This window comes from Tachypleus tridentatus, chromosome 13 (genome assembly GCF_004210375.1).
Source record: "Tachypleus tridentatus isolate NWPU-2018 chromosome 13, ASM421037v1, whole genome shotgun sequence".
In the NCBI taxonomy this organism is placed as follows: domain Eukaryota; kingdom Metazoa; phylum Arthropoda; class Merostomata; order Xiphosura; family Limulidae; genus Tachypleus; species Tachypleus tridentatus.
This window is the reverse complement of record NC_134837.1, coordinates 88965435-89083096: the sequence shown is the minus strand read 5'-3', so window position 1 is coordinate 89083096 and position 117662 is coordinate 88965435. Positions and strand designations below refer to the sequence as shown.

Below are 117662 nucleotides of genomic sequence, written 5' to 3'. Positions count from 1 at the left end.
TTTGTTTTTATAATACAAAATGTCATTTGCTGTAAAACTAAAGTAAAGTAATTATAAAGATAGTGTTCGTGTCACTGAACTTTACACGACAGTTTCACCACTGATAACACCGGCTACGTCTTTATCCTCACAACACCTTTCGCACTGTGTCTCTATTCCTTTTCCAACATATCTGAATTTAGATTGTTCGAAGAAACACATTTTGTAATGTTTTAAAATACAAAACAAACGACAAATTATTTCGATGTTTATTGTATATTAAATTAAACCACTATTTAATACAACAAAAAAAATAAGTGGTGAACATTAAAATAAAACTCATACGTTTATATTTAATCGATAAAGAACAAGTTTCTGTTATGTGTTAGTACGAGGGGAGAGTAGTTTAAGTTCGTGGTGCTCAAACTATGGAGCAGATACCTTAAGGGGGCGTGGAGAGCTAGTAGAAGGGGTGTAACTGTAACTATAGTAGCATGTAAATTTTATGTTTGAAAGTGCAAGTTTAAAACAAAGAAGTTTTAAAAGTACTGTGTAAAATATTACTGCTATTTAACAGTAGTAATTATTAACATGAAAACTGGCATACAGTATACAAATAAATAGGTTGTGCAGGGGAGGCGAAACAAAAAGCACATTTAGAGCAGGGGGCATCATATGTAGGGTTATGAACTTGCGATTTATGCATGTGGCATTAATTATTGCAGAATGGATTTAAATATGAACCACTCTAAGATTTAGATCCATTCTAGAATAAATGAATAAAAGACTTACAGCAACAATGTATCGGTAGCGGCCGAGTTTTCCAAAATGATAAAGCATGTTAATTCATTCAAAGTAATTAATTATTTAAAATATGCAACGTTTACGAGACAGTTTGAAAATGCATTCGCCAGTCTGAATTATTATGATATAAATGATTAATTTCGATAATACTGGAAAGAAGTATTAAATGTTAATGACAAATAATATTTTGGTTGTTTTAATTATAAAAAGAATAAAGAGACGTGACCTGACTTGTTATTTTGAATTTCGCGCAAAGCTATTCAAGGGCTATCTGCGCTAGCCGTCCCTAATTTAGTAGTGTAAGACTAGGGGGAAGGCAGCTAGTCATCACCACCCACCACCAACTCTTGGGCTACTATTTTACCAACGAATAGTAGGATTGACCGTCACATTATAATGGATGAAATGGCGAGTAAGTTTGGTGCGACCGCGATTCGATTCCAAACTGCGACCTTCGGATTACGAGTCGTACGCCTTAACCCACCTGACCATGCCAGGCAGACTTGACGTCATTTCCTGTTTAAGAAACATAACGTAACATAAATACGGTTATGAGAGTATAATACGCCTTAAATGCTAGATTATGAAGTTTAGTAGCAATATATTTAGCTAAATTTCACAAAAAGGGACTAAAGATTATTAGAAATGGTATGGTTCTTTACTGGCTCCATTGGAGTTTCCAACAAGAAAAACACGTATCAACGTTTCAATTGTACCTTTTTGTTGTATGCAGCTGGCGACAAGTCCTTTCGCTATACACTGGATAGAACTCGTCAGTCTGGATACATCACGACATACAAAACCTCAGTTAAAACTATTTATATCAGTCATTATTATATATTCCAAGACTTAACGTCTGATAAAAGGTAAATACAAGCAACGTTTCTCCTAAGACATGATAACCCATATTACCCGATGAACGCTGGTATTCGGAAGATGACCTCATTGGTAGTTGTATAGGAAAAAAAAATGGTCCAATTGAAATTTTATTATACACGCTTCTTACTAAAAAGCAGCATTGGTCCTGTAAACAATGGTACATTTAAAGTTATCGGACTTCTTGTGATGTATTTTCACTAATAAATATTTAACATCTATTTATTTCGTTCAGAAAGATAGCGAATTTCATCTTCTGTAAGAATTTATTTATGCATTTAGAATGAATAACCCCGGAATACAAGATAAACATTTTAAAACAGGTTTTCAAAATAATGGGATCACGAGTAAAATAGTTTTCTCCAAACCCATCTTTAAGGGTAACTTTCCGTACACATAAAGATAAAACATGTTTGTCAGAAAGTAAAAACAATCAATCATACTAAATGCATTATAAAATTTACATTTAAATCCAACTATTTGATGAGAAAGAAATGCCAATGGGCACTATTGACAAGCTGCTTTGCCTTCAGCCAATCAGTTAAAAATCACGGAAAGCTGCGATACCTAATGTGTGTAGTTTTGTGCAACAATTCTGTAAAAAAAATCAAACAATACCCCAGGGGAAGAAGAGTTGTGACTTTATGTTTTCAGTTTAAAATTGGTAAAGTTGATTATGGAGATGTAACAGATGAAGAAGTATAATTTCGGTTGGAGTATTAAAAAAAGGAACATTCAGTTACAGAGATTAAGAAACAAAATATTATATGTGAATTTTTTTCTCAGTTACTGCAAGTTGACGACATAGAATGTTATGGTTGTCAAATTCTAATTACAGATATAAAATTCTATACTTATGTATGGCATGTTAATGTTTTAGATGCATATCGTATAGTTGAATTGTATTAAATACAGAACCTTAAAACGACATGGTCCAAAACTGTTGTCAGCAATCGCTTAAAACAGAACTTTATTAGTGTCGTTCTAACTATATAAATACTTTTATAATATGCAGGTAATTTATTTGTCAATGGACCCATATGTTTGAATACTAGATAAGAATTTGCCTAGCCAGAGCTAAGCTGCTTCTGTATAATTGGAATATACCAAAACCATACCTGGACTTTACAATGAAGCATTCATTCTTTGTCTCAATATCTCTTCTGGCATGTATCAACCTTTCCTAATTGATGGCGTGCGAAACTCGAGTCAATGCAGACCTTAACCACATTAAATACTTTACATACACTGTTACAGATCAGGTCTAGAGAAAGGTCCATATCTCAAGTACACATGGATCAACATTTCCGACCATACGCGAGCATGTTTGACAAACAACCAAACAAGCTCTGTTCTGTTGCATGGTATGCCATTATGACATACATTCAGCGTTCGTTACAGTCAATTCAGCCAGGATTTGAAACACTGCTAGGATCTCTCCTTAATAGTTTATAATATCCATCACGTCGTGCTATCAGATTGGGAATGATGGAACATAATGTTTGTCTTCTCCACACCCAACACTTTATACAACTCAGACACTACATGGTTATTTAAATTATTTTTATACTATGTGTGTTTTGCTTCAGGTACATTTAACTGGGCTATCCATGCTTCACCATCATATCAGCTATGGACTGTGTTGAAGTATCGACCAATGGATAAACCTTGGCCTACTTAGTGAAGTGTTTCAGTTACCTCACTGTCTCAATTAGAGAAGCAACAATATTTGAGGTTATTCTCCGTGAAAGTGAACCAACAATTCTCTTCCGGAGTTTATCTTGCCCAGGCTAGCTTTTCCTCTGTCCAGCACACATCACACAGTGCTGACATCACCACTTAACATTATAACCTATAAGTGTTTGTAACACTTGTACTCTCCTACAGTTCTTTGAGCTACTATCTGCACCACAGGTTGAGAACCACGTCTCATTGCTTGATAAAAACGGTAGAAAACAAATACTTTTCTGCATCTGTTACTGCTCAAGCAAGTATCACAATATTCCTCAATATACTGTCCATGTTTCACCCTGCTGCTGAACATCCACGCTAGCTCCTTGTCTTTCAGTTACTTTTCCAGGTTCTCCTGAAACATCAATGACGTTATTGAACCACTAGTGAAATCTACTAACATGCGTATTAATGTTTATGTTGCAGAAGAGAAATTAACTCCTACAGAGTGTCCAGGGCCAGAACATTCAAAGTTGGTCTACACAAGGCAGAGTAACAAAGTCATGCTGCTACAATATTGTTACATAACATACAATCATCATTTCAAGATTTTTAACGAGTTTAATCCATTTTGCTGATAACTGGCACACCCAAATGATAAATCTTTTACTATACAGGTAATGTTTGCAGTTTTGGATTAAAACCACAACTGCAAGTAGTTATTCATTATTCAGTATGAACATTCAGGAGCCACGAGAGTATGATTAGCATATATATATGAGAAGACTGATATGATATAGAAAAATTTTGTTTGAAAAGCACAAAACAAATAACGATGTTTCGACCGCTTTAGGTCATCATCATATTGAGAATGAGATTTCAATACGTTGTTATTTGTTTTATGCTTTTCAAATAAAAGTTTTCCATACCTATATCAGCAGTCTACGCTATATATGTATTCACTTCAAGTGGGTTCCTCGTCATCATGAATCACTAGCATATGCTATCATATATTCCTCTCCATACAACAACTGTGATGACACTTCCCATATTCCACTATTTCTGACAACAGTATCCAACAAGAATGCATAGTCCTGTCATAAATACACCACCGTTCGTGCTTTCACAGAAGTGCAACTTATGAAAATGGAAATCTTTTGTCACACTCTTTGGTCTATTTAAAATGTGAATAGACTTTGGTAAGAGAAGATAATGGTCTGATAATTTTGGAGAAGTTAGTCACAAAATATTAGTACCATAATGCAAAACCAAGGCAACTGTGGAATTTCAGTTTTATCACTGATTGGAGCCATCCAAAGGTGGTTATTTAATCTCACATGCAACACTTGTGTATATATGATGGCTAGTTACTTTTGATTGACCCAGTCAGCCATATGTATGGTCTCAGCATATTCAAACAACAGGTCATTGATCTTCTTTTGCTGTGTTAAATAAAGACTCCTTATACAAACTTCAAAAAGTGACCTCAGATGTTTCGGCAACCAAGTACTTGCTTTTGATGCAGTATGACAAAAAATGATAGAGATGTCACTATTTTTTACAGGGGTCGACTATAAAAGTTGTTCAGTCATCAATGACAACATAATATCCTATCAGATAAATTCATTTAATAGCCTGCGTTATCTATCGTTCAGAGATGAAGTTTGTTTTTGAATTTCACGTAAAACTACACAAGGGATACCTGCGCTAGCCGTCCCTAATTTAACAGTGTGAGGCAGCTAGTCATCACCACCCACCGCCAACTCTTGGACTACTCTTTTACCAATGAGCAGTAGGATTAACCGTTACCTTATAACGTCCCCACGGCTGAAAGGGCGAGCATGTTTGCTGGGCGGGGATTCGAACCCGCGACCCTCAGATGACGAGCCGAACACCTTAACCCACTTGTCCAAGCCGGGCCTATGTAGTAGTAATAAATGGAGTAAAATGGTTCTGTAGTGAGAAAATAAGTAATGGGGCAAGAATGAGATTGTATTGTATTTTCCAAATTAGTTTTCAGCGTTACTTTAAAGATTCACAATTTTCGTCCTGAGATCAAGAATAGTTTCGTAATTCATCTTATCTTGAGTCTTTTTTTTTACAAATATATTCGTTTAAATACATTTCCAGAATATTTCCTTTATTAATCATTTTAAATTATTTACCCACAGAAAACAATTGAAAGCTTTAATAGTTATTTAATAGATATGATCTTGTTTCACTTGGTCTTGTTCCTTAGGATATATGTATATGTTATAATTGTGATATTTATAAAACAAAGGTTCAATCTGAAAATGTTGTAATCACGTTTTTTCTGTTCATACAATGCGTATTTACGAAGCTAACAGATAATATAGGATTTTTGGTTACTTTATTTAACGCTATCGATCTCTTCTCTCGTGCCTGGACTATGATGTATCACCCTTGTCTTTATCAATTCTTCGAAGTAAGAAGTTAAAATGGAAACCCGCTAATTGTTTGTTTGTTTTGAATCTTGCGCAAAGCTACACGAGAGCTATCTGCGTTAGCTGTCTCTAACTTGGCATTGTAAGACTAGAAGAAAGACAGCTAGTCATCGCCACCAATTTCAGCTCTTTGACTAATCTTTTATCAACGAATAGTGGGTGTTACCGCAACATTATAATGCCCTCACAGCTGAAAGGGCTAGATTGTTTGATGAGACAGGGATTCGAACCCGCAACCATCAGATTACGAATCCAGCGCCCTAACTACTTGGACGTGCCGGGTCTAAACCCACTAATAAAAAAGATGTGTGCCGTTGCATTAAGTTTTAAAGAAACGTCACCATGATATCAACATTATTACAATAGAAACCATATTATTCTTACCTCAAGAAACTGTTAGGTAAATATTTTTTTATTGTGCTGCTTTAACAACAACTTAATTGAGTGGTATAGAATTATTGTTCCATCAATTCATAAAATTAACAAACACTCTCATAGTGCACTCGATTAGGAAGCACTGTATTTTGAATAAACTGTCTAAACAGAACAACGTAAAAAGGAAACTTATAAGTTGAATAAATTGAATTCCAATGAATGCAAACACCGTGCTTACTAGCCCATTAATTGTCGAGAGATAATAATGTCTGACTGTCGATTAAAGTGCTTTCAAGCATTGATGACTGTATTAAATTGATCTGAAAGTGTTTTCACATTAATGAAGAAGGTTAAAAAGATTAGAGCATTCCTAAAACAATGGTGTAACTTCACCCTACCCTGTTAAAGACATTTCAACTATCGATACTCTGCTTAATCTGCTCTTCTTAAAAATTACTATCAGTTACTCCTAAAAGTGAGATTGAGAAAAAATATAAAAATGAAAACAATGTGAGGCTAGAACAATATAAAGTTTGTTTCCCCTTTTCTGGGAAATATATTCAAGAGTGAAACTCCGTTGAACAAAGAGGATTTGTGTGCATTATTTTATATCTGCTTATGATGGTTTAGGGGTAGATAGTGTACACCCTCTGTTGTTAATGGTATAAATGCACGTATGGTTCACAGGTGAGTGGCCTCTACATGTCATTGTCCACCATAAATCAACCATGGAACATATTTTTGGTGGGAAAGGATTGAGTAGCAAACGACGTACCATCTGAAATGTGCCTACCACGTGATCTCTTCTGTAACTTAGGAGATGACGAATCGTAAGGACTGTCCTAGTTGTTTTATGATGCACAGTGAACAAGGCGTCGCTGTCTCCGAGTCAGTGAACTATTTGAACTCTTAGTTCTAGTGAAATCCTTCATGAATCAAGAGAAGAGAAACAATAAGTTATTCAAGAATTATAGGGAATCAAGTTAAATTATTTGCACAGAAGGCAAATGTTATATTGATGAACAAACATGCATGGTTAAGATTTGTGTCAGATGCATTTAAGGTTACGGTTTTTATATCACTTTATACATGTTTTGTTCGTGACGATGAATCTACAGAACTATTGCCGTTTTTTCTAAGTGTTTCATTTTGTATTTTAATACATATTATTTACTGTGATTGAAGCAAGTTAAATAACACAAAACATAACATTTCGTCTATTTTTTGTTTCCTGGAACATATGATTCTCTGTTCTTAGTGCCTACAGTATTATGTGCAATATTTTCATAGGGATGCATTGTTGTCGAGCAATATCTCATGTGATTCATGTAATTAGTAAGAACTTACTATGGTAGTGCAATATTTTATTTGGATCAAATGTTCAATGTAGATATTATTTTCCACTGTATTATTTAAGTGTTCAATATATACGCACATATGCAGTGCAGTATTTTATGTTCACCATGCGTTAATTTCGAATGTGTTGTTGCAGCGAGATTTTATGCGCACTAGTTGTACAATATAAGAGTACTGTTCAAATACACTACCTAATTGACACACGTTGTTTGCAAAAATGCTCTCCTCACGTTGAAGCAATGTGTGAGCTATAAAAGTGACTATGAAATCCTACTCTTCGGTCAGAAAAAAAGGTATACCAAGAGATAGCGGTGTGTGTACTATTGACTGTCTGCTATCAATCAAAATAAGAGAAAATATGTGAAGATAACGTTAGTGTACCTAGGCAAGGAAATTCTGAAGACACCCTATGAATCTATTTATTTTATATCAATCTTTTCATGTTTATATGGATTCTCTCTCCTTTGCTACTAAATATTATACAATTGGTTGGATTGGCTTAGAGGTTCGTTGTTAAATTCAGTAACTATTGTATCATTTGATATCAAATTCGATTCAACACGAGCAATTTAAACTACTTTAATTACTTACACGTAGTTATGTTAAATTGTAAGTAATGTTTTTAACAATTCCTCTCCAACTTACAAGTTAATTATCAAGTCTATCACTTCTATTGACAACATTTTAACATTACACATAAAATACGTTCACTAACATTTTTTTCTGAACTTAAACTGAGAACAATTTCAAATATATATTTAATGCAAACTCTTCATTTAAATTACTTTCTACTGCAGGATATGTGTAAATGGTCACAGGTCATTTATTTATCTGCATTTCTTACATCCATTCTCACGCTATATAAAAATTCCTTACAGTGTGCGGTTAAATTCGAGACACTTTTTTTTTCGTGGTTCTAAATAAGTTACACATAGATTGTTTAGAAACGGAATGATGGAAAGCATGCTTAAGAACGAATAATCAAAACATTTTCTCTACCCAGACAACATGAGATTTGAATACGACAAAAATGTATTTTCGCTATACACTGCGTACATAACTTTTATTCAAATGGATAAAGACCTTAAATGTTCTTTTGGCAACTAAAATATGTCAGGTATTGTACTTAAAAAACACAGGAAAAGATCAGAACTATAAAGGTCATTAACACTACAATGTAAACATACTGGTAAAAAGCGCTTCCCATAGCAAAACATCGAAACACAAATAAGAATAGTATTACAACTGTATTAATAGTAGAATGTATTTGTGTTAAGGAAGAAAATTGTGTGTATCAATCTTCTTGGTAGATATGATAAATTTAATATATATATACTTTTAATTAACTTTCAAATTAAAATTAAAATTTCCGGACATTTGAAATCGTAGCACGTAATGTACGCAACATAATAAATCAGAGGCTTGTCTGAGATAAATTATAATATGTAACAAATGCAAATAATATTGTTCAAAACACCATAAAACTTAAAAATAAATACATAAAGAACTGATATTACTTGAAACTTACAAACTTGGTATGCATAATTACACACACGCACATAAATATATGCACTCACACAAGGTGTTACAATCTAAAGCAGTTGATTACTGCATCATTCTGATGTACAAATAAATACGTTTATTTCACGAAATGTTCTCAAAGTAAAAACACTAAGATATCTCAAACAACAAGAACCAAAAATGTAGGTCTCAAGACGACAATGAAAAACAACCAGTTTATGAACAGCGTATCAGATTGTAAAGAGCTTGATATCCAACCTGCGCTACCTATAGTAACAATATCATTTGATAAATGATTTGCGTAATATTGTCAAATAAAACTCACAAATTTGGGTATTAAATTTTTACAATAGAGTGTATTGTTTTTGCTTTTTTTAAATTTCGCGAAAAGCTCCTCGATGGGTATCTGCGCTAGCCGTCCCTAATTTAGCAGTGTAAGACAAGAGGGAAGGCAGCTAGTCATCACCACCCACCACCAACTCTTGGGTTACGATTTTACCAACGAATAGTGGGATTCACCGTTACATTATAACGCCCTCACGGCTGAAAGGGCGAGCATGTTTGGTGCGACGGGGATTCGAACCTGCATCCCTTAGATTAAGAGTCGAACGCTTTAACCCATCTGGCCTAGAGTGGAGTTAAAGTCATTTGGATTGAAAAACATAATTTGTTATTCACTTAAATTAACGCATTTGTGGTAGTGGTGCAACTAGAAATTGATTAATTTGTAAAATGTAGGTAAGATTCTAGTAAGCTTGTCCCTAAAATTGACGTTTTTTCACGATTTTTCTTTCGTTCGTGTTTCGATCACAGTTTCCCCCAGTGACTCAGAGGATGTCTGCGGATTTAGAACGCTAATAACCGGGTTTCGATACCCGTGGTGGGCAGAGCACAGATAGCCCATTGTGTAGCTTTGTGCTTAATTCAAAACAACAACAACCAATCACAGTTATTTCTGCATGCACTTATTTGCGCGGCATCTATCGAGTTATCTGGAAAACATTTTTCACATAAATCGCATTATATCTATATATATTTGTTGGGTTTTTTAATGCACATAGTAAACCTTAAACTCAGTTAAAACAGTTTCATCTAAAAACTAGTCAGCAAAATAAACTACATCGTCACGATCAATTAATATACAACATACTGATCACTAGCACCTCAAAGATTCAAATGATTTAACTGATCTTATAGTTTGTTTGTTTTGGAATTTCACACAAAGCTACAAAGATAGTGCTAGCCGTCCCTAATTTAGCATAAGACTAGAGGGAAGGCAGCTAGTCATCACCACCCACCGCCAACTCTTGGGCTACTCTTTACCAACGAATAGTGGGATTGACCGTCACATTATACACCCCCACGGCTGGGAGGGCGAGCATGTTTAGCGCGACGCGGGCGCGAACCCGCGACCCTCGGATTACGAGTCGCACGCCTTACGCGCTAGGCCATGCCGGGCCTACATCTTATAGTATACAATATGTACGTATATATACTGGAAATTGGAGTTTTTGAGAAAGATCAAAGAAAAACTCTCAATATAAGTAAAGAGAGTTTCGTTCGTCTTATTTAATAGGAAATCAATACTGAACAAAAGCATTCTGCTATTATATTAAATTCAGAAATTATAAAAAATAATCTTTCAAAGGTGCATTTGAATACTTTTCATATTGCAAAGAAGCCTTTTCAAAAACACCCAACTGTTTACCTAATTCATAATTTAAATGTTTAAATTTTCTACGTAAACATATTTGTCTTCATGGAAATGTTGCATTTCTAGACAACTCAGACTATGACAGAAAATCAACTCAGATTTGGCTGTGACACAGCGTGTTCATTAAGTGAAAAGAATTACCGAAATTCACTTTTTTTTACATCTGAAAATCAAAACACTAGTTTAGTCTTGTTGATAACGCTTATACTCTCTTTTACTTTGCCGCTCAACACACTTAAAAATATGCTTTATTAAAACAAGACGACAGAAGTATATCTAATTGACTAACCAGTTTTGTTTTTCTTTCTAATTGGTGTTACAAAACATTGAAGTGAACTGGCTGAACAAATTCGAATTAAACTTGGTAGAGAAACGCAGGGACCACTCCCTCACGTGAAATAGCGAATTTAAATAGATAAGCAATAGAAGAAACAGTTCAATATTGTCATCCATTTTGATTTTACTGCTTTAATGGCACGAATCAGCGTTCAACTGGGCGTGAGGTCAGTTGCAAAAATACTCAAACCCAACGGTAAAAGTGACATTTAATAGCACCGATACTGAGGATGATCTTGTGTTAAGGCTAAAATGGTGGAATGGGATGGCCAAATGCTTCCTTTTATGGCATTATTTCTTATCCTTAAGCTTTGCATTGCTGGATACCTTTGATATATATATGTATGTGTGTGTAATTTGTAATATTGAGATAAAATAATTTCTTTCTCATTCAAATAGTTGGTTTCTACGAGCATGCAGGTAAACATAACCGTACATTTTATTAATATTCTTTTAATAAATGTAATATAAATATAACTTTAAAACAAAACGAAACCAAAGATGATGGAAGATCATATTAAAGAGTTTGAAAATTTCTACTGCATCAGTATACAGCATCAAGGTTTTATAATCTTCTTTAAGTAGACCTGTTCAGAGACGGAATAACCTTTGCATAAATCAAGTAATTTTTACTTGCTAGTGAAAATTTAAATCTTTTCATTTTGTAATAGTAGACTGGAAATATCTTGTTTTATTTTAAGCTCCATCTATCGGATAATGTTCAACAAACTTGTAAGGACAAGATTTAATATAACTTCTTTATGTTCTAAGTACTAGTTTAAGGCAATTCATTACCTGGTTTTAATGTTTTTTCAATTGAAATAAATCTTGCAAAGTTTTTAACTTTGAAACCCTACTCGCTATATCAAACAACCAAATGACGTCTCAAGACTTTTCCATCTTGAAGCAGGACAAGGAAATCCTGATGTGTTCACATATCCACTTCATTTTGATTCAAATATATTCAGAGCTAAGGTTCATGTTGAGCTACTTTTCACACCTATTTCCTTGGTTTACTTTAGAGTACTGATATATGCAAAATCAAACTGCTTCACTGTGTTTAAGAAATGTTGTTTGCCAACTTTAAGCCCATCTAGTTTGCATCTAGAGATCTTCAGAAATGGCAATTCTTTTTTCAAGATCAACTGTGTTGAAAGAAAAAAACTCTACGTGTAAATGAGAACATAGCTAGAGCCACCACTATAAAACATTAAAAAAACAAAACGTGATACAGAAGCATCGACTACACGCACACATGCAGTAATATACAATAAATACACAGCATGAATTTTGCTTATTTAACTTTTTGTGTATCACCTACCAAAATTGCATATAAAATATTTATAATTTTGTTAGACGATATACAAACACACACAAGTAAAATTTTACGTCCACATTCTCATACAATAGGCTTGTTTCAAGATATTTTCCAAACAATTTATGCACCACATTTAATGTGGGTCTATCTATGGTTCATGTTTTCTTGTTGGTTAGGGTCCCCTAACACATATTAAAAAAAAATAAAATGTTGCAATTAATTCTATTTAAAACTACTGAGATTTCTTTTATACTTTAAATAGAATATAAGCTAGTTCACAAAGTTTCTGCATCAGTTCTTTAAGTACTGTAACAGGTAAAAACATGAGTTTGTTTTTGAATTTTGCAAAAAAGCTACACAAGGGCTATCTGTGCTAGCCATCCCTAATTTAGCAGTGTAAGACTGCTACAGACATCACCACCCACTATGAACTCTTGGGATACTCTTTTACCAACAAATAGCAGGATTGACCATTACATTATAACACCCCTACGGCTGAAAGGGCGAGCATGTTTGGTGCCACGGGGATTTGAACCTGTGACCCTCAGGTTACGAATTGAGCTCCTTAACCACCTGGTCATGCCGGACCAACATAAAAGTATTCAAATCATGGAATACGTGGACCCACAATAAATGGTACATAAGCCAGTAATTTGTAGATAAAATTCAGTTGTCACTAAAAACGTGTGTTAGAGCTCATATGACTGAACATATTTTGAACAGTATTAAAAAAGGTATATTAAATAACATACAGGAAAATTCATTTTGGAACAGTACATGATGAGACAATAAATGACAAAACGCTCATGAGCATTTTATTTACATCACTAAAATCAGTAGAAATGAAACACTGCCCTTCAGAAGTATAAGAATAGATTACAACTTATCCATACACCTATATGTGGTTGTCTCTCTTTCAAAATGGATGCAATCAAATTTCCTTAGGATATTTACTGGACCTAAATACGACTTCACCTTCAGTAATTGTTAACACAGAGATTCAAAATCATCAAGAATTATTACTTACTTACAAATCATATATTTATTTGGAAATTCTTACATGCATTCTTACAAGAATTCTTGGGACATTTAACAAAATTAAGAGAAAGCTTTTTATGAAAAAAATTACTTTGGGGGATTAAATTTTTTCCCCTTTGGACATCAGTCCAAATATTTAAAAAGTCATATGATTAATGATAATTTAAAACAATTATTTTTAAATTCTTGGATAAAGAATCTGCTATGAAATAATTAATGCTTGATATTTTTTGTATTTAGAATACATAACTCATCTAAAAGTTAAATTCATCTCTAATATGATAACAATACTGCAGACACTAAACATTATCGTATCTTTATTCTAAGTTCATTAAGGCTTTTACATGCAATGAACCACATTACTTACACAAAAACAACCACACTATTGTATTATGGAATGCACAAGTATAAATAAAAGAAACTTCTAACATGTTTGATCCTGTAATTTTTGTGAAAATTTAGATACATTCACATTTTTTTATCTTCCCTTTCCAAGTATTCATAAAAGTAAAGATAAATGTAGGTTCCATCTCTCTTAAAACAAACTTAAAAGTTTGTTTAAAAAAATCATTATTCAATTTTCACTGTCCAGTATGCATGCTTTTATAATATTTTATTTGAGTGCAGCTTATTGGATGAAATTTTAGGGCAAAGTTAATAACTAAGAGAATTATTATGCACGTAGTGAACTAAGTGAGTATTAAATAACACTTTTAATTTGGCATTTGGGAACAATGATTGTTTTCCATGTTTTATTGCAAAGTTTTACAAAATTTCAAAAAAAAAAACATGCATAAAAAAATGCCATTTGTGTTAAAACAGCCAGTCTTTAATTAAGGAAGAACGTTAATATTAAAAGGTTTGTTACAACATACAATTTGACTTTGTCATGATATATAAACCTCAACTTGTTAAAATAAAAATTTGCTTTTTGAAGTAAGAACATGAAAAAAAATCATTTTACACTAATACTTTAAAACAGATATAAACAGAACCTAACATTGATTATCAACTTTATAATCAAGTGTCATGTTATCAAGATTTCATTCAGCTTTCATAACTTTAACACTACAATCACTTTCTGGAACATTTTTGACACTTGTAATTTGTAAAATAAAAGTACCTTTAACACTAGTTTTTTGATTCTGCTGACACCTTTATTACAATAATTACTGATGCAGAGATTAAGGTTGAAGTAGTTTGTCTAACGATAATATAAAATTATAATATACATGCAAGATTTACAAAATCTTTAAGATTTTGGTTTCTAATATTTCTTTATACTGCAGCTAATGTTAACAAAATATATTGTAATATAGGGAATACCATAATTTATAAAATTTTTTATACATAAAATGATAATATGATGGTTAATTTACAGTTTTTTTTATATACTTTAATAAAGTAGTAAGGCATAGCATTAAATTTTTTAACATTCTACTCAGAGTATTTCTTTGGTTCTTAAAAAAAATTCATTCTAGAATTCAAGCCTTTTGAATATTATATACATCATAAAATTTTCATGTTGATAAAAATGTATGCATCACAAATAAACATAAGCTATGTTTTAATTGCTACATAGTTTACATTACTAGTTCAGAGAACACATATCTAATCAAAAGATGACAGTTATGTTAACTGATATGCATTTTCACCTGTAACTGTAAAGTAATTTGATCATCAACTTATCTAATGTATCTATATCTTTATTTCTGTATCACATTCAGTATATATGTATGCATTATTTTATTACTATTTAAAAATGCATTTGTATGAAATCTCTAAATTCTTCATTAATATTTACAAACTTCCACTAGACAAAGTATAACACAATTTAGTCTACTGAAAATCAAAGTTGTTCAACAGGGTATACAATATTTTCTAAACTAAAACTGCTGAAAACAAACAATTTTTGGATCCATTTTAAAATGTAAAATGTCAGGTTTCACATTTATAGTATTTTCTTAAAACATTTTTTAAAGAATAAAATCATGTATTTCAAATAATCATATAAAACATTTATAAAACTGGTTATTTATTATATATAATGGCATGCTAGATTTAACAAGAAAACTCTTTTGTCAAGGTGTTGAGCCAAAAACTAGTGACTCTTTTTAGTCTAATAAAATAAATGTCTATTTACTTTTTTTTTTTCAAATGCAAGTTACCACTGAAAAAAACAAACATGCAAATGATGTTAAAACTTAAAATTCATTCCAACACAAAACATGATTAAGAACAAATCATACACATATAGATGCAGTGTGCAATCTTTTCTTCTACATATTAAGTTAATGGAATGAAAATATCTGTCATACACTTGATTTTTTCTTTAATTTCATTGTCAGAATTAATAAAAACACAAGTACAAAAATAAAATGAAAATAAAGCAAAATTATGCAAAATGAATAAAAAAATCCTCATTTTCAACATCTTCATGAAAGCAGTCATCTTAACAAATATAACAAAATGTTTTTAATAGCAAAAAAACAAAACAAAAAACAACTAAAATAAACCCATCTGCTGCAAGTTTTAAATTTTTCTCAAATTCATTTCATTCATTAAAACATGGATATACACAGTAGCTCTAAAATGCTTTTACCTAAAGAATTACTAGTTCTAAACCTGGTTGATAAAAATACATTCAAACATACATCAGGGGTACATCTACTGGGAAAACTACTTACATATTTTTTTAAAAAAGTGAGTTTAAAGAAAAAACAGCAGTATTATAATAAACAAAAACACTTTATAATCAAAACTTTTACATTATGCTATCTCAGTGTTAATTTTGAACAAAATGAAAATATATGTATCTCTTGCCTTTTAAATTTAGATATAATATTCTATCCATGCAGTATATTTTGTTTGTTGCATTTGCTGTTTTCATTAAATATTTAAAATTTTTGCAAATAGGAGTCAGCTGGTGATTAATCCATTCGAGTTTTATCAAACAATTTCATCTTCTCAGAAATGTAAATTTGACTCTTCAAAAAAAAAAAAAAAAGATGCATGAAACTAATGAAAAAGAAACAAGTACTATTGTCATATTTTATCAATTTTTATTTTGTGTTATATTTAAAAAATGCTTTTAAAAGTATCTTATTTGAAGAAATATTATGTATTGAAAATAAAATTAAATAAAACAAATTTGAATACCATTAAGCCTAATAGTTTTCCCAGATACATATTCCAAAATTAATGTAACATCTTAAATCTAAGTAAGATCAAAGTGGGCAACAAAGTAACAAGACATTATTCAGAATACAGTAATGTTTTTGTCTCTAAAAAGAAAGGCTAAACACAGAAATATAAAATTTACATTCCTACAAAATTAATTTCTGCAAATAATTTGCTTCATTCAATAACCACAAAGCATCTTTCTGAGCCATCTAACAGTCACTAACTTGATACTGGAAGGAGCTACAAAAACAGTGTCATTTTTATGTAAAATTTGGTAACAAACAGACACTAATTGACAACAAGGACATTAAAACAAATCCTTAATTCATCTAATTTTGTAATTTAGACATTTTTATATTTGCTATTATTAGGTGCAAAAGTTGTTCACAAAGAAGTTTCTAGTTGATTTGTACTTTAGAAGGGCAGTGAGAGAGTTATGGTAAAAAGTTACATGGCTAGATTAAAAAAATGTATTATGACATAAGCATACAAACAACAAATAAAATACTTATAAAACTCTTCCCATCAGCATGACAGATGGATAGAAGTTTCACACAAATCTTGAACTGAAGTACAGTGATGCTTCTTTACAAGATGATGGTCGAAATACTTGGTGAACATCACAATGGCCTGTGATTTTTTACAGGTATCAGGATGTGGGAGTAGAGTTGGAAGGAGTATCTTCTTGGTAAGCATTTCCATTTACCACATAAGATGTTCCTAGCCCATATAAATGGCCACAATACTTGGCATCATCAATATTATCTTCGAAAAACATCTGTAAGCCGAGGTTAGAAGCGTACTAAATGTTAATTGTTGCCATATCCATCTCAACAGAAAAACTAAAGTTAATGATGTTTTCTATTAAGTTTTAATCTATTAAAAAACAAAAATTAATTTAAAAACAGCTTCATTATATATATAATAATTCAAATATTAGTAGCTAAACCATTATCTGCAATTCAAAATTCATGTATAATAAACAGGCATTTTATATATACTTCAGTATGTGCATAGACAAAAAAAAATCAAAGTTGTTGTCATTTCTACAAACAATACCAGTAACTGAAGCTCAAATTAACATTCAAATCTTAAATGCAGATTTTATACAACTGTTCATTTCTTTCATTTTTCTTAACCACTCTGAAAACCTTATTCTGCAACTTAGCTGGGTGAACACTCAGATTATATTGAAATTTCTTTTTTCTGAACGAGCTGAAAGTGAAGAGGTGTTGTGAAAGTTATTTTATCATTACAAGTTGATTGATTTGATAAATTCTACAACCCAGTATTAAACTGAGAAAAGTTCTATAACTGAGAAGTGGAATCCATATATTTTACTGGGGTTTCAATTTCCTTGAAATTAGATGCATTTTGTTTTCATCATGTTTGTTAAACTAGAAGTCTTTCAACTTCACTGAAGTGACACTGTAGTTAAAGGTTCAGAAACCTACAATAATACTGTTACTGAATCAATAAATTATAACATACAAATGGAAATTTATTTAATTATGATAAAACATCTACATATTGTAAATTATGATGCTCTACATTGTGATACCAAAGCAATGAAAAGGAAACTGTTGTTAAACTTGATCAACTAAAATTATGATATACTAATCTGTCCTTTAAAAAGCTACAGGTGTAAATCAAAAAATATTTTATTTTACAATAACAAAGTTTTACTACACATTTGTTTTTGTCAGCACACTGATAAAACTAGATTTAGATGGAAAAAACAAAATGTTACTAATGATGTTCATTACATGTGATATAGTCAAATGACATCAAAATTCTTGGTATTTTTTAAAAGCAAACTATTCACTGGATAAAAAAAATTACCTTCTAACTATTCATTGATACCAAACAGCATTTTTAACAATGACTTACTGATCATACAGCAAATATAATTACTACATTTTACATCAAAAGCACTAATATTATCTATGTGGAGTTTACCATAAACATAAAATCAGATTGTACCTTCAAGATATCTCCTTCATTAATATATAAGCATAAAATTATAACTACAAACCATTTATTTCCACACAGCTTTAGGAAATTGAACAAAATGAAACAACTGGTTATAAAACCTGTGCTATACCAGCAAAATTTGACATTCCATAGATATGAATTGAAATATTGCACAGCTAATTTCACTTTCATTCAACTACATATATTTGATACTTTTGTAAATACTACTCTTAGAAACAAATTAGATAATTTTCAGTTTCTTCAGCTTTATGGTGTGAATTTTAAATTAAAACAAACATTTTTCAGTCTTGAACTACCATCCATTTGTATTATAGTTGATAACTCTTATTAATGAAACTAGGTAGGTGGTATTGTTGGTATCTGATATCTAATGAAAATTGTGGTTAGATTAAGGGAAATTCAGCATTGCTAATCTTATTTCACATCAAACATATAAATTTTGATAAATGGTCAATCAAAGATTTAAACTGTGTTAATGATGTAGCACGAATGTTTGCTCCAGTGACATTAGTACAGATAGGATTTTGAATACAGTACCTTAAAGCTATTTATTCCATTTGTAATACAATGAGTCAGAAGTAAATTTACACTATTGTTGTTGACTGAAAAAACAACAACAACAACACACAAAAAAAACAAAAACAGCATTCAAAACCATGTTTCTGTTTTGCACGTGTGTACTTTGCAATAGTTCTGTAATATTAAAAACAATCTACTGTAAAGTATTTTTGATATATTTCTGGTACAATTGCTCATCACAAAATAAATACTTTGTTTACACATATTTAACCTTTAATAAACAAAATTGAGTGTACTAAAAATAAACAATTTTCTGTTGTTGAAACAAAATTTGTCTAAAAAATAAAAATGATAAATTAAGAAAACACTGGAGCATTTGTACAATCACAATTTATAAATAAGTTTGTTCATTGATTACTCCTGTAACATATCCACTTACAAATGCCTTAAGATATTGTTATAGAAAACCTCAGTTGTATGATGGCTTTCTGTGACTAATGCTTACATATTGCAAATCAACTGACCTTGAAGAGATACTATGATGAAATCTCTCCATTAATTAAGCAACAATAATGTATGTAATGTTAATTGGGGAAATATACAAAAACATCTACACATTTTAGAATTCATTTTCATTTAGAGATAATAACATAGTTATTGTTATCTGTTACACTATTTTTTCAATCACCTCAGGATAACCTTAGTGTTGTATTGTTGCACCATATTTTTTCTAAATCAAGGAAACATATGAGCTGTAGGTATTGATACAATAAGATAAATATAGCTGGTTAGTTTTGAACATACCAGATGCATCATGTGGGGAAAACAAATACTGAGCCTGTGTTTCAATCATTTGTCTGTAATATAAAATTGTTTTTGATACTTACAAAAGATCATGCTTTAGGTAGTGTACAAGCTGTTTGTTTTAACAGGTTTTTCTTCATTTTACTTCACAATGTTGCTGGTAATGTAGGTTTTACTTTTAAGATGACTATCTAGTAAAACCACAAGACAGAAGCAGTACCATGCTACTGTTTCATAAAACAAGACCTCAGCTCTTTTAGTAAGACAACCGATCACAACCAATTCATTCTACCTTTCATTTAAAGTTTTCTTCTATCTACTGGTTATAAAATGTATAGAATTATTTATATGTAATAAGTCTGCTATGTTCCTTTCTTTTAAATGTGTTCACACTTTGAAACACCTCTCACAACACACGTATAACACTGCAACTCCTTTATGTGAATATAGACACAATGTCACACTTTTCCTATGCTCAAAATGTATTTCCAGTAGGTACTTACCACCACTCACAAAGGTAGCTATTCATGTTCAGTGCTGTCCTCTATATGCAAACTTTTTTTTATGCACATCAGAAGCCTTACACTCCCCCCTTGTTGGAATTAGTATGTTCCAACATGTCTCTCACGCAAATCATCATACATCATCTATTAACTAATAGCAGTATAGCATGGTCAAATAATATACACAACTCCCTTTACAACCTCTATTGAACCTTTACTTTGAAATTTAGCAGAAGGTGGGAGTTCTAAAGAAGTGGGAAGAAGAGGCTAGTACCAACTTTAAATAAATTTTCAGTATAGAAAAATTATAACTGAATTATATCCATTACAATGAGATAAACAGATCTGAAGATCAGAAGAGAAGAACTCCACCACTTCTGAGCCAGGATTACTTTTTATACATGTATATAATTTGTAAAACACAAGGGTGAAGACTGTAAGCTGCAGAGTGGCTAGTTTAGAGCCAACTTTTTTTTGGAACCCATTTGAGAGGGTACCTCCATGTTTAATCACCCCAGCAGCTTGGAATGGGAAAGAGCAAGGACTCCCATATTCCACTTGAGAAAAGAGGGTAAGAATGCAGTGAAGAGTCTGGAGGAATGTCATCATTGGAAACATTGCAATGGGTGACCATGAAACCCTATTTTGAAAAGCAAACCACCATGAATTATTCACTCAAGATTTGGCAGGGATGGGCAGCTATTCCCTTCTGCTTTATCCATGCAGTCCATGGGTGGTATGGTCCAGAATAAACATTGTTATGAAGCAATTAATGTGAAGTAAATAACCTTCCAGTGATCTTCTTGAACACCCCATTTTGATAATGAACGTGCAGAGTAGGATCTGTGTGATAAAAGGGAAAGAAATAAAAGTCCCTAAAACAGAAGAAAATGTACAAAACATACCACATAAAGTTGCACCAAAGTCTGGATCATGACCACAGGTAGAAGACAAAACTCTGACACAGACAAAAGCATGATGTGATGAAAACAGTGTGAAATGAGCATAAATAAGTGTGGTCCATGTGTCAACCAGCTCATAGAATCTCCTTCAACAGAGAGCAAAGATGAGAAGCAAGGGAAAATTGAAAATGTGAGCTAACAGATTTGATGAAAGGAAATACAAAACCAGAAATGGAAGAAGGAAGGTAGAGAGGAGTAGGCCAAATGGACTAAAAGGTATACCCAATTTATAAGGGTAGATGGAGAAAGATCATAAAGTGAAGAGAACTGCCAAGGAATAACAAGATGATTGTATGTAATCCGGAGGATAGCTGTACCTGCAATATAACAATGTATGGTCCTAACTGGACAAAGGAGGAGAAGACAGGTAGGGTGATAAAGGGTATGTGAAACGTTAATGGAAAACAAATCAGACTGACAATGTCTGTAGGTCAAGAGATCAAGGAAATAGATCTTAAGGGACAGATGAAACAAGGAGTACAAGGAAAGTGGTTCAAACAGAGGTAAAGTTAGGTCATGGAGGATCACATTAATGTCCCAATCTAAAAAGGTAGGGCACACAGAAAACTGAAGCTGAAAGGAATGCATGAAAACATTGAGAACAGGGGAAATAAAAACCCTATGGTGTCTGGAAAAACAAAGTATGGGAGAGAGCTACACAACATCTGGAATGCAAGGAGACTGAAGTCCCACAGACTGAAGACCCAGATAAGAAATTCTGTTACCCAAGTCATAGAAGGCATGTTGGTAGAAGAATATCCCCTGCCAGTAGACCAACAGTGGAAGATTTTCCATTTCCATGATACACTTCTATGGAAGATGAATGTGTGGAAGTGGCTAACAAGAAAGTAACTATGTGTTAAACTGGATTTTCTTACCAAGAACTGGACAAAATCTAGGGATGAAGATACAAGACAGGGAGAATGAGGAATCAAGGTTGACAAACAAGGGAGAAAAATGGTGGAAGAGGGAGTGGTGGTGAAAGTAGCAGACATTGTAACCTTGGAAACCAAGGTTGTGCAGACCAACAGGGTGCAACCAAGAGAACCTGACAAGGAGTTGAGTGCACCAAATAAATAATCTGATAAAGCAATCAGATGTGAGGGAACACACAAACATATTTGTGAAACCAATCCTAGCTGAAGACATCAACAGCCAGAACCTGTAAATGTGGCACAGGTGATGAAAAGAGGGATAAGTTGGTAGTGAGGCCTGTGATTAATGCATCAAATTGAAGAGAACCCCACAAAAGGCAAAGGTCCCTGAAAATGAATGTATCTTATAATCACTCCCATGGTACAGATTTAGTGTGGGCATGAAAGGTGATCCACAACTAGATTGAAAGCACCCAGCACCTGACATGCAATAAGATGAATGTGATATGCATGGGCCCAGTATTGAATATCTAAAGTCAGAAAACAAAAATCACTGAAATGGGTGCCCCCTTGACAGTTCATATGAGTTATTATTGTATAGTAATCTGAATGAACCATCACCAGACAGTGATGTGCAAGAGAAAGGAAGTGATGTACTGCTTGATGAACTGTTAGAAGTTTGAGAACATCAACAAGAAAGATTGTTTCATCTGCATATCAGTGGCCCAAAGCTTTATGATGATTGATCCAAGCCCCATCCCTGAAGAAAAGTTTGTATGCAGATGCATATCTGAATGTAGGGAAAAAATGACATGCCCACTGGTGTATGGGCATTTTTAAGCCACAACTACAAATTCTCTCTCAAGAAAGGAGGAAGGGAAATGATGGCAGAAAGAGGATCCTGTGCAAAGTTCTATCATTTGTGAAGTGTCCACTGCAAAGATCTTATACAGGCATAACAAAGAGGGACCAATGCAATCATGGAGGACAACATCTTTAAAGGTGACAGAACCTTAAGAGCAGTAAGTGACCAAACTGTGAGGGTACAGTGAACTAAACATTCCATGGAAAATAGATGCAAAGGAGAAGGTAGAACACAACTGAGGATGGTGTCAAAGAAGACTCCCAAACATGCACTAGATACTGGATGATTTGAAGGACTAACTTCTCCAATTTGATGAACTAGCCCATATGAGCTACCATAGGAAGGAGTTAGTGAGTGTGAGTGGTTTATTCTTGCTCAGAATGAGATAGAAGGAGACAATCATCTATGTAATAATTAAATCAAATTCCCAAAGTATAAATACGATGAACAAAAGTCCTGAACGATGAGTCAAAGAACTTAGGGAGCCAAGACAAGTCAGAAGGAGAGTGTCCAAGCATGGTAAATCACAGCAAGATGAACAAACCAAAGAGAAGATTGAGATTGAAGTGCAAGTGGGATGTAAATGTAGCCATTAGAGACATCCATTTTTGTCATCCACAACCCTGGTGAAAATGCCATCTCAGGGCTAGAAAGGACTGCACAGTGAACTTTGGGAGTGTAATGAAGCATGATAACTTGATGACTGAACTCCAATCCCAGGTTTTCTTAAGGACCATGAAAAGATGTGAATAAAATACCCCTGAGAGATGGGTATCTGATTCAATAGCCTGCTGCAAAATTAAATCTTGAACCATCTTTGACAAACACTAGCATGTCATGGAATCTCGAGAAGGAGGAAATGGGAAAGAAACTTAATAGCAAAACCATCTGGAAGACTGTTAGTCACCCACTGATCATTGACGGAGAGAAGCTAACAAGGAAGAAAATCTAACAGGTGAGTTCCAATTGGACCCAAATTCATTGGGTAAGCACCAATACTGTTGGCAACTGGTGATACATTACTGATGACCTTGACAAAATAAATTACCTGAATTTGAAGGAACAGGTGATGGGTGTGAGAATGAAGGATAAGAAAGAGAAATAGGTAATATGGGAGACTAAGATCAAGACAGACAGGCCACAAAAGTTGAAAGGGAGGGACTGCTTGCTGGCTGATATTACCTGTTAGATATTGTCTGAGACAACACTGAAGGTATAAGGAACAAGACATACATCTCTGAGATAGGTGGAGGATAAATTAACATGAACCAAAACTGAGTCCTTACCCTGCTGCCTTTGCCTCCACCCAAGACAACATTTAGAGAGACATCCTCCAAAAAGTCAAGAATAATAACAATAATTATTATATATAAAAAAAAAAAAACACCACTTAATCTTAATAACAATCCACGAAAGGGGACGAAGAGGAACCACAACGTTCCTGAACACCCCGGTTGGGAAGAGAACTCTTCTGATTTCTCTCTCTCTAAACTGAACCCCTGCCACATTAGTTTAGTTTAGTTTGAGTCCTTACCTATTAAGTACCACCAATAAAGAACCCAAGTATGTAATACCAGAGCTGAGGACAATATACAGTGTAACCTGGAGAAGAGAAGGTATTGGTAGAAAATCCCTTGGTATTTCTGTATAAAGCCTTCAAGAGCAGATGTATGGTATAAAGATACTTGAGAAGGGTAGTAAGTATAAGATGAAGGTGAGAATGTTGAGCATATGCAAGACTAACATCACATTCAGAAGCTGCACTTCAAAGAGGTAGTAAAGAACCCAACAACTGTTGATCCAAAAATGAATAGTCTCCCTGATGGTTAGAAAGGGCATGCTGATCAGTTGCTCTCAAAAGGGTGCAGCACACTGATCCCTTTATTTAAATGGGAGATAAAGTGATCAGCACAGACCTGAATATAAAAAAAATGAGGAAATACCAAAAATGGTTGAAAAGAATGTTCATGTCACAGGGAAGGACAAGAAGAGTAAGAGATGGAGGAAAGAGACAAAACATCAAAAACATGAAATAAAAATTTGTGAAGGCCAAGGTAAATCTTCACACTGGAATTGGGAAGGAAAAGCAAACTCAGAAAGAGAGAAAAGACAATCAAAATCCTTGTCATAAGGAATAATTTCAGCATAATCATAAGGAGCCTGGGCAATATCAGGGGACAAAGACTGACCCATATAATGTTCAATCTTCCAACATTCAAAATCAGAAAGACTGAGACTTCTAATGTTGTACATCTATGCTGTTTGAATTGTGTTAGTTTGCTGCAAAATAATATTACATATATACTTATATTTAGTGGAAAAATACTGGGATACACATATCTGCTCATCAATTCTAATAAAAAATACAGCATTTAAAATTCTCTGTAAAAGTCCAACTACTTTCAGCATATGATATCATAATTTACTAACATACATGGGGATGTGTATTTCAAAATATTCATGTAAAAACGAGAAAATAAAGACTACTTCTGGAAATGACAGTTGATTTTCAATATTATACAAAGAAAGTACATTGAAGAATCTCCATCACTTCAGTATGTTATTTAACTAAAGCTAAGATTTTGTAATGACTGCTATCTACATATTTACTTAATGTCAGTTACACTGAGAAACTTTATATACAAATGGTTATCAGTCTGTATCACAGGGACGGATAACATTAAAAACACATGTATTATATATTTATTGATAATGAACTTGCTAAATACTTAAATCCACCAATGTTATACTTCTTCATATGTTATGTTTAGATATTAGACTTCCTTCACAATTGTGACACTGCAATGATTAGCTCTACATCACTATATACTTTTTGTTTTGTAAATGAACAATCCAGTGAGAGTATTTTACTGCTCTAAAATGATTGCAGCATCATTTTTTGATAATATTATAAAAGTACATGTAAGCTATATGATGTGTTATATGCTGAGTTAAAAGGCTTTTCACATACAAACATGAGGTTAGTGCAGCTGGTATGTCTGTGGTCCCTGGAACATAGCTTATGTAATTTATGTCTTGTAGAAGAGTAATTTTTAAACAATTTAGTATGAAAAATTTAATGTCACAGCAGGTTCAGTCATCATTTTATCTACACATTAATACACACAGGTTTCTGTCTTACGTCATTCATGTTTAGATACACACTGATATTGTCCTGAAACATACTGCTGTCTGTCTTTACTATCATAGTATTTACAAAACTTTTGTGCATTTAAATAAGTTAAAGTTTCAGGCCTACTACATTTCTAAGATGTAGTTATTATGCTTAGATGACTTGAAAAAATTGAGTTTGCTAAGTTGATAACAACATTTCTCAGAACTCGTCTAATTAAAACATTATGGTTATCTTGTATCAATATTAGTTTTTCCTAATTGATAGTAATTTCCTGGTAAATATTGTAAACTGTCAAGGTACATGTTGTATAAGCATTTGTATATATTATTGTATCACTCCATGCAAATACTTGTTTGTGGTTAATATTTAAATCTCACACAAATACTTATGAAATACAAATAAAGTATAAAACATCTTTTATTTAGTGATGAACTTAAGCTTCCTCTGAAGACAGCCAGTGTGTGGTAGGTTGAAACAATGTCACAGTGTTTCAATGCTGTTATTGCTCTTCTAACAAGTGTTGTGGTTTTCTCTGAAGTCTGTCAACGTTTTGACAGTTTCAGAACAAATGTTTCAATTGCTGATTATACATATGTATTTTCAAGTCTGAGACTTCCATATTAACTGAATGCACTTTCAAGATCAGATATGAAGAATAGTATACACTGCTTTTGAAGTTTCAGTTTCATAATCTTTTGTATACTTTGTAATACCCTACATGCAAAATAAACAATGTATATACATGTATGGTTTGTTCCAAATACACTCACTATTTCATAAAGTTACAGTAGAGAAATATACAAGACAGATTTAGCATAAGAAAACAAAATGAATTTTTCTAAAGTTAATACCAAATGCCATTTTTTAAAGCTAAAGTTTTGGTCTCAAATGCAATATTTTAATAATTTCTTTCAAAAATATGAAATAACAAAACCAATCCTTTATAATTGTGATTCAATTTAATCAACTGCCATAAAATCATAATGACACAAAGTTATTTGTGGAGTTATCATTCACTTTGTCCCAGATTCACCCAAGGTTCATTTACATACAATATTATTTGGTATTTAAGAAAGAAAGCACTTTTTGACATGAAAAATTAATTGAATACACAATGGATACTGATATGTCATTGATACCTTATACCTATATCTATATATATAGACATACACACATATACATATATATAATATTAGTAAAAAAATCTGCAGTCAAGAATAAAGCATAATGTCATAACCAATATTTGTAATAAGAAAAAGTGAAGGACTTAATTGGTGTTAAGTTTGAAAAAAGGTAGTTCTGAAAATTGTTTTGATGACCAATAATAGTAACTACTAACAGATATGATATAATGAACCTTAATAACAGCTTCACATACAACAAAACAGAACAACAACAACAAAAATTCATTACTCACTTCTCTCATTTTAAAGAAGGCTGCACCAGTCAAAAGGCTGTCACTACCAGCTTGATGTTGTGGTCCAATTCTTTGCAACTGTAAGCAAGAAAAAAATTTAGCTTACTGTAAAAGAGTGTGCCTTTATATAATTCTTGTAGCAATGCAAGTTAGAATATAGAATTTCAAGCATATGAATTCTAACCAGTTGATAAAGACATCACAGTGGCCTACCTCTAACTGTTCAGCAACTTCTTGGAGTCCACCTTTAAGATTCTTACAGCTCTTCATTAGGTATTTGACATCATAAATTACTGGACAGTAAATTTTTAACAATTCAAAGAACTCAGACTCTTCCTCTGGTAAGTTCTGACCTGTCATTATTTTTAGTAGGTAGCCAAAGTCATATCCACTAGCAAACACATAAAAAAGAAAAAAAGAGTCACATTAAAAAAAAAGTTTAATACATAGAGATGTCGTTATTATTTCATTATTAGTTGTATAAATCATGCTGCACTTTTTTAAAAAATCAACTGCTATTTGAAAATAACAAGGTATGAAATAAACCTTTTCATAAGATTTATTGAAGTTTCAATAAATAGAAAAACAATACTGATCATAAAGTAAAAAACAACAGAGATGTGCAAGTTGCAGAAGTCCTGAATAAAGTGAAAATAACAGAGGAATGGTTGTGGTCAACTACTGATCTAGCACACAAACTCCTGATTTTAAAAATTACATGTTCAAGGATTTAGTATGTGGAATAATTATGGCTATGTTTTATTGAAGATTCCATACAACTCACTATACAAGAAGGAAAGGTCAGTGTTACGGGCAAGATGAAATAAAGAAACTGTATTTGAGCAAGAAAAGAAAACAAATTTAACTAGAACACAATTTCAAAGAAAATGAATTTGCATTTTGTGTTTGTGGTAAACTAGTAAGACTACCTATTGCTATCTTTAATATGAAACTCCTAATTAGAAGGAAGACAATCAGTCATCAGCACTTTATGACCCACAACACATGCTAAAGGATTGAATGGTCATGTCTATAACATATCCACAATTAAAAGTAAAGGGAATATTTTTAGTATCACAAGGATATGAACCTGACACACCAGCTACAAACCCATGCTACAAAAGTAAAAGAAAGTGGATATGACCAGCACATAAAGTGGGTATTAACTGTATAGCTTTGTGACAGACATACAAAACAAATAGCTGTCCTTAATTTAGCAGTGTAAGACTAGAGGGAAGGCAACTAGTCATCACCACCTACCACTAATCTCTTGGTCTACTCTTTACCAACAAATAGTGGGATTTACAGCAACTTTATAATGCCCCCACAGCTGAAAGGGCAAGCAAGTTGGTGTGACAGAGATTCAAACTCATGACCCTCCTATTGAGTCAAATGCCCTATCCACCAGGCCATGCTAGGCCAAGAAATAATTGAGACGGTTGAAAAATTGAAGGGAAAGAACTTCCACCAACACATGAAGTACCTAATAATCCAAAATGAAATTGTTCCTCAGATACACAAATTGGACTAACAGTGCTCTAATCTTCCCAGAACCTAAGAGACAGTCACCAGTACTGTTGGTAGCAGGAGACCTAGAGATGAGTAATTTGGCATCTAACAAAACTTGAGAGAGGAACATAAAATGGCACAGAAAAAAAAAAGGCAGGAAATGGGAACAGGAGCAGACAAAGGCTGCAGTAGGTGAGAAACCAAGGACATAAAGAAAGGGTGTTGATGAACAATTTCCACATGGGAGTCAAGAGAGTCAGGAAGATTTTCAAAAGCTCTTCCACACAAAAATTGGGCCATACAAAATTCCCATACATAAATTGTATGTGTGTAAGCATTAGTGAAAAGGAGATCCAAACAACATAGGAGCCATAACTGAAGGAAAAAAGGACAAATGAATCAATGTGCAATATATAATGAAGTGAGTATCCTTTAACAACCCCTCAGGGGAGTGATGGATAGCCTAAGACAGAAGATGAATGGAGGAGAGGTATCTCAGAATAGTGAATAGGGACTAATGAAGACAGGAAAATTGAGCTTGGGTGAATCTCACAAAGGTGTAAGGGCTAAAACCCCATACTTGGATCAAAGACTCCAGTGTTTGAGAGTGAAGAAACAAAAAATCCAAACAATGGAACATCAAAGTTTAATTATCTGAGGTACAAGGAGGATGAGGCATACTGACCCCATAGTGTCATTATGCTACAAACTGGTGAGCACAAATTCCAGTATCTAGAAAGGGAGTGAAAATTAGGTAGTCAGAGGAAAGGGTAAAATATAAGAAAGAGAAAAGTGTTCTATTCCAATTGGTGAAGGGTTGTCCAATGCTTATATTTGCATGCCACAGTACAGCTGTATTATATTAAACAGATCAGGCAGGTGGAAGTAGTAGCAAGCAAATAATTTTGCATATAGATTGTAGCATTGTATGAGAAAAGCTATTATGTAAATAGAGGTAAGGTATTGTATCAGAAATATGTTATCTGTGAAACAATTCACTGTACACATGCATTGACTAACAGTTATCATAACCATTCTGAATATTCTTGCAGATATTCCAGCAAATCTGCAAGTGGTGGGGGTTGTATATGGAATTTATTAGGAGTATAATTTTATGACCAAAAATTAAGATACTGGGAAGTAACTCAGAGACAAGTGGTTTCCAAATGTTTTTCACTCCAACACTCTAACAAACTTACACTGATTTGCAAAACAACACTCCTGCCACATGCAATATTTTCTGTCATTTTTTAAGTTCTCATTCATTCTTCATTTGGTGAAACTCTTGCAACTCACAAGAAATGTATGATGAAATACAAAGGCTAAGATAGCGTTACGTAGTAAGTGTTGCAGTTCATTGGCATACACAACCAAGATTCCATGTCCATGGTTTAAAATTCTACTCAACCCTATTACCCAAGTGCAAACTTTAAATTGCTTTCTCTATGTATCACAAAGTGTTACTGCTTTACATTCAAAATTTAATTAAATCACTTTACCATCAATATATTTCAATGAAACTATTATTACCATGTACATTACAGTTAAAGATTGTTTTCTATCATCTTAGTTGTTAATTCTTTTATTTGAAAAGAAACATCAAAAGCAATAATGAAAACTTCTCATTTTGTTGTTAGATGATGCCTGAGCTACAAACAATTACAAATTTTAGTAAAGTAGTATCACACAACTATAGTCCTTCACCCTTATGTCTTGGCAGTAATACAAGTTTATCTTATTGACACATTTTGCTGTTATTTGGTTGAATGCAGTAAAAACAAGTAATAAATTCTGTAAACTTCTCATGAATGCCACAGCAACCTTCTATACTTAATCTAGAGATTTGTATTGTGAGTACATGTAGCTAATACATATTCACGGTCATTAAAAATAGCTCATTTTACACTATAATCCAACAACTTTGGATAGATGCAACTGCTTGTACTTATGTTGGCTACTTTGTTCATGACAAAACTTCTGTTGTTTCATATTTAAATATGTTACAGTTAGTGAGAGAGTTAAATTGTGTTTAGGTTTTACTTTTATATTTTAATTAATTATATATTAATTGTGTTTTAAAATTCATATTTGAAAGGTTTAATAACATTCTAATGTAATCATTGCTTTGAAAGTTTTAGAACATCAATATTTGCAAATTGCATTTGCTGAAATTTTTCTGCTGTTCCATTGTCAATGAATACCCGCTGATTTGTGAATACATAAATGATAAACAGCAAGTAACAGAAATATAAAATATTAAATCTATTGAAGAACTGATAAAGATATGAAATTATATACATGGCCCAAAAAAGATATTTTAATACTCTTCTTCAAAGATAGAGTAAATATTTCATTGCATTATGCATTGATGATAATAGCTAGAGTAGAAGTATGCTACAAAGACCTGTTAATGGTCATTATATAAACACCAAACCTCTTATCAACTTTACCTTACATTACATTAAAGATACACTAATAATGCATATTAATACCAATTATGAACTCCACTGTATAAACAGATCTGAAGTTATGAGTTAAACACAACTATAAGAATATCATCTGTCAGAACTTGAGAAAAACTTGTTTGAAAATTAGGCACATGACTGTCTCTTTAAAGATCTTTGTCTTGTTGAAAAAGCATACCACATCCTGTAAACCGTGAAACTTGCATTTTTAAACTTTCATTACAGGCTGGTTGGAATTCACCAAGTTCATATACATGAAAGTATCCATGAAAATACTTATACTGTGATTTAGATAATGCATGCATATGTTTACAAAATTTCACAGGTTACTGGTTAATGTTACAAAGCTTTCGTACCCAAAATATTAGGTTTTGAATAAAATCGTGTTTTTTATTGAAGATTTTCTCATAAATTTTTTAACTTCAGAATGTTGAGCACCTAACATGCAAAGTAATTTTGATTTTAAGATTAAAAATACTTTTACATATAAGAAAATTTTCAAATTTCACACATGCAATTTTGTACAGCCTGCAGGTAATTATCAAATATTTTAGGAAAAGACTACTTTTTTGTTATTTTCACTATTGAAATGGAATCACTGTATGTGTTCAGTATATTTGAATAATTTTGTAATTGCTATAAATATTAGGTAAAAAGTATAAAGTATTACTTTTATGTTTCTAGAATTACTACAAATTATAACTTGAAAATACAAATGTTAAGTCTAAATGGCTTAAATGTTATAACACTATACATTTATACATATTTATTATTTTTATTATATTGAGTTTTCAACTATTACAGCATGTGCACTCATATCACTGTATCCAAGAAGTGAAATGATTTTTAGGTCTATATACATTTAAAAAAAACAACAACAACAACAATACCACAGAATTCCATTATAATTTACCAAGGTTACTAATTAAGTTTTATTTGAGTATAAAAATGACATTTCAAACAGGCTAAAGACTCAACTTATCAACAAAAAGGTTTGTCTTGAAAGAAAAAAATGACACCATTATATTTGAAAATAGCTGAGAAAACCACTTTGAGAACATTTTGAGCTTTTGATTGGTTATTCATATGCCATATACATAGAAGTCCATATAAAGGAGTGTTTCCTAAAATGGAATAAGATGAGTGGAGCTAGTGCATTTTATTCAGTATGAGCATTACCTCAGTAAACAGAAAGGGTAGAAGATTATTATTTTGATATTTTATCTCTTTAGTATCGATATTTTGAGTTCCTAATTCATACAAAACGAGACTTTGTATTCTGACATTACAAACATCTAATTTGAACAAGTGCTTCATTCAACAAGTGACACATAAAAAATTTGATGTTAAGATGTGTTTTTTATATTTACTTTTAAATTAAAAAAATTAAATAGTGTATAGTAAGAAACTTTGAATTATAAAGTCTGATACCAAAATTAATGGCACAAGTTCATAGAATAGTAGTTTAATAAAATTTTGAATGTAAGTAAACAGCTGCAATAACATGGTCTTTGATCCATGACCTATATGGAAAGGATTAATATGTTTCTGCATATAAAATGGTGTATGCTACCTTAAAGACACTTTGATATTATAATACATAAAATTTTCACAAAAACTGATTAGAAACTTGAAAATTCTTATACCTAATGTAAAATATTCTCCATAGGTAATTTAAAATTTTAGTTTTAGTATATTTAAAAATAAAAATTACAAAATATGCACAAAAGATTCAAGGTAAAAACAAAACTACACAATTTAGCTTTCAAATATTTAAGTCAAATATTGACTTTCTTGTGGAATGCTGAAAATCGTTATTGATATGATAATATCATATTTAAAGATATCCAAAAAGATTTACAATCTATAGTCAGTAATGAATAGAGTTTTCATCTACACTTATTTCCATATTTAGTTCTGACAATTTTATTGTCAAAAACCACTAGACTAAAGCTTTTAAATAGTTGATATATGTACGTACAAGCATTGTCATTTTTTAATTACGAAGGTGATATCTTACTTTAAAAATTACATATCATGTACAATTGCAACTGTCACCATAAATTTCAAGGCAAGGATATTTCAGTACCTACAAGATATTAAATAGTGAATTTAGAACTATGCATGTATATGAATTTTTCCACACACAAGATACCACTCATAAGTTGCAAGTTTTCATTATCATTCAAAATTAACAAACATTAACAAATATTTAAGAAAATATATGAGAAATGTAGTGTAACAAGAAAAACAAAAATTAAAAACCTATTGAAGTTCAATTTATCTAAAAATTAATTGCTGTAACATGCTAAGAGAAACAAAGGAAATGATCTGGTTTTTACAGTATATTTTATAAACTTTTTTGAAGACAGAAATAAAGAGAAATAATGAATTTTTGGACAAGTCCTACCACTTTCACTATTATTATTATTATAACTTATTTAAATAAATAAAACCAAACATGCAAAAATGCAGTGAAAAACACTTTTCTAAGAGGCATGACCACAATCTAAGTTCATACATACCTGTGAAAAGACAACCATTTGATATTTTCTGAGAGAACCACACCAGATGTCATTAGCAGCTGGGCAAATTCATAGGGATCAACTCCTTCTTCTTCATGTTTTTTAAACTGAATGCCTGAATTTGTAAGGAGGTCAATAGAATCTTGGGCATACATATCCTCTCTGAAAATAAATAATGATCAACAGTTTGCAGATAGTCTAGATTAAAAAAACGGACACTCAGTTCAAAGTTGAATATCAGATTCAAAGTACAATGGGCAGACAATGAGAATTTCTTGCAGAAAAAATAATATTAAATGAAGTCCCCCAGCCCCCAACCTACTCATGACAATTAAATATTTTCCTTCATATGTTTTTTTTTTTAAATTTGATTTTCCAACACGTTTTGAATCACATTAAAAAATTCAACAATTTCTTTTTGGAAATACTCAGCTTAAAAACTATTCATACTAGCATTTTTGGTTAGTCCTGTGTATAATTTGTATTGTATTTTATTTATGGAAAAAAATAAAACAAATTGGATGCTGCTAAAAACAGACATTTCTTGTTTTAAAAATTTGTCTCTCATTTCTGTGTCACTGCAACTCATACTTCAAATTACTTTCTTTTGAACTGCTGCTGTTTTAAAGTAATACAAGTACATTATAGTAGAACCTCAGTTTATGGGCACTGCACCATTAAAGGCAGACCTTTTCAGTCTCTTTTTTCAATTATTTGTAACCAAAATAAATCTTAGGCTCCTTGATATTCTGGATTTATAGCAGTGTCTTTAGTCTTGTTCTATATATAGGCACTCAATAAAGCCTATATGCCTGTATGGTATGTTGCTAAATTACAAACATTGCAGAAGGATGACCAATATTCAAACATTTGCAGTGTTTATTGGAATGGTTCTGAATCACATAATATAATAAATGCTTTCATAGATTCAAAATGCAAACTTACTACTCTTGTTGTAAACACTATAGGATACACAAGCTGATAAATTACCAGAGAATGGATTAAGTATTCTTATTTCTGTGTGCATGCTTTTTTTCTCTTGAAAGCATCATATGATGTCACATAAACAGATTTGTTGCTCTTTTTTCAGCAATACATGCCACCTGTAACAGATTTACAGATATGTTTATTTTGATACCTATGTTTGTTCCAGTTTAACGCTTGTAGCGTGTATTGTTAGATGTTTATTGCACAAGTCCCACCTATTCTGTAAATTTGTAGAAGATTCTTAAAAGTAAAAATCAACAATATTTATTTCATGAAAATGCTAGCATGTTTGAACTTAGATGACTTTCTAGAAATTTACCTAAAACTTCATAAACCAAACTACCAAAAATATTAGTAATGGTCAGCTACGGAAAGTGTGCTATAGGCCCCAGAAGCTATAATTGTGGCTAATGCTTATAAATTCTTAACATTACAAACTGTTCAACTTCAATGAAGTACTTCATATATTATGATTTCTACCAGGACATTAAATATTTTCTGTAAAAACAAGCTTGTAAGAGGTGAGAGGCCAACCAAAGAACAACAGCTAGCTAGCTTAACTCCTTAACTGTGTTTGTTAGTTGAAAGTAACAGTCTGGTAATCAATTGGGTGCATTCCACAATTGCTTGTCAGTGTACAATCACACCATATGGCAATTTGTAGCATTATTAAGTTTTGCAAAACTATTGAATTTAAATCATTATTTGTAATAATTGCTATTATAAGTTGCATTGTTGTTTGTGTAGTACATTATATTTGTGTTTAAAAAAATTCTGTGTATTAACCTTGTTGGTAAATATAAATTTAATACATATCAGTATTTAGTTAACTTTGAATTCAAATTCAAATTTCTGACCACTTGAAATCTTAATACGTAATGCATGTAGCATAATAAATCAGAATCTCGTTTGAGATAAATTATAAAACATAATACATCTAATACCAAGAAGCAAACCTGACAAAGAAGCCAAACAGAATGAGTACAGATAGAAGATAAAATGTAAGGAATTGTATGTAAAAGCTGAATCATTTTTGTGTGTAACACAGAACTTAGGAAAGAAGGACTATTTAGGATATAGAATGACATTAAAGGAATGGTAGAGGATGCAGAGAACATGAATGGTAGAAATATTTGACTGATGATATTAAGAAACAAGAATGAGAAGGAAATAAGTATTGATGGAGAGTTAGCATATGGAACAGACAGACAGAGGTTCAATGGGAATATGGGAAAAAGACATAAAAGGACCCATTAAGCCCCCCATCAGGTAAATCAAAGGAATATGGAGAACTTATGACTCAAAATGATCAGAAAAGGAGAGTAATGAAATGGTAAGACAAAACATCTTATAAAGCTTGAAGAACTCAAAGGTGTCAAACAAGCCTGCCCGATAGCCATACATAGTTGAAGTGGACAAGTCTTTGTCAAAAAATCAAGTAAATAATTGAGAAAGATAAGGACCAAAAGGGTAAGATAGATGGAAACCACATGAAAGAGACCAAAGGTCTTCTATCTTTGGTAGAAGGTAGACCATTTCTCTTAGTAAATGGACATGGAAAAGTTTGATGGATTGGAAAAGGAAAGTTGAAGCCTATAGGAATGAGAGCTTCCAAAGAAACATACAATTCCAAAAGAGATAGAACTTTTCAAGCTGGGAAAGAATGTGAAGTGAGGGCCTTATGTACTGTTTGCTCCATATCCCAAAGATGAAGACAAGAATACCAGGCTTAACTGAGGTACAAATGAAGAAAAACTCCAAAAGAATGACTGGGGAGGGGGGGGGGTAATGACAGATTACCCCATTTCACCAGGAATATCATCTGTACTGCTTATTGTAGGAGCAGAAAAGTGTGGTCACTGGACTGTGAATGGAAAGAAATGAGCAGGTGTCAGTTATCCATGTAATGATAATTGCAAAGATCCACTGAGTGTAGATGTTGGATGACAGTTTGCATCACCTGACAAAACACTTAAAAGAACAAAGGTTAATTCAAATGGTACAGCCATGAACTGGAATACTACTCTTTGAGCAATACACTATTGATGATGTGAGCACTGTACGGATAAACCACGAACTGTAGATTAGGCACACAATTTGGTTTCAAGTGTCAAGAATGTGTAAAAAAGGGGCTGATGCAAAGGTCAGCCCTATGAATGAGAAAGAAATTAATGTATAAGTAATGTAGCAGAGCAAATAAAAGTTAGGATTATAAGGAACATAACTAACAATGGCTAAAAAAAATCTTAAAGAACAACAAATTAAATGTTACTACTAGTAATTATATGCAATGTATAAACAATCTAAACATACCTAGTGAGAAAAGGACTTATGAAGTTCTACTAAGAAAACAAAGTGGTAATCAATATCTAACCTATAATTTATCTAAATTAACTTGGGTGACAAAGCAAACATAAGCAAGCCCAACACTGATGATAATTAGAATTATAAGGCATACATTAAACAATGCCAAGAAAACAATAGTGAGATAGAAGAATGAATAAAGCAAAACATTTAAAATGTTTTCATTATTTCAAGTGTGGACAACTGTGTTAAGCAGTCATATATCACTTTAATGCCAATAATTCTAACAGAGTAACTTGCTGTTGTTAGAATTCTGTATTACTACACACATTTATCAAGAGTACCAAATTTACAAGTAGATATAATTCTATATTCTGATTTAACATTATGAATTATCCTTAATATTTTTAAAATAATAACGATCCCATTAGACACGCACTTACCATATGTGTTTGAATATCACATACTTAAAGCACAAATTATGCATGTCAACAGTATATATAGATTAGGCCTCTTCTATTGTTTAACTGCATTCAAAAACTTATTAATTCATCCATTTATGGATTTTTCAGTATTCATGTAATTATCTGGGATTACAACTTATACCAGAAAATAGATAATTCATCTTCTTTGGTAGTACATCTTCAACTATGTTGCAAGACTTACAACCAAGTATTTCAAACAAATACTTAGAAGGATGTACAGTACTTTGCACTTATAATACAAATGTGTTGTTGAAACATTACAACAAACTCAATTTACACTATATTGTGAAAATTTAAAATTTAAATTTTCAGTAGACTATTTTGTAGTTTATTTGAGTGATTAACCAATTTTGAATAACTATGTCTGTAACACTGTTATAAAAACAACTTAACTAGAAACATGTTTTTTCTCCACATTATTCTTAATTTATCCCTGGGAAATCAGAGGTATGTAAATAGTGCATTTCAGATCTATCTATGTCTAAATACATTTTACTAGTTTTTGTTAAAAGATGTTACTTATGACTTCTAAAACTATGATAAAAATAAAATTTAGATAGAAAAAAAAAACTTCATACGTCAGATTGAACTTAAAGTTGATTTGCCAAGTAGAATAACCAGGTGGTGTTTCTCCCCGTTCATTTAAAAAAGTGAGTCCGAGCTGAATAATTTTGAGCAAGTCCACATTACACTTTAACAACTGGTACTGATATTCCGAAGTACTCCGAAACTCTCCTATTGGTCGTGCTACCACACCTGGAAACTCTGTATCCTAAAATATACAGGAATATTAAAAAACTTTATGGTTTAATTAAAATGCTTTAAAATAACTATCTTAAAAATTTGTTTATGAAAATGAATGACTACAAATATAAAAACCTAAATATTTTCCAAAAATATTCCTTTTATGTTTTTTCATACTGCTTTGAATTAGTTTAAAATAACTTTTCATGAATCCTAATATTATGGTTTGTTTCTTGACATTTACCACAAAATATATTGCATTATATTTTAAGTTACAAAGCACTAATTTTTCTGACAATTAGTATAAAAAAAAGTACAATTTGAAGTGAGCACTAAAAAAACAAATCCTAGAAGTACATTAAAAACATGTACCAATAAAGCTTTCATTACACATTATACTTAACCTAATCTTACAGATGTGTATAGTGTAATTACCCAACATTACAGCTACATACCCTATACTATTGAATAATCAACCTCACACAAGTATATTACATCTGAATATTTCTCTCGATATGCTCCTTGTATTAACAAGTTTTTTTGTATATTCTACTTATATCTTTGCATTTCATGCACAATAGTTTATTATTAAAATGAATGTAATCTTTGTAAAATTACATTTTCTGATCTTTAATCATTTTCTACAGCACATTAGATAGCTTTATAACATAGTTATGTGACTAGAAGGTAATATTTCTGTGCATGAATCAAACAATTACTCCATATAAATACTATTCAGTGGAAACTGTGGGGTTTTACCTATATGTAGTACTTTAAAGGTTTATTTACATCTTATGGTTACAATCTGCATACTCATTGACCTTAATCTTTGACAGCTATTTGACCTATGACTATGTATGATGCCTGCATCTTTTTGTTGCAATTTTGTGATTCGAATGTACAAATGAGGGCTAAAATTGATCTTTTATGAAGTTACAAAATTTTTATATGAAATTCTTCTGTTCCACAATTGTAAAAGATATGAGGGAAAACTTAACATTTCAAAGAAAAGGATATCTGTAATCATTTGCCAAAGGTATTGAAAAAAGTTAAACAAATTGGTACCAAAATTAATAACAATTCACTGAAATCCTCCTTAGAGCAATAAAAAATAATTCACACACACTTAGGTTTATAAAATCACAATAGCCATGTTTTAGACAAATGTAAGAACAATTATTTAAACCTATAACAGCAATACCTAGCATGTTACAAATGAGGTATATCAGCACAATGGATAAAACCAATTTCATTTTGTATTTAAGTGCATGTAGTTTATCATCTTACTAGCAGATGATATAAAAATAATATTTACAAATTATACAGAGAAACCTGCAAAAGTATTTGCAAGGAAATGATGGTAGTTTATATTAAAGTTATGATTGGAAATTACAAATTGCAATAGCCAAGAAAAATGCTAAAATTAACTATACACATTATTAGACTAATGTGATGACATAATTACACCCACATAAGCATCTTTGCACAGACTGGTTCCTTAGGACACAGCATCCAGTCTCACATTCAAGCCAACATGCCAGTTTTGTAAGATATAAACAGAAATCGGAATACACGTTACACTAGTTGCAGATACCACTTGCAGGCTTCTGTGCCCATTGATTTCTTGTATATGAGCCCTTGAAAATCACTGTCCAGGTACATTAGAAAGACTTTGAACATGCAAGGAGAATAGTGGTCTAATTTACCTGTTTTTTTGTAAAAATATTTTGCAGGAAAAACTGTACTGTACAGTAATAGTTTTGTTATTGTCTTTAGGTTAAGACATCTTAACTCATATAAAGAATCATCACAATAAACCAGACCAAGAAATTAAATGCTGTTTGTAACCAACCCTTTTAAGGGTAGGCCTCTTTTTTTTTCTTAATCATCATTACTGTAGATGCTTCTATGGTGTACATATATATGAATGCATGTTTAAACACAGATGTGTATACGCAGTTGTGATAATTGTCACATTTATCCCACAGATACAAGTTATGTATATTTTCCCTTTCAGTGTCTTTTAATTTCTACCTAATACTACTCTTTCAACCTTTCTCAAGCTTTTGGACTCTTTGGTCCTAAACTTTCCCATTGTTTTGTGTTTAATAAATGGCTTTGTTACAAAATCAACAGTTTTGTTTTTCACCATGATTCTGTAAGTGCGACATTTTTCTTATACCGGTATAATTCTCAAAGCATCTGATAATTCAAATGGGTTTTTGTACTTGTTTATCAAGTTAATAAACACCTGCACAATCAGAGTTCAATTAAAAAACAAAATTTTCAATACATCTTAAATAGTTTAGTATCAAAATGCAGTTTTCACATTACGCAGTCTTATATAAGCTAATTTCTTGCTTTTTTTTCAAATAATTAAACATATATTTTTTTTTTTATCATGCAACTCATTTGACTTTACAACATTACATTACATTAGTCAAATCAGCTTCTAGCTAATTAAAAGTACATATGATACTTAATGTCAGTAAAACTACCAGGTATGAAGTTTCTATCTTCTTGTGGAGATGATAAATCAAAAAAATTTTAAGTAAGTAGAAATACCATGCTCACATCTCTCTGAAATTGTGGATTTATCTGGCAATAACATTGCCTATTTACTACATTCCATTGCATTGTAAAAAGTGTTCCGTTTCAAGAGTACACAAAACTCAAATGTATTTATTTCTTGCTTCCGAAGTTCATATGTCATGCACACATTTTACTAGCATCATAACAGTACAAATCACAGCTTTAAGCATTGCTTACATAACATCACTTTACTGTTTTGTGACTGAAAAACAACACACTACTGTATAGTGATGCAAATGATGAAATTATTGCTCAATACTAATGCATGGTTGATATTCTGTGCAGTAAACTTCAGCTTGCATCAAACACCTGTTTTTCTTGGGTTTTTTAAAGGCAGGGATCCAAGTATGGTTGAAAAAGGTACTGTTTACTTGTAGCTGTTGTTAAGTTTTAAATAAATCTATTAGAGACAGATATCAGTGCAAGTTATTCCAAACATTACAGTGACAGGTAAGGGAGAAGAAAGTTAATCAGTACCATCTACCACCAACTGATGGGCTACTCAAATCAACTAGTGGGATTTTACTCTTATAATGCAATCATGGCCACAGAGACTGGAGTACAAAAAAGTTTGAATATAAACTACAATTAATTATGAATATCAAGTAAACCAGGAAAAAATCCTCTGACTACAGAATATCAGCTGAGTATCCTTGCTGTTCATGGTATTTTCAGCCCTCATCTCAAGAGTATATGACAAGATTAAGTCTGCTTTGTGAATCATTAATTACCAAAACAAAACTGTCATACCTAAAGCTCTATGTACCATGTTTATTGCATCTGAGCAAAGCAGTCACTATTTTCATGATTCCAATCAACCCAAACTCTCAGGTCCCGTATGCAATAGAATTTGCTGAGACCCATAAGATTTAACTACTAGGTACCAAATATGCACTGCTGAATACCCCAAACACAAGGCAAGCACAAGTACTTTGGTTAAAACTTTGTACCATAACAAACTAAATAGAATAACATTTGCACATAGCTGTCCACAATTAACTTCAAACAGATTTCACCAATAATAATATATTGCAAGAACATAAAGCCATGTGAAAGTACCGCATGACAAAAGCTTTCACCTTGGGTAGACCAAAGTGCACATCACAACCTTTCAGAGTTGCATTCAAAATTTAAACTACTTGATTTCAACGTACGTGAATAAACTCCATATCAGGCCGTAGATAATAAATCAAAGTTTAGTATTATATAGACTTTAATTTCTTAATTTATAAGGAAATATCTAAAAAAATTCTAAACCTCTCCTAAATGAGAATTGTGATATTTGTCATTTATGCCTTCCCTTTTCTCTAATTTTTAACCAGCCCTCTAAGAAATTTGAAATTTATTTTATTCTAGTCAATTACCTGTGACCTCAGTGCATTAGATTCACATGTGAAGTATTTATTACATCATAACTGCATCCTGAAAATGGAGAAAAATAAAGTTCTCCATGATGAGAAACAGGACAACCATGAACCCTACTGCAAATCTATATGCACACAGTATAAAAATTTCATGAAGTTGGAGGTTCCACATCATGTAAAAAGAAAGTTTTTTCCAGTATCATACATATAAGCAAGAGTATTATATGTCTACTTGTTATGATATTTTCATCACCCATGAAAAGCATAATTTACATAGTCTTCAATCTTTAGTTACAGAGCAACAATATAGAAAATCACACTCCTCTTGCCATGTCCATCTGTCACATTCTCTCTTTCAGAATTTGCTGAAAGCTCTCTCTGACATTTAAGACTATATTATTTAGAATAAGTTTGGCTTGCTATTGATTTCATGTAAAATGATGTATTTTATTACATTATTGCTTGTACACAGAGTTATTTATTTCCTTCAAGTTCAAATTTTACTATCATGGAAAATACATCAGTGAGCTTAGCTGTATTTATAACAGTTAGAAAGTCACATACTGTCATAGTATTGGAATACTGTTTCCTATTTGTATGTTATTATTCTATTTTTATGTTTCTGTACAATTTGCAGTCATTCCAAAAAGAAAACAGGGGAAATTTATAATTATTTCCTAATTTTTTTTCATAATGATTACGAGGTTGGTGAAATCAACTGACTTCATATAAGGTTAGGGTAAACAAATAACAAAGGTTCTTTGAAAATATAACAAAAAACATTTTATATTTATTTAGGAAGTTTTAGAGGTTATGCAAATGATAAATAACTGGAAATTTTCAGATGAAGAAAAATATTTTTAATCTTATTAAAAATTGCTTTGCACTCATACACAGAAACAATATATACTGCCAACTGAAAGTAAGATTTTTCATTGAACAATTAACGTGCTATTTTCCACTTGCAGAAAGTAAATATTTAGTGTACATTGTAAATAAAGTTCTTCACTGAAAATGAAGTGCTTTTTTTTCTTCTTTTTTCTAGTTTATTAAATTTTGCCTATTGAACCCTTGAAGAATTAAGAATCTGAGATCCTTGACTGTAGAACCCTAACAAGAAGCCTGTATTTTAAGAATTAATACTATACATTAAAACTAATACCATAGATAATTGTCATACAATGCAAATTGATTAAAGTTAAATAAATACATAGAACCTATTCAACTTAGTATGATGCAAGTTTTTTACATGGGTAAGCATCAGGTACAGCAGTATGGCAGAAGTGGGCAACTAAATAACTTCTTGATTGTTTATTCCTTTCAATATGTTTGTGCCTATGGCTTTACAAAAATCAAATTTGTAACCAATGGCACTAGAAACCCTGAGGTGTAAGCCAAAATACTGGGTTAAGTAAAACAATATTTTTCTTAAGCCATTTATCTTTCTTCAAAATGGCTTCAATCCTTTAGTTAGCATCAAAACTTAAAAAAAAAAAAAGATGTGTGTCTTTTGAAAGTTGCTTCTCAGAGTCAAGTTCAAGGCACTGTTGCCAGTAGGAAGCAAATATTTTTTGAATTAATATTGTGAAAAATTGCTTGAATTTTTGTAAACAGCATATTCTAGAAACTTGTATGTTTTTCATGTTTAAAATTACTTTTTAAAATCATAGTATACAAGATATTTTTTTATCAGACATTTGCCAGTAGCACTCAGCTTTAGGCCTAGACATCATGCATAAGTGAAAAAGGGGGAACATGGAGTACAAATAAAACTTGCATGTTGAAAAATGAAAACATCTGGTCTGTGCAAGTAATTATTTCTCACATTACAAATCCACTATTTATTCTTCACACTTGTTTTTAATAAATCTAGAACCTTATTTAGTAGAACAAAATATCTAAATGCACAGGTAAATATGATTGTAAATGTTTTAATGATGAAGAAATGGCCCTTTTTTACCATCAATGTAATAAAACTTATTATATCCAGTAACATACAAAAACATCTAAACTACCTGTGTAATTTGTTATTACTAAAGATATGTTTGATAAATTTCTTCCACAAAAATAATTATTCACTTACGTGCATGGGTACACGCAAAACTTTTAAGCATGATAAAATAGAGACATTTCTATGTTAAGTGCAGGTAGTTCTATATGTATTCATATGAAACAAATTTTCAACCAAGGCAAAAAGCTAAAATTCACATCCACATGGTGGAGGGCCCAGTATACATAAAAAGTTAAAAGATTAACTTCTTTTATAAGGTATAAATGATAGAAAGGGAAAATTCATGGAATGATATCTATGGGGGGGAATAGTAGGTCATCATTTAATGGGAAACCATATCAATCTCAAACACAGAATACTCTATTTTTTTCAATTGAGCTGGAAGAGTGAAAGGCAAAACCAAAGGAATCTCCTACATGGTGCTAAATTGTTGCAGAGGGAGAATGTGATTAAAGATGCATTACAGAGTCACTTAAAGCAGTTTCATATAGTGTTAAAGAGTTAGTATGGTTTCACTAAGGGAAGCCTTGTTTAATAAATCTTCTGACATTATTTGGGAATATTACTATAAGAATTTATATAGGAAATACTGTGGATTTGGTGTACCTGGAATTTCAGGAAGCATTTGTTATGTTGCCTCACAAAATAATTGTTACAAAAATTAGATCTGTAAATGGGGGGTAAAATGTTATTAAATTGGACAGAAAATTGGCTGGAAAGTAGAGAGTAGTAATAAATAGAATTTGATCTGACTGGATCATAGTCACAAGCAGTGCTGAGTTCTCTACTGTTTGTAAATTATATTAATGATATTGACTCCAAAATGACTAACAAAATTTTGAAGTTTGCAAATAATATTAAGATTTTTGGGATGGCTAACTATACCAAAGATGTAGCAGACTTACTAGAATATTTATTTTATTTGATGCATTAGGCCAATATATGACAGATGATATTCAATTATCCGAAATGTAAGGTGATGCATGTAGGTTTTCACAATTCAAATTATTGTTACAATTTAAATGAGAATACATTAAATACTGTGGATGAAGAAAACAATTTTGGTATTATGTTGAAAAATCACTTAAGTTATATAAAAAGTGTATTGTAGCTAGCTATAGGGCTAATAGGTTTTTGGGTATCATCCATAGAATACAAGACAACAGATATTGTTTCACTGTACAGATCACTTGTAAGACCTCAGTTAGGGTAATGTGTACAGATTTGGGATCCCTTCCTCAAGAAAGACATTGATTTGTGGGAAAAGGTTTAGAGAAGAGCCACTGGGATGGTGAGATTGTCCTATGAGGAGACTAATACTCCCAAACTTGATTTTTCTGGAGAGAAGGGTCAGAGAGGATTTGATTAAGGTGGTTAAGATTAATAAGGGAATAGATGACGTAGATCCAAACATTTTTGTGTTCAGCAGTGAAAACAATAGGACAAGGGATCAAATTCAAAGTTTGGCAGCATAGGAGTCATCTGCAGTTTAGATAGTATTACTTTTCAAAACGGGTGGTTGGCTTTGCAAACAAGCTGCCTTAAAGGTGGTGGAGGTGGAAAACTCAATTCATGTAAAGCTGAGTAATAAGATGTGATTACAGTTGAGAGATGATTGGCGATGGGCTTGTAAGTTCCTCTTTGTCCCTTGGGCTGGCAAAGCGTATGTATGTAGTAAATCTGAGGCAATAAACCAAGCACTACAGTTTGTGAAAAATACATAAAATGCTTATCATAATAAAAAGATGTAGTGATGAATCATGCCTGACATGCAACCAGAGGAGAATATAAGATCCAACAAGTTTGGCATAATCACTGTTAACAGTCTTGATCTTAGTGTAGGGGTAGGCCTACACTCCACCCTACTTTCAATCAATAGGTGCATCCATTTAGTCTCGCACCAGTGTGATTATACTAAGGGGGGGAACTCTCCATATTAATTTCTCTAATAGCTTCTGACTAAGGAAACAAAGATTCTTCAATTATTTTACTAGAAGAAAACAGGATGGAGGAACCTGTATATCAGAGAACACCTAAGAGGTTTGTGGACCAAAAAGAAATTTTCCATTATTTGCATAACATCCAACATTGATAGACTTTGCAAAGGGTTACTATACATAGGAACAGTAGGTACTAGCCAGGTGTAAAAGCAGCATCATACAGTACTTTCACTAGATAAAACAGTGGGCATTAAGCATAAACAGATGGGCTTAATACTTTTTTTTTTTTATCCTCCATTCTTTGTGGTTCTCATGGGAGATCTGTGAGGCAGCAATGGTCACATGGTTAGTTCCACTATCTCCAATACATACACATACATATATAGTCTGAGATGATTCTTTTTTTGTTGAATTTGGAAAGAATGGAGAATGCAGCATAATGTAACTAATGTAGCAGAAAGGTGTCAGGGGAAAGATGTGTTGTTTATATCACCACCTACAATACTACATACATCCAGGAGATGCTAACAGCTAGGTTCAAGAGGAACCATAGGATGATAAACTATATGGTGAATGACATGTGGAAGATGAAAAAACCACCTCCACCACAGGAACATATAAACCACATGGTTTGTTTAACCCAACTGGTAAAGGTAGAAGATACATTATGAGAACAAAAGTAATCTTATGAAAAAACAAAACATTTTGTCAATTGCTTTGAAACGGAGTAATGTGAGAGAACAACAAACTGCTCAAACAGATAAAAGGAAATTATCAGAGTCTGAATCAATGCAGAGAGAAAAAATGGAAAGAAGGATGCTTGAAGAAAACACCAAAGTGTCCCAATGGGTAAGGCAAGTTTTGAGGAGAAAGGAGCAGTCTGGTAGAGGTATCCAAGGCAAAAATATCAGTCATGTCTCCAACAGGTGAGAAGAAAATGCATGTTGTAAGAGAAAGATGGTAGAGGGAACAGATGGCTTAAGTTTGAATGGAAGACATAAGAGTTTTGATAGTTTTGTTAACTAAAAAGAAGTTCCAATCCAAAACAGTAACTGGATGAGAATGCTGACTGGTTAGGGAAGCCTTCAATAAGCCTATAAGAACCACAGAGAGAAACAAAAAAAAAGACAATGTGTAAGAAAAAACAACAAAAGTTTACCAACAAAGCAGCACTGTAACCAGCAGTTGTACATAAGAATAGACTGCCCTAGAAAGCCATGTAAAAAAGGAATGACATAAGAATGATCTAGAGGAAGGAAGTAACAAATGGACCAGCAGTGAAACTACAAAGTTGATAGTCAATAAGAACAAATGAGAAAACAGACTACACTTAGTAAAACTTGCCCATCTTGCCAGGGACTGAATAAAAACCAAATGATAAGATAATAGTGTGGTACACTATGAGGGAAAGATATCCAGGGCTGACATAAAAAAGAACCTATGAGATGGAAGAGATAAATATTCCAGGCTTGTTATGAAGATAAGAAGCTATAATCACTCTTAAGCTGGCCAAAGAGGGACAATGAGAAGAACCCAGTAAGGGGTTCAATGAACTAAAAACTACACCTAGGAAGAAATAAAAAAAAAGAAGATAGGTATACAAAAAGTAGATGAAATAATCCAGATTTAGAGAAAATACTGCCACAATCACAGAGTTTGGGAATGGTGACTAAAAGGATGGATGGTTGTTGTGGACAAGAGTTTCAAGCACACTGATAAGAGGACTTCAAAATTGGGGAAAAAAAAAAAACTAGAGAAAAAACATGGAGATGCAAAGACAACTGTGTTTGAATAATTTGATTTAGATGAGACAACTTATCCACCACAATATTTAAAGCTCCCAAAATATGGAAGATAATTAATACAAAACATATTCGCAGGCCAATTGAAATGTTCACATATCAAAAACACTGAAATCAAACATTGTTCCAAAACACTGAAAAGGGTGAAAGTAGAGAGAACTGCACCTCACCTGGTCAGAGGCATCCATGAACAGGTGTAAGACTGTGCAGAGTGGAGGAAGATTGATTTACATACTGAAAGGGACTCAATACTTAGGAGCCTGGTCAGATAACCCAAATGAGTAGACTTCCAAAACAGAGGTTATAACAAATAATGCCTTGCAGGACAGGTCTAGAAGTTATCAAATGTCCATATAGTGTTGGAAATGCAGACCTAACAATGACATCAGAATGTAGTCCCAAAACAGGCAGTTATGAGCCCTGAATGAAAAAGAGAGCTCTTGAGAGAAAAATCTGTATGTTCCAAGGGTCTCCTAAAAACTGAGTCCACAAGTGGACATAGTGAAGAAGCCAAGCTCTCACAAGAAAAAAATCTGAGATGATTCTAGAACAAATGATCACTAAGCATTATGATGCCTAGCCTCTAAGGAGGGAATTCAGTGAGGATCCACAGGATGAGGAACTCCCCCAAAGGTCTGCATACAGGAATGGCATCAATTGAAAGCTTTCAGAGTAGTAACACAGAGCATTCAATGAAATGGTAACAAGAACAGCAAACTAAGAAAGTGATTTTTTTTTTTTTTGAATTTTCACAAAGCTACACACTGGTTATTTGTGTTAGCCATCCATAATTTAGCAGTGTAAGATAAGAGGGAAGGCAGCAAGTTACCACCATCCACTGCCAACTCTTGGGCTACTCATCTACTAACAAATAGTGGGATTGACCATCACATTATAACACCCCACAGATGAAAGGGCAAGCATGTTTGGGGTAATGGAGATTCATATCCATGACTCTCGGATTATGAGCCGAGCACCTTAACCACCAGGCCATGCTGGGCCTAAGAAAGTGTGCAAGCAGAAGACAAGAGAAAAAACAACAGTTAAAATACAAAATGGATAAATCTATTGTTGCAAAAAAAAAAAAAAAAGATTCAACAGATAAGAGCACTAAAAAGGATGAGAAATTCCAGAAATAGGATACAGAGAAAGAATCTCAAATTTTGAGAGAACATGACAAATAAGAGTCAACATGAAACAGACTGAAAAAATATGAAATAATCAGGTGATGGTAAAGAATGGAAGAAATCTTCCAAGTTAAGGTGCATTCAAGAAACTCTTCCACAAACCAGCAAAAATGACTGGAGTAAAGAAATAAGTGTCACATACATCTATTATTAAAGGATAAATGTTAATGTTACCTGACCATTATCAGGATAGAAGGCAGTTTGTAAGACACTTTTCACAGATGCTCAAACACAAAGCAGGCTCAGGAGAAGATATGGAGGCAGGAGACCACAAGTTTTGGGTATAAAATAAACTAATGAACTATCCACATGATATACGTTGATGGGGTAGCACTAATCAATGTTTCAGGAGCTCAAATTGTTATTGAAAGAAATGACACTTCCTACAAAGGATAATCTACAGCTTGGAGCATTTCAGAGACATGAGAATGAAAATCTATTCAGTGTGATCCCTCAAACCAAATTGAAGGTAAGTAGTATGTCTGATGTATCTAGAGTGCTTAAGCTATTATTACTGTATTGATGAAAACTGCTATTAAGTATAAAAACCTGAACACTTGGTTACTAATAATGAGGAATAATCCTGTCAAAGAAATTATACCACACTCACAAACATGTCCTAAAATCTCATAATATGATTAAGAGAAAAAATCTAATTAATCCAAAAGAAAAAAAGTATTGAAAGCTCTAACAAAAATTAAAAAAACTGGTACTGTTTTTTCTGGAATTAAAAAAAAAGACAGACATACAAAATTTTCAATTTACCTGAAAGTTTAAAATAATGTGCAAAAATTCCACAACTTATAATGAAAAATAAAAACCTTTCTAAATAATTGTGGTGCCAGGAAAATGATGGGTCTTTGGTATATATTAGGTTGTCCAGAAATAAATGTTGTTTCTGAACTGCACAGTTTGGAAAAGTATAAACCATTGTTGTTAAACATGCTTTAATCAAAGTAAGCACCATTTGCTTCAACACACTTTTATCAATGTTTAATGATGTTGTTTATGCCTCTGCTGTAGAAATCATGGAGTTCATTGACCATAGAAACTGATTTCCTCAGCAGGGGGCATAAACAGCATCATTACACATCATTCTCAATTTGTTCAATCTTTGGAGCACCATGAATGATAGGTCTCATAATGCCTATTTTATTGATCTTCAGTCAGCTCTTGCAGAACCCACTTATCCAACTTTTTTGTCTTTCCAATCACACTCAAGTTGGTTGGATATGCTTGATTTGCTTTTGCCTAACTTTTCTGTAAGCTCATATACTGTTGTACGAGGGTCTGTTTCAACTACTTCCCTTAATGTGTTTTCATCTAAGGATGGCTTCCTTCCATTACCTTTGTGGTCTTCAAGACTTTCATCTCCATGTTAAAACCTTTGGAACCAACACTAAACTGTACATTACGTAACAGATCCATGACTGAATGCCTGGTTGATGTTCGTGTAGTTTCAATAGCTTTTTGTCCAAGTTTAAGGTTGTAGAGGAAAATCAGACAAAAGTCCTTCTTGTCCATGTTGCCTTCAGTGTTGCAAAACTTACTCTGAATAGAGTTGAAACAGCAGACAATTAAAACACTTTGTAAATGACAATCATTGGATTTAACCAACCAACGATAAGTTACTCAATATTCAGCTTCTAAATGTCATTGTGACAATTCCGACATTTATCTGTGGGAAACCTGATACAATATACTCAAGATGATTAATGCACACAGAAAATGTATTATTCTTCTCTTAATGGAAGGCTATAGTCACTAACAATGACTAAATGAAAGACTGGTGTAATACACTTTATGATATGTGGAAGTTCCAGTTATAGTTTTGGTGCATGCTTTAAAAACATTTCCAGCAGTGTCACAAATTAATAGCTTTCAGTTCTATGGAGAGGAAAGTATCATTCCTATGGACGTGATCTTCCGAACTTATATCCAACTGAAGTTAAATGGTGCAAAATTACAAACTGTCACTTAATACAATAATAATCATCAACTGCTTGTAACACTAAATGTTTTCATAATGATGGTTTTAGAAAACTCTTGATGATTTTAATAGTTGACATAGGTGTAGGAACTTTAATGTAAAAAACCTGTATTGAAATGGAAGGCAATTAAAACCTACAGAATCCAAGGGAACTAAGATGTGATTATTCAATTTTGGAGCAATCAAAAGTATTGCATATGAAAAGCCTGCAGAAATAATTAAAGCATGATGGTAATGTTTAACAACTAAATGAAGAGGAACATCATATATAAAATTTATTTTGCAAGTTGATGGTGAGAAATCACTGTTGTGTTTTCCTAGTGGAAAATTATGTTACATTGATAAAGAAAAGGAAAGCATGTAAGCTGGACTACCTTCAGTTTCCTATAACTATCAAAGAACCAAAGCTAGTCCTACAAACTATGTACTGTTCAGATCTATATCTATATTGCACATTTAAAATACAAAAGATCCCATTATAAAGGGTGTTCATAAACTATCTATTTGAAAATTAATGATTTTTATTTATAATGATGAATGTGCAAGGACGTGATAATTTTAACACTATGTATTAAAGGAAAGAAATACACAGAAATCAGACAGGAGGTTGAAAGAAAGTTGCACAAGCCTGGTTCTGCAAACAATACATAAATTGCCTAATAAATTCAAAACAATAGGATCTGTCTATGATAAGTCAACATCTGGATCCTCAAGTGTCTCTGAGCATGTTGTGAATGCAGTAAGAAATATTATGGATGAAAAGCCAGGTATGATGTCAACTTGCACTGCATCACATAGACTTGGAATACCCAATTCAGCTAACCACTAAATGTTGAAATCACATTTAAATAAGAAAACCATCATCTTCAGGAGTTACATGACCTGCATGAAGAGGATTATCCACAAAGAAGCACAATTTTCAGTGATGAAGCAACTTTCCACATGTGTTAATTGTCATAACTCTCACACATGAGCTGATCAAAAGCCCGTTGATTTCTCCTATCAGAGGATCTACAATGACTTATTGCAACAACTGTTAACAAAATAACCTCTGAAATGATCCAAAATATGCACCACAATACTGCTGACAGATTTGAGCTCTGTTGAAATATTGATGGTGCTTATGTAAAATAATTTCCATAAGTATACATTGAATGTATGTGTTCTATTGCACCAAGTTTGAATTTTACCCATTTTTCATGTTTTCACTGAACTAGATACTTACTTTATAAATACCCTGCATTAAAGTACCCACTCATTTATCAAATAAGTTCCTCCATTTTATAAAAATTAAAAAAAATATACATTAAATCAGCAGCATGTAATAAATAATATAAATAAACAAATCACTTCTAAGAAGCCAGAGACAAAGAATATTCAAAATAATCCTAGCCTAAACTGTAGGTCTAGTTTCCCCAACATATATTCTATATCTATTCACTGAACACCTCTATCCTATGCCTTCAGAAAACCTAACATATTGTTAAGATAATAAATTGATGATTATGTGGTAAAAATGTTAACCGTTTAACATGTATTTATCCATTTAGTGTTTTCAAAAAAATCAATAAGACAAAGTCCTTTATTATTAATGCTGGTTCCTCAATGAAATGAAAGACACAGAGAAAGTGAGCAAGTATATTTTAATTTTTTTTTTGGTAAGTATAATTAATGCGGGTTATACCTGTATCAATATCATTAGTGTAAGCATAAAAAAAAGAAGAAATTACAGGTAATGTATACCAATCTCACACAATTTAACAAAAGTAGGTATTTTGTAACAAGTTTAAAGTCAAAATATTAACAAAACTTTTTTTTTCTCACTAACATTATTATAGCAGAATAAACATTGATAGGACCCTTGTATGTGTACACTCTTGCATATGTTAATTTTCTGTATTCATTTGGAACCTCATCAAATGACAAACAATATGCCATTCCCCACGAAAATACAAAAGAAACCCTCAGGTTTGTATTCTCAAGATGGCTGGTATGGGTATTAAAACTTTAATACCTATGCCAGCCTTCTTGAGAATACATTTTTACTGCAAGTTGGTTTTATCGTCTCTACAAACCTTCAAGTTTGGTTTAGAGAACAATAATTGGATCTCACGACCTTGTATGCTGATTGTACTTTACTTCATTTTTTTACTACTCTTGTATTTCAAACTTATGAAGTTCTTATACTTACCATAGCAACAAAGCTGTAATTCTGCACAATTTGACGAATTCTGTTGAACTCATCCTCCAGGTTATATGCCCATACTTCTCGAATTCCACAAGCTTCATTTGAAAGTGAAGCATTACGACTTCTTTCGTTATTGAAATCAATATGGCTTGAAGGTGCTGGCATTATAACATATGCACACGTATTTCAAGAAACTATGCACACACCCACTTATTCTTGCTTTTCGTCCTGAACAGGGTATACAATTTAAAGTTTTGTGCTCCCTTGAAATAGAATTTATAAACTTTGGCTGAAAGGCTTAGTACACTAAACATTGATTTCCTTGCTGACTGGCAGTATCTTCAACTGTTAAAGAAAAAAAACAAAAACAAAACAAAAAAAAGAGAAAATTGTTTCTTTGTCCAGTTCTTCCTGAAAGCAGAAACAAAAATTATCAAAATTCTTAATGAAGGAAATATAAAAATAAAATATTTTTTTAATCATAAGCATTGTTTACATGGCATCCATCAATTTTTGTTACTTTGCAAAATATTTTAACATTTGGAATTAACATAAAACTTGTTCTTTGTGAAAAATAAATAAAAGCACAAAACCTACAAACAAATAATAAAAAAAACTAAGGTCATAGTTCACCAAAACTTATTAAAAAATAATAAAATATCTAGATGGAGTGTAGAATTTTTTTAATTTAAAATTATAATAGTATAATATACTGGATATGTGATAACAGACCTCACAGTCAATCAACTTTTACTACCAAACATCAATGCTTAAAGTGACACAACAATAATTTTTTTTTAAACGATCACTTACATATTAACTGATTCATAATTAAAAGCAGTTTGAATAGTACAACAGATAAAAATCATGTGTGCTAGTAGTTGACAACTAACAATCAAATCTTGAAAAAAAAAGTGTTTGCAACATGACAGTTTTCTTCATACTTGTATTTCCTTAAAAGATAAAGAATAGGTACAAAAAAAACAACAAGATATCAGCAAGAATACAGATTTTGTTGTACAATTTTATTTACAAGATACATAGTAACAAGTTTTACATGAAACATCTAAATTAATCATTTTTATAACAGGACTTTAAGAAACATACAAAATAAATTTATACTTCATAATAATTTCCAACCTGGTAAAATATGTGGCAGAAACATACCAGGCAATGTGTTGAACAACTGGCACTATGAGATTTGTAAATGTTTAATTATGAAATGTGTAATACAATTGGTAGCTGCAATTCTTAAAATCAATTTATTACAAAAATAGTCGTTAAAACAACCAGAAAGTAACTGCTACTTCATCTGCTTCTTATTAGTGGATGCTTCAGTCTAGAAATATGAGAAAAAGGGTACAAAGAGAAAGATGTTTATGGAAAATGGCAGTGATACTAGCACAATAATATAACTGGTAATGCTAACATAGGGGTCTCACTGATACAAGCTCTGAAATACCACCACCACCTCATAAACAAAAAATAATGTTAAGCATAGGTAGCATTTTTTATTGATCTGGCCTTCATGTTTAGTGTCAATGTGTTTTATGCAAATATAAAACTTTTCAGACTTGATTATAATGCTAAATGTTCTATTATTACTTTCTAAAACAAAATGAATACAAACAAAATAGGAAAACATAATCATAACATCACATCAAACACCATAAAGTATAAACATATCATTATCAAAAACATTTTAATATACGTCATTCAAAATTCCAACCACAGTTTAAAAATTAAATAATAAAGTTGTCTAACTCTTAATAATAGAAATTTGAAAGTTCTGCTTATAGTTATGCCAAGGGAATTTACAAAAGCGTTCTAAAAAGTGCTTAACTAATTAGGCGATATTACAATTACATTTGAATGCGGTGTTAAATATAAAGTAACTTTTAGCCATTATTTTTCACAGTGATAAAAATCTTTTAGCGTTTAATTTTGTTAAAAGAATAAATTTACGGGAAAAATATCAAAGGAATACGATCGAAGTTCTAGAATTATTCCAATCGTTCTCTATAAGATTTCTTACTTTAATTCTTAGGCCTACCTCAACGAAACGTTATGCTTTGTATGCAAAATTCAGATCAGTAAAATTTTCTTATTTAACTAAACATGCGTACTTTTTAATGCTGTGTATTATTTTGAACTGTAACTTACAAATTAAAGGTGTCCAATAAAGGAATAACAAATTTAATCAACGTTTAGCAACTTTTAAAACCTTTTCAGGGGATAACAGTAACACTATTATTAACTTACGTCTGACTCTGTGAGCATAAAACACTAATAATAAATCGCCAAACTTTAACACCCACCTATACAAAATTTTCTTATGAATTTTTCTTTCAATCCTTTTACCCATTTATGAAGTAAAGACAACAACAACAAACAAATCCAAAATTAAAAGTAAGAAAATAGTCCTTTTAAGTTTGATAATATATTGTATTTCCAGAAAGTAGTTTGTAACGTATAGATTAAGGAGTTCAACCTATTTTGGTTTGGTTTGTTTTGAATTTCGCGCAAAGCTACACGAGGGCTATCTGCGCTAGCCGTCCCTAATTTACCATTGTAAGACTAGATGGAAGGCAGCTAGTCATCACCACCCACCGCCAACTCTTGGGCTACTCTTTTACATTTTACGAATAGTGGAATTGATCGTTACTTTATAACGCCCCCACGGCTGAAAGGGCAAGCATGTTTAGTGTGACGATGATTCGACTCGCGACCCTCGGATTACGAATTGAGTGCCTTAACCAGCTTGCCAGACTGGGCTGCTGGTTTCAAACGAAGGAATAACAAATATAATCAGCCCTTAGCAACTTCCAAAACAAATAACTAAGGCTAAAGTTAACAGTAACATGAAAATTTTATATTTGATTCTGTGAGTGTAAAACACTAATAATAAAACGTTTGAGAAAAAAAATACTTATTCGAATACAGCTCCATATCAAACTTTACAGTCAAGGAAAGTTAATATAATGCTAAATTTTAAATCTAGCGAAACCACAGCCAATGGAACGGACTTGGAGAAATCAGCTCCATTAAACCACTCATTTTGTAGTGGTTTAAAATATTTAAAATATGTAGTCTTTTGTATGGCAATGACCCAGCAACACTTTATCTTAGGACTTTCATGGGTTCAAATCTTAAAATTAAATTGTAAATAAAACAAAATTAGTTTAATTAAAAGCGTCGTAAAGTATAGCAATTACCTTAGATCACAATCATGCCTTTATTACAAAATAAAACTTTTAAAATGTTTTGGTTCTTATATAATGATGGCATGACATCTGGAAGCTTCGTGAAATATGAAGAAATCTTATTGCTATATGAAATCAACAGAATTAGTTAGTTATTTACATATGCCATTGAATGAATTAAAGAAAACTAGTTTAATCAGTGAGTCAGTCGGTTGGTTGGTGAGTAAGTTAATTTGGCATTGTATAATCAATAACTTATGAAGTGTAGTAGTCTGCCAATTTTGTGTCACAGATAGAAGAAAAAACTTAAAAGTATGTTTTATTTGTAAGTTAGGCATGTCATCAGTTTTTGAATTTATTTTGGAACTTATTTATGTTAGAACCACCACTAAAAGTTAATAGCGTGAAAAACTTGAATATTATATTCAAATAATTAACTAACTCGTTATAAGTTAAATAAAACTTGAAGAAAGAGGTATAAAATTAGAAGAAAGATAATTAGAAGAGAGAGGCAGAAAATTAAAGAAACATCAAGAAGAAACAGGCCTGGCATGGCCAAGCGCGTAAGGCGTGCGACTCGTAATCCGAGGGTCGCGGGTTCGCGCCCGCGTCGCGCTAAACATGCTCACCCTCCCAACCGTGGGGGTGTATAACTTACGGTCAATCCCACTATTCGTTGGTAAAAGAGTAGCCCAAGAGTTGGCGGTGGGTGGTGATGACTAGCTGCCTTCCCTCTAGTCTTACACTGCTAAATTAGGGACGGCTAGCACAGATAGCCCTCGAGTAGCTTTGTGCGAAATTCCAAAAACAAAACAAAAACAAGAAGAAACTTATACACAAAGGTAAAAGAACAAGAAGAGATGCCTCACAATAATTTAAGACAAAGATACAAAATATTTAAAGATGAATTTAAAACTAAATTAATTTAAGAAACGTTCGAAGAAGCTATTGTAGATGTGTAGAGGAACTATAAAGATAAAATTAAAAAATACAAAAAATATCTGTGGATTGCAGAAAAAAAACAAGATAAAAATGAACACCAAGGACAGAATAAAGCTTATGGAAATGATTTTGTAAATGTAATGAAAACTAATTGTATTTCTCTCTGTTAACCCAAAATTTCAGCTTGAGACATCATATACCATAACACATGGAATAGAAAAACCCTTTTAATCTACAACTGTTACCGAAACTGATGTACAACCAATGACTACAGGTATTCCTGCATGTATTACTTCAATTATTTCATTATCTAATCAGGTTTTAGAAATACGTTTGCCAGTTCAATAAGATTGCAAAATTAAGAAGGTAATGGATTGTAAGATGAAAATATTCTGGGAAGCAAATCAGGATTAGTTTGAAATAATTTCCAAAGTGAATGGTTAGAGTAGTAGTGAACGACATGCATTCCATTTTGATGCTCATTTAAAAGGAACAACTTTATTTCAAATGAGAGCTGTAACAACTACCAAGCATTCGATGAGTGCCTGATCAAATAAGTTTGAAGTGGCACACCAGAAGGAAGTTTCGAAATAACAATAACAGTTTACGAGAAGAGTAAGGGGAGAAGAAATTTAGTCAAACTTAGAAAAGCTTGACCTGCTACCTTGTTTACAAATTTTACATAAAATAACGGATTCATTGTCACGTGTTCAATTCATATGTGCAATGGTTGATAAGGGTATTTGAAAGTGGCTAAAGCAAAAAAAAAGATATGGTTTTTAAATGGAACTTAAAAGATATGGTTTTTAAATGGAACTTTTTTGTATAATTAATTTTTTGATATCGCAAATAAACAATTAAAGGCAACATATAAAATTTATAGTCAGCACATCAAACTGTATGGAAAATAAATTCTCCTTCATAATAGTTTTGTGATGTACTAAGGTAAAACTGATTTTTTTTAGAATGATGGGATAGATTTATAGAAAACAGGAGGCCAAACAAGAAATTAATTTTGAAATAATTCTGTATTTCTATGAATATTTGAATTCGTGAGAATGCAAAAAAGTGATTGAATACTATGTTAAATACAACAGTACAATATTTATTATAACACAAAGACACAGACACACATAAAATGTTTATATTTGGTTTGGATGGGATATTTTTTGTACTTGATTGAAACTATTTCTTCCACTGATCAGGTCAAGATCATCTGCCAGACTATTTAAACGTAATGTATTTTAAACCACAATTGACCCAGAGTGACTAGTGCTGTCCAAATGACTATTCATTTTCATTCAAGAATAGGGGAAGCTGTGATACTGAGATATCATCTTATCTATCACTGGAAGACACTGGTGTCTATATTATTGTACAAAGAGCAGTACTATAATTGTAACTTACATTAGAAGAACAGATGTGACCTCACCAGAATGACAAGGAAAGAAAGGCAGCTAGATTGTAGTCTAGTTAATGACTTTTTGACCAATTTATATATGAAAGCAACATGTACATAGAAGTAACTGATAAATTTAGGATACAACTATATGTGAACATTTTAACAGAAAGTAAATAAGATAATGATATACCACACTTTTCCTCTTTCCCTTACTTTAAGCTTGTTCTCAGACAGAGAATTGATACTAATTTTAAGATAAATAAACCTCAACAAGTACACACACCACGGGGTACGGTAGCTTTCTCCATCGTCCTTGTAAACTCTTGCACAAACATAACCTTCATGTCGTGTCCTAAAGCATAACGCTTTTTCCCAATTGCTTCAGCATATCCAGCTGTTAGCTGAACATCAACCTGCAATTGACTGGGATTCTATCCAGGCGGAATGTGTCTAAATTTGCATCTACTTATATCACTTAAGTCTGAGAAATTCAGCACCGAATTTTACATTACATCTTGGAATGAGACATAATTATCGGGCTGCTTTACTCGAAAAGTGGAATTTGACCATTACTTTCATGATGCATTACTCAAGCTTCTGAAATGTGATGCGCGATTTTGAGATGGTGTGACAGGAATCATGGACATCAAGATTCACAGTCTGGCATTCTAATCATTTAGCCCTGCCCGTCTCATGATTAGTATGCGCTGATTGATTAATTGGTTTCCATTAATATTAACAATATTTTCGGACAATTTTTTTCATTCCGAAAAACTACTTTCACCCTCCGTAAACGCTAGAGTTTCATCGGGTATGTCTAGAATAATTTTCAAAGTGATGATATGTATATACATACAATTCCTTGCAAATGTATTCACCTCATACCAGTAACGTATCATTTTGATGAAATACAAATAATGTAAACAATTTTTAACGAACTTGTTTTATTGAAAACTCTAACGACCAAACGTAACATTGTTATGTGTGAAGGAAGTCGAATGTCAATTAAACTTGTAAAGGAAATATTATAATTGAAACTTACTGATTGCATAAGTATTCATCCCACCTACGTCAGTACTTGGTGGAAGTTTGGTTTGTTTTGAATTTCGCGCAAAGATACATGAGGGCTATCTGCGCTAGCCGTCCCTAATTTTGCAGTGTAAGACTATAGGGAAGGTAATTAGTCACCACCACTCATCGCCAAGTCTTGGGCTACTCTTTTACTAACAAATAATGGGATTGACCGCGCAATATAACGCCCCCACGGCTAAAAGGACGAGCATGCTTGGGGTGGGACTGGGAATTAAACCCACTACCCTTAGGTTACGAGTCGAGTACCTTAAATATCTAGCTTGTTGGAAGTCATTTTAACAGTAATTCGTGCTGTGAGTCGTTTTGGAAAGGTCTCTACCAGCTTTGCACAATAAGATGGTGTAATCTTTGTCAATTCTTCCTGGCAAAATTTCTCTAATTCTGACAGATTCTTTGGGATCATCGACAGACTACATTCTTCAAGTATCGTCATAAATGTTCTTTTGAATTCAAGTCAGGACTTTGATTGGGTCATTTCAAGACATTCACTTTTTATTTTAAAATCACTACGGTGTGGCTTTGGCTTTGTGTTTTGGGTCATTGTCCTGCTGAAATATGAATTTTCGATCCATTTTAGGTTCTTGGCTGACTCGAGCAGGATTTTTTCTCGGATTCTTTACACTAACCATATTTTCCTTAATTCTGACAAATTTTCCATTCTCTGCTGGTAAGAAGCGTCCTCATAACATGATGTTGTTATAACAAAGCTTGACAGTTGGGATGGTTTTGACTGGGTGATATGGTTTGTTGGGCTTTCACCAGATTTAACATTTCGACACCATAAAGCTCCATTTTTATCTCGTCTGACAACAAGATCTTGTTGCATCTGTCACATGTATGCAGTATTATTTACATACGTTTTTACAATATTCGTACGAGATTTAAGAAGATTATTTTTCAGTAGCGACTTTTTTCTTGCTACGTGTTCATATAGACCAGCTTTGTATAGAGACCAGGATATTGTTGATGTATGAACATTGATTTCCATCTCAGACATGAAACTTTACAAATCTTTCAAAGTTACTGTTGGCTTTACAGTGGCATCCCTAAACAGTTTCTTACTTGCCTGGATGTTTAGTTTAGAGGAGGGGAAGCACATCCCACTTCTTAATGATAGACTTCATCATAGTCAACGTGATAATCAGCATTTTTGAAATTTTCTTGTAACATTCTTCTGCTTTGTGTTCTCTACCACTTTATTCATGACTTGTTTGGAAAGCTCCTTGGTCTTCATGGTTGATTTGTCGTATAACAATGTACGTTGTGGCTTCAGCCAATGAATGTAGTCTGAAATCAAGTTAATTTAATTTGATAACACAGAAATAGAGATCATAACGCTAATTTTTGAACTTTCAAACTGATCTTTTGCACCTGAACTAATTTAGGATTGTCGTAGCAAAGCGGCTAAGTACTTATGCAATTGAGAACATTCTAATTTTATTTTAAAATTTAAATGACTTAAATAATATGAATTTTTTTAGATTTCTCAGTTTCGAGTAAATTGTGTAGATTCTAAATATAAATTTCCATTTTAAAGTTTTAGTAAAAATAATTCAGATGATAAAAAAGATAACTTTGCATGGAGTGAATAATTTTGCAAGACACTTTATAATAATAATAATAATAACAATAATAACAATAATAATAATAACAATAATAATAATAATAACAATAATAATAATAACAATAATAATAATAATAATAACAATAATAATAATAATAAACGTGTTTTCTAGAAAGTTTATGTAGCAATGATTAATTTGTTTTCATAGTATAGCTGTATATATTTAATTACTGTTTTTTTGTTGTGTTTAACTAGCATATTTCCTCAATAATCTCCCCGTTGCATCAAACATGTGCAACGCCGTGGGGGCGTTAGAACGTTAAGGTAAATCTCGCTATTCGTGGTAAAAGAGTAGCCCATGAGTTGGCGGTGAGTGGTGATGACTAGCTGCCTTCCCTTTAGTTTTACAATGCTAAATTAGGAAGGATAGCGCCGATAGTCCTCGTGTACCTGTGCGCGAAATTCAAAACAAACAAACAAACAAACAAATACTGAATAGTTGTTTACGTCATACGGGGAGCATAAGTATGGTTTCATTAGTTCCCGGACTGAATGGTAATAAAATATACTCAGCTATAATCACTTTTGTTGCCCATTTTCTTTGTAATATATATAAGATTAAGTTTAACGTTTCATTGAAATATTTACACTGACATGAGAATAACAAACAAAGACACGAAGTAAATGTAAAAAAAGGCATTAGTTTCCTTCGTCTTGTTGATAATTGAGTGTACTACTTCTATTTTTTTTACTTTAAACAATTTTTTTAAATAAACGTTTGACATCAAGCAATAAATAATACATACTTTTCAAAATAGATTTTTATGGTGAACTGTTTGTTTCTTTCTGAATTTCGCGGAAAGCTACACGGGGACTATCTGCACTAGCCGTCCTTAAAGTAGCAGTGTAAGACTAGAGGGAAGGTAACTATCAACTCTTGGGGTACTCGTTTACCGCCACATTTAACGCTCTCAAGGCTAAAAGGGCAAAAATATTTGGTGTAACTAGGATTTGAACCCGTGACCCTCAGATTGCGTATATATATATATATATACTGTTATACATAGATAGATACAAATTTGATCGAATTGAACACCCTAAAATAAGGTTCTATAATAACAGTAGCTTTTCCTCGTTTCAATTGGAGCATAATAACACCAGCTTTGCTATACGATATGTACATCTTTGTATGGATGTAAAGTTTCAGTGTTTATGTGGAAATAATCATATCTTTTAAGCTGCATGCTATGTTCACACTATTATCTCCCCATAATATATACATGAAGGCTCTAACGAAACTGGTAATGCAATACACTAAAATCTTCGCTTCGTAACATGTACTTTTATATTAAAGCTAACGTGAATTTGTCATTAAGCAAGTTATTATTGTTTATGTCTAAATGTCATTTAATTACAAATCGTTATGTAAGCTGTTATGAACACAAGTCGACCTAGTATAAAGAAAACTCATTTTGGAGTTTAATCCTCAATGTTTGTGTAACAATAACGAATTTGTGATCAAAGTATAGTTCTATATCATTAATTACTGTGTTGTTGTTGTGTTTTATCACCATAGATTTCCTCAATAGTCGCTTGCGTCATAGGTGGGCTTCAAAAAATCTATGACACGTGTTGGTTTACTTATGAATAATTCACTGTGAGGTAATTACCTTTGTAACTACTTGAACTACGTTTTCTGTCATATGCATTAGAATTAAAAAATGCACCAAGTCGTTTTAAATTTTCGTTCTATGATGATAATAAGAAATAACCGTTCTATATGATACAGTAAATATCAAGATTAATCGCATCCACTTTATATTTTATGCCTAGTGTGATCAATCAACATTTTTAACTAGAAACGGTCAGTCCAATGAAGTATGTTGATTACAAACTGTTTATCAATTAATATTTGAAAATGTTGGTATAGAAAAGCATTTTGGGATGAAAGTATTGTAAACAAATAGGTGTTATTGATTCGCTATGCAAAGAGATAAGCATATTGAAGTTTACTGTCTTTAATAAACCTCATCACATAACGTACGAATATTTTCCCATTATTCAAAATTTACAAAGTGTCATCATTAAATAGCTTTTTACTTCTAGAATACAGTGCCTTGCAAAATTATTCATCCGTTGCAAAGTTATTATATTTTATTACCGTATGTTATTGCAATCATGAAAATTTCAAATGGAACATTATATTTATAATCTACACAATCTACTACAAACTGAGAAGAGTAAAAACATCTTATATTATATAAATAAGTTAGATTTTCAAAGACAATTAAGATATTCTCATTGAATAAGTATTCAATTCCTTTGACACGACAATCCTAAATCAGTTCAAGTGCAAAAGATTAGTTTGAAATCTCATAGAATTAGTATAATGGTCTCTGTATAATCAAAATGACTTGAAAATAAATGCATCTGTTGAAGCCACAACTTACACAGTGACACAACAAATCAACCATAAAGACCAAGGAGCATTTCAAACAAATCAGGGATAAAGTCGTAGAGAAACAGACAGCAGGAGGAGGTTACAAAGAATTTCAAAAATGCTTATTATCCTACTCACTGCGGTGAAGTCTATCATTAAGAAGTGGGATGTGCTCTCTCATTCTCCAAATAAACAGCCAGGCAAGCAAAAAACTGTTTAGGGATACCACTGTGAAGCCAATAGTAACTTTGAAAGATTTGTAAAGTTGAAAGTCTGAGATTGGAGTCAATGTTCATGCATCGACAATATTCTGAAAAATAATCTTCTTAAATCTCGTATGAAGATTGTACAAAAGGTATGTAAATAATAATGCATACATGTGACAGAAGATCTTATGGTCAGACGAGATAAAAATGGAGCTTTATGGTTTCAAATTGTTAAATCTGGCAAGAGTCCAACAAAGCATAGCCCCCAGTTCAAACCATTCCAACTCTTAACTTTCAGAGTTATTGAATACAGGAACACCAACCCCTTTAGTTCATTTCCTTGGTCAATACTAAAACTATTATGCCACAGAATTTCATAAATTTATAAACATTGTTATTAATTTACAAGACAGTGGAGGAGATAAAGATATACAGTCGAAATATAAACAGAGTCACTGGAAATACATTTTATTTGTTTGTTTAGAGTTAAGCACAAAGTTACACAATGGGCTATCTGTGCTCTCCCCACCATGATTATCGAAACCTGGTTTCTAGCGGTTTGAGTTCGCAGACATATTGCTGTGCCACTAGAATTGTATGGTAACTGTTCAGTGTTGTCACATTTCCTTTAGTTAATGCTTTGAACCTGATAATTATATTAGATATTGCAGTACACAACATTTCCCCAAGAATCGGCTAAATTTCTATCATAATGGTATCCTTTAGTTGTGAAGTGGTTGTCGTACTGCAACTCCTGGCAACTATTGGAAATGATTACCGAGAAAAGAGGTGTTAGTATAATAACACTGAAATCTGGAAAATAAAGAATAAGAAATGGTACAACATTAAAATAAAAAAAATGTGTTTCGCTTGAACTTGGTAATAGCTGAAGTGGTCGAAACTTTCTGTTCTTTTATAGATCAATGATTGAAAATAGTGTTTTGCTGGCTAAACTAATTGGTCACTTCATTGAGGGTTTTCCAGTAGCAATTACAACGCTGGAAACCGGGTTTCGATAACCGTGAAGGGCAAAGCACAGATAGCCCATTGTGTAGCTTGATCCTTAACAAATTTTATTGAGGCGCCATTTAGTTTAGAGATGCGCCATCTTTTATTGTGATTATAGTCTGAAATCGAAGTGAAATAAATTTAACAAGATGCAGAAATTGTTTTTAAAAACATTGTCAATGAAAGTGGAAATACAATATTGTACAGTGACACATTTCACAAGAATGTTAAGGAACATTATGGATATATTCTTCTCGTTTATAAAATCACAGAAACCAGTTCTTACTAAAATAACGTTATGCGGATTATTATGTTGCTTCTAGCAACTTGTGTTGTCTTAGGAACACAAGTAGAATCAAATGATTTATGTGGAATTTCCCATATTTGTATTTGACAAAACGGGCTAAAACACTATTATCACGCCACGTTACAATGTTATTTCAATGTCACAGCTTACATTTTGAAACCACATTCTTTTTGGTTTAAAATAGAATTTAAAAGACTGTGGTAATCAATACGCAATAAACTTTAAGAAGAACATATTAAATTTTTTAAAATGATTATTAACAACTCTAAGCAGAAAAAGTAACGTTATAAGACAATTTAATTTGTACCGCAAAAGGTATAATTATAGGCAGGCTGATCTGCATTGTACGTTTACTCCATTAGCAATCACATCAAATCTACTAAATATTTCAAACAACAACAAAAACACCATTTAAAGTTGGATATCTGCTTGATAAATAAACCAGACAACTAAGCTATTGGAAGAGGAATGAGGCAATAATCACTCTTATTCATATAATTACTCTTGTTATATTGTTAATTAGTAGTATTATGAAACTATCAAGTTTCATAGTATTGACCAAGGAAATAAACTGAAGATGTTGGTATTCATGTATTCAATAACTGAAAGTGTCACGGTTAGTTAGGTTTCAGCTTAACCACATTTTTTCGCCTAACAAAAGATTCAGGCTTGCATAAAAAGATGCAGCCATTTGAAAATTCTCTTCGAATACCAACATATCTGATCTAATATTAACATAAGCTACAGTTGACAGACAGAGTTATGTGACATAATATTTTAAAGAAACAGATATATCATTAACATTCTAAAGCTCATTAATAGCTATTGGAAATATTGATTGTGACGACAAATAAACCACAGTTCTGTATATATGGCGTTTATTTTCCTAAAACTTTAACATTCATAAGTACAAGCTTTGTTTTTGTTTTTGAATTTCACGCATAGCTACGCGAGAGCTATCTACGCTAGCCGTCCCTAATTAAGCAGTGTAAGACAAAAAAGAAGGCAGCTAGTCATTACCACTCACCGCCAACGAATAGTGGGATTGACCGTTACATTATAACGCCCCTACGGCTGGAAGGGCGAGCAGGTTTTGTGTGATGGGAATTTGAATCTGCGATCCTTGTATTACGAGTCGAGAAGTACAAGCTCATGTTATAAAAAAATCAAAAATCAGAACATAGGCGTTTATGTTCCATTTGCAGCAAAATTCAGAATATTGCAAGAGAAAGTATTCCCATAAAGCTATGTGGAGCTTTTCAATATTAAAAAAAATGTAGAAAGAGTACTCAGAACAACAATAACAAAGAAAACTAAGTTATGCAAAGAAAATTGCTGTCCCAGCTAGTATCAAAACATTTTCCAACGAAAAGTTTTACACACAATTGTGAAGATCATACTTAGATTAACCCTAATAATCTCACACACATATGTATATTAGAGGTAAGTAACAATAATTTCAATTTTAAAACGTTCTTTTGATCCACTTTCAAAGCTTTTAAAATAATAATTTTTTTGTTAAAGACAAGAATCGTAAACTTTTTCACATCACATCAACAAACCAGTATAAACCACAAACAAACAGAAAGCTCAAGGAACACAATTTTATTCATTTTTCTTCTGTATCAGAACATCTATCAAATAATTTTGTTAACTTTGTGATACTTATATATTTACCTCATAAAATAATAGTGTCGAGAGTGTGTGTTTTTTCTAATAGCAAAGCCAAATCAAGCTATCTGCTATGTCCACCGAGGGGATTCAAATCCCTGATTTTAGTTGTGTAAATCCGAAGAATTACCGCTATACTAGTTTTATTCTCATATGTTTTCGTTTAATTGATAGAAGTGAGATGGAAGGATGACATAAAATGTGTCTTAAAGTATTCATTACGTTATTCAAGATACGTTGTAGGGTGTCTGTGGTCAAAACAACCGTCGGGACACATCGTGTTATTAACAAAGTGATAGTTCAGCAGTTTTCCACTTTCTGTAACTCGGACGGTGGTAATCCAATCATATATTTATTTTTACCCATTATCATATTCTAAGTTTAAGAAAATATGCGGTCTGACTAGATAACGAATAAATATTTGATGTAAAATTCTTATCAATGTTTTAAGTATAGCAATCAATTTGGTCATGAATTTTGATATCATACCTTTAAGTTGCACGTTCAATCTTTTATTTTTCTTGGCCGCACCTTCTTTAGCTTTGGCTGAGCGGCTTATAGAACGACTCTGAATTTTTTTTTTTATCAAGTAAAAATGTGTTGATCATGGCTTCGTCATCTCTTGATCGATTTGAGATCTAATTACAGTTTTGGACTCAAGGGGTCAAACTCTTTCAGTTGATGTATTTGATCACGTCCAAGGTCTTATATATTAAGTTATTCTAATCCTGCCTGGTGGGGATTTTAACGAGTATTAAAACTTAATTGGGCATACGAGCTTGGTATTGCTGGTGAACAAAAGTATAGCCGATAAAAAGGGAGAAAAAAGTCTCATTGATTAATTTTCTCAAATAATGTCCAAAATAATTTCGAGTGCTGCGGCTATTGAGAATTCCCTCTTGTTTTCACACCTAAGATTTTTTTTTTTTTTGATACGAAGCAACAGAAAGTGTGGTTTAAAATAATCATAGTTAGATTACTCTGTGTTCATTTTTGTTATAATAGCATTTTAGAAATATTAGCGAACATTCATCTATGAATAACGTTATACTAATTAGTGTTTTCAAGTAAATATCCATTAAAATATAATTTCTACTGAAGAATATTACAAGGATGTGTTAACGCTGAAGATATAGTTTTCCACACAAGCTAGAAAACTTTTCCATCATGAACGTTAGTGATGAGAGAATTATTCCACATCCCCAACTGTATAACACTCCTTGAAAGTCGGATAAAATTAATGGGGTAATATCTTGAGAAGGTCGGGAGACACACGTGGTATAGTTTCCGGTTATTTTGTTGATCCAGTCAAAAATTAGATTTTGCTCCACAGCACTCACTACCCTAAAATAAAAAGTTACAAATAAAAAATACAATCACAGGGATTTATAAAGTAAAAAACGACACTGATGTATTATGAATCGAAATGCATTATGTTTTCATTTATCTTTTACTAAAGGACAATTTTTCACAATTTTTTTAACCTACGGATTTTTACCTGAACCAAATACGACACAGGAACATAATTAATCATACACATTTATATTTGCCTTATTTGATATTTAAGTTACTAAACATCACTTATATGACATTCTTTGTCTCTTGGTAGGTAGTATGGTGCCACAAAAATAGTAAATTATTGGGAAAAATATGCACAGTTTTTTACTACGCAAAATATGCATACACTCAGGTCATAAAGATGAGCTCAGAATGTGGATTTAGAAATTCCAGGACAGGAATACCTTTTGTGCTTAATGACATTGGAAAACAAAGGAATGTGAACCAATTTCGAGTAAAAGGATGATCCATAAAGAGACCATCAAACTGAGGTGTCTTGTAACAAGGGAGAATTCACGAATACAAAAGTCAGTGGTAAAAGAAGTTAACCCAGTCAATAGTACGATAAATTTATATGAAAGCTGTTTCACCAATTATTCATTCAACCGTCACGTACTTCAAACAGCTAAAGATTTCACAGGAAGATGCTGGTCAAGTTGCCAGATGCAGAGTCTATGGATTTCTATGTGATCGGACTACTGAAACGGGTATTGGGGAACATTTTAATTTTATACTAGATAGATTCTGTAAATCCTACGGAAAGCAGGTTTGTGTTTTAGACATGATCGTCTTATGACGGACATTTTAATTTTGTTTCTTATAGAAACAATGCTGCAAGGGTATTGTGGAGATCAAAAAACCGTTCGATAAAGTATGATCGAACGTGTTGACATGGACTGTGGCAATTTAGTGAGATCCTAAAATAGTTTAATATAACGTAATGCAAATACTTCTGTCAAAAAGTGTGCTGTCATATAAACATTGAAATTTGTGACTCGGATAAATATCTATATATCCTTTTGGTACTACCTGTTCTTTACATTTTTCAGAAAATGTCGTAATGAAAAATATGCTACATTCCAAAAAATGTATCAGATCAGTGTGATTTTATACATATCACATTGTACACAGCCCTGAAAAAAGAAACAAAAACAACAGAATAGTTAATAATATATTTATTAACCACTGATACCAAATTTTAACTTATGTTTCCATCAGTAAATGCACTACATCACTGTTTTGATAGGCAGTAGCAAGTTTTTTTTATTATAATTAAAGTTTTTGCTATAATGCAGAGTATTGTATCTGCTCGATCCTAATGCTTGAGATAAAAGCATGGTAACGGTAGGTAGAAACTCAAGGTAAAGAAAATAACAGTCATTTACATACAAATATTTTATTTCAAAGTAACTGTGAATTAAGTTTAATAAGAATTTGCTCAGTTAGTAGCATTAACAGATACCTTCTCATCTATCATTTATCGATAATGCCAGGGGGTTATCCATGAGAATATTCAACAAGAGTAATTAGCAAAATAGTAACAATATAAACACCGTACTATTACAAACTTTTACTTATTACAGTTTATTTAACTCACATTTTCTCCATCGTTTTATGAAAGCAAGGTGGAAGAGCCTTGCTCATAGAAAGTGATGATATTTTGGTGAAAAACTGCTTCTTTCCCACATGAAAATCACATTTTCCTTTGCTGCTATATCTGTTTGACAGCAATGCCCTTATAGTGGCATCCTGACCCACTACAGCACGTGTTCCAGCTTCTACCATGTTTAATTGTTCCTCATCGGACAATTTGGTTATGTCTGTGGTTACAGGATGTGCTTTTCTTCCCTCTTGGACAGACTTCCATAATTTCTCATATGACGGTATATCACTGTTCTAATTTATAGAGATGTAAAGTGATTACTAAATAAAAAAGACAAAAAATACCGGTAATAATAGTCAGGTAAATCATTGTTTTAATTTATGGAGATGTAAAATTATTACTAAATAAATACAAAAATTAACCAGTAACAATAGTCAGGTAAATAACTGTTCTAATTTATAGAGATGTAAAATGATTACTAAATAAAAAACCAAAAGACAAACCAGTAACAATAACTTTATATCAACTATACTTGTAATATGTGTTAAATATTAATACCATTCTAAATATAAGTGATCTGTGTAAAGGAAACTTCGATCCATTTTTACGAGGAGTTATTTCAGAAAATTATATGGTTTATGATGTTTTTTTTTTAATATTCTGAAAAGAAATTAACCAAACAGAAATGTAATCACGGAGGTTTCTTTCGAGAATTCAGCTTATGTTCTGGATAACTCTTTAAGAATCTCAAAGGAGCATGTAATGAGCTAAGAAATAATATATATATATATATGTAGCAACGTGTCGATACAGAACTCATCAAACTGCCATGATATCTGAGCTACACAACCTAATTTATGTTTAATGTGTTTGGTTAGGCATTCATTGTTTCACGGAGCAATAACATTTTGTATAAGGTTAGGTGTAACATTCAAATTTCCAAGAAGTACCATAAATTAAACTACCATCTGAATTTTTGAAGCCAATAGGCAGTGCCATCAACGTAATATTTGTAACAGACTTACAAGCAGTACTTCGTAAAGTCAGAGTGGTTAGTACCAATACGGATGGCAGAGAGTAAAGCAACTTCATGATAAGCCCATCACTAGGCCATGCAACGGTAAGGCCAAGCGAGGAAGCTAACAAGCTTGTAGAAGAAGCTTCTTTAACAATTGCAGTAAAACGTGATTGGTAGTCGAACATCTTTGATCTAATAATGTGAAAGAGGCGTCTTTATCGATCTTGAAAGGGAATGAGACTGTAAGAAAACAAATTATCGTTTGTTATAACTAGGTAAAACAAAAGATGTGGGAATCAGTATAATTTCACATAATCAGAAGAACACTTGTAATACCAATAAAAGAACTCTCTTCTATTTTCTGTCAAGCAGACAGTCTCTACATGAGAGGTCAGCATCTGTCAACGAAAATTCTGGGATTGTTCAGCGGTGCTCAGTTTGACGTTGTGTGATATTTTGTGAACATCAAGACATTTATAAAAGTAACTTTTTATTTGTATAGATAATACAAATAATTTCAAAGAAAGTGAAAAAGTTTCATAATATATATTTTTTTGAGAAAACATTAAATTCAAGCATGAAAGTACAAAATAAATTAACCAGATAGATTGTTTAAAATTTATCATGTATTATACTCATGATAAATACATTGAAATGGAAGACACTTGCTTCTTCTAGAAAATAAAACACGAGTGCAGAGAGCAACTTTTCGAAAGTATTTCTTCTTCAAGTTAGTGGGTGTTCAATCTAATCCAGGCAGATATTTAAGTTTGATGAACTAAACGTGATCAGAAATTTGTTAAAATTAATCTTCTTGTATGTTCATCTTCATCCAATTCTTGGTAGTAATTTTGATCCGAAAATTTTTACAAGCCCCGAAGGGAGTTAAAAGATAACCAGGAGCGCTCAGAAGTTGTAGTCTCTTTTCGCGGAATTTAGGTTTAATCTTTTAACGATGTTGTGAAAATATCTGAGTTAGCTGCCTAGAGTTAAATTACTAGATTATATTTTATAGGGGGTGTCAACCATCTGTGTTTTGCTGATTGACTAACTTTGCTGTGATTAATAAAGACCTCAAGACATCCGGGAAAGCAGAGAATGTTGCGAGGCGAAAACAGTAAACCAGAAAAAGTAAGGAGACACGAAGTTTCGGTGGGCTGTGACGAAAATATTCAGTATCAAGATACTCACGATCTATACATAAACATTAGCAAACGTTGTGATAGTAAAGCTAAAAAATAAGAAACAAAATTAAAATTTTGGAGGCAATATGACAATTGAAACAAAGATTAGCTGTTAAATATGATAATAACCATTAGGTACGGTCCCTTCTCAGGGCTGGAATGTAAAGATTCTGTATTCATGAATACTTTAAGTGTTAAGGGAAATGGAAGTACTACGAGAAAACCTACTTTCACTGATCAGATACTAAATAATTTACCTGACCAGTGCCTGTTTAACCTGAATGATACACTGGCATAGTGTTTGAGGAGAGAAAAAAGGAGTGATCGCATAGTGGAGAACTATCGGAGCAGGAAAATCTTTTTGGAGAGAAAGCAATCAAAGTGAAATAATTAGTATAATAATGGAATGTTGTGGGGTGAATCTTCATTGGTTAAAGAGCAGAGGAAAAATGATAGCCGGACGTGGGGTTCATTGGTTTTTTTTTGTTCTGCGACAGCAAAGAATCGACGGTAGTGTCTATCTATCTGTAGGGAATTTGTCGAGTTGAATAAAATGTTGTGAGACGGGAACTCGTGCGAGAACAGAGGTAGTCATTGTACAGGACTTAATGGCTGCGTGTCGTCGTTCTTGGGCAGGGGAAGCAGCGGGGTCTGGGTGGGTTTTCTGCTCTTGAATGGCTTCATTTGGGTTAACAGGGTGGCTGTATTAGAACTGCTCGTTATAATCGTGGATGTTTAGTATACATGCATAAATGTAATAAAGAACATGTTGAGATGTTGTTATTATTTTGATAAAATGAAATGTTTTCCTGGTGATTCTTAATTTGGTTGTCTGCATGAAGTTGTACACTTAATTTCTGTTCGACTGATGTTTTAGTGTCTTTATGGTTTGCAGAGGGATTGATTCCTCATAAGAACACATTGAATAAGTTACAGTTGTTGCGGGTAGTGCTGTAAAAAACATGTGGACTGAAGTTTCATAGAATGCATAGGTAGTTTAGGGTATTACTGGATAAAGGTTGTTGAAAAATTCCACTTGGTATTGGGATTCTACATTTGGTAGGGTCAATTTATGCCACAAAGCTTGTAACCGACAAGAATACTATGGTTATCATAGGTATTCTACCGATCTTTAAGGAGATCATGATGTGAGCCAGTCTTGCTGGCTCAAAGTTTAAGCTGTAAATCCAAAAATAACACACACATAAACTTTAAAAAACAACAACAAATGTGGCAGGAGTTTAGGTTGTTATAAAACCAGAGATCATGAGACGCCTCTTCACCCCACACTTGAAACGTGTATGGATATTGACAGCTTTCAAATGGGCGATTTTAATTAACTCAGAGATGCCTTAAGCAGTAAGAAAGACCCGCGAATGTGGATGATCTAGACGTCAGTATTTCTCAAAACAAACGACCCTTGTGGGACAAAGAGTTCTTCAGGGTGACAGGGGTATACACATTTCATGCTAGAGAATTTTTGTTGCAAAAGTGAGTGATTGAGAAGACGATGGTGAGAAATAGTAGATTTGTTTCTCAAGAGATAGTTGCAATCAGGACATTGCAGGCTTGGTAAGGAATTATTGTAATCATCATTTTTCGCTATAATCATGGTAGCTTGAGTCAAACAGGTAGAAGTATACTGATAGTGTAGTCTCGTAGGGCATAGTTGTGTGGGACTAAAGTCTTTGAGGAAGTTTATTTTGTCACAGATGAAAAATGGTAGTGATTGAGTTTGTATGTTTTTCTCCTTGTTGGGGTTTGGCCTCTTTTTATCTTTTCTTTTTGTTGTGGTCTTTTTAATGGTATTCTTGATTAACAAAGAGATGTAGCTATTCTGTTTCAAATTCTATATCATCTTTTGGCATCCTATTTTGAGGGATGTCTCATCACAAATGTATCCTTTCTTGATACGGCATTGGATTATATTACACTTTACTAAGGTTGGGTGATACGACTGGAAGTGTAGGTATCTTTCAGTACGGGTGGTGGGTTTTTTATATACAGTTGTGGTGACTTTTCTTCTTCCTCCTCTTCTTCTGAGGAGTGTGTCAAGAAATGGTAGGCTGTTTTGTTCGTTCCTCTATCTTCATTGTGAACTCAAATATTTTGGCTATAGAATTGAGATGTTCTAAAAAGCTGGTAAGCTTTCATGACTATGAGAACAGATAATGGGACAACAACTAAATTTCTACCGACAGAAAATGAAAACAGTATAGTTATCCTACATCCTAGACATCAACAACAATGACATCAAGATCAAACAGTTTTAGACAAAACCTCACATTGATCCTATAGAAAGGACTGAGAGACTAAACAATAGAGCACTAAACAAACTCGAGAATATAAACGTTAAAAACGAGAATCTAGCCAAAGATGTAAGGACCAATGAAAACTGCCCCCCCGTCAGTTTTACAGACTCCTTGCAGTACACAAGTCTGATATGTTTTTAAGACTCATAATCATGTTATAAACTCACGTTGCTATGAACTAGTAGTTTCTTAGTACCTAATTTATCTCAACTACAAGGGAATACTGAACATTAGGTTTATAACTCGAAATATTTCAGAGAACAACTTAAACAAAACTATACATCAGACCCCACAAAATTCTTGTCAGTTTTAACATCACAAACCTATTAACCAATGTTCCAATATCAGAAACCTTTCTGAACACCAGACACCAACTGCTGAATGATATGTCTCTTCCTCACAGAATTGACACAAAGATAAATAACACAATATACGTCATACATAATAGTTATTTAATCATCTTTTTATTTTGAGTTACATGATATACGTCGCTGTGTGTTGAATGGAAAAATATGGTGAGCGTGAACCACACAGCATTTTCATCAGATATAAAGTTAATAACGTAGACACGAAAACATTCTGTTAAAATTACATTTTATCATTTCATTTGAAAGTGTCTGTTTTTAGGCTTTGTTTATATTGATATAAAATATACGCTTGACAAATTCTAAAATATTTAGCATAACTTTAATTGAACATCATACAACTGATGATATCAGTTAGTAGTCTATAATATAAAAGACAACTAATAGGTTAGCATCTCAGAGATTGATTAAAACGTGATGTTGAAACTGTCAGTTCACTTATATTTTAATTTACTTTTTCTCTTTATCGTAATAATCTTTACTGTAAACGGATTTTCGTGTCATTCTTCTTGTAATAAACAACGAACCAAATTAAGTACATTTATCCTAGTTTTAACGTGATTGTTTTACTGTGATTGGCTCAAAACGCATCACGTGGTATGAAATATTTTAAATGTTAACTTGAAAAGTCGGGCAACAAATCCCATCAATGTTGCTCGATTAAAACAAATGCCATAGATGCATGACGTCGCAGTAGAACTTTGGAGACAACAATATTCCTACAGCACAGTGAAAACATGCTAAGTCATTCAGGCCTAACTATAAACAATTTGCTTACGAACATAAAATGGCTGTGAACATAACCGATGACGTAAGATTTCAATTATTCATAGATGAAGAGATGTATTTGTTTTTTGTTTTTTTTTAAATTAGCACAAAGCTACTCGAGGGCTATCTGTGCTAGCCGTCCCTAATTTAGCAGTGTAAGACTAGAGGGACGGCAACTAGTCATCACCACCTACCGCCAACTATTGGGCTACTCTTTTACCAACGAATAGTGGATTTGACCGTAACATTATAACGCCCCCACGGCTGAAAGGGCGAGCATGTTTGGCGCGACGGGGATGCAAACCTGCGACCCTCAGATTACGAGTCGCACGCCTTAACACGCTTGGCCATGCCGGAAGAGATGTACCAAAGGACAGTAAGAGTGTTAAAACCGTAATCAAAATAGCTGTGAAAGTATTTGAAGAATATTGAACAGTATGAACAGTGATTATATTATGTAACACAAATTCTGTTCCTGAATAGTATGTGCTATTTCTTAATTGCTTATGTTGTAAAAGTACAGAAAATGACCATTATTCCCGTCAAACTTTGCTTTTGTGACCTGGATAATGAAATTTACAAATTAGCCTATTTTCTATGTAAAAATGGGAAAATTGGCACATTTTCATTTACATGAGATCTGAATAAAACAACATATGATTCAAGATTTACATGTATTTACACTAAAGTTATACAAACATTAACAAAAATATTTAAAAGCGAGTAGTTTTCGAGATTTGCGACTGTAACGTAAATCACTTTCACGTATCAGCCCCCAAATATAGTCTTCCATCATGTTTTCGTTATACATTTCTTGGTAGCGGCGTTCAAAGTCCAGTATATCTTAGTGGAAGGGTTCGCCTTGCTTCTCTGAGTATGTTTCCACGTTATCCTTGAATTTATCAAGATGAGTGTCAAGGATATGGACTTTCAGGGACATCCTGCAGTCCATTTTGCCGTAGTTCTTCACTAGAGTCTCATACAGTTCCACATAATATTCTGCCTTGTGATTGCTAAGAAGCCCCGAACCACTGTGACAAAGCTGCCCAAGCTTTTCTCCTTCCTGCTAAGCTTCTTGGTGAATTCTGTGCACTCCAGGATCTTCTCTATTTATGGTCAAACGAAAACACCAGCTTTGACCTTTGCTTCAAACTGCTTAAGGAAGAAGTCTCGAAGGCACTTGAAGGCTGCAGACTCCTTATCAAGAGCTGTGACAAGTTGTTTCATAAGACCCAATTTTATGTGCAATGGTGGGAATGACATCTTCTGGGGGTCCACTAGTGGCTCACACTTGACTTTGTTCCTCCCCACAGAGAACTCGGTTCGTTGTGATAAACTGGCCATATACAAAGCAAAATGCATCTGCAGAACGCTTGCAGCTTCTTGATGCCATCTCTGATAAAATCAGATAGGTGTATGTGTTCACTTAGGCAGCTAGAACTAAACTGAAGTGGTGAATGGTGAGCCTCTGTATATGTTACTATGGAAAATTCTGGAAACCTCTAAAAGGTTCTTGAGTATTCTCGTAAGTTCAGCAACATTCTAGAAAATTCTTGCAAGTTCTACAACATTCTAAAAAGTTCTTGAAAATTCTTATAAGTTTGAGAAAATTCTCTATTAGCTACTCAGCACAGAATCCATCTGAAATGTTATGAAAAATGGATAAATTTGAAACTTTCATTATCCAGGTCACAAAAGCAAAGTTTGAAGAGAAAAATAGGCGATTTCCATTTATTTTAAGCATAAGTAATTGGGAAATAACATTTTCTGGCTAGGACAAAAAAAGTAAAATTTTTGTTACATAGTGTAACAGATGACAACATCAGAAATTTTGCCGGTATTGTAGGCAAATTTTATGCTCTATCTAGAAATTTTATACATTTATTACAACTTGTAAACAAGTGAAAGTACTAATCCTTATGCAATATGGTTCTTAGTGATAAATTTAATGAATTAATGGGGTCAATCCTCTATTATGTTAGGTTTCTATCACATAAATTTTATAATAATCTATAAAGTGGACATATACTTTATAACCATTTTAAAAGTGTAGCGATGCTCATAGATAATGCAGCTTAAGAAAAATGCAGACTAAACATACTCCTTAACAGTATTCACTAATCATGTATTTTAGAAACATTTGTCTGAGTTCATAAACACTCAATATAATATTCTATCAATGTATAGTACATAATTTATGTGACCAAGTTTGTAGCGATATTAGAAGTTTTTGAATTTCGCGCAACGCTACACGAAGGCTATCTGCGCTAGCCGTCCCTAATTTAGCAGTGTAAGACTAGAGGGAAAGCAGCCAGTCATCACCACTCGCCGCCAACTCTTGGACTACTCTTTTACCAAAGAATAGTGTGATTGACCGTCACATAAGAACGCCCTCACAGCTGAAAGGGCGAGCATGTTTGATGCGAGGGGGATTAGAACATTCGACCATCGGATTGTGAGTCGAGTGCCTTATCCACCTGGTCATGCCGGGCCATATTAAAGGGTAATTTCTGACATTCATTTGTACCATTCTTTTAATGAAATACTTAAAATAACATTTCTTAAGAAAGTGTGTTAAAAATGTACTTCATTTATCATAAAACGTAATGTAATAAGTTCAATTTTATTTCATTTCTTTAAAGATAAGATAAGAGAGTAACGTATCTTGGTATATGTGGATTTACCAAACGTTTCCAATTACAATAACGTTTACATTACAAACGAAAAAGCTGAATTGGATATGGGTGAAATTGCGCTACTGAATGCTGTAAACAAGTTTTGTTAAGGTAATAATTTTGAATACTTTACCATTATGCCTTTCTCAAACGAGGCGCCTCGCTCAATCATTGGTACGACTTCTGGATAGTCTAAGAGATCTTCTATACTGTCAATAATACCAGAAGGTTGCTTTATCGCAAACATTGACATCATGTGCCCACTAAAGCTAGCCATTAAGACAAAACATCCTAACCACCACGAACCGACCAGAAGACGGAGAGATATCCTCTGAGGGAGGTGGGTCATACCTTTATAGAGAATTGGAAAGAATATTATTACAATGAAGAAAAACACAAAAACTGCAATTTAATTATTTATACTCTTCAAAAAAAGAAACGCAAAAGGCAAAATTTGAGACAAATTGTTAACAAGTTTATTCCGGGTAGTTCTGTATAACATGTGTGAAACTTTGCACATTCACTGCTGAACATCCAAAGTCTGCAAAGGCGAAGTCCACGCTCACTAGGTGAAGTTTAACGTCACTCAACGTCAATAACGAGTATGCCCCCCGTGAGCATCAATAACTGCTTGGCATCTCCTGCCCGTGGAAGCGATGAGATGACGAATCACATCCTGTGGAATGGCTGTCCACTCAGCTTGCAAAGTTGCTGCAAGCTGAGGCAGTTTCTGCGGTTAGGTTGTCCCCGTCGCAGACGTCGGTCCAACTCGTCCCAAAGATGTTCGATGGGGTTTAAATCTGGTGATCTGGAGGGCCAGGGACGAACGTTGATGTTGTGGTGTCTCAAGAAGACAGTGGCGAGTTGGGCTGTGTGAGGACGGGCGTTGTCATGTTGAAAAACGTCGTTGACGTTCACCATGATGGGTTGCACATGGGGCCTAAGAATCTCGTCGACGTATCGTTGAGCCGTAAGATTCCCTCGAATGTGCAAAAAGTCTGTTCTGGCATTGTAGGCGATAACAGCCCACATCATGACGCTGCAAACCACCAAATCTGTCAACATCCTGCACACAGTTTGCTGCAAAACGTTCACCTCGGCGACGGTAAACACGGGTCCTTTCATCCTGCCTACGAAGCATAAAACGTAATTCATCGCTGAACCAAACATGCCTCCATCGTCGATGAGGCCATACCCGATGTGCCCGAGTCCATTGCAGCCGTGTTTGACGATGTTACTGGGTGAGGATGACGCCTCTGACTGGACGTCGAGGTTGGATTCCTGCATCTCGTTGACGGTTGCGTACGGTCTGATCGGAAATCCTACGCAGCCCTGGTATGGTTGAGGCAGTAGATGTCGCAGTGGTGGTCCTATCCCGAAGGTGACGTAACCGGATGTTGCGATCTTGTGCGGGCGTGGTCACACGAGGTCTGCCAGATCGTGGACGGTCACGAGTTGATCCATGTTGTTGGTGACGATTCCATAGCCTTGTGATGGTGCTTGGGTGGATATTTACAGCTCTGGCAACATCTGATCGAGATTCGCCTGCTTCTAAGCTACCAATGGCGTTGTTGTGTTGTGCTTCAGTCAGTCTTGGCGTGTCGGTGGCTTAACACTGAACTATGGAAACCGAGAACCCGTCACTTTTATAGGGATTTTGCACAAGTTGCACTTGCAGAACATGCAGATCTCTAAAACAAATTTATTGGACACGAATGCGTTTTGGCGAAAAATCCGATGTTTTCCTCCGTTTTCAAAGTGCACAATTTTTATTGTCATTTTGGTCTGACAATCAGTGCCTTAACACGTGTAACATCAAATACTCTGAGCTTGTAACGTTATTACATATATTTCTCTTTAAAATAACAAAAATATCCCTTTTGCGTTTCTTGTTTTGAAGAGTATATGTTCAACTTCTAAGTTAAGCTCTTTATATTTAATTTAACATCACTAAAAAAAGAACATCAAAGTATTAATGGTTGCATTTTAAAACTGAATAAAGAAAATTTATTAGTAATAAGATATATATATATATATACACATATATATCAAACTTATAGCTTACAATCCAAATAGTTTTATTAAACTTTATATGCAAAAGAATATGAGAACTGTTTTGAACAAAGAATAACAACAACCAAATGTAGTAAAATGTTCGGATATTTATTACTATATAAATGTTTTATCATCACCTTGAAACAATACAGAAGTAGAATAAACCCAAAGATGTCCCATAAAACTCTTTATTCCACCTTCCTGTTGTTCTTGAACAAAATGAAACATTCTGTTGCTTATTGAAGAGATGACCAATATAGCTGAAATAAGCGTTATCCACACCTAAGTGAAGAAAGGCATAAGAATTGTTGTATAAGTCAGGGATAACATTAAGATTACAGATACCATTTGATCTAATCAAATGGACGTGTATTGAATTAATTAATGACTGAAGTATAGCTTGTTTTGCTAACTGAATTTATTTCTATGAAAAAGTATTTGATGATCGAAATAAAAGTGTTTTATTTTTAAATTCTTTGTTGAGAAAATAGGTATGGAAACATAGTTCTTGTGTAACTTCATAATGAAAAATTATGTAATTAAAAAGGTATTATGAATCATAAGTCACATAATACTTGGTGTGGTGTTAAGCTTGAAGTTAAATTTTTGTTAATAAATAAGACACATAACATGAATTCGAAATATACAATACAACTTGTTGCTTTGCTCATGATCATAATTTTTACATAACTACTAGAAATGTCTCACCAGCGAAAGAATTTTTAATTTTGAGACAAAAATAAAATATTATTTATTACACGTTTCTATCACATTTGGAGGTAAATAGATGTAATTATAGTTTTCACTTAAAAAATTCTGTCAGTTTATTGTTAGGCTTTTAAAAAAGTGTGATTTTATTTTTAATTTTGCCATTTAGATACAAGTGGAAGAATAAGGGATTATTGTTTCATTACGTCAATTTTAGAGACTTGGAAATATTCCATTCAGACCACATAACAATTACATTCGTTATTTGCGAATACAATAAAATGAATAGGAAGTCAATAGAATACCTATAATGTTTAGTGATTTTTACAGTCATGTAATGATTTATGTTTATTTGAAAAACAAAATAATATAAGGCCAAAGCTAAAAATTATTAACATTCAATTCACTATCAAGGCACTTCGTTTAAGTTCAACGAAAGGGGGTGTGTTACTTAAAAAATATCGAGAGTGAATTATGTTTTCATCATCAGGCAATTAAAACTAATGGGGAAATGGTTCTTAGTTAAATTAAAAAAAAAGATTTAATTTTGATGTACACCCGAGGAAGTATAAAATCAAGCAATTCGTGATAAAAAGATTTCAATTTTTGCTTTAACTTCTATAAATAGCGACAGAGAGTTATGGTATGCTTGCTACATCTTGGTTTAGAAGTATAGATAATGGTTAATATATTACGAAAAGTAAAAAAATACCTTCCATTGATATGCTGAGAACAAACTAAACGCTGTTAGTTTGATGCTTGGATTACGAACAAGAAGAGATAAGGAGTCAATCATTATCGGGCTTGTATATTTGAGAATGTCTAATCTTTCGATAGTTATTGATACTGGTGTCATTATCAAATCTGCTTCCTGTAAATGTACATGAAGATTCTGGTGAAATTAATGTAAATTTTCTATTTCTTATTTTAGAGCTCGCATTTGACTTCAATATTATAGTTAGAGCTTAAACTACTTGATTTTTTAGTTACTGAGTAAAATTATGTTGCAATAACCGTAATACTTGAACCAAAGTGTATGCATCTCCATTAATCATTTGACAATAAATGCTAACTATATATTAACGATTTCTTTTAAATTTTCTGATTAGACTTTTATAAACAAAACACAGTAAGAAAATCACAAAAGCAAAATATTAGGGGTAGTTTATAACATATGAACTGTTTTACAATGAAGAACGAACTAACTCTATGCTATTACAGTTAAGCTTAAGTTAGTCAGTTAATGTTCTGAAAACATAACTACATCTATTGGTTTAGTATTAATTTAAAGAAATGAAAAAGAAAATCGTATCAACTAAAATAATAAAACACAACTTGTGATATATAAATTAACTGTTTCGTCTTAATAATGAGAAAAATAGTATGTGGTAAAATATTTATATATAAAAGATAAATCCAAAATTAATATAGAAGAATACGTATTGTTAGATGACTGGATATACCTTACAAATGTGATTGGTTAGTGATAAACTAATTGTATTTGTTAGTATAAATTATGAATAAAAGACTTAACTTCGTGTTATCTTTGAAGGCATTACGGTTTTCTTTTGAAATTATATCGAATATTTTAAATTAATTACTTATTAAAATTTTACAACATTAAATCACTTTAGTTGTTACGTAAGTATTTAGTTAGAATTTCCAAATAAATGAAAACTAAACGTTCTAATCAATTCAATAATGGAGTTATTAATGTATTCTAGAGTTAAGTTTCACTTTCAGCTAAAATTAATTTAAGTAACTTGACCTCGTCCAGTCTTGCTTGATCGTCGCAATTAAAACCAGTGAGCACATAATAAATGAAATGGAAATATTTATATTAATAAAGATTCAATTAAATTTTATGTCTGTTGCAATGTTATCGTATTTTAACAACTTTATAAGTGTGTGTGTGTGTTATCTATGATTCTTAGAAGGTTGTATAAATTTAGTCATGATGACTTGGATAGAAACTATATTTGTGTCCAAAATTAATGGTAATCAATAATTATTTTATATCTTGGCCTGAAATGACAGACAAGAATTTCTCCTCTGATTATGCTCGCCTTTTCAAATATAAAGGCAGCATAATATGATGTCAATCTCACTATTTCGTTGTTATAGAGCAGCCCAAGGGTTAGAGATGCATGGTGTTGACTAGCTGTCTCCTAGCGTATCATTTCTAACTTAAGGACGGCTAACGCAGATATCCTTCAAGCAGCTTTGCGTGAAATTTAAAACAAACTTTGTTTTAATCTTTTGTCGCTTCACATAACATATAAAATTCAAAAGGATTATTTGAAAACCTATTGTATTAGAAAACCTATTCTTTCTTTAATCCTATGCTTCTTACATAAGGGGGGGGGAGGTGCTGGGTATTACATTCGAGTTCGTATGCATGTATGGATGTCCGCGCGCGTATCTCGAAAAGTGATAAACCAAATTATATGAAATTCTTAGAGCTGGTAGGGTGTCCTTGTAGAATTGTTCTCCTCAAATCTGGTTCAGATCTGGATTATGGATCATTTTGAAACATGTTTATAATGGAGATATAGGGCATTTTCTCAGTTGTTTTATAATAACTGTGTGAGACGTGGTCAGATTAGGACCGAATTTCAGGCGCACACTGAAATCAAATATACAATATATATAAACAAACTGTGGCGCGACGAGAGTACGCAAGTCTTCTGATTGCTATTCTCATATTTCTATTCTACTTACATTACGGCTAACCATTCCAATCATACCAGTCCAATTTCCGTTTTTCTTTGTTCCCCATTGCCGGTCGTCTGGCATTAAACATGTATACCTGTGACAATGTAAGTGTTTCGGTAAGCTTCATTTTAGTAACACAGTATATAACAAAAATGAAAAGTCATTTTGCACACAGTCTGTATTACCTGGTATTAGATATTATAAAGATATTGCGATAGTTAAATACATTGATACACTGACACGCATATCACTGAGTCTAGAAAATACGAAAATTTAGGGCAACATAAGTTACGCCAGAACTTAGTTATTAGATTTATAAAAATTAATATTAATGATTTTCTAAAACGAGCATTCTAAAGCTTTGAAACATGATTACTACTTACTTTACAAAATAATATAAATCATTTATTGAGTTGGGCACATAAATAACAGATGGGTTTAATAATAATAAATGCAAGATAATGCATGTGAGTTATCATAATTTGAATTGTAAATATAATTAGGATGAAAATAACCTGAACTGTCATTAAAGAAAGGGATCGTGGTGTAACAGGCGATCAGTCTCTAAAGTCATCCAAGCAATGTGCTGTTGCTATGGTAGGGCAGATAGGAATTTAGGTTGCATCTACAGAAATATTAAGTACAAGTCTAAAGAGGTTATAATTTCATTGTACGGGTCGCTTGTAAGGCCACATTGGGAATATTGTGTTCAGTCTTGGGCTCCTTACCTGAGGAAAACATCGAATTATTGGAAAAAGTGTCAGAGAAGGTTTACTAGAATGATGTCTGGGATGGAGGGGTTTTCATATGAGGAGAGGGTGAAATAAAAAGAAGAATTAGAGGGGATCTGATTGAGGTGTTTAAGACTGTAAAGGGAATTGATAGTATTGATGCATCACTTTTTACATATATAACAGTGATAATATTAGGACTAAGGGACATAAGTGTAAGTTTTGGCACGGTAGGAGTCATCTTCAACTAAGACAATTTTATTTTTCTAATATGGTGGTCGATAGTTAGAATGAGTTGCCTTTGGATGTTGTAGAGGCAGTAAATTTAAATTAGTTTCAGAAAATATTGATAAAGATACGAATGCTAAGAGCTGGCTTTAAGTTAATTAAAACACCCAATGAAATGTTTACTTGATAGATTACGAAAACTCGTTTAACTTATCGTTACTTAGCACGTTACATGAGGATCAAAAGACAATTGTACTGTATATTTATACTAAAATTAGGAAATAAATTTCTATTAAACATACTTACGTGAAATGTAACTTTTGTGATAAGACGTGTAACAGCTCAGCCATTGGTCCGCGGATGAGCACACAGGACCCGTTGTTTGTCACATGAATGTAAGGGAGCCACTAATTATGAAATGTAGTAATAAAACTTGTTAATGATGTAAAATTTAAAACAACTAAAACATTCAATTTGAAACATACATCGTAAAATGAAAGTTTGTCATTATGTACATTTAATTTTGTTCTGAATTATGTAAAAAGTATAGTCTAAATAGCCCACAGCAGTTTGAAAACGTTATATATTTATTAAGTATATTGAAACGATAAATGTCTGTTTTTATGCTTATGTCTATACTTTTATTACATTCTTACTTCTAATTATGATGCAAACATACTTGAATCATTAATATGATGCACTTTATGGGTACATCAGTACTTATAATAGTGATGAATATATACTTGAATAATTGCTAACAGGTTGCATTTTATGGATGTACATTGGCTTGAGTGAAGCCTTTATAGAGAATTAAGGCAGCAAAAGTTTAATGCAAAATCCAACAACGCTGAGTGATTGAGTTTGATGGCTTAGATTTATTTGTCAAGTCTGATTAAAGGCTTGTAGAAATAAGCGAGCTATATCGATAAATCTCATAACTGCGCATTAAAAAAACTGAAAGTTAATCAATGAAGGTTATCGTTATTCTTGTTTTTTATTATGTTTGTTATAAGGTAATTTATTCTGCTGGAGTTAAAATGTTATTTTTAAATCTGGTAATGTAAGCACCTTTTCCAGATTCTAAGTAAAAAGTTACATTAATAATATTTTAAAGTAAACTTAGCCTTCACCTTGTGTATTATCACATCACCATATTAAAATGTAATGTTATCATTTTTTTTAAAGATACTCCAGAAAAGATGGTGAACCGGAGGTAATAAAGACCAAACGTGCGACTTTAAATATTATCCTACGTATATACATACACACACACAATAGAAATTGTGTATTTGGTGCTATATTCATTATGAACTAGTATATTGGATTTTTTAGGTTGAATAGAGCCCATCCCCTTAGTGGTACAGCGGTATGTCTGCGGGCTTACAACACTAGAAACCTACGTTTCGATACACGTGGTGGGCAGGGTAGAGATAGCCCATTCTATAGCTTACATACGTTGAATAGAAATATTTTTCTCAATGTGAAAAAAAGTGTATGTTATGAATCACTAACTGCTTGGAATCATTTATTGGGTGCTTATTTCTTTCAATAATCGAGACAGATATATAACTTTTTTGTCTTTTTCGTATAACTTACTCGCAAAGTCATAAAAGGAGTAACTCTGCATAGTCGTCCTTGATTTAAACTAATTGGCTAGAGGAAACACAATTCGTAAACTATACTTGGCTACTGTTGATTAACGGAATAATGGATTTTCATTTCACTGTCCTTCCCTCTTACTTATAGCATTCCAACAGCTCTAAATTGCGCAGTAAGGATTTGTGGCGAAGGGACACTAACCACGAATCCTTGAATTCACAGTCCAGGCACGCCAAATATGGGACTATGTCCAGCACTATATAACTAATGTAATATATTACTGGAGTAAAACCAAAAATAAACATTTAAAAAGTGTATAAAATCTCATTAATAATAACGTTTTGGGTTTAAAGACAGAATTCAATGCTTTATTTTAAAATAATGAAATAATAATAAAATGGTGATGAGCACTGTAAGTGTTAATAAAAACTTATTTACAGACATTTTTGGCAACTACTTAATACCAATTTTACAAAAAATCGCTTTATAATTAAAACGAAAAAGTTTTCAATAACACAAAACAATTCAAGATTTCATCGCTAAATATAAAATATTACAAATATTTATATTGAAAGTCACACAGACTGCAAAGCTTATGTGACCTCTGTTTGCTTAGATACTGAAAGAAGAGATAAGTTCTCTTTGAGGGCTTAATGAATATTTCAAAAGTAATAAATAAGTATGTACAAGAATTTTATTATCCATTAGAAAAATAGTTAAAAGTAGTTATACGTAAACAATAGAATACACTTTAATAGACACTTGTCGCTAAGTGGTTGGAGCGTGAACCGTCAACTCTGTCGGCAAATATTATTTATTTAAAGAAGAAGCGCATGTGTCAAGTAACTAACTGCTTTTTTTCAAACTTGATGCTTCTCACTTATTACCAGTAAGATATCATGAAGACAGTATAAAATATAGGGTGTCCGAAAAGTCTGGAACCTCAGGCACTTCAACGAAGTTTACAGAATGTATTCCACATGCTGTTCTTGTCATTAGAAACAAGTTTAGATTAACAGCAGGATTAACTCATTTTGTTCCTGGTTTGACAGTTCTATAATCATTTACGTATCTCAAATAAAAAAATGACACAAATCAATATTATTTCAGACTTTTCGGGCACCCTATAATGACACAATTTATTCGCGCATTCACACAAAATCAAATTTGATAAATTAATTGCATCCCTTGGATAAAATGCTGAAAGCTAGCGAGAAGCCATTGCTACCCACTAAAAAGTTTTGGTGAATACAGTTTTACGAGATGTTTGTTATTTTTTTCCATTAAAGACACTATGAACTAGTTGTGCCAACAGGAGTAAACGAACCAAGACACACCAAATATAAACGTCTTTTCCATAAATAATAAAAAAAAATCTTAAGCCTAACTAATCGTAACCGTTTCTATACCATCTAGTAGAACAGTTAATTTCTATGATCTGAGCAAATATTTCGAAGCTCTGTTTATTATATTTTAAAATTATCTCCACCATTGAACACAGCTAACGTAACGTACCCTTTAGATATATTGGTTCTTTTGTTTATTTGGAGCTTTTGCTCAAAGATACACAGAAGTTATCTATGTATAGTAATCCCTCATTTTGTACAAGTAGAATAAAGGGAAGACATTTAGTCAACTGCATCCACTATTAACTCTTTTGTCAGTTTTGTGCGATCAAATAATGAGTTTAACCTTTGTACCTTTAGTGCACTTATGATCTCAAAGCACGGATCCTATTTTTGCGAAAATAGGACAAGAATTATGAACCCTAGGAATCACGGTCTCACTATGTTAACTCTCACATATAATTCGATTAACAGGCTGCATTCTACATAAAACATAACTCTTTTCTCTTGAAAGTAGACTAAAGGGTATGTGTTAAATTAAATCCACATAGTCTCCCGAAAATTTTAAAGATATATTTATATATCATTAAAATATGTTTATGAGCTGAACAAATGTTAGCAGAGTTTCACGTCTTCAGTTCTGATTCACAAAATACATTTTGATAATAACGTTAAAGTCAATTTGAATTTAAGAGACAATTCATTAAAGCATGAACTATAGAGAATGCAGTTTTAAAGGATTTGAAACTGAAACCACGCTACAACCTATATTTTTTTCTTAGTATCCTGAGAAGTTTTAGAATAAGATAATATGATAATCGATAGTTCTCACTCGGTACCCTGTAACATATATAGTTAGTATACTAGCATCTTTCAACAATCCAATATCATATTTCACACCGTAGCTATACGATCAATTCTGGTTAACAAATTGCTGTCATGTCTAAACGATACGAAAGTGTATTCCCTCCCATAGTGTTTCATCATGTTCTGATGTCATATTATTAAGTATACAATAGCACACAACTGTCATTTTCAACACAGTAATCCAACCAAGATAGTATGAAACCCCACTTGTTATAGAAACAAAAAACTACAAAGTATATAGCCAAGAGAACGTTTTTACTGTTATTTGATGTACTTATACAGAGACCCACAGGTTCCAGATATGCCCCTAATTTTTAACTGTTTAGTTTTTAACCAGAGCATACTCAACAACAAGAGCTTTTTCTAATTTTTAAACAAATAAAATAATGATTGTTATTCTCACAACGCGCTAACAGGTAAAATTAGGAAGCGTTTTCGGTAACATCGCGTCTCAAACATTGGACCCTTCGAGCTGCAGCACTTCATACAAATCACTTTGCTACAACCGGCTACTTTATTAATAACTATACTTATACTGTCTGTATCATAGAGAGAAGTGGATTTTCAGAACTTTAGATTAGGTTTATGACAGGGATTTGTGTTTTTCCGTTTATATAGTTGAACATTTGCGAAAAGACCTAACTCAAAATTAAAAATATAATGAAGGGTTTTCGTTGCTGATTTAACAAAAACTTGTCTGTATATCGTCAAATTATATTTCTTTTGTTATTAATATTTCTGTAGCATTAAAGTTACCATAAAGTAACAAATAAAACTTTACCATGTAAAACGGCATAATTGCATTACAATGACAAATCTTCAATCTTTTTTTATTAAAAAATGTTGGTAAGAAAGAATATACAGATTAAAGCTAATACAACATTTCTTAAAATATACACATTTGCTAAATTTGCACAGTTAGCAAACGTGTAAAACACATGAATCTGTTATAGCTCACACAATTAGTTATACCTGTAAAACGGCTACTCTTATATGGTTCGGTTGTTTGTTGTTTGGTATACAAGAGAATGAACGAGGTCTCGTGGATTCACAAGATGACAGCCGCACTGGAAATGTTCGTTGAAGTTTTGGATCCATATCTAAGTCAGATATAAACGAACAAACGTTGTCATAATTTAATGGGAGATTAACTAAATGACTGTTAGGGATACAAGTTTTCTACTTTTAAACTATTACTGCTGAGGCTTAAATATCACAATAGAAGTAATAACCTGTAGCTACACTCCAAAAACGATGTGTTACTCTAAATATTTGAAATTTTACTTTGATACGTCTTAAAAATTACAGTAATGAAAAAAGGTCAGATCTACTGTTTTATAACTAGTTAGAGATTTTATTTCGTCCAAAAATCTTTTTGAATTAGAACTTGGATCCGAAAGTTTAAAGTCTGTTTCATACAGCATAATAATCACATAAGTTATTATTCAAAAGCGGCAAAGATAAACGACAGCTATTTTTTAAAGGAAGAGGAAATGTCAATCTTCAGAAAAAAATTCCGCAAACCATTGTCTGGTATCATATAGAACTTTTGATAGGATAACTTGTTGGTTGAACGTATCATTAACGTTTGTTTTTAATCACTGCATTTTTTTTCATTTGTGCTTTCAGATAAATTAAAATTAACATACCATTAATTTATCTTATGTGTTATGAATGAGTACCAAGCATTAGCAGTTAATATGAGAGTAACCTGAAGGATAGGAAGACATTAGAGTACATATATGATGTTTTTGGAAAGTATTTCATTTCATCTATAAAATTAGTTGTAGCATATCATCTAGTTTGCTGAAGATTGAAAAATCCAAATAAAATACTAAACAAATATTTAATGACAGAGGGCGATAAGGGTGAAAAGCGAAATAAACTTATTACCAGTATGATTTATGAAAACCGCTTGGTTTGGTTTGTTTTGAATTTCGCACAAAGCTATTCGAGGGCTATCTGCGCTAGCCATCCCTAATTTAGCAGTGTAAGACTACAGGGAAGGCAGCTAGTCATCACCACCCACCGCCAACTCTTGGGCTACTCTTCTACCAACGAATAGTGGGATTGACAATCACATTATAATGCCCCCACAGCTGAAAGGACGAGCATGTTTGGTGTGATGTAAACATCGGATTACTTGTCGAGTGCCTTAGCCACCTGGCCATGCAGGGCCTATTTAATACGAATTATAAAATTTTCAGAAGTAGATACGTATTGGTGGGAGTAGTTATAACTGTTGATAAATATATTTGATAAATATTTTCAGTCATTATCATAGTGTTTCAAGTCGAATGTGACAAAAAATGTGAGTGACTCATCATAAGATCCTTTTCAGTTGCTCAGCTGTAACTCTCAAAGCATAAAACGTTAAAAAATTGGACTTGGTACTCCAGTAGACAGAGCATAAATATCCCATTATTTAGCCTTGTGCTTAACAAACAAAAAAAGTTTTCTTACGGTGACTCTATCTACGCTTTTACAACAACGTCCATTTATAACTTGTACAGAACAGTCGTACAGAAATAATAGGTAATAAAATGTAATGCCTAATGTAAAAAAAAGAAAATAAATATGGATTTTTGACTTTGAAGAATCCACCAGTTAGTTGAACTTACACATGGATATATATACATTAGTTTACCTGATCATTCATATTTCATTTAACTATTCTGTAACATGTTTTATATGAAAATGTAGTAATTAATATAGTAGTGTTATATTAACAAAACAAAAACATTTTCTCAACTTTGTGGTCTATAAGTTACTTACCTTCACCAGGACTGTTTTGTACAGTGGGCGGAAGACATGTCAAAATGAATATGTAGCCAAACAGTAGGTATTTAGTAGAACGCTTCATTCCGTAAGTAAACGCACCGTTGAATGATAGAAGTGTTAAAGAAATTTGCCTTAAATAGTTTACTGGTAGAGGACACAAACCGTCAATGACTTCAATAGCGAAACCAACCAATCACTTTTGGAAGTACACTAAATGAACACTGGCGTCATAGAGCTGTTGTTATTGGTCGTATAAGCTGCGAGTTTCCCAGTGAACATGCTACATTCTTATCATATTTAGGTTGTTTTGTATCTCGAAATATGTGTGGTTTACGTGTTCACCTTGTTATCAATCCTCAACTGCTTAGTGTCGATACAAAATTTATACTGCAGTTGTTACACGTTACAGTTGTATCTGACTATAAAGATATGAACAGAGCGGATTCCATATAAATAAATGAAATAGCTGGTTGGTTGATTTGGTGTTTTACGGCACAAAGCAGCTAGGCTATCTGCGCCAAACGTCTGGTAAAAAGTTTTAAAGTAAATTTAGTAAAATTCATAAAAGGAAATTAAGGTAAAACAAAACAAAGCATAAAACCAATGTATACATCTAGTCTACAACGTCAAGAGAAAAACCACAGTAATTCAAGTTGTAAAGGACTTTCTTTAGCGTAACCGTAGTAATCATAACTCGTCAGGAAGACTAACAGGTCTTCACCGTCAGTCACCTGAAGTTGACTTTTCCAGTCCCGGTTTCGAGTTATTTGAAGTTATGGCCATTTTTAAAAAGGAAAGTAATAAAAAGGTTTTAAAAGACGTGTAGCGAAATTATGATAATAACTTCCCAGGATGATTAATGGTTAGTTCAAACAACAGTGTTAGTCACCTGAAGTTGGCCTTTCCAGTCCTAATTTCTAGGTATTTATTGTTACGACCAGCTTATAATTTCAAATTGAGCTAGATGAACCGTGATTTTTAAAAGGGAGCCACATTAAAAAGGTGTAATGTGTAAATTAAAAAAACTTAAATGGCATTAAAAAGATTAATGACCTTAAAAAACTAAAAGCATTACAAAGGCAGACATTGTCACCATCACCAATAACACTACCTAATGTTAAGGACAAACCTTGGGATAGAATATGTTTAAAATGGTGCCGTCGTTGAGAGTCGTAACGACGACAAGTAAGTAAAATGTAGCTTATAGTGATCTGAGTGTTACAAACTACACACTAGTGCATCAGTTCCAGATAAAAGAAAACGATGAGCTAAAAACTGTGATTTAGTTTAGTTAAAACAACTTCCTCTTTTTGATCCTTACGGAAGCAAGACGGCCAAAGTCCAAGATAGGGTTTTATTTGGAAAAGCTTGTTTTCGCGTTGCTCACTCCAAGTCGACTGCCAGCTGGCACGGAGCCGAGCCTTGAATACAGGATCCTAGTCCATGTATGGGACAGACACAGCGGTGATAGTGCCAGAGCAGACTGATTTAGCTGTAGTGTCAGTGAGCCCATTCCTACAAATACCAACATGGCCCGGTATCCATAAAACTGGATAGAAGTAGATGTTAAAGAAAAATGGGCCAGTCGGTTTCAAATATCGGTGAGAACAGGGTATTAACCAACGTGAAGTGATTCCAGGGCCAGCAGAGAAATAAGCGAGTCAGTATAAATACCGCAGTTTGAGTATTGCTTAGCTTTCTTGTGATTCAGGGCAAGAAAAATGGCATACAGTTCAGCAGTAAACACAGGAGCTGGTGAGAGGATTCTGCGCGCAACCACCGAACCACAAAAAACCATGGCAGAGCCTACACAGTCACCTGGTTTCGAACCATCTGTATAAATAGGAATGGAAGGATGGTTCGAAAGATGTTCAGCAAATAACAGACAGCATTTCCAATCAGGAGTGTCTGCTTTTCTCAGATGACTTAAAGATAAATCACAATTGGGATGAGCTGACCAGTAGATACAGCAATGTTATCCAAGGACAAACCCAATTCATCCAACTGCGTCTGGATAGGAAGGTCAAAAGGAGCAATGGCAGATCGTTTGTTCTGAAAAAGTATGACCCACCGAGGAAGGAAAACACAACCCCTGGTGGAATGCTTTGGTAAGAAACGAAGTTTTTAAGCATATGGTAAAGACACTGCAAAAGGCAGAGGTGCAAAGAAGGTTCATGAGACTCTGTGTATAAGCTCTGAACTGGGGAAGTGAGGAAAGTCCCAGTGCAGAGCCGAAGTCCTTGATGATGAATAGGGTCTATCATCTTTAAGGCCGATAGTCTGGCAGAGTCATAAACCAGTGATCCATAGTCGAGTTTTGATCGCATTAGAGCACGATATATCTTTAGCATGGAACATAGATCCTTTCCACAAGGGGTGGAAGAGAGGATACAGAGGATGTTCAGTGCTCTTGTACATTTGACCCGTAGTTTATTTATGCGTAGTATAAAGGTCAGCTTACGGTCAAAGATAAGCCCCAAGAACTTTGTCTTAGGGACCACAGGCATCACAACTTCACCGATATGGAGTTCAGGATCAGGGTGAACATTCCTTTAGCGGCAAAAGGGCATGCAAACGGTTTTAGAGAGAGAGAGAAGATAAAGCCGTTTGCTGTGGTCCACTTCAGTAAACGATTGAGTGCAGTCTGTAGCTGTGTTTGTATAACAGTTGAAAATTGTAAAATGATTTTGTCACCGATTATTCTTAAAATTTCAGCTGTGAGGACGTTATGCAATGATCAATCCCACTTTTCGTTAGTGAAAGTAATGATGAGTTGATTGTGAATGATGTTGATTGTTTACCTTCCTTCTAGTTTAAATTAGGGACGACGAACGTAGATAATCCCCTTTGAGTAGGTTTGCGCCAAATCCAATAAACAAACAACAATGAAAAGATAGGTAGTATAACTTGTTTCAAAATTTCTTGTCGGTAGAAAAACATCGAATCCATTAACCCATACAACAGTCTATTATTTGCCACCCAAAGACCAATTTACTATTTTTGAAACGAAGTAAAGAGAATAAATTACGCGATTTAACTGTTCACAGGAATTAAAAATACTTTCAATGCTGTAGACTTACAGTGTGATTGATAAGAAATTTAACAACTGAAGTAAAGTGTTATGATAAACTAAAGTTCAAAAGGCAGTAAAAAGGAGTAATAACTCAAACTTAAGTTTTTTTCAGATAATCAGTAAAACCATCAAAGTCTTTTGGAACAAATACTAGATGAAAAGCTGTTATATGTCAAACAATTAACATAGTTGAATAAAAACACAAAAACTAGTACAAGAGCTGATGAGAAATATTTAAGTCTATAAAGCGTGAAAAGACAAGAAAAAGTTTGTTGGTTTTTAAACAGAAAACTAGATAATAAACTATGGGTGCTGTTTTATCACGGGTATCAAAAGCCTGTTTATTGATGATACAAGCCTTCTGAGCCACTGGGCAGTAATAAGCAAAGGAATTAAGTACATATAAAAATGAGTTAACAATGAAGTAGAGTAAATATATTAAGTTCGTCTATATGTATATATGAAGATGAAATGTACGTTTGTTTCATCCTAACACCTCAAGCTATTAGATAACTCTGAACAAGAATGTGTATGTAAATGAGCTATGGGAAATGTACTGAGGGATCAAAATTGAACTTAAAGCCTATTGGTTAATTACTCTCAGCCTGCTGAGTCAATCTCAAACATTCTTGGTAGGTTGACACTTTAGACAATATTGAATATTCTGAAAGGATTCAAGGTCAAAGAATAAAAGTTCCTGGATTGTTTCTCAAACAACCATGTATTTATTTCTCATGATCAATGAGATATAGGGTATCCGAGAGTGGGATCACGTTAAAGTCTTTGTTTGGTGGCAGATGAAAAGCAAGTTTTAAATGTTGTTTATAAAGAAGCTTTGTTATAATTTGATAAATCTGAGATAAAGTTTATGTTCAAGTTATTACTTTGAAATATTTAATTGCTGTTAAACTTACATTGTTTTAATTAAGTTGAAACATTCCCTGTTAGTTGATGGACATTTCAACTTGTTCAAAATAAAATCAAGCTGTTATTAAAATAAACAATTGGCAGGTGTATGTATTTATTATTGGTACAAAAGTTACAAGACAGGACTAATCTGCTAGTGGGTTCAGTGGTGAATTATTGAAATCCAGATTGTCTATTGTATAGCTTTGAGCTAAAAACAACAACAGACAAAAAGGAAATTGAAATGCAAGGATTGTCTCATGTTTTGTAATCAACACACATTATACTTTTAATGTTACAACAGTGTACGTCTTTTATATATATTAGAAACGACAAGAAGAACTATTTAGAGAATGAGTAAAGATACGAAGATAGTCAATTCCACTATTCGTTGGCAAAAGAGTAGTCCCAGAGTTGGCGGTGGGTGGTGATGACTAGCTGTCTTCCCTCTAGTCTTACACTGCCAAATCATAAACGGCCAGCACAGATAGCCCTCGTGTAGCTTTGTGCAAAATTTAAAAAGAAACAAAACAAGCTATTTTATCCAGTGCTGTAATTTGTAATAGGCGTTACTTGTGTTTTGGTTTAATTCAACGTCATTGAAACTCTGTGATTGATCTATAATCTCGTATTTTATGTATTATGTGTTATTTGAATGAAAGTTTAAGCAGGATACATTACGTAGGGATGATGTGAATGCTAACCCTACTGTTTCATTCATTGTTTTGAAGAACTGATTTTAGCCATTTCTACGTTCACTTCCTTTTTTTTCCGAAAGTTTTTCTTCACTTGAAAACTTAATGTGTTTCAAGTAACGAGTTCAAGCAGGATATAAACTTTTCATAATTTTTCGGTGCTTACATTCCTTGACTGATTCTTTTCTAGCCATGAAAACAGACATAATAATAAAAGGGAGACATTTTTACCCGGAACAATTTGAAGTAGTGAAGTTATGGTAACAAAAGAGGTTAAGCAACATTAGATTATGTGTTATTTGAATAAAAGCCGACACCTTTGAATTGACATGTCTAGGTCGACGAAAGGATAAGAAAAAAAGAGTATTTTAACAAAATAATAACCACCTTCCTTTTACGGAAAAAATATACTTAGACCACGAAAATAATAGTTTAAAACTCTACTTTATAACTGAACGGAAATACTTTTTATTTTTCTTTGAGTACAATTTTGTACATATTTAGGAGAAGATAGTGTACAGAAATCCTTTATTTCAGTTGTCAATACATTTGTTATCAGTGCAAAAACCTGAGGTCATCCCGCTAGAAGAAATTACAAGAATGAAGTTACCACAATGATATATATATTTGATATCATCCTGTATTTTAAATGGAATGTCTAAAGACGTTTCGAGAAAGTATAAACATAAGAATATAAATATATATTACTCGCAAAAACGACACAGTCAAACAGACTCCCAGCATTTAATAAAGCTTCCGGATTTTGCAGACTTTTAACACCGTATTTGTGCTAGAGAACATGTTTCAAACAAACGCATCTCTTTCGCCTACAATACAGCAAGACTTTTCGAAAAAAATAGAACAAACATCACCTTTAACTGACGACAATGATCTTTGACCAACAGCTCATTTGTTTCAATACATTCAGTTCTACAGTGGATGCCAGCTGGTAGTTGGGGGGTCAATCCGAAATAGACTGACATTCCGTCAAGGAGAATTGTGTTATTTTTCTAATATGTTTATGACACTGAAAGAAAAGTTCAGTGAATACCATTTAGGTATGGAATGGATACGATTGACTCACGGGTACCTGCATACTCAACGGAATAGTGAATATAAATACCATTCATATAAAGAAAAGAAACGTTATTGTTACTACTAATATATAGTTAGCCTGTTTTAAACAAACGTCTTAAATTTTTTCTGTATGTATTTCAAATTACCTGCAAGAATGTCAAGATTTTTCTAAAGCATCGCGAGGAACCCTAAAAAATAGTTTTTCTTAGACAATCATAAACGAAAATATTCCTATCAGAAGCAAATTTAATTAGAGATCAAACTGCCGATCGGTATAATATTAAATATTTTATTCTCAACAATATCTGTAGCCCATATGAAACTCACAAGTTTATATGTTTATTGTTAATATGTTTAAGTCACTGTTGACTTAAATTGTTAACCAACAAACTTCTCTCACAGAAAGACATTCACTATTATTAGTCCAAAATAAGTAAATTCAAAGAGAAATTATGTTATCATGTAATGCGTAATTTTGTTTCTTTCTGTAAATAACGTTGTTCGTCGAGCGAGTCTGACAGCTTTCACGATCCTAATGTGAGTCTCGTGAACAAAATCATCCTCACGTTTTCGTCTAAATATTTTATAGTTTAAGATATCATAAAGGCATCGCAAAGACACATCGTCTGGTTACTGAAATTATTATGAACCAAAATAAGTAGGTTCGCATGCACCTGTTTAAGATAATTTATCACAACAATTAAGTAGCACCTACAAAAGAAAGTACCAAAGTAAATCGCTATAGGATATATAATATCTTTCCATTGCGGGTATTGAACCTAGATTTTTATTGTTATAAGCCTTTGGGCTTTCTTACTGATTAAAAGAACAACAAATTTTGCTTTAAGTGATAATTGAGCATTATAGTATTTTTCTACCACAAACATTATTCCTTATATCTTTACATATTATTACGTCGTACTTAACACCATACTATGACAAAACGCTGTACAACCGAGAAACAAATGAGTTACTTCTAATTTAAAATAACCTACAGTTTTTACTTGAGTATCTCACCAGTCTTATACAACCAAGTGCACGCAGCTCCATATCAGGTTAAGTTTGAATAAAATGAGATTTCTTAGATAAATTGAGACGTTTTTTGTTTTTTTTAAAGTAAGCTTCACTTTCATAAGAACCAACAATGGGAAGTAACGTCTCGTAAGCTTTAGCTACTATCTTTTAAAAGTTACAGTACTGTTTCAAGATTTTCTTCTCGAATGTTTGTAGTTTCGAGTCAGTATTTCATATATAAACCGGTTTGGAGATTTATCAAGACATATCCTCTCCCCGTTACCATAAAACTTGAAAGAGTCTATTTATAATAAAAATTATTCTGAGAGATAAGACAAAAATCGGTAGAAGAGTATCCAGAAATGAATAAGCGATTTCATGCCAGTATGAAATGGTGGTATTAAAGTAGTTAGATTGTGATCCACGTTCAATTTATAAAAATGCTAACTTATTCCCTTTGTAAATGACATTTGTCAAGTGAGATATATGTTTGATGCGCCTTGTTGGAAAACCATAACTTTCTTTTATTTGGTAATTTATATGTTTAGGATTAGTTCCTGTGATACTATTATTTCTTTATATATATACATCTTGCACTACAACTACAAGTATATAACGGAATTAGATCAGATGATTAGCTCTATGCACTATCAGCTTTTACAGATCTCACTAGACCAATGACAGAAAATGCCTTAAAGAAACCAGTGACGCAATATATGTATCTTGGTATGAAGATACGCAGCCCTCCAACAAGAGACATTTTAAATCATTTAACTAAATACGCTGATTATAATAAATACGACACGAACTTTAGTTGTCAGCTGCTGCTTTATGTGAATTTTGTAATCTTGTCTAAGGTAATATATTTTTTCCTATGTTAATAAACACTGTATATTTTCAGATCCTGGATTTGAAGATGCATTTTATAAAACAATATTGTGACCTTTAGCAGATTTACTTTCATTTGTGTACCTTTAAAATGCGAAGCACTCAATAAAAATCTTAGAGTAAATTTACTTTATTTGACGTACATAAAATCAAAAGATTCTGAACCAGTAATTAGTGGAAACAATAGAAAGACAACTCCTTAATTAATACTGATAAATAAATTATCTCAAAATAAACATTACGTATCAGTTTGTTTGTTTAGAACAAAGCCACATGGTGTTATCTACTGCAGGGAATCAAACTCCAAATTTTAGCGTCATAAGTCCGTAAAGTTATTGTTGTCCTTCCGGTGACCTTATCTGTCGTTGTCAGTTCCACCAAGAAAAAATACTATTTGTATAGAATCCAAAGTAAGAAAATAGAGCTGTACAAGGGTTGGAAGGGATTTTGTCGTACGAAATAGTGGTACAGTAGTTTGTGATTTTAGAATGGCACGTGTTATGTTATTAAAGCATTTTCAGCCTAACACTTTTAGTCATAGGATTCATTACTTATCGAGTTTGGCCTGGCATGGCCGAGCGCGTAAGGCGTGCGATTCGTAATACGAGCGTCGCGGGTTCGCGCCCGCGTCGCGCTAAACATGTTCGCTCTCCCAGCCGTGGGGGTGTATAATGTGACGATCAATCCCACTATTCTTTGGTAAAAGAGTAGCCCAAGAGTAGGCGGTGGGTGGTGATGACTATCTGCCTTCCCTCTAGTCTTACACTGCTAAATTAGGGACGGCTAGCACAGATAGCCCTCGAGTAGCTTTGTGCGAAATTCCAAAACAAACAAACAAAAATTTATCGAGTACTATTATGATTAACATATATATATATGTAATTGAATATGTTATTTCTAATTTGCTATTTTATTTTTAATTTGATGTGTTTACCCACAGAGTTTAATATGCATAAAATACAATTATGGTAATTATAGATCATCAGGTGATACTACTGTACAACACACATAATAATAGAAATCTAATATATTCTGCATTAGAGAGAATAACATCGTTTCACAAGTGACTATTGTTTTAGGCTTATGAAGTTACATGATAGGCTGGTTTTTCTCTTTTTGTATTTGCTTCGTGATATCGTTTAAAATTCATGGCTTTTCATTTTTATTGTCTTTATGTGTTTATTGTAAACTACATTTTTATATGCAAATGAGTGTTTCTTTTTGAAAAGTTCGATGCCTAGCTTAAATAGATATTACTTGCATAATTAAGAAACGTCTCCTTTTCTATGAATAATTATGGATTTTCGAAATTTCAGTATGTGGCTAAAACATTTGTAGTTTTGTTAATCTTAATAATTGTAGTAAAAAAATAGTTGTTTTAAAAGTTATTGTTTGCAAATGCTATTAGCGTTTCGAATGTTATAGGTATAGAAAATTGAACATGTTTAATTCACATTAAATTTAAAATATGTAATGCTATTCAAAAGTAGAAATGTACATGGAATTAAACACCTGCAGATAAATGAAATTAAAATGATAACTGCTTCACTAAACCCTCCAGCGGCAAGTCTGATGAGGGCTTATAACGCTAAACATTGTTTTCGACATCGATATAGGCAGAGCACAGATAGTTCATTATCTGGCTTTATGCATATTAAAAAAGAAACATACTTCGTTTAAGTAGTCATTTTTGTGTTCTTATCAGTATATTTGAAAAATTATAAAACTTTGAATTTGACTTATACAACAGTACTTGAAAGCTATAAACTTACAAATCTATGACTGGACACCCGTATATACGAAACACATGTTATTGCGCTGTTATAGCGTGATTATGTTTTATTAGGACTATGAAAACTTACATAACACCAAGAATGCACATGAGTCAATAAAAAGCTGAAAATTCAAATATTTTCGTTTACTTCTAACTAATGATAATAAAAACGATCAGATAACTTATTTTTTAGCATTAAAACACACAAGAATAAAGGATACAGAACAAGGTTGCTTTTGCAAACAAAACAAACAAATTTAAATTTGAGGTGTATGAATATATAAATTTGTTTTATATATCCGTATTTTAAGTATCCGTATAATTAAAAGTAACACATACAGTTCATTTATTTTTGGATTTCGCGCAAAGCTACACGAAGGCTATCTGTGCTAATTGTCCCCAATTTAGCAGTGTAAGATTAGAGGAAAAGCAGCTAGTCATCACCACCCACCATCAACTTCTTGGCTACTCTTTTACCAGCGAATAGTTGGATTGACCGTCACATTATAACGCCCCCACAGCTGAAAGGGCTAGCATGTTTGGTGTGACAGGGATTCGAACCCGCGACTCTCAGAGTACGAGTCGAGTGTCTTTATCTCCTGGCCATGCTGGGCCCACATATAGAGTTAAGAAGAAAGGGAGTATATTATTGCTTTTTCAATTAAAGTAAAACAAATATTCACACAGAAGTGAAATTGATTGATGTCTTTTATTGAGAGGTGGACTTTATAGTTGCATTTATAACTGAGAAAAATGAAGACTAAATCATAGACTTGAAAATGTCTCTCAGTTTATTTCACCAAGAAAGGACGTAATATGTTATCACAAAAACAGTTGAAACTGATTCAACAGAAATGTTGTTTTGCTCAAATCGTAATGTATATTTTTGCCTTCTTTTATTTTTCTTCGCCTAGCATGGCCATTTGGTTAGGATGTGTTCTTCACCCTTGTTGCATAAGGTATATGAACATCGTAAAATGTTTGTAAAAGGTGAAATAGCACGCAGATACTTCCTGGATTACTTCAGCATAGAAGATATTTGAATATAAGTAATAAAATCACCAAATACAATACAATTGGCAAATTAACATAAACAGTTGTAACATTCGTGTTAAACAATTTGTGGTACCCTTTGTCCGGGTTATATATGGGTGTATACTATGATAAATAACACAAAAATTCTAAATTTTACATAGTTTATTTATAGTATAACATCTTATTACAGTATTCATCATTATCTCGATAAAAGTTTTGGATAAGCTAAAAGAAATCAATATGTGTACACTTTAAACGATATACACTGCACGGTGTGCTCCTGCTAATACAGCGGTAAGTCTACGGATTTACAACGCTAAAATCAGGAGTTTGATTCCCTTCGGTGGGCTCAGCAGATAGTTTGATGTGGCTTTGCTAAAAGAAAACACACACACACACTCACTGCACGGTGACCAGAGTGACCTTGTAGGAATAGATCGCGGCATAGTAGTGGCGGTAGAGTGCTTTCTGTTACCAGTTGCAACACTCGTCTCTTAATGTTCTTCCACAGTGTTTCACGTGATTAATTAATCGACTGCCATGGGTCACAGGGGCGTCTCACGGGTCGAAGTTGAAAAATCGCGAGTCAAACTAGGAAGTGGGTATGGGTCAAAAACAGCTCTTCATGTCAAACGTATGGTGGCTTTTCAAGTAGAAATTTCCAGCTGTGTTTATGTGTCATTGCAATATTGGCGGCCATTTGTGCATTGCATTCCTCCTAGAGTGTGCTATTGAGTTATATAATACGTTTGTGTGCTCTCCCTTCATACTATGTGTACGTTGTGTTACAGAAAATTTAATAAAGTTTTACTTTTATTTAGGTGTAAGGACATGGCACCAAAAGTGAAAGTAGTTAATGTCAGCTGACGTCCAATAACGCGGATCTTGTTCCAAACTATCATCTCACAAAGTTTGGTTGAGATAAGCCCAGCGACCAAGAAGAAATTAGATAACAAACAAATAGAGAGACCCAAAGATTTTTGCTTTATATGTATGTAGATACTAGCTTTCAAAAATTTATTTACTACTAAAATTTTTTAAATAATTCAAAAGATTCAAAAGAAATAAAGTTAACTCAAATAAGAATACTTTTTTCAATAAAGAACAGCAATGTTATGAAAGTTACATTTTGAAAACGTATTTTAGTATAATGAACTAAGCAATCCTAACCAAATATTAAAAATGACTTCATTCTCGATAGAATGTAATGTTACTAATACATAGTTCGTAAGGTATTTTAACTGTTTATTAATTTCAATAACAGATCAATTTCATTATTTCATAATCGAAAAGTTGCATTAACACTTTACACATCTTTATATTGAGTTCTTTCCTATAAGTCTTTAGTAATTTCAGTTTTTATACACACGAACATAAACAATATTGATTTTGCAGCATTCTAGATAAAACGATTTGTTGTTGGGAGCGTTCTGGTGCGTTAGTTCCACGTATTAACTTTTTTTCTGGACTAGAAGAGTCAATAAACATTTGTTTTATTTGTTAAAAGGACTACATGACAGTGTAACTTTAAAAGAAAAGGATGTACATCTGTTTAATTTAATCAAATATTTTCAACTTCATACAAATGTTTTATTTTGATATTAATAAAACATTTATTACAATATTAGCATTTATGTCATTGTAGTTTCTTTTGAAGTTAAGTTGTTTGCATTAATAATGAATGATCCATTATTTGTTTCTTGTAGATTGAATGGTTGATTCTGCAAACATGAATAATGTATGACAACAACAGTCATTAGTTTGTTGAAGTAGAACAGAGCATTTACATTTATTTCTAGGTGATCTGTGGTGTAACATTACGTGACAGAAGTTCATCTGATAAAACTTGGGTGTACAGTGAGAAACAATGTCGTTGCAGCTACTTATCCAGTTGTTACTGCTCTTTGTTGTTGCTCACTTGCAGGAGAGGACACCTGGAACATTTCAACAGTTTGTTCTCTCAAAAGAACCAAAATATGGCCTATTAAGAACTTTTATTTCTGTAATACCATAAACTCATTGTAACGGTTTGGTTTGAAAAATGACTTACACGTAGGGGTGAGCTACAATAAAAATCACTAAAAATATAAGTTGCTCAATAAAATTACAGAGGAAACTTTACAGACATTAGAATGCACCCACGTTGAAAGGGCATTGGTGTGACGTGAATTCGAACCCGCAAAATTTAGATGTCATGTCGAGCGCCCTAACCACCTGGCCATGCCTGACCACTCCTCTAAAGGAAACTGATGTCAGTCTCATAATACACGCATATTTACTCAAAACAAACATGATAATCTAGAAGGTGAGTTAGCATCTTAAATATAGTTAAAAATTCATGTATAAACTATGGAAGGAACAAAAAATAAATGATAAACAAAATAATAAAAAAAATTAAAACAGAATTTGTTATCTCACAATCTTTACTTTGTATGTAAATATTTTCTTTCATGAAACTGTAATAAATTTTTTACAAGTGTAGCAGAAACGTTTTAGGTGATTTTTGCACATCTGGATTTTATGTGAACTGGTGGTAGCCAACATTTCAAATGATTTTCTAAACATATTAAGAAATTTATATTTGCAGAACCAGAGATTAAAATATTTAAGAAAAACAAAGTTTTGCAGAATTTGATTATATTGCAATTCCAGATTTGGAAAAGTTTTTTTTCACCATATTTTAATATAAATATTGAAGCAACAAACATTAACTGCTTTTTAGATTCCATCTTAATATAGTCTAGCTTTTTAAAAAAAATTCAAGTTTTTATATACTAAAAATGTAGAACACCAGACAATGATGACTGTTTATAGACTATTCTATACTCTTGAAAGTAAAAGATTTGTAGGTGTTTAATTTGTATGATTTTAGCAATCTACAAATCACTTAATTCTTGGTAATAAATCTTGAATGAATCATTGATTACATCAATTCTTGTATTATAATTGAGTGTGATTGAAAATGTTCCCAGCAGAAGTTGATAAAAAGTTGATTAGTCATTTTACACTGTACTTAATACAGATTTTAATTATTGTAGAAGAAAGAAAACTGTGCACATAAATACAACGTACAGGTTTCTAACACAAACAACAGTATGTAACATAATGAAGAAGAACTTTAATTTCGAAAAGAGACAATGTCAAGCGTGCAAAAACTGCTTCCATAAGATATTAGTTCAATCATTACATACCTCAAAGATTTGGAGAATGGAATTAAACAAATAAAATACTGAAGACATGACGCCGAACTATACTCATGATATTATAAAATTTAAAATATAATAAACAACTTAATACATGTTTCTTGGAAACTAAATATCCTAACATCATTATTCAGTGATACTGAAAATTAAACAATTTAAAACAATTAATCTACATTAAATCTAAAACGTCAATATTTTACTAAGCATTTAATTAATGCAACGTAAAAGAAGTTCTAGTTTATCCACCACCAAAAAAGTGGTAAAAAAAAGTTTTTTAGCTACTAAATGTGTTTCTAATTTTGCATATTTATAATAAGATTTTATTATATAGATCCATCAAAACTCAAAAATAGAAGTTGTGCATATTAAGTATTAGTTAATCCAAGTTTTGAAAATCAAATCTTACGTTTTGTTACTGATAATGAAATTAAACACAAAAAAAACATTAAGTAGATAAAAAAATTAATTGTAAGTAGTAATTTGTCTTGATTTTTTGATAGTTTAGATCATATAAAACTTGAAACAGGATACAGATTAACGCCATAATATTAAAAATATATTAAAATAATTATAAAGATAAGCAGATAAAATACAGAAATATATTTCGACATATATTTAAAAATATATTAAAATAATTATAAAGATGAGCAGATAAAATACAGAAACTTATCTTGGGAAATGGATATTCAGAACTAGAAATTATTTAAGGGTAGTATAAGTAGTTAAGAAGCTTGTTGCATATCACGCTGTTAGAAGGCTCAGGGCTCCAGACTTGTATTACCCTCAGGCAATAGAGGAGGGGCAGAACCTATTGAATGAGATAATTATTACAAACAGTAATATACTTTACTTACTTTAAAGTCCTGTAAAGGACGCTTTTATAAGTTTTATACAATTTAACATACAAATGTATTGTTTCACTTTATAAGTATACATTTCACATATAATGGATGTTTCACTAATTATAATGTCTGGCATAAACATTTTCTTACGTTAATCTCTATGTTTGATTTCATTCAGATAATTTTACTACAACTAAATATCACAGAACAATGACCTACTGTTCGTCCAATTATTTTAATATTATAGGAGCTATTTAAAGTAGCAAGATTTAACATTCGCATGAAGTATTATTCAATCAAAATTAATGAAACTTTGTGTTTTTAAAATGTTTTTTCTTCACTAGACCCTGACGTCAAGACCATTGTTTTTCAGGAAATACAAAGATAATAATATGGTAATACATGCAAACCTTGTGGGCTATTTCGACATATTATTGATGCATATTAGTTGACGGTAAGATTAGAAAATTTTTATCTTATGTGTCGCCTAAAACTAACTAAATAATACTTTTATTTTTACAAACCAGAGATTATATTTCCATATCTATCAAAACTTCATTTTAGGTACATTTAAACTTAGTTTTCCATACACATTTTTCGAAATTGTATCATAACCATAAAATAACTTATAATTATTACTTTTCGATTATTTGAAGGATATATTCCTTTCAAAGATTTTGAAACAATGTTTTTGTAACATGAATTTTTCTTTACACTTGAAAGTATCATACATACTTAACAAAACTTCAGGTACATTGATATACTATAAGCTTCATAGTTTATAAATTAATTGGATTAGCTTTCATACAAATTATATTCATATCATCATTTTTTCATTCCAACTCACTATGGAACATTTTATATCGTATACAAGAAAAGCATTTATGCTCACTACTGAGTATTTTACCAGACATCGGTCAAATGTTGAGACAGTGTAAGTCAGACAATATAGGTTAGAATATCTCTCAAAACGAAATATAATGTGACTATAATCGATTCAATTGTACCTTTATTATTTGTGATATCTACATAAACGTAAAGACTAAATGAAGATGTGATATATATGATATTTACGAGTTTATTATTAAATGTAAGCGTATCATAAGATATTTTTCAATAGCAGAGCAATGTTTGTTTTTCTTCATAATCATTATATTAATAAGTATCATTCCTGTATTTTACTAATTATGTACTACATTATACTTTACTCTATTACAAACAAAATAAATACTGCATGCTATTAACGAAATGATGAAAATGACGATATTCATTATTGTAAAAGCACCAGTGAAAGAGCAATAAAAAACACAGTAAGGTTCTTCTACTATCATACAACATAAAGAAGCATGTGATTTATCTTATGCCTATCATATTGGGAATGACAGTTGCATCATTCTATCAGCTTACGATAAAATTTTCAATATCAATATTTGGCAGTTCAAGATTTTTTGTAGAAAGAAAGCTATATCTAACTAAGGAAAGTAATACTGTTTTCAACAGAATGGGAGGAATTTAAACAGTAGATTTTAAACATTAGTGTAACTGTACAGAGCAGAACTTAACAAGACTTTCTTCTAGAAGAACAGAATTGTGTAATTCGTGTTGTATGTATTAATATCACTCTTATTTTATTTAGTTATCAATTTGACGAACATGGTGTCGATATGACATCTAATAAGGTTCTCTTTGATGAAACTTTGTAAAATGAACAGCAACTGCCTATTTTGGAGACAACAGGGGGTTGCTGTCCATTCTGCAAAGTTTCATCATGAATACTCTGCCTAAACAATTTATCAAAGAAGGTTCTCTTTGTTTTCTCAAATTCAGAAAGACACAGTTATAAAATGCACATATTTTTCATTTTGATTCTTACTAAAATACTATATTTCATAATAAACAGAAACTGAATAAACAAATTGAATATTTTTTTAAATATATGAATATATAAATTTATGGTCTGCAAGAAGAAACTTATCTATTCTTTACATGAAATCATTTTATAAAGAACATTCATATAAATTTACATAAAAACCATATCAGACCTTCACCAACGTCAGTAGCTTTATCTTTAGAGATTATCGTATGGTCTTTAAACGATAGTCTCCAGAGATAAATCTACTTACGTTGGTGAATGTCTGATATAGTTTAACAATATTCCCTATATTTTGCTTACCTATCATTATAATGATATAACATTTGATAAAATTCTCTTTGTTTTATAAAATTCAAAATGCCAGAATTTGCGTTCACAAGTTTTCCATTTTAATATTTACTTAAATACTGTAGCTCATAATGAAACAAATCAATAATCAGATTTAATTAATTCATTTTAATATATATATGTTGAACAAGTAAATAAGTGAAACTATTTCACCTATTAATAAAGTCATTATCTGAATTTTACAGATCCTCATACATTAAAGTTTCGATTTGAGACTTGGCGGCTGCTGTCAAACAGTGATTACGTACCTAGTTTTTGCTTGTTCAACATACATATGTATATATTAAAATTAATTGATTAAATCTTATTATTGATTTAATATGTATATATTAAAATTAATTGATTAAATCTTATTATTGATTTAATATGTATATATTAAAGTTAATTGATTAAATCTTATTATTGATTTTTTTCATTACGAGTTACAGTAATTAAGTAAATATTCAAATAAGAAACTTCTGCACATAAATTCTGGCATTCTGAATTTGATATAAAACAAAAAGAATTTTATCAAATGTTATATCAGTATCGTGATACGTAAACAAATTATGGGGAATATATTTAACACACACAACACGAATATCTAGATTGGTCCTTCTAGATAAAAATGTTGTTAAATTGTTAAATTTGAATATTGAAATTATTCTCGTATGTTGATGTAACGATTGCTTCCAAGAAGATATCCATGTGATGAATCAGATGCTTTTCAAGCTAAAAAGTAAAGGAACCTAACTGATGGGTTTTTTTGTTTAACTGGTTCGTTTTCACTACTGGATTGGTTATTTTTCGCTATTTCATCATTACCATAGCATTTATTTTCTTTCTAATATACAAAAATGTAATATAGTACATATTTAGTTAAATACAGTCTTTTTGTTTTGTTTTTGAATTTTGCACAAAGCTACTCAAAGGCTATCTGTCCTAGCAGTCACTAATTTAGCAGTGTAAGACTAGAGGGAAGGCAGCTAGTCATCACCACCCACCGCCAACTCTTCAGCTACTCTTTTACCAACGAATAGTGGGATTTGCCGTCACATTATAATGCCCCCACGGTTGAAAGGGCGAGCATGTTTGGTGCGACCGGGATTCGAGCCCGTGACCCTCAGATTACGAGTCGAAAGAAATTTATATTAAGGTATATTTAAACTTAAAGATTTTTTCTATCTTTCTTTCTTCCATTTAGTATAACCACATCTGTCTGATTATTAGTAATGAATGGAACATGGTGTTTATTCTTGAAGAATTAGTTTTATGGTAGATATTAAGGCTAATAAATTATAACCAAAAATAAAGTAAGATATATTCTGTATATTTGCTTATTGTTTAATAGCAAGGACTTGTAAAAGAAGGACCCTCATGTACTTTATTTTATTGCAAAGAAAACAATTAATAAAACTTTTGGTGTTTTTAATTCTTTTAAATTTTTCCAAGTATAACAAAATATGTTTGACATGGGTTGGTGTTTTAGGACGCTTGATTCGACTCGCAATCTGCATATAGCGGATTCGAATCTATGTCATTGAACATGCTCGTCCTTTCAGCCCTGGGAACATTATATTATGTCAGTCAGTCATACTATTTGCTGGTAAAAGAGTAGTCCACTAGTTTGTGCTGGCTGATGTTTACTACATGTCTTCCCTCTACTGTCGTAAGCAACTTTGTAAATCAAAAATAAAACATTAATACTCTTAATGATTCTGTTTTGCTTCTTAATCATTTTTTGACAAATCAATGTTCCGTTTTAAGTGATAAAATAAGTAAAACCACCGGTTTGAAATGTCATAAGATAGCATATAATATATAATATAATATAATTTCGTGAAAAATTATCTCTTCAACCATCATAATGGTATGATACCTGTTTAAAGAAAAATCTTTCTAATTTGCAGGATATTTATAAGTATAACTTATTTATCCTATCACCTGCCAAATATCCAATTATACCGAAATAGAGCTGCCATCTTTGGAGCACAATTGAAATTAACGTTTTCTACTTAAACTTGGCATTGATTTATATGAATTGATGTTTGTTTGTTTAGAAGTAAGAACAAAGCACACAATGGGCTATTTGTGCTCTGTCAACCACAGGTATCGAAACCCGATTTTTAGCAGTGTGAGTCTAAAGACGTATCGCTGTGCTATTTGGGGACTATATGAAGTCTTACCCTTTTCCGAATAATTAATAATAGATGATTTGAAAAGTGAAAATGACAATCCAAATTCTGATTTACAGTACGAAATTTAAATACAGGTTACTGCGCGGCACAACAGAATATAAGTACAAATTCGAGAGTTAAAATTTGTGGTTTTCGGAAATTAAGCATTTTCCCTTGAACACACATGTTGTATAGAGTATTATGTTGCACTGAGAGTTAAAAAATGCGCCATACCCACAGAGATAGTAATATTTACAGGTCTTGTTATCCATAGAATCTGACATTGCACACGTCACTGATTATTCTAAGTACAATTCATAACGAAGTAAAATAAGAATTTATAAGAATATCTCTATAACCTCTTGAGACAGATTCGCATCTTCTTCAGTTGGTCAGTTAGTTCTTATATTGTGTGAAGTTAGAAACAAAGCTACACAACGGGCTATCTGTGCTCTAGGATTATCAAAACCCGGTTTCTAGCGTTATAAGACCACAGACATTCCACTGTGCCACAAGGGAGCTTTTTGAAATGTTAAGAAGTAATTTCATTTAATAAATATTTTTTCAAAGGTTCCTATAACCCTTTTATCATCTTTACTGAAATCGATATTAATTCCCCAATATTTTTGCGAAAATCTCTGTGAGTACTCTTATACTCTAAATTGACATTTCTAAAAGCACTTTTTGTGTTTAGAATTAAGCACAAAGCAACACAACGGGCTATCTATGCTCTGCCCACCACGGTATCGAAACCCGGTGTTTAGTAGTGTAAGTACGTAGATATACCACTGTGCTACTGGGGGGCTTTATAAAAGTGAAACCATTTAAATTGTGAAAATGTGTGCGACATGGCTATAGAAAAATACACTAATGTTTATACTTTTCTTTTTCACAAGAAATGTTATAAATACTTTACGCAGTATTTCAACACTCGACTTGTGCTTAGATTAATCCAAATGAATATGTGTCTACTAGAATATTAAATATCCCTATTTATAAATAATTCGTTTATATAGATAATTTTATTTTTTATTTTTCAGATACGTACTAATCATTTTCTGATCATGAGTATCGGTCCTCCAGTGGTTTAGCGAAAGAGATGTTTCAGACTCACCACTTTAAAACCCTTCCTGATGTGTTTTTTAATTTGTTTTGAATTTCGCGCCACGTTACACAAGGGCTATCTGCGTTATCCATCCCTAATTTAGCAGTGTTAGACTAAAGGGAAGGTAGCTAGTCATCATCACTCACCACCAACTCTTGGGCTACTCTTTTACCAACTGAATAGTGGGATTGATCGTAACATTATAACGCTCCCACGGTTGAAAGGGCAAGCGTGTTTGGTGTGACTGGGATTCAAACTCGCGACCCTCGGTTTATGAGTCGAGTGCCTTACCCAGCTGGCCATGTTGGGTCCCCTTCCTGATGTGCACAGAGTGCAAATAATTCGAATGTAAAGTTGAGCGCAAAAAATAAACTATTTACAATCTAATATACCAATGATGGAATACATGAATTTAACTGTATTATATTATCTTTATTTATACTTTAAATGCATCAATTAAAGGACGTAAAATAATAAGAGTCATTACAGGATTCTCAAGTTTACTAATTTTTCGTTGATAAATTAGATCAGACCTGCAGTGTAACGGGAGGGTTACAATAAAATGTATAGCAAAATAAAAATATCACTTAATCTTAATTGAGTTTGAACCAAAGAATGAGACAGAGCAAAAGATAAACACAGTGAATGGATGAATGAATTATGTGAAGTCTTTACTGGAGAGAGATATCTTTGTGTCATTGTAATTTATTTTAAATTTTTAAACCTGTAAATTGTGTACCTGGCTCAGAAAACATAACAACGACGGCATTACTATTCTTGTCAGGGTACAGGTGCTACCCACATGACTGATGGTCACTCTCGATTTAAGAAAATGATATGTTGTATATCTGAGACATATCTTGATTTGCCAGATATGATTGCTGTCCATTTCTAAACAGTATGTTCTATATATGCAAAAACGGCTCGTTTGGGTTGAGAAAATATTTTACATAGAAGAGCGAACAACGTTTCGACCTTCTTCGGTCATCGTCAGGTTCACAAAAGGTTGAAGTTAAGGTCGCTGGACGAGATCCATGACCTAATCCAAGAACATGAGAGCCAGAATAGAGAAGTTAACTTATATATATGTAAAGTAATATGATGCAGCAATGAATGGAAATGTTCTAGGCGTGGTTTTGAATGTAGTGGTTTAAGTGTAGTGATTCAGCTAGATCGTGGGTTCTGGTAGGATGAAGGAAGAACTTATGATATCCCAGTCGATTTGTAAAACCAGCTCAATACAAGATTCGTAAATTATTTACTGCAATGACAGCGAAACATGAAAAAGTGCACAACAGTATATTTACCTCCAAAAAGGGGGACTGGAATCATATATAAGAAATAATTACGTAGTTTTAATATTTGAAGTTTTAATATTTGCAATGTTGAAGTTGAAGAAAATGCTCGAATCATTACAAAATAATTTCTCTAGCGATTTCTGCGACGAAGAGTAAATATAACAAAAAAGAAATAATTTTTTGTATCGTACCACCATAGTATAATTTATGCCTGCCGCAAGTACAGCGGTAAGTCTACGGATTTACAACGCTAAAATCAGGGGCTCGATTTTCCTCGGTGGACTCAGCAGATAGCCCGATGTAGCTTTGCAAAAAGAAAACACACACACACAGTATAATTTATATATATTTCATTATGTTATATATTCATTAACATTTTTTTTTTCGTTTTAAAAGTCGTGCCGAACTTCGTTCATCAAGATATACTGAAATAGCCCTGGTTCCGGACATCAAAACATACTTTTTAGTGTTATAAGTCTGTTGCGAACCTGGAGAGGGCAAGTAAGGACATTGCAGATAGCCTTAATTAGCGTTGCACGAAATTAAGAAAAAACTATGATCCTTCGTCCTAGATTACTTAACAGTTGTAGTGCATTAATATGCTTTCTCGGATGCGACTCTCATGTACTTCTCCAGTTACAACTATATGTTCTAATACTTCTTAAAAGGTGTAATAATACTAAAAAAATCACTTTATTAAATAATTACCACACTTTACGAACGTACAGATACACATATATAATCCACTCCAGTTCTGGCTAATAATGTGTGCACAAATACTAGATATCCTAAGCGTACATAATGGTATAGAACCAGAGCTTAGCGCTCCTTATGATATAAGTAAAATGGTCTAACTGATTAGAATATTTTAACAATACACCATTGTTACTTGTTCTTTCCAAAACGTTGTCTTTAAACTTTAGGAAATTATTTTAAGTAAGTTCATTGAATTTAAGTAGATACTGAGCATTTATAATGGAAGTAGACAATAAAAGGTATAATTATTTTGAAGTAATATGGTTTCTGTAACATTTTTCTGTAATCGTTGCTTTTCTTTTTTTCTAAAACTAAGTCACTAAAATAATTAATTAAATAAAATTAAAACAAATTGGATTTTTTTTTGGAGGGGAGTGGAAGCAACAATTATCAGGATCGTTCAAGTATTTACCTATGATACCACAATATTACTATTTCTCTTAACTGAAATGTTCAAGCTGGCCCTACTAGAGGGCGTGATGCTTTCTTTGTGCTGTTAAAATGAGAGCTATTGATTGTTCTTGACTATTGCAGCTTCATATAGAGCGAACGCGATCAGCTCTACAACGTATGAGCGGAGTTACTCGGGGCAATAAAGGAATATTTGAACTAAGAAGTCAGTTCACTTAAACGCAAATTTCTGTGAGAAGATCACGTTAACTTTCTGATCAGGTGAGAAAACTTATTATATTGATTAGTTGGACTTTCGAGAAGTGCATCTACCGGTTGCTTTAATCACTTCTGCTATATTTCACCTTTCTTTGTGGATAACAATCCTGCATCGCCAAATTTTCATGATGTCCTCGGCATCTAATGGAGAAGATAAACTCTCGAATTTTCCCTCTGTGGTGGAACTAAATGTCGGAGGTGTATTTTATACTACATCTTTGAAAACTTTGACCTCTGACCCAAATTCACTTTTGGGCCAGCTTTTTATGAGTAAAGGGAGTAAAACTTTGCCTCGCGATTCTAAAGGAAAGTTCTTTATTGATAGAGATGGGGTGCTGTTCCGTTACGTTTTGGATTTCCTGAGAAATCACAGACTAATGTTACCGGAGAACTTCCATGAGCGAGAGCGGCTACGACAAGAAGCCGAATACTTCATTCTCCCAACAATGGTAAATTGTATTCCTGCTGCTTCTTTGCAGGTAACAGATTCTAAGGTGTCTGAATTGGACAAGCATCATTATAAACCACCTGGATACATCACAGTCGGCTATCGCGGAACCTTTGCTTTTGGTAGAGACGGTTTAGCTGATGTTAATTTTCGGAAGCTGACAAGACTTTTGGTGTGTGGTAAGGTCGGAATATGCCGAGAGGTATTCGGCGAGACTCTCAATGAAAGCCGAGACCCTGACAGATGTAATGACGATAAGTACACAGCACGATTTTTCTTGAAACACAATTTCTTGGAACAGGCATTTGATTACCTCCAGGAAGCTGGGTTCCAGTGTGTAGGAGCTGCTGGGTCAGGAACATCGTGTAATGGAAGCTCTAACGAGCCACCAAAACCTGGTCAGGACTCGGAAGAAAACCGATGGAATCATTTCAATGAGTTTGTTTTTTGTCGCCCTTAATTATGTGCAATGAAACAGTAATATATTTTTCACCCGATGGCTTTAATTTTGGTTCTCTGATTGAAACCTAGTTATATGTAAGTGTATATGACATATTGAACAACGTATTTACTCTAGTGTAAATCTCAACTTCTCAAATATTTTAATTTATTCATCCCTAAAGAAAGAAAGAAAAAACAAAGACGAAAACGAAGCAAGATTATTTCAAGGAATGAAGTTGTTTATAACGAAATATAGGAGGACGTTGGCATGGTAACATATATTTCGATGATACGTGTTTAAATAAATTACCTCGTTATTTCGACCAAGTTTTATTATTTTGGTACCGAATTAAAAATATTTGTTTACAGCTTATCTTAAAAGTTGTTACTGTAGCCTGTTCACAGAATAATACAATGTAATTGTTCAAACCGCATTCCTACACTACTGAAATGTAAAATGTTGCAGTAATGAAGCTCAGCAACTATATTAACTGTAAATCTGCAATTTTTGGAAATAAAGTGTTGTAAAATCAAGATTAATAGTGTAACAGTTAGGTATAAATATATACCTAACAATTGCAAAATGAAGTTTGTTCAAAGAAAAGCTAATCGTATCAACTATATTCCTACTCATTGTTTTAGCATGAGCTATTAGTTCTATGACTCGGCTGAACACTAAGAAGGATGTCTTAATGAGGTTAATTAGTGTATTTTGATGTTTCATATTTGTATTTTTTAACTTGTGCTTCTTTATTATTTCTAAGTTCAACATAATAAATTGACAATTGCAATTGTCTATCCTAATTAAGTGACAAAATAAAACGTACAAAACGCTGAAGTACAAAGAGTACCACCTTTCATCTTGCACACAAACATATATGGAACGAGACTGAACTTGAAGTTAAACGCGTGTTTGAATTTTAAATCACTGGTAAAAAAAGAAATATAAACATATATATTTAGAATATTGTTCCAAAAGCTCAGTTATTTACTTTTGTTAGGGACGTTTTACCCAATAATATATAAACAATATTTGTTGCCATGTCTGCTTCATACATTTCCACTTTCTCAGTTTTATTTTCATATGCATGTTTGAAATAATTCCAACATTTCGCTCACTTGGAATTTCCCTATGGCATCTAAGTGTCTATATCACAAATACATGTGGTACAAGGACCACGTCATGATTTGTTATCTAACGTCAGCTTGTTTTTAATATACTTTTTACATCTAGTTACACCATTGAAATGAAAATTTAATAGTACATCAAAATAAGATAAGTAGTTAGTCAACTATTCATAACAGACAGATATGTTAACAATAAATGCAGTATATTTACTTTTATTCAAATAAAATAACGCATTGTAAGTATATATAAACGAGAACGTTATTAATTAGATATTAGTGAGTTACTGAAATTATTACCAACTATAAGATGTTGGTATTATTAAAATTTCTGTTTATCAGTATATTTTTTCTTGACATCTATAATTGTATGAAAGTAATAAAAAAAGATGGAACACATTATTTACAAACTACATATATCATCGATGTCCTGCCCAAGGCCTCCTATTATTTAACGGTAACGGGCTCTTAACTCTGAAGTTCTAGCTTCGATCTCTCAAATGTTTTTTAATCAGATTTCTATCTTTGCTTATAAGATTACTATAAAATTACTGGAAGAAACAATACAGAATTCGTTTTTATACAACTGTGCAATAAGCGCTATTGTTATGTATGTATAAATTGTAATCTTTAGCATGATTTTGGCCTATATTTACGTATAGTAAGATTAGTGTATTCTTGATCAAGGAACCACAAAGGCCTAAAATAGTATGTTGCCATTATGTATTAAAATGAAGCTCTAAATACAGAACAACTACGATATATCACAGTAAATAATAAATAAAATCAGAATGCATAAATATATATGGAGAAAAGGATAATGTACACGGGGTGTTTGCTACTTCGTTCGGATCAATTGTTTGTGTCACAAATCGTTCAAGCCAGGTAGAACAGGTCTCTTTTGAATTTTAAATTCACTTATTGCACACATTTATAAAAACATATAAGCACTTTTAACAATTCTTACAAATATTAAGCTTTCAAAGATTTCTAAATCCATATT

General features: G+C 32.5%; 3 protein-coding genes across 11 annotated transcripts; 1 reads left to right on the top strand and 2 right to left on the bottom strand.

Annotated features, from left to right (window-relative positions):
- Positions 1–10363: 10363 nt before the first annotated feature.
- On the bottom strand, positions 10364–56127 carry LOC143236862 (CCR4-NOT transcription complex subunit 7-like). 9 transcript variants are annotated; one of them, XM_076475495.1, is made up of 8 exons: positions 55969–56087; positions 54973–55144; positions 53809–54216; positions 38566–38759; positions 34212–34373; positions 27926–28103; positions 27713–27790; positions 10364–12242 (listed from the first exon to the last, which is right to left on the bottom strand). In XM_076475495.1, the coding sequence occupies exons 3-8, from the start codon at positions 53968–53970 to the stop codon at positions 12111–12113; spliced, it is 906 nt and encodes a 301-aa protein (XP_076331610.1). In that variant the 5' UTR covers positions 53971–54216; positions 54973–55144; positions 55969–56087; the 3' UTR covers positions 10364–12110. The 9 variants fall into 9 exon arrangements, with proteins under 9 accessions (XP_076331610.1, XP_076331613.1, XP_076331609.1 ...); XM_076475498.1 differs by lacking the exon at positions 54973–55144 and having other exon boundaries at positions 56068–56117; XM_076475494.1 differs by lacking the exon at positions 54973–55144 and having other exon boundaries at positions 55969–56090.
- A 12631-nt stretch (positions 56128–68758) lies between these two features.
- Positions 68759–92057, bottom strand: LOC143236215 (glutamate receptor ionotropic, kainate glr-3-like). Its single transcript, XM_076474495.1, has 9 exons — positions 91928–92057; positions 90125–90252; positions 85647–85747; positions 84388–84475; positions 82379–82537; positions 81096–81240; positions 79037–79254; positions 70576–70874; positions 68759–68984 (listed from the first exon to the last, which is right to left on the bottom strand). Exons 1-9 carry the CDS (start codon positions 92013–92015, stop codon positions 68759–68761), a joined length of 1452 nt encoding a protein of 483 aa, XP_076330610.1. The 5' UTR covers positions 92016–92057.
- A 22458-nt stretch (positions 92058–114515) lies between these two features.
- LOC143239270 (BTB/POZ domain-containing protein KCTD12-like) lies at positions 114516–116426 on the top strand. Its single transcript, XM_076480185.1, has one exon. It carries the CDS (start codon positions 114771–114773, stop codon positions 115551–115553), a length of 783 nt encoding a protein of 260 aa, XP_076336300.1. The 5' UTR covers positions 114516–114770; the 3' UTR covers positions 115554–116426.
- The last annotated feature ends 1236 nt before the right edge of the window (positions 116427–117662 follow it).

Excerpts from the sequence above, each read along its gene's own strand:
- LOC143236215 (XM_076474495.1), bottom strand. The coding sequence starts at position 92,015 with ATGAAGCGTTCTACTAAATACCTACTGTTTGGCTACATATTCATTTTG. Across the intron at positions 90,253-91,927 it reads ACAAAACAGTCCTGGTGAAG|ATATGGATCCAAAACTTCAA; the intron begins GTAAGTAACTTA and ends TATCTGACTTAG. Across the intron at positions 81,241-82,378 it reads TCTCAGCATATCAATGGAAG|GTGTGGATAACGCTTATTTC; the intron begins GTATTTTTTTAC and ends TTCTTCACTTAG.
- LOC143239270 (XM_076480185.1), top strand. The coding sequence starts at position 114,771 with ATGATGTCCTCGGCATCTAATGGAGAAGATAAACTCTCGAATTTTCCC.
- LOC143236862 (XM_076475498.1), bottom strand. The coding sequence starts at position 53,970 with ATGCCAGCACCTTCAAGCCATATTGATTTCAATAACGAAAGAAGTCGT. Across the intron at positions 34,374-38,565 it reads AACTTTAAGTTCAATCTGAC|AGAGGATATGTATGCCCAAG; the intron begins GTATGAAGTTTT and ends ATTTATTTTCAG. Across the intron at positions 28,104-34,211 it reads AAATGGTTGTCTTTTCACAG|TGGATATGACTTTGGCTACC; the intron begins GTATGTATGAAC and ends TGTGTTTGCTAG.